Raw genomic sequence first — 144179 nt, 5'->3', positions numbered from 1 at the left:
CATTTTCCTGGCTGAATAAAATGGCTTTTTCCTGGTAACTTCCCAGACAAATAGGCATCTTTCTTGCAAACTGTCAGTCATGCTGCAAAGAGCACAGACATCATGAGTCACTCTTCTTTGAGCTCTAATCTCTGCTCATAGTGACAAATAAGCTTCAAAAATCAATCTGCTTCTTACTCCTCATATCTCTGGGGATTTTAATTTTTTTTTATTATCAAATAAATTTATTGCATGTTTAAGGTACAAAATTAGAGGATATCAAATTGTGAATGTAATTAAATGAAATATGAAACATCCTGGAGTGAACATGTAATGGTGTTACCATCTTGTAATAAAAATGCAAGCTAATTCCCAGACCTTTAGAGCCTTTTTTAGGTTACTCTTCTAGGCTTATGGCAGTGTAGTTCTTGCCTTTCATAGGCTACTACAAATTATAAAGCAACTCAGAGGATATCTCTTCTACAAGTCAGAAGAAAATACATTATAAATGTCTTGAACTATAATAAAAGGATCTACAAGTAATGACTTGATGTACAATGTCTTCTCCAAAGGGTTTCTATCCTCCCACATTCATTCTATTATTGTCCAAGATGTAATAAACAGAAATATTAGTGTACCACTTATATACCTATTGGCTAGGGATAGGTATATAGGTATTAAGGTTGATAGTTAGGGACTTCCTTTGCCCCTAGGTTTCATGGAGATGACTATTCTACTAGTTTCCTTAGTTAGAAGCCTTCCTCCAAAAGAGTAAAAGGAGGTCTCCAAAACAGAATTGTCTTCTAGAGTGTCAGATTTAAATATTTGAGAGAAATTAATATTCCACATTCTAGCCAACGTCCTTGCTTAATTCAAGAATAAATATTTTTTCTGTAACTACCTCTGTCAGGGAATCCCCCATACTCTGAAAAAATACATCCACTTTGATTTTGGTTGTTGTTTCAACAAAGCCTTACAGATTACCATCAACTGAAACACTTTCCTCCTGAAAAATTTCACTGAAAATTTTAAGTCACATTGGACAACACTGTAAGAAAACCAGTAGTCCTGATTAACCTACAGTTTTGCTACTGTTTTAACTACTTTAGTTGAGCATAGAACTTTGCTTGAGAATGGAAACAATTACATGATCGAAAGGGACACGATTTCTGCTTTGTAAACATCTATATTAGAAGAAAAGTATTCCTGTAAAAGAATTACTCCTTTTCAGAGTTCAGTGCACATTTGACTGATGACACACTTTTACCACTATGGTCACAAATGGCATATATAAAGACAACCTTAGAAATACAATGTATTGTTTCTCTGTTCTCCTCCTGGCCTTGCTTCTTAATTTGCTTATCTATCTTACATATGGTCTTTTACATAATCACTAAGAAAGATGAGCTAATTCTAAAATCAGATTTAATTGATGGAAAAGCATCAGTTTCAATCCAAAAGTACCATTTATAAGTTCAGTACCAAAAGCTGCTTTTAATTTCCCTCAGGATTTGAGTAGCCTTCAATTGCATTATCACTTCTTCAAATGAGTAAAGGAAATTAAGGAAAAGAATAGTGAAATCTAGTACTTACATTGAATGCAAGGGTGGATTTTATTTTTATGAGAGGTAATTACAATGTTCATGAAATGGGAGAGATGTGTGAGAAGAGTGCTACAGCAAAGCTCAGTACTGCAAACCCTGCCAAAAAACCCTCCACCTGTTAATCATTCAGCAAGATATTTCTAGTTTGGGCAAAAGGAAGTAAGGTGCTACACTGTGTGAGTTTGATATAACATTGTTTCAGACACCTCAAGAGGATGTGTCAGCACAAATATGAAAGCCATAAGTAATAAAAGACTCAAATAATTATATATGCACTCTCTCTGTCATCATTATGCACCATCATTTATGGATGTCACCACACATTCTTGCTGACTCCTCTGGCATGTGTCCATTAGGGCCACTTACTGTCAAGTAAGCATTCTCCTTTGTGGTACTGGTGATCCCTCCTTTGCTCATCAGAGAAACCTACAGAAAGATCCAAAAATAATGGATATCTTGGAAGCTAACTATAAAAAAAGTCCTAAAAAAAGGAAATAAAAATTATGTATTTTTGGACATTTTTCTAAATTAATTTCAGAAATTGGAATGCAAGTGTGGACTTTCACAATCCCAGAAAACAGTATTAATCAGAACAAAGCTGAAACCCATACCCACCCTACAGGCTCAGGGTGTATGAGAGGGAATGCACCTGAAAAGTGAATTTCAGGAGGGTTATCAGAACTTTTGACTTGAATTGTAGAGCATAAACTCCTAAAAAATCAATACAGAGTGACAGCAGTTAAGCTCTGCATTCAATGTTGTATCTTCTTCTCTGAATGTTCCCAGTTCTTAATGTTAGCAGATACTTTTCTCTGTTCAATGGCTTGAGAGAAAGCAAAGGTGTCAAGTGAATCTCCAGCCTTTACCTCCAATGTACAGTACAGCTGTGCAAGGTTTTAGGAGCATCCAGAGAAGTGTAATACAAAGCAAAGACGTTGTAGGACAAAACTGCTATTGTGTTCTACTGCAAAGGCTTTGTAAAGTGAATAACCCACAGAGCAGACTTGCTGCATTTTAACTGACACCGGGCTAGAATGCAAAAGCATTTATTACAGCATTAATCTCCATTGGAAGGAAACATTTCACTGCATCAGAAGAGTGGTGAAAATACATACACTCATACAAACACACAGTTATCATTGCAATTCAGACCTAAAGTGACTTTCAGTGTAATCCAGGCTGATTGACAAAGTCAGCGAGAGCTACTGACAGACAGATCACATGAAAAGATTACTTTTTTGTATAAGCAAAAGAAGTTTTCTTAAAATTGATGAAAAAGGCCATCCTGTCATACCAAGCAACATTTGGAGGTCTACATTTCAAGTGCTGTGTCAATGTGAAAATTCTTCATTATATTATACATTAACTCTCCAGAACAGTAGGAAGAATTACCTAAAGTAACAAAATCTGTATTTTATGATTCTTCCATCCAGGCTTGACACTTATGAAAAAGTTATTTCAGTTTTAAGTGGAAAGCTAAGATACGGCATTGGGTATAAAATAACAATTCTTTCCAAGCTGCACTTCTGCCTCCCTTCAATTTGAACTTTATGTTTGTACTCTGTTGTGGTTGCATCTTATACTAAAGAAGTGTGAATCACAGCTTATATTAAACAAGTCTGAATCAATGCTGTGAATAGAGATTCGATCTTTTCTTCACAAATTCTGTTAATAAGATTTCTAGATTCATTCTGGCTGACATTACCTGTCCCAGAGTTAGCAGTCTAGTCTAACCTCATTATCTGCCTTCCCTCCATGGTCAATGCAGCAGGAGAGATGCACAGATACCTTCATAGGCACCTTTATATGGCTTTCCACTGTCACTTGTGTGAGGTGGCTCATTGTCAGCAGAAGTGAAGCCCACCTGCTTAGCAGTTGTCAGAGGTGTCAGTGAAAGATGTTTGGTCTGACAGCCATGAAGCTCTGCAGAGCCCAGCTACACAGCCTTCCCCTCCAGCCTTACACCACTGAAACCAGGAACACAGGAAAAGAATTTGGAGGCAATTTTTCACTTATTTTACACCCTTGCAAGTCCATATGTCTTAACTAAAGAGCAACTTCTGATCTATTTGGAAATGTTTGGAAAATTCAGAAGATGGAAGAAAAAGAGAGTTTAAAGTGTAAGGTTAAAAATTAAGAAAATCTGAAAATATAATTAATATATCAAGCTGCTTTTCAGATTCGCAACAGAATACAATTTTACCTGCTTTAAAATGTATTTAAATAAGCCGTAGTTAGTAAAAAGTGGAAATAAATTTTTAATGTTTTTCTAAAGCTTTTCTATGCAATTTTTTTCACATTTTTTACAAATAGCAGCATCATGGTTTATTAAAAGAGCTCCATCTTCTGGCAGCTGATAAAGAACAATTCATCATAGATGAAGAAAGGCTTAAAATCATTTGCAGAATATAATGAAAAATTGATCCTGAATAACCAATGTCTGCAGCTGCATTCCACAGAGACATTGTGACATTTTGATTTTATACTAATTTGTTACTTGTTAACCTTGATTTCTAGCCTTTTGTCAGGAAACTTACTCATTATCAAATTAAAATAAAGGGGTGACATATTAGAACAATCCTGAAGTAGGGAAGTAAATGTATAAGCAAAAAAAGTACTGAAAATTTATTTCAGCTTTTCAGAAAGAGATGAATAAACATGATAAGCATATTCTTTCACTTTTTTTTTTTTTGCCTATCTTAGCAGTAGCTCAATACTTAGAAAAGTTAGTCACTGCCCAAGGAAGAAGGTGCCATCCTTCACTTCATCATTTTTAACACTCATCTCATCATTGATTTTATTACTAAGGGGCCTGGCCTTACTCGTTTTGCTTTTTTTCGAAGAGGCTGTGTTGGAGGAAATGTAAGCTGAATCCCAAGGCTCTTTTCCACATCCTACCATCAATGGCACATCTGCTTGATGTTACAGCACCAGAGATCTGAAGACCACTCAATTTAGGAGATTAATTACCCCTCTTTAAAGTGTTTATGAATAGAATAGTTGCATTAACAGGTTGTAGGTTGTAGGTTTTCTGTAGTAAAAAGTCTTTACATAAAGAATAACTTTAAGAAATGGTGACTTAAGAACTAACTTCCATATTTTTACTCATCTCTGTGTGAAAAGAAATAACATGAAAATGGAGAGAGATCTGACTGTGGAATCAGTTGTTTAGATATCTCTGCAACACTGATTCTGTGTAACAACTTCCAGAAGAAATTTTAAACATTTTAAAGTTTGCAATGGAATATCTATGATATTTCCTCTTGCAGGAAATGCAAAACCAAGCAATGAAATAAAAATACTCTTTTATTTTATAGCCATTTCATTTGTTAATTAGTTAATTAGTAATTAATGGCACAATGATTAAATAGAATAAAAAGTGTTTTTCAGTGAAGTAATTGTTGAATATTCACTCTGAAACAATATTAGAAAAACAGGGGAAAAATATGATGTATATAATTAATCAGATTTTCTTCCCTGTATTTTTCTTACCTTTCTATTAATTAATCTTGGAAGCTGCATTTATTATACATTTACTTTAGAAAATCATATCCTTCCCAGTGGCACCTCTAAAATCATACTTAGACATATTAATTTATTGCAGATGAACTGGCAATAAGGAAAAACAAATTCAGATGGAGGTTTTTAAAAATCCAAGCAGTAAAATCTTTCGTTCAGCTGTCACCCGCCAGTAAACTTAATGAAAATTAATCTGAGTAAAACTGACTTGGTTATTCCTGTGTAGACCAAGATGGAGAGAAAAAATGCACACCTTCTTTTTATGTACTTAAAATCTTTCAGTTGAAACAAGTGTGTTTAAAGAAAAGGGGTACTGTGTAAGGGCACTTCTGTCAGATACTGGTCATTTTCTCTTCCAGAAGAAATTTGTTTTAGTTTCAGGAGGCTATGAAGGTCTGAAAACTGAATATCAGTGAAGTATGTAATCATCTGGAAAATACTGGTGTAATGAAGAAAAGACATATTGTTCTAATAAAAACTAAGGCCCAGGTTTATGCACCATGTAAGAAAGATCATGGTCAGGAAAACTAGATTCCAATCTTTTCTCTGTTGGGTAATCACAGGCATGTATTTCATTTTCCCTGTTTCAGCTTCTTTCCCTTGAAAAATGTGATAACTTCATTTTCCCCTCTAAAGAGAATTCTGCTTAAAAAAACACATCAGAGAGGTCAGTCAGACATAGTAACTAGAATATCTGGCAGACCTGTGACATCTGGCCATCATTCCTCACTTGAAGCTGTCCTGCTGTAGGGCTTCTATCGGCTGCTCCCCAGCCTGTTCACACTGTCCTGGACTGAGGCATTGTCTCCTGCAATAGGGCTTGAATGGTGTCTATTGCTTGGGTCTGGGGGGATAGGCTTTGTATCAATTGTAATCCAAATGACTGACCAAAATAAATAAATCACAGTGAAATTCCAATCATTTATCGGTAAATATAGTCAGAAGAGTGGTGGAGTTTAGGTGGTCACATGGCCAAAAATCAGGAAAGAGGACATTTTATGGCATACCTAGAAAATGCCCAATTCAAGAGAAACCTAGTTTCAGGGAAAATCATGTTACTACAATATAAAAAATAATAATAATAATGATACTGATTTTTTTCATAAATCCCATTTCATTAGATGTGTCTTCAGCTATTTATAAAAATATTTTCAGAGGTAGAGAGAACAGCAAGCTTACTAAATACACCATTTTTTTCATGCCAATTATCTTCATAAAATATTGTGCTTTGTCTTAATATCTCATATCAGTTCTAAATCATTGCTTCTAAATTTGGAAATGACTGTGGTTCATTCAGAATGTCAATTCTCCTCACTTTTCCATAACACAGTTGTTTAATCCACTACTGATAGTGATTCCTCTTTATGGAGCTGTTAAGGTGGCAGGGGAGAGCCAGTGCTGGGCCTAGACAGAGGAGACCTCTTCCAAGGGTAACTTCTCAAGGAGAAGCTCTGTCTCCATGCTCTGCTCCATCTAGAACCCAGGAAACATCAGCCCATCACAGATTTATGTATCTCTAAGGTAAAATCAACAAGCCAACTATAAATTCAAACAATATACAGGGAGTGACACACAATCCCTCTTTAACTTTACAGGTACTTACACAAGCCTGCTGCAGACAATGCAGAATGAGTTCCCCTACAGAATAAACAGGCTAAATCATCAAACAGGATTGGCTTTTAAAGTTTCACACATAACAGGCTTTCCCAGCTTCTTCTGTGGCACTTAGGTGTCACTCTGGCTACTTAGAGTCTCAAAGCAGATATGTGACAGAAAAAAATATTGCATTCAAGAATAAAAAATGGAAGTTTGGTACCATTTTTATAGAACTCCCATACTAAGGCTTTCTTCAGTAATAGACAACTTCTAATTCCTACATCCTTGATTAAGTCAGCAGGAAATCCTAGAGAGAGACTGATGGGGTCATGTGTTCCATTACTGTGAAGTTTTGTATCACCATATCCCACCTTCCTTTTCAAGGTGCTGTGAAGTGGATGTTAAGAGCTCTCAACAATATAAGCAAAGGTGGAAGAGGATAAAAATATCACCCCAGCCAAAAAAAACAAGTAAACAGTTGTCCTGAATAGTCATTAAAGAGCAACACCTCTGTGCATCTCTGGACACTCCAGCAGCAAACTTCAGAAACAATATGACAGATCCACCTACTGAAATCCAGCATCTCTTTTCCATATTATTTATTTAATTTTTGTTACTGAAGCAGCATAATAAAAATGAGTTTAACATAGAAGCTTCAGGGACTTATTTCACAGTGTATCAAGCAATCATATATTGAAGAAGATGAAAAAATAGTATCCTTAATATAACTTCCCACCCAGGGCCTGCAAAAGAAACTGCTGGAAGTCAGAAAATAATAAAAATAAGAAAATTAGGAAGAAAAATCATTATAAAGAACTATCCATGACTACCTTGCTCTAATGTTCTTTTATTTGCATTTGTAAGAGATTTGAACTCTTTGAAAAATGAATAATCAAGATCAGGCAGAAAGGGGAGGACAAGAGAGAAAGGGTTGTCATTTTTATTAAATAGAAAAGACTTATGAAGGATTAACTCTACTGTTTTTTATGCATATTAAAATGTACTTGTGTAATATAATTTAGTTTATTTTTGCTTTCTATTCTCTACATGTCTCTGTAGGAGAGGGGCTGTATACCAAAGATAAACAGATTAGAAATACACAGGTACTGCAAATAAAGTCTTGCATATATGGAGAAAATACGTGTAAAGTTGACACCAAGAGAAAATATTAATTTGTCAGTAAATGTGTGATTGTAACTAGCCATAGATTTGGCAAGCAGACAAAGAAAACATCCACACAGAGGAATTTCAAGCCAGAAAATAAAGAAGCTAAACTGAAAAAGATAGATTGCACCCCATCAGCAAGCTAGCCAGGTATAGCTTTCTGGCCAGCAGGAGCTCAGGGCCAGCCCACAGACTTGTTCTACTTCTGGCAATGGCACAACCCTCAAAGAAATCAGAATGCAATAAACAAATAAAAAAACAAACAAATACAAGTTGGAGTTGCTGTCAGAAGACTAAGTCCTGGCATTTTGTTAAAAGGACATTTTAGTGCTCAGTAGAAGACAGATGTGCTGCTGTCTTACACAGCCTTGACAGATCTTTACAGTGCTTTGCACACCAATTTCAAGGAGAAAAGATATTACTTATTTATAACAGCACAGCTTCCTATTGATGTCTGTACACAGGAGGCAGAGGAAAGGGTGGTGCCTGCTGGTTTCTGCTCAGCTGGAAGGTTCCACGGCCTTTGGAATGGGAGGGGCTGCTTTCAAAACTCAGACATCACCCAGCAGGACCCTCACTGTTACCCTCATCTCAGAGCCGAGGAGTCATGGCCCAAGAAGCAAGTACACCAGCAGCTCTTGGTGTTGACACCAGAATTTTGCAGGAAAAGTAAAATATAGCTATAGGGATCCCAAGCTTCTCTTAAGTAAGGATGCCTTCAATTTACCTTCCTTCTAACTATTAGCAACAGGGTTACCTCTGAAACCACACAGGCATTTTCTCCTTTTTGGTAATCTAACCTGTTTTTACTCATACATAGCTACTCATCTCTTCCTTTAAGGAGCTAAGACCAGTTTTGGGTTGTGCATATCCCTACTTGACACTCAAAAATGAAGACGATGAAAAGATTAAAAGATAAAAAAGATCAAAAGAGGAAAATATTTACAATCACCCACAATGAACTACTGAGCCCCAGCCAAATGGGAGCATTATGTGGCTTTTCAAGGGAAATAAAATGTGATGTGGAGCCCTGTACTACTTTCTATGCTCCCATGTAGATTCAGGAACACTGTAAGATGCTGAATTTTGTTTTCTCTAACAGTTGAGGAAGTTAGGGTTGACCTTGCTGCCATGCACTGTAACCACCAAAAGGAAGCCTTCAGATACATTTTTTACAGACCATCCTACTGAAAGACCAGTAAAGAGTACTCTCTGTGGTAGTGTTCACAGGGGTTCTTGGATGAGGCAAGAGACGAGAATGTTGACTCCATGTTCAGAAGGCTTGATTTATTATTTTATTTTATATATATATATATATATATATATATATATATATATTACATTATAGCTATACTAAAAAAATAGAAGAAGAGGTTTCCAGGTTTCCCCAGAAGGCTAGCTAAGAATAGAATAGAAAAGAATGATAACAAAAGCAGCTGGCTCGGACAGAGCGCGAGAGCCAGCTATGCTGTGACTGGTCAGTAAATCCAAACATCCACAGGAGACCAATCACGGATCCACCTGTTGCATTCCACAGCAGCAGATAACCATTGTTTACATTTTGTTTCTGAGGCTTCAGCTTCTCAGAAGAGAAAAAATCTTAAGAAAAGATTTTCACAAAAAGATGTCTACGACAACTCTCCTTATTAAGTGTGATGAGAAATATACCCTACTAGAATATGAGTTAATTTAGACAAACATGCTGGGCTAAATTGCAATGTAGGGTTGACTTTTGCTACTGTTGTACTAACAAAGCCATGCAGTGTAGAGGACTGAGTTCCACCTGCTCACTCTGTCTCCATGCAGAGATCCACTTTATATTTTCATTAGTAAGGAACAACAGTGTTTGAGTCAGATAAGGAGACTAGACTGATCTCCATGGTACTATTTTATCTTATATATTACTGCTGTGTTTGCAAAACCTCTGGCAAGGATTTCATTCATAGCTTATATTTTCACCAGAAACTCCATCAAAATGCAGGTCAGAAAAGGAAAAATTACATGATGGTGTATTAGTCTATTTTTCTCTGGACATCCATTATTTCTGCTTCATGACTGTGATGTCCACAACAGAAAACAGAGAAAACCATATCAAACTGCAGGAGTCTACTGGCTGCTATCAGACTGCACATGCTTCTGTGCACTTTAATATATGCTGAACACAGCTGAGCAGGACAGCAGGCCTAGAGGAGACATCAGAAGCCCAATTATCACTACTCTCTGTCAGTGGAGAATACCCAGATGATTTCTCTGCAGGTGAAATTAAAATGAACTTATCTAAATTTCTAACACATTTTGCATCTCCCTCAGATAGAAGGAAAAGCAAATTTACAGTCAGTATAACATGCTACATGGCAAATATTTGAGCTAAGGCAGGTTAGTGACTGAATTTATTGGGAAAAGATTTCATTAAAGAAAAAAAATCTCATAACTGTTGTTGCAACTCCTGCAGTGAAAATATTGAAGCTTACATATTTCATTGTAGAATTGAGGACAAAATTCTGTTATACTTTCATGTTGCATCATCCTTAACTGTGCAAGATTTCTTTTTTTCTTCACCACCAAACTTTCAACTATAATAATCCATTAAAAGTGGTACAGTCTTCTGCAGTGTCTGTTGAGACAAAACCAACAAAAATGCATTGTGACTATTACTAATTGAAGAAAAGACCACTATTGTCTTCTCTATCTTAGCCTATTCTAACTTTATTTAAAATTCATATTAAATTTTTGAGGCTTAGATCTGCCAGCTTACTAGATTTAACCTTGGTTCACTTCTTTCTTTTATCTTCCTTAGAATATGACTGCACTTTTGAGAAGGCTATTTTACACTAACATCCCCCTAATAAATGAACCCAAACCAAGCAACTGTTTCTCAGATAAAACCCTTTCAGTACAAAGATAATAAAGCAAAAGGAGCAGAGGTAACAAAAGCAATTGCCATTTACTTAATTGAAAGTAATATCTAGTAAGTTTGATGACCTTCTCTTCCTCCAAGACCCCTTTATTATCTGGGGATTAATTTTTATATTGAGTAAAATTATGCTCTTGGAAATAATCATGCAAACTGTATTTACACTGGAGTTTTTACAAGTATTAATATCTTTATTTCAAATCTTTCTAAATGCAGAGCCTGCTCTCCGGAGTCTACAAGCATCAAGCAAGTCTTGAGGCACAAAGGGGGAGATCAAATTGTGTCTCTATAAGAACAAGATGAGGTAGTTTGCCCCATTGAAGACATTGCAAAAACCTACCCACCATTCAAACTACAAATACAGGGTCCACATTCTGGGAGAAAGAAGCTCCAGTGCCCTTTGTGCAACAATTCTGGCAACATCTAGCCCTCAGAAACAAATTCTGCTGGAGAGATAGATGTATTAAACAAGGTCATCTTGATCTTTGCCTAGGCTGGCATCCCAAGCAGTATAAGAGATCCTCACAAGCCTTAGGCCAGGTTTTTCCTGTTAGTATAGGCAGTGTTCTTCCATTCTGGGACCCACAGGCAGGCTTCTACTGTCACCAGTCTGCCCCATGTCTGAATCTTGCCATATTCTGTGATTGCAATACGTAAAAACGTAGAAGTAAATTCTGCCCCTAAAATATTTTCAATAAATACACTTCTCAGCTTCAGGTTCATTTATGGATAGCATACAGCTTTCCTTTATGAATACCTCTGGTGTTCTCTCTTCTTTCAAAGATTTATCAGTATCCCAGCCTACTCACATTTAACATTTTCATTCAGTAACAGCCAAACTTCTCTTCATAAAAGATGCTTCCAGTCATCAGTGCACCAAACCTTTCACTGATCTTCTTTCATTAATTTAAAATTCTCTTTCAGGCCACAAATTATGTTTATTGGTTTCAGGAGTAGTTTTTAAGCATCCTCTGCCCTGAACCCTTCTGCTAGTTTTATTGTTTGATATTGCAAGTCCACCAGATTATACAGTGATTCTTTAAAATGTCACAAGTTAATCAGGGTCAACACTGAATGACAGAATTCAAGAGGACTGAATATTGGAGAAATATTGCTTGTATTCAATGCAGGTTATTTATTCCCTAAATTAAAAACCAAAACCGTGAGATAAAAAAAGGGAACTGGATGAGGAAAGGACAATGTATTTCAATCAGAATAAGAAAGGTTTTGCTGGTTTGCAGGTAGTTGAAATCTGCTGGTCTGCTAGTCTGTCTACCTAAATGTTTCAAACACAGATGTCACTACTCATTTCAAAGTAGTTTGATTTCAGTTTACACAATGTCTAGTCTCTCTGGTGACTGCTACTTGATATTAATTCAGAGCAAAATTGCATGTCACTCTACTGTCTGTTCTTTGCTGTTGCATGCCAGTCTGAATTTGGTTGTATTTCTGTGGCAGGTAAGTCCTGTTCACCTATATCTCCATGGATTTGTGATACCTAATTACTGCTTTAAAAGCTTTCCTACATCACTGATTAAAAAAAAAAAAAAAACCAAAAACCAAAAAAAAACCAAAAAAAAACCACTTCAGCCCTCCTAAGAATCATAATACAGTGCTCCTAATAACATTTTCAATTTGAAAGCCCTACATTTCCTCTGAGTAGAGCTGAACAAGAAAGACATTATCATTATGCCTGCTTTTTTTGTTTGTTTGTTGGGGGCTTTTTAAGCATGTAGATCAGCCAATTTAGCCATCACTGTAAAATATATCAGACATGAACTCAGTTCCTCCTGGTACCAGTCTGATACCAAAATAGGTCTCTGACAGAAAAAATGTATTCTGTAGGAAGTCTATATATTCTCTATATGGACCTCAGAAGCACTTGAAGTCACTGTAATCTGGCTCTTAACAAACTGGAGATAGGCATTTGTATTACTTATTTTCTATATTGCATGCTGAAACATCTCTGCAGCTGGCTCCAAAAAGAAAATCCTAAAGTACTTCAAGTGGAATACAAAGAAATCTAAAACTAGATTTTGGCTCTGAAGTTTTACCAGTACTCTAATGCCAGATCTCACAGGCTGCTGGAAGTGCTAAGAATTAATTACCCAGATTTCTACTGGGCTGCTGGGGAAAGAGTGGAAGGAAAAAGAAAAAACCCCATAATTTTCTGGGCTCTACCAGAACAAGGAGCTTTATTAGCAATAGAAAATACTTGTGTGTATCCCAAGAATTCTGTTCATGAAAAGAAACTAGACACTGCCACATTGGAGGAACCTTGAGTTGCTCTGTAAGCGATATTTCCAGTCTTTCTTTTTTTTTTTTCACTAATTCATCAAGTCCTCAGCTGCTACTTCTTAGAAACATATGCAGTTTTACTTTATGTCTTTCCAAAATTCACCAACAGGAGGCTTATTTTTTTATCTCCAGAATCACGAACAGTTGCTTTTCTTTATAAAAAAAAATCTTTTTTTTCCCATAACTTGCAGTCCTGTGGTTTACTCTAGATTATTATGATCTGAATTTTAATATCTTACATCAGTAGAAACAGAAATCAGGTATTTATTAGCACATCTATAATTTGTTCCTATTTAGGAATATAGTTCATGTCTCATTAAAAAAACTGGCTCTTTGTCACCAAAAATTTAGAGCCAGAAATGATAATATAAAGATATTTTCCCCAAAAAGCATTTTGGAAAAATAAAATTAGATTTTTTTGTCTTAATTGAATGTTGATTTGAATGAACATAAAATAAAAGAAAATATTTCTTTTTCAAAATGAATTTCCATGTCTATTTCTTCTAAATATACAGTCATATCTATAAAAAATCACAACCTCATAAATTCAGTTACAAAAAAGTCAGTTCATTTTCTGGGCTGTCACTCCTCTTTCTGTTGCACTTCTTTATCAGACACATTGAAAGAAACTTTGTTTCTTGAATAAACCTCATGATGTCAGTGACTTGACTGCCATCCCTGGAGATTTCCCACGTTGGCCATTTGTTCTAGCTGTTTAAGAATTTTTCATAATTTCTAACTTAAGAGCTACCTTTCCTACCTTTAGATCATCATTCCTTGTCATGCCATCTTATCAGACAATGTAATTCCTTTAATTCACTTTTATTGTAACTTTGATGGTGTTTATTAACTAGTGATCATGTTTCTCTTAAGTCCTCCCTTTCCTAAACTATAAAATGTTGTTATTTCCCCTATATTTATCCTTGGACTGGATTATTCTTGCTGAATCTCATTGTATTTTCTGACTCCCCCTGCTCATGCCTGTAGTTTGTAAAGAAGCATGCCCAGTGATGCACCAAGTTCCTCCACACTGTCCTGGTGCATCAGAAAGGTACATGAGCTTTCCATTTTGGCAAAAAAACCAAACTTGCTGAATATTGAATTCAATAGATTCAATATTGAATCTACAGAAGTTTATAATGTTTGGCTGTATTCTCCCTTGCTGTCCCCAGGGTGGGAAGAACAGGACCTGGCAGCCAAGGTCCATTTTGCAGCAGGGCAGGCTCTGCCTGGGGTGTCCTGCCTTCTTTGCCAGCCAGGAACAGGGCACACCAGGGGTGCAGCAGCCTCTGACCCAGCCCTGAAAAACTGTGTGGTTATTACTTTATTGACCTAAAATCACCTTGTTTCTACCTTTTGCAGCTTGTTCCATAGATCTTGTTGGTTTTTTGGTATTAAGCTTATCTTCCAATTGGTTTTTGTGTCTCAGTGTTCTCCTTACCAGTTGGTGCTGGTTTTCAGATAAACCCTCTCTTTTGCTGCAAACAAGACAGGGTACTGGAGGAGACTGGAGGACACAAGAAATCAGAAATTAATTGTACTGAATTGTGCTGAGCTGGAAACTTCAATCTCTAAAATCAAAATAAGTGGTTTTTAAAATGTTAATATAAATTTTTAAAGAGGAGTGATAGATCAAAATCATACATATCATTATACAGGTATACCAAAAACATCTCTTTTTACAAAACCTCCAGCTCTATTAAATTATCTTCTACCAAGGGAAAAGAACTTCACTGAGAAATTTTTTTTTTTCTCCTGAGGAGTACCAAACTGGTAGAAAAAAAGATGCAGCAAGAGTTTGGAAAACTATAAAATAAACCCTTAACATTTATGGTTGCCTAGGTATCTCTGATGTCATCATTGTTAGGACTGCAGCATTGTATAGTGATCTAAACTAATTTGAAGAAAAAAAAATCTAAACTAATTTGAAAAAAAAAAAAAAAAAAGAAGCAAGCCAGAAATGGGAAATGAACAGTGGCAGTTAGCAAGAACTGGGCATGTTTCTGAGCATTGTGCTATCTTTGTACTACAATAGATGCTACCTGCAAACATAATTCTGATTCAAGTTACACTTTATTCTGCAACAATTCAATCCCTTTTACTTCAGTAATCCTATTTCCCTTCCTAACCCTGTTAAGTCCTTTGATTTTCTATAGACATCAAATCGATGGCCAAGCATTTTGGTCTGGCTGGTATACATCATATAATATGCTATTTTACAACTGATGGACAGAAGTCTCTTGCTGAATTAATTTTACAAGATAAGTCAGCTCATTTTGAGCGCAAGGGGATGCTATCATTTGACAAAATCACTTTAGTAAATCCATCTAGCTCATTAGACACCAAATATGGTCTCTTCCCAAAAAAAGGTTTAGATAAGTGGCCTCAATCCCATGATGAAGAGCCTAGTGCCTATATATCAGTGGCTACATCTATGTCTATGTCTGTATCTATCCATATAGTTCTAGTGGCATATTCACAGAATTTTTCCCATCTTCTCATCACCTTTCCTTATTGCTTTCTTTTTCTTTTTGTATATTCAGTTGGTAAGGAGTTAACACAGCTAACAATGAAATCATGTGGACTTGTGCAAACAGAATAAAAGATTAGGCTGATCACCTTTCCATATATTTCTCTGTGTATGCCCTATCAAAGATGGATTTTCTGGGGGAAGAAGAAATGTGGAGGTCATATAGAACAACCTCATAGTGCTATGCAGAAGAGGGTGACATTCAGCAGTGTGTGGGTATGTATATATTTGCTCACTGCTGTATTCTTTTCCTAAATTTAACTTATTGGAATTGAATTACAGTGACCTTTCTCTAAGTCCTTTCTGACTCTCCTCCCTGTGTAATATATGTGTGTGTGTATATATATATACACAGATAAATATTTCAGTTCTAGTAACTAGGAGAACAAAATCATAGCCACTTACACAATTCCATTCCATGTCTGTCATTTCAGAAATACAAACAGTATGAGTCTTTTTTTCTATTTTTTCATTTTTTTTCCTTTCTTTTTTTTTTTTTCCAGAATATGAAACAAGACAGAGGAACACAATTCCACACTGCCATCCATCCACTGATAAACTCACTAGGACTGTTATTAGCCAGATTCCATTTGCAGCCTGTGTGGCGTGCTGCTGGGAGAGCTGACAGCCAGAGGAGGAATGATGGCTTGGGGTCAAATTCTGCTCTGCTACTCAGGAGGAACCTTCCAAGTAACTCTAGTGACTTTGAAAGAACATAGTATGTGTCTTGCCACAAAATCCCAATGTGCATCAGGACACAATGTAATCACTGAGCAGAGCATCTCCCTTCAGTAGATATCAAATTAATGTTTTCTGATAATATTTTAGAAAGCACTCTCATTTTCAACCATGTTAGGCCAGCTACAGTGACTGCTAAACCCACTAGAGTCCTAAAAGAAGCCAGCCTGAACTCTCCCTGGTATCAGTTATGTCCTTATGTTGAAGGCTTTCAAATGTTTCTTTCCTTGTTTCACAGATGTCAGTCTGATTTTCCATTCCCAGTTTTACTATGAAAGCTGAAATAGGAACAAAATTATTGTATAGTTGTTGAATAAAAGAAATTGAAAGAAAAAGCAACACTGCTCTAAGGTCTGATCTGTCTTGAAGTTCTTCTGTTCACTCATTTTTGGCACCATTTCAAACATAAAGAAATAAATGTGAAAGTTCTCCCTCTAGTAAAAATCTCATTTATGGCATAACCATGTACATGTTTGTTTCTCTACATTTTCTCTTCTATAATTCTTAATTATTCAGCCTAACACTCTCTGTTTAAATACATTTGTTTCAAACAGCAGCGAAACCGGCCCACTACATTATCTTGCATTTCTAGTAGAGTTTTTTCTTTTTCATTTATGGCCTGTTTTTTTTCCATGCCAAGATTTATCTACTTGCTGTTTGCAATCATTGTTATGTGCAAACATCAACATCCCTGTGGGGCACTGTTGTAATGAGGATCAGGAAATTCCACTTAAAAAAACTGAAAGGGGAGGAAATGGGAGGTATTAGCACCACATTTTACTTTTAAAGATACTCCTCTGCCAGTCAAAGGAAATCAACCAATGTTACTTTTTGTTGCCAAAAATGCATAAAAATTAACTGTTATTAAAGCTCTCTTTTTACAAAGGAATACCCAACAGATTTAATTATGAGAGAAGGCTGTGACACTTATGAAATAAATATGTCACTATATTCAAACCTTTAATGTATCCTTCCTACACTAGAGATTGCTGAGCTGGCCCCACTGCCACAGAAGAGTCAGAAATTTTATTCTTAATGTCATAATCACAGCAATTAGCACATAGTGTCTGGATTTTGACAGTTCAAGCAGAGACAGAGGAGTCTCTTAAGTATGATCTACTGAGATGGGGGGGGAAAAAAAAGTAAAACCAAAAAATCCACGCACAAAACCTCACTCAAAACAAAAGAAAACCCAAACAGAATCAGAGCAATCCTGTAGAGCTTATTGTACATATGCAGAGGGATTGGTTCCTCTAAGGGGCTCAGCTTCATGACCTGCATTGTAATCAGTAAACCCTGGCTGCAAACCTAGGCTTAGTAAATTTTTTCAGAAAGAGTTGTTTAAATACTGAGTTAATTATCATCATCAAATCAACATACATGCTTGGATGACAAGCTGAAAATCACTTGCAGTGTTTCTTGTGGGAGAACAGAATTAGAGCCAGGGGCCGCTGAGAACTGTTCCTTTGCACTTGAGCTGGTAACAGGGAGTAAGTGTAGTTTTGCTCTCTCTTTGGTTTACTCTTCATTTCACCTGACAAGGTCAATTTTTTTAAGGGAAAAAGAAAGTGCATTACTAAATATAAAATTTGTAATAGGCTAAGAAAAATATCCCTTATTATCTGAATGAGGTAACAATTCCTAATGTTCTACGGTATATCATGAGTGTCATCAGCCATTGCTACTCTGTGTTGTTATTCTGAATAAAAGAGCCTGTATAAAAGCAAGTCTGTACTAATGCACTTTAAAGTGTTTCAGCTTAAGGGAAATTGAAAGAGATGTGAATATAAAAGACCATATTGTCTGTTCTATTCCATCCATTTTTTCAGCATCAAGCAGAAATATGGCTATACATCCATTTCTTACTTAACCTTTCTGCATGTTACCTTCTTTGTGTGGACACCTGTTGGAAGGCTACAGTGCTGATGCAAATTCCTACTAGTTGACAAAATTTTAAGCTCTATTGTCAGCTAGCCCAGACCATTTCAGGTCCAAGGTTAAAGTATGCTATGCAAAGCAGGGAGAGAACATGGGATCTTTTAGTCTTCCTTTTTTATCTCCATCTGGGTACAATGGGGAGAAAGGACCAAGAGACCTCATACAAAATAGTGTGTCATTAGCCAAGATTTCTTCTCAGTTTTCATCTGTTGCAAAGTACTGCCACTCTTCCAGCTTGTGCTGCTCACTGAGGAAGGACTGAGTATAATTTGGCTTCATTTAGGGTATATTTTAAAAGGGGTTTTTTCCTGTGGTGGCAAATCTGGATAAACAAATGGGTTTTGTGGCTAAAACATTGCCTGCTTTGAAGTTCATGGGTATGGATTTCTTCACCTGACCAGAGAAATGGGAACATGCTACTCAGCATGTAATAGTGCACAAGCTCTGCATCTCTTCATCATTCAGCAGTTTCAGTTTACAGCAGCTGCAGACCCTACGTTCTGTTTAACACAGGACAAAATTTCATTTTCAGTGGTCAATACACACATATTCATGAAATAAACTAAATTAAATTAGGGGTTGTGGTGAATAAACATCTGGTGAACAAATATCTCAGGATAATATATTTAAAGTAATTCTGGAAGCAGAGTTAATAAAATTAAAATGTCATCCTCTCCTTTATGTGTGTTTTGTTCACCTAGAAGTAGGATTTATGTCACTTAACTGTGTGCCTAGTTTGGACTTGTCATTGTGCCCTAACCTGTGGAGAGAAACGAGCACACCCAGAGGGAATTAATCCCATTCTGTATTAGAAATCTATTTCTGGCTATAATGGCCCACACCGAAAATATCTTCACTGCCTAAAGAGTTCTCTATATAATCACCTTAGGCTGAACATGTAATTTTCACACAACTAAAGTTAGGTGAGACATATCCTATTAAAGTGTCAATGAAGTTATGTTCATACCATTTTCTGGGCTAAAACAAAATGGTTATCCACAAAATTCATATGTAGATTCTTGTGTTATCAACAAATAACTTGTTTTTAATTAAAGGTTTCACTAGCTGTCAAGGAAGTATCAAGCCACCTATTTTCATGCTCTCCTCCACTTTGGATGTGTGTAGCCCTCCATCAACAATAGCCATTGTTCTGTGACTAGAATAAATTTACAAAGATTACTGCTCTGGATTCTTAAAAGGTAACCTATACACTGAGGAATCATAATAAACAAGATCTGGACTCTTGAAGGATGGCAGGTAACATAATTTTTGTTAAAGATGGACCTTAATTACCTTCCTGTACCTCCTTTTGCATAGTTGTTAGGGACAAAGTCTATAACTCTTGCTTCCAGAAATATAAGCCAGGCAAAATTAAACTCTTAATTTTCCCTTTAGTTCATTTCAGCATCTGTAGAAGTACAAAATAGAATACAAATCTATTGATTGTTTATTTTTAAAAAAAGTATTCTGCCACTAAATCCTCTAAATAACATAGAGTAATTTCTAGCTGTTAAGAAAATCCAGAGATACATTTTTCAGGTGTTATGCACTTCTGTATGCAAGCAGTGTACGATGGTAGTTCAAGGTACTTTTTTCTTATTGCCAAACACAAAACAAGCTTCTTTCATTTTCTCTAATCTAGTCTTATATAGAATATCCTCTTAAATGGGACTAACAGTATCTGAGATATATTTACATTTTTACCAGAAGATTAAAAATGTGATTTGTAAGTCAAAAAGATTTTTTTGAAATTATCTCAGACAGTGTTTTCCAAAGCCATCTCAGAGAGATCATGATTCTATTTTTATGCCAGGTCCTCTATCAAATCATTTACACAGTCACCATAAGATTTTGTGCTGAAAAGGAAGGCAGCAGTCCTTTTTTGTGTGCGACAGCCACACCAAAAACCTACTCTTTTTGCTAAAAAATGTGAAATGTTTGTCATGTTATTAGCATGAATGCACCAGTCATCACAGCTCTGCAAAAATAATAACCCAAGATATGAACAGTTCCTTTTTCTGTTATGTTTTTGTGTTACCCCCAGGTAATGTATGAGAGTCAATGCTTCCTGTGTCTGATCGAAATGGCATTTAGAGTTGTTGCAGCAGACATTTAAGATCAAATTGTAATGATTTGTGTTCACATGGCTGGAAATACCCGGTTTGATTTTTAGTGCATGAGAGAGCCATGGATATGGCAACAAAGAGAAGGAGAGGACCAATAACTGAGGCTTTGAGATTCCTGAAATTAAGTATGGCAGAGAAAGGGTGCTCTTTAATGTTTAAAACTGCAAAAAAAACCCCCAAACATGATTAGATTGTTATTGTTCCCCTCTGTGCCTACTTGCACACTATGTGCAAAAGACTTACTGCAGTGAGAGACTACACCAAGGGCTGAATATCTTCTCTTACTCTTTTAACCTGATGCATCTGCTAAAATACTTACTATGTTAATTCCAGAAGACTGAAAACTCTCAGAAGAATGCTCATGCATATTTCAAGCCTTCTTCTGTCAAGAGGTGCATCCTATCTTCTAAAATTATGTGCCCTGAGCTACAAAAGTGCAATTTCCATTTACTTTGTCTGAGGTGAGTCAAAGGGGTATAATACTCTACAGTGCAGAATGGGCATGCACTGTATTTCATATATTCTTGCCTTTTCATAGAAAAGTGGCACACAGTAAATGTTTTCTGTTGACTCAGGACAGTGAGAGCAAACTAGATGGCATAAAAAGAGAAAACAGTGTGGATGCACACTGCTGAAGCTTGAAGAAACTGATTCAATCAATTCTTTCCTTTTTTTCTTTATTTCCTGCTCATTATGTAAGAAGCAGACATACCACACAGACGAGCACATTGTGAATGCTTGTATTAATAGGTTTTCCTCAAAGTATGTTTCCAAAAATATTAATTTGCTCAAATTATATAGTGAATAGGGTAAATCACTTTAACAAAATAAAATCCTAGAGAGTTTGACTCAAAATCCTATCATAGGTCATATTCACAAGTTTTAAAAGGCATTCAACTGACATGACCAAAGCAATACCAACTTATACCTGCTGAGCAATAATATGATCTCAAGGGATGAGGCATACCTTTGTGTTATCAAATATGAACAGAAAGACACCTCAGTAGGAATCCCTCAGTGGTCAGAGGAGGCTGAGCACACTTGCAAAGTCTTTTGGCTAAAGGACCCTGCAGTTAGATTAGTTAGGACAATACCACCATTTTTAACTGCTTAAGCATCTCCAATGTAAACTATATAGTAAACTATACCAAGTTTACTGTTGTGTCACTAGTGTTTTCCACAAAGTTCATTGTTTATTTGTAGCCATGTGATGCAGGCATCACTGAGTTTAATACAGATTAGAATTTAATTACTACTTTGGTGTTTACATGCTATATGAGTTTTAGTTCATAGACACGAGAAGCATCTGAATGTGAAAGAGTTTTGTCACTATGTCAGATCAAGAACATTTATAATGTGCACTCCAGTCTTTTGCACCAAATAGAGAAACTGATCATTCTATCAGAGCCTAAGGGAAAGGTAAAACTATGATCTTTGGGAAACAGAAACATTTTCATTGAGTGTCTTAACGTAAAGCATAGAAATATATGAAAAAATAGCTTTTCTATTTGAATTTAATAAATTCCAGTAAGCTTCATCTACCTTTCAGATTTTTTTTAATTTGAAAAATATCTTATAATATTTTAAAAGATAAAAAGGCAGATGTGGATGTAAAATAGTATTAATATTTCAAATTATTTCATTATTCACATAATTGGGACATTCCTTAAAGACATTAAATCTTAAATAAAATGAATGACAGCAAGAAAAATAACCTTTGTTTCCTGGTCTTTGTTTCCTGGGGCCAAAAATAAACTCTTCTCCATTTCCAGGTGTTTTTTTGGTCACAGCTGACAGTATCAATGACTTGTTTCAGTTTTAAGATTATGGGTTGCAGGTGGAGACCATGACTTGAAAGCTGAGAACATGTAAGAAACTTCTTGCATTTCACCACAGCTGATGGTAATTTCAAAAATCCTAAATGAGAGTTATACTAATCTAGAGAAAAAAAATAAAAAGGTTTAAAAAAATCACTCAATAGGTACAAGAACTAAAAGCATTTAGTGTCTGAGAGCTGTAGATGGAAAGAAATCTGAAGAGACAGCAAGAATGCTGACACTTGGCAGAAGCATATCTATGTGAGTGAAACTTCATCCCTAGCAATATTCTTTCATTACATCATTGTAATGTTTCTAAAGTTACCTATTGCTCACCATGACTGGGAATATGCATTTTAGCTGGAAGGGTTGAAGAGAAAGGTAACTGCAAGAGGTGTCCTGACTGTCCTTTACACCACAGTGAAGGACTGCCAGCATCCCCCAGAGAGGGTGCAAGGAAGTTCACACAGACCTGCACGAGATGCTTGCAGAAGTGAAGGCCAAAGCTTTTTCTAGAGGAGTAAGGACAAGATAATGCAAATGAAAGGGTGTTTCAATCATGGGAAAAGCTGGAGACATCTTACCACTGGGAGAATTTATTTAAGGATTAATTCTCTCAACTGTCAAAATCTATGTAAGTAGCTGAGAAAATACATAGAAAAGACAAATTCAAATTTCAATTACAAATTGCTGAAGAAAATTGTAAAAAAGTCATGTGGTGTCCATGCATTATTTCATTACAAAAGGAAAAGAAAATCAGGCAATCAAAGACACAGGCAATAGATGGACTGCAAGAGGAGAAAAATTATAAGATTTATAGGCTAAAAGGTGCTAGGAATACAATCTTTGGTAGACTGAAATCTAATATACTTGAAAAATTTGGTGAGGGCAGTAAAAAGCTAAGGAAACTTGTGCACTCTTGCAAGGAATAAAACAGAAGAATCTGAATTACTGCCATAGAACATATAAAAATATTTTACAAGCAGCAGACAGATAGGAATAATAAATCATAGCTTCTGAAAGATATCTATTATTAAAGAGGTAGAAATAAAAGTGCTGAAAAAACATTAAGTAAATAATGTTCCAGAGAAAAGGGATTGAGCAGATGAAACTATGACAAGCATTGGAAAATCACATAAAAAAATTTGATCCAAGGTCTAAAATTAACTTTAAATACTGCTGCTGTCTCAATTCCTATGACAATTCATTTACATTATACAGAAGATTAAAATAGAGCTGAGAAAACAGGGTGGAACACAGATTTCCTGTACTGCACTGGAGCATTCAATACTTTCTTGTTCACTTGTTTGTGTGTTTGGTGTGCTCTGAGGATCTCTGACCATTGGTTAGTCCAGGTACTCTGGTTATGGAATAGGCACAGTTTTCTCAGACACTGAACCACTTCTGTGCATAAGAAGTCACAGAAGTCCTGAGGAACTCTGAAGTTCAAAAATTTGATGCCAAAAGTGACAAGCTTTGGGGCATAAACTTTTTTAATTGCTGTGTTGCATGGTCCAGCAACTTGTCCCCATTTTACCAAAAATTTATCCTAGGTGCGAGAGAAAACTCTCTGAATGTTATCTGGATTCAGAAAGATTTTGAAAACAGTTTGTTGAGATCTTCAGTTTCACAAACCTCTTGATCACAACAGAGACATTTCTTATGGGCTTTTAGGTTTCTTATGGGTTCAGACCATCTTCTCTTACTGGTAAGTATGAGGAAAGCCAGAATACATTACACTTCTGTGTATGACTTCTCCCCTAACTCAATTGACATGTCTTGTGGAGAGGAAGAGTTTGAGATAGAAAGGAGACAAAACAAATCAAATTATTAACAGCACATTTTATTAGACAGGTTAAGGAAATGGGTCCTGCTCCTCAAATATCCCACCTTTCTACTCCTGGCCTATTGCTAATGGAACACCTTCACGATTTATTTTTTAAAATAGAGCTAAGAATGGTATATATTCATGAATCTGGTGCTCCTTTCTAAATTCATTTGCAAGTGTGTATATACAAATTTGAAGATATGTAAACAACTGCATGTTTACCTCAGGTGAAGCTAATAAATATTTAATGTATTTTAGAGCAAAATAACTTTTTCAAGACAGTGCCACAGCTGAATCTAATCCTTGCTGACAGACTGTATTTTCACAATTATTTTTAAAGGTCTGTTTCTCTTCATTTTATTAGTGCATAATAAAGTCAAGCCCTATGGCATTCAATTTCTGAGTTAAATGATGAAATATAGTATTTTCTGAAGAGGACTAAATTAAAAAGATAGAAATTATGTTGGGAAAGGAAACCTCCATACAGTGATTTTTTTAGAGACGGGCTCTTTCAAGGAGTATATAATGACTCTAAGGTGACAGTATTTTATTGACAGTCCATATGTTTTAGTTCCATTTCTATGCCTTTCAGTTTTACTAGCTATTGCAGGATGTGGGATAGAAAATGACCCCATCTGACGTGCTGTTTACAGTCAGTTAAGAGACTTGGTAGAAAACCTGCTGAGAGAGGCAACAAGCTGGCAAACCAGCAACAGCTCTGCCAAGGGTGAGAGGATGCACCCTATCAATCAAAACCTCTTCATGTTGGAGTTGCAACAACAGGGACAGAAATCTGAACAGAAAACTCTCCGTAATTTTGAAATATATCTTTCTGTCTAATAAAAAAAAAATGAAATAAGTAATTGTCCCAGTTATAGAGGTAGGAGTTTAGCACTACTCCACATCATCTATGTCACCTTTGATGGGCTGTCTCTCCAAGCACAGGAGGAAGCAGAAGCGTGGCTGCTCTTCACTTGCCTGGAGCTTGGGGACAGGTAGCCTTCGTGCAGGACCGCCCTGTCATCACTGCAGGTTTGCTGGTCATCATTTTTCCAGCTGGGTGGAGCCCAGGCCTTGAAAAGGCAGCTGTTGTGTGGTACATTGCCATGGGGGCAGCCCCAGGAGCCAGTGCAGTCACAGTCCCAGCCCAGGAGCCACCCGGAGAGACCCTGCTCCCTGCAGACCTCACCGGGCCAGCACAACAGCAGCACAGGCTCCTGCTTCAGACCGTGCCATTTTCCCAGGTTTCTTTTTGCTTTTTTTCTGTCTCCCCATCATCTGTCTGGAAAGTGGAGTGCATTGGACCACAAAACTTCATTTACCACACTGTCTTCTTTGTTCTCTTGGCCCGTGTAGGCTAATGCAGGAGCACTCCTGCCTCCCACCATATTGTCAGTCTCCTTGGGGCTGTGTGCTATGGGAACAGCAGCCGTCTTAGCTTTGTCCCACTGGTAAATGCCTTACTGTGGGTAGGGCACGTTTTTTTGGTGTACTTTTGCTATGTGTGTTGTTGTTGTTATTTGTGACTTTAGTAAACTGTTGCTTTTAATTTATAGTCTCTCAGTATTGTCCCCTTATCAAGGGCCTGGTGGAATGAGAAGCCATGGAGGGTACACCAGTAGTGACTTTTATCTGAATGGACTTTATGCCACTGATGACAACCCTCTGGTCCTGGCTGTTCAGCAAGCTTTTAATCCTTCCTCACTCTCTGTTTATGTAAACCAGATTTTGTCATCTAATCTGTGACAATGTCATGGAAGACTCCATCAAAAACCCTCCTAAAGTCAAGGTAAACCCCCACTTTTCTCCCTCCACCTACCAACCTGGTCACCTCACTGTACAAGGCTATCAGGTTGGTTAAGCAGGATTTTCCTTTCATAAACATGCTGACTACTCCTGATCATCTTCTTTGCTTTACTGTCTTGTGCTTCTGGTGACTCAGCACTTGTAGCTGCAACCACTCGGGCTGCATGGATTTCTATATGTTAGCCTGAGTTCTCCTTAACATAGTCCTCCTCTATCAAGGGTTATTCTTCCTTGCTCCAGACTTTTCTCTGGTGTCAGGGGCTTGTGATTCCCAAAGGCTGGTCTTGCCAGTTAAGAGTGAAGAAAAGAAGGCACCAAGTACTTTGTTTTTTTCCATGCCCTTTGTCTGCAGCTCCTTTTTCCTGTGCAGCCCTGGGGCCAGGTTTTCCTTAGTGTTCCCTTTGCTATTTATGTACTCGCTTCATCCTTTCTTTGTTTCCTTCTTATCGCTTTGCCAGACTCAATTCCAGGTCAGCCTTGGCTTTCCTAACTCCATCCCTGCATGATCAGACAACCTGTGCAGAGCAGCCCCTCCATGCTACTCCCTGGCACAGTGCTGACTTCCAAGGTTGGAGCAGGCTGCTCAAGGATTTGTGGGGCTTGGATCCTGCAGCCTGTCTGTGCTACCAGCTCCTGAACTGAACTGCTCTTTGTGAAGACATTTCATCACCTCCAAAGAGAGTCTAGCTCCATTGTCTCTATCTCAGGGGGGAAAGACCTCCTTAAGCCTAAGCAAATTCAGCTTCAGAGCCCCTCTTCCCACTCTATATTCCTCAGGCCCTCAACACCTTAATGGCCCTCCTCTATCTTGTTTCCAGTTTCCTGATATTTCTCTTCTACTGAAGTACCCAAAGGGGACAATTGTAACAGGTTAATAAGAAAAGATTTGTCAAGGCCACCTTGATTGGTCACCTTCAAAATGTTCATCTCTTCTGAGTAATTCCTTTAATTAAAGAAAATAACGTCTGACATTACTAAAGGAAAAACTCTGCTGACATAAAAGAGTTAAAAAATTATTCAATCTTTCTGGCTAGCCATCTTCATCTGAGATGACATGGTTTGTGATATTTGAGTGATGGTTTGTGATACTTGAGAAACAAAATCTGGCAACTGAAGCAACAGTTTCAGGAAACTGAAACTTGTTAATTGAATTAGGGTAAAGGTGAAACCTTCTTGTTCAACACCTTTTCTGCTGCCTCAGGCTGTGAAATTCCTGTACATCTGTTTTGCTTATTCTTTCCAACAGCCAAGAAAAAAGGAATTGACTGCAGTGATTTGATCATTTTAGATACTGCCAGCCAACACTGTAGGTTTTGGAGTCAGAGTTTTCATTTCAGAAGAAAAAAAATCCAATAATTTAACAAAGCTGTCTTTTAACGTGATTCCTTGGAAAGTTTGGACTTAGAATTTCAGGCTGATTGCTAAAACTCACAGGAAAGAATCATGAACAAAATAAAGGAAAAAAAACCCAAACCTATGTGATTTGCTTCCATAAAAGGACTAATAGCTTTATTAGGAATGCTCTAAATATAGCAAAAAAATGAAATTAATTCATATAGATATATGTTTAAATATCATTTAAAGCTTTAGCTAGACCTTGTAAGCCAGATTATGCAAGCATTAACATATTTTCTTCTACATGTTACTACTGCACTTCTTAACAGGACCTGCAATATTTTACAGTATAATAGGCAGAGATTATAATAAAAAGTTTAAAGAACAGAGTTTAAAATGCTAATTTCATATTCTCATGGTTTGTGTGAAGTGGGGACCTATGTATGATATGCTTATGATGAGAGCTTCTTGACAGCAAGAAAGATTTGCCTATTTTTTTCAGAGGTAATTAAGAAACAGAGCAATAAATCGAACAACATTAGTACTATGCAACATTTCCAGGCCCTGGTCTGAGGAGAGTCACTCCTTCCAAAATATAATTATTATTTATTATTATTTATTTATAATCTTTTTCCCATAGAGCATAGCTAGGATCATTGATTCACTTTAGAACTTATCAGTTAATGTCTCAAAGAAAGACATTTAAGCCAAAAGCAAATAGGAATGATGCTGAGATGGAAATGATGCAGAAGAATTTAAACCAGAACAAAACAAAACAAAAATTTAATCATGGGAAAAGGAGAGTGTGCAAAATTTAGATATTTGTTCTCACCTTCCAACAAAAAAATGTAATATAACACCAGTCTTAAGGCTGCTTGTTCTTTCCATTAGATTTGCCTGTTTGGTTTTATCTTTTAAAAACAGGTCTATTGATCCTATGCTTAGATTTTATTTTGAGGAAATGTTTTCATTTGTCATGTTACAGAACTGATTGCACATAGTCTGGTTAAAGTATACACATTCACATTCCCCCTTGTACTCATCTCATACAAACTGAGTTCTTCAGGCAGGATAGGAAAGGGAATTGGAAAAATGAGAACTCATGGGTTGAAATAATGGCATTTTAACAGGGAACACAAATGTCACAGGCACAAGCAAAGCAAAACAAAGACTGTTCAGCCATATCCAGGAAAGCAGGGCTCCATCACACGACTAGGGAAGACAGATATCACCACTCCAAAATTTCCACCCTTCCTTCCCCTCTCTTTACATGCTGAGCACGTTGCCACATGATCTGGAATGCTGCTTGGGTTGGTTTGGGTCGGAGGTCCTGGCTGTATATCCTCCCACCATCTTGTGCACCCCCAGGCTCCTTGCTGGAGGGGTGGTACATGTAGCAGAAAGGCCCTTGACACTGTGCAAGCACTGCTCAGCAAGAACAAAAACATCTCTCTATTGTCAACACTGTTTTCAGCACAAATACAAACCACAGCCCCATACCAGCTGCTGTGAAGAAAATTAACTCTACCCCAGTCAAAACAAACACAGATAAATAACTTTTTTAATAAATCACAGGAATAATAGACCATTGAAACAGAATTCAGAAGAGTTTTCATCTTAAAATGAAATGAGAGAATTGGAATTTGGGACATGTTCTCATCCTGATCACTCAGCTGAACCGTTCTCTGGGAGTCCAGATACTCCAAGGGTGTGAGCAGATCTTCAGGGTGCTCTAGGCCACACAGCCTGTTGAATTTAGCTTAGCAAAACTGGAACAGCCACTGAACTGACAAAGGCCCCCAAAGCTAAGCCCCATCCCTTGACAAAGCTGTTGCTGAGCAGCAAGTCAGGCTGTTGCACATGGAGGGCAAAGCTCAGCTGAGGCCATGCCCAGCACAGGCATCGCTGCATCCCCACCAGCAGATCTCAGACCCACAGTATCTGAGCAGGGTGAGCACAGCAGGGATGCCCACACCAGTGGGTTCCACCCACCATCCAGAGAAAGCTGAGGTAATGACTCAGCCTAATATCAGTCCAGGAAATCTAATCAACAGCTGGGGAATGATGTGGACAGGGCTGGAGACAGGCAGATGAGATGATACTAGGGGCCCAGCTTGAGCTGGAATGGGACTTCTGGCCATGGCATGAGAGTAGAAGGGTAGGGGTCCCATGCTAGGCTTGACAGGGCACTAGAAATATTTCATAATGGGACTCAGGAGGCCCAGAGGAAGGGGGGTTTACTATTAGCAAGAGGAAAATGCTTTCAGCAGGGTCTCTAAGCTGTCCTCCAATGTCTGTAGCAAAACATCCCAGTGTCATTAGAGTTAGAATTACCTTGGGTAACTGACTGTGAAGGAAAAGTAAATGACTGTAGACAGACCCATAAAAACAAAGAAATAATTAAATAGGTCCTTGTGGATGAGGAGCTTTTCAGAAAGCAGAGCAATGGTTGAGGCTATTTATCATTTGGTAGATGGTGCTCTGACTTTACGGGAAGAATTAAAGCTGCTTATTACCTCTCCCATTTTCAGTATTGATCCTAGTGCTGTAAAAAATAGTCCTTGGATTATGATGCCAACTGGTTCCTGGGAAAGTAGACAGTACACAAACCATAAATTTCACATTTCCTTCCCAATGCAACAGCCTTGCCCATCTTGCCTATTTTACTCATTATTAGTGTTAGCTAAATTTAAAACTATTAAAACCCTGGAAACAAAGATTAAAAGAAACCATTCTGCTCTCTGATTCTAAACCCCTTGGTTTCTGTACCATAATGTAATTAATAAATTGCTTAGTTTAGTGTTTGAAGTAATTGGTGTTTTTGCCATCACTGTTTTTTCAAAGGCTATTCCAAGGTATTTTTTTGCAAAGCCTGTAGGCAGGATGTGAAACTGTCAATACTATTAACTCCTACAATCAAATGTTCCTGATATATTTTTTAAGTAAATGGCTAATTTTATGACTGGTAATATGTTATTTATTTTATAAAGAAAATGTGATCAATATCTGAATCTGTGACAAGGAAGGACCATTAAACAAGTGATAACAAGGTCCCATCCTGTCAGGAAGGGATGGATGATCAAATCATCACCATGTCCTCAGAAGCAGCACTAAGCCTCTTTCAAAAGTGTTTATTAAGCAAGGTGAAATAATTGTCTGATCAAAATTAACACCTTCCCTTGACATCCACATAGCATTGAAGTGCTGTAAGTAATTATGGTAGAGGGAATCTCCACCTGACAGAAATTCAAGAATAGTGAGAGTTTTCTGCCAATAAGTTTTGCATCATTCTCCATTCCTATGCCCAACTTTTATCCAGTCTGTGGCAGAGATATGCTAATACTTTTCCATTTAATAATGGAAAAAGATTTAAAAGAATCCTGTTTCCTCCAGCTCTGCATTTTTCAAGTATCTGGGCCATTTCCACTCTCTATTTATTTTATATTTCATTTATCTTTATATTATTGTGGCTACAACAGTACTCCCAACAGTGAAAGAAGGTCACTAGGACAGCTTAGTACTGGCACTAGGGCTCTTCTGTGACAGCTGGTTGTAAGACCCAGGAGTACTCTCAGTATGTGAATGCTCTAGTGATGGAATTGCTGTGTAAATTTGGATAACTTCAAGCTACTTTTATTCATAAGAAAGATAAAAAAATGGCTCTTGGCTTGCCAGTATTACAGAAACAGAAATCTACCTTGCACAATTGTTCACCAGAACTCAAGGGAAGCTGTTTAGTTAGTTGCTCATCAGTCTTTTATTGTCCAAGTACTAGTTAATACAACTGTACTGCATTTTTGAAAAGTAAAAATCCCACAGAGAAAGGATAGATTCCTGTACTTCAACTGACAGCTTTAACTTTGGATGTTGTGAGCTCCATATCTTTTTGAACACCTGCAATTACTTTTCTGTCAGGAAATCTCATATAGTAAAAAAACCCAAGAAGAAATCACTAGGCTACTCAGAAGAGCTTGTAATAACTTACCTCTGGTCCTCAATAAATTCCTTTTGTTTCCTCTGAGTGAAATCACAATTTTTCATCATGAGAAGCTGTAAATTACATTTTAAAAATCTGAGGTGAAATTCTGAGGAGACAGTTTTTCTTTTCTTAGATGAACTTTCACTAAAAGAGAGATGCCAAAATCAGTATCTTCTTTTAAGAGATCTGACTTGTTGGGTTTTGTTTTTATTTTGTGGTCGTGAAAATTTCTGATTTTTTACTAAGTCTGCCCCATCTGACTATAGAATTTTGAAAAAATAATCTTTCTTTCTCTATATGTGATGCTGCTGTAATTACCAATGCTTATCCTTTATATCATCCATTGTGAGATTTCCTACTGATTTCACAAGGATTAGTTATGTCAGTAATATTAAATGACTGCATCTGTGACTATAGAGAATTTGAAAGGACGTGATACATTGATTACTGTATGCTTTTAAGCACTTCTGCAGTTAACTTTATGTGCTTCTTGCATTTTATGATATTTTGTTGTATATTTCATTTACAGCAAAGTCTATTGACATATTTTTTCAAAGCATCAGTGTATGGATTTGGCTGATTCATGAGGGGCAAAACCACTAAATTACTAGACCTAGGTGGTTACAGAGAAAAGTTGGGGCCTCTGAGATATAATACTTATGGTAACTTGAAGCAATAAAAGCAACTTTAATTTATTTCCTGAATCAGCCCTTCAACCAGTTTCCTAAGTAGGAAAGACCCAACTCATTTTTCAGAATGCAGGCTCAGAAATTCTGGATTGCAAGAGAATAGACAGAATTTTATTGAGATCAAGTTAAAAGGTTGTACAGGGAATCTTCTTTCTAAACTAGTAACCACTGTTATCCTGGTAAATTAGATGGTTGCATGCAATCTATTGGCAGTCCTCATTGGAACCTTTCAATTCCAGCATCATGCCCAGGAATTCTTTGAGTGAGTTACTCATGGCACATTAACAAAATCCCGCTAAACACACTAGCTGAAAAGATAAAAGCTTACTAGCATTAGCAGTTGTGTTCCAACATTCAGAAGCATCATTACCTACTGCATAAAGAGCTAGAAATTTTTGTTAAGTATTAAGATTGTATGAAATATGCACATATAAAATTTTAGATGTACATAAAATAAACATATAAAATAAATGTTGTAACAGTCATATAATGTGGCAACAGCTCCTATGGCTTCCTATGCACATTGTGGTCTCAAACACTATGTTTATTAATCCTGATTCAATTTTACATCATCACATTATATTGATCTAATGCTGTTTACTTATTTGCTATTGATCTCACACCACTCTTCTGCTCCAAGTTACAGCTGAGGAGCCCCCTGGCAAGGGAACCTGCAGCATTTTTGCTGGAGCAAACCGACAGAGCACACACAAAACAGAGGCAAAGCACAACAATGTCCACACGTTCCTTTTGTCACATATACTCTGATGTTGTTTATGGCCATTCTTCAAGAAAATCCTCTAACTAACCATATTGGATCACAAAGTACTCTCAAGCTAGTTCATCATTCAGCAGAACAGCATCTTACCTGGACAAAACTGGAGAATGTGGAGCTGAAGACCAGTAGCTATTATCAGGTTCGAAGTTGAATCTGTGATAACACAAAACAAAGGGGAACTTCTCCTGTTTAGGTAAACTCTGTTGGTGTAATGTCAGCAAATACTTGCATGCATGCATGGAGCCCAGCTGAACTAGACAAATAAAACTGTTTCCATGCAGCTCCAGACAAATCCAAACTGTCTGGCTACTTGCAGCTCACCTGTTCTATTATGTCTACCTTTGGAAGATATTTTGAGTGCACAGATCATGACTTAAAGCAGAGGAAACTTATTGCAGGAAACTACCAAACACTTCTTGGTAATAGAAAATAGAAATAACATTATGGCTCTTGTTGGCCAAACCCACCATGATCATCTGTAGCTGCTTCCAGTTGATTAATGGACTGAACACTTTCTCAAGGAACAAGGGATTGTTGAAGACTTTGTGAACAAACTGCAGCACAAGTTATAGGCTGGGATAAATGTCATGGACCCCAAAGAGTGAAAAACCATCCTCATATTTTGAAGCATTTTTCATCTCGAGGACAGAACATCACGTCTGAGGAATTTATAAACTGCCAGCTGAAACAGACAAATTGATTTCCAGAATGTTTTGAGCAAGAGCAGTTTGATTTGTCAAATTTGGTATTTCTCTCTGCTGACAGAGAAAATGTCAGGTGTACTAGCACAAATCAAAGTTCCTCAAGTAATGTTTGCATTCATGTCTCAAGAACAAAAGAATTTTGTTGTTACCCTGGGCTCTCTGACATATAACTGCACAGCAGGGCCAAGCGTGGCCAAGCGTGCAGGTTACTGCTGAGAATGTGAGTCAGAAGCAATTGTATAAAAGATTGCAAGCAATTTCTTGTCCTGTTTGTGCCATAAATTGTCCAAAGACTTTTATGATTTTGTGAATATCAATTACACATCTCTGCCCACACATTCCAGTAATCTCAAGCTCATACTCCTGCCACTGCTTTGGCCAGCACTGAAAGATCATTTCTTGTCCTCTGAAGCATTGCCATATATATGTTGTTCTGCTAAGCAACAAATCTGCTTTGTCTTCATTCAGAGCCTGCTATCGTTTTTCAGAAAAACCTAATGCAGTTTTCAAAAAGCTGAACCGATCACTCCACTGCATGCAGAGATTCAATCAGTACAGAAAACAGTAAATTAATCCCATCCCACAATATTTCTACCAGTGTCATGACGTGCTACGGTAAACAGGCTATACCATTTCATAAAGTCTGGTGATGTGAACAAAACTTAATTCCAGTTTAGAATTCCACACAGTCCCAATTAGTTTATATATTTGTATTCTTATTCACCCTCTTTTCCCTTATGTCATGGTTTCAATCCCAGCTGGGGATGCAGCGATGCCTGTGCTGGGCATGGCCTCAGCTGAGCTTTGCCCTCCCCGTGCAACAGCCTGACTTGCTGCTCAGCAACAGCTTTGTCAAGGGATGGGGCTTAGCTTTGGGGGCCTTTGTCAGTTCAGTGGCTGTTCCAGTTTTGCTAAGGTTGTGTGGCCTAGAGCACCCTGAAGATCTGCTCATACCCTTAGAGCATCCGAGTGCACAATTCAGACACATCATGAGGACTGAAGGATCGGGATGGGAACATGTCCCAAAACCCAATTCTCTCTTTTCATTTTAGGAGTAAAATACAATAATAATGATAATGATGACAATAAAAAGGGAAAGAAAATAATAAATTATTTATGCACAATGCAATTGTTCCACCCACTGACTGATGCAAGACCCCATTCCTGAACCTAGATCAACCCCACTTCCAGGTAAGTTCCCCAGTTTATATATTGAGCATGATGTGGAATACCCCTTCAGCCAGTGTTATCCACACCATTCTCATTCCAAGTTTAAACTACAGCACTGTATCAACTACTGAGAAGAAATTAACTCTACCCTAGTTGAAACCAGGACATTTCAGTAATTTACACAGTTTTCTTCTTTGAACTTCTGTCATCTGTTAAAATATGGTAAAAATCAATTTCACTGAAATAACAAGAATCATATGTGAAAGGGAATGAGAGTCAATTGTTAATATCCATTTTTTCCTTTAACTGACATACATATTGTAACACCCCTGCTCTTCTCTGCAGTACGGAAAAAATAGCAAAATACTTAAGTGGAAAACTTCTTTACTAACACAATTTTAAAAGCATCACAATATTTCAGGAATGCAGTACTCAAGTTGTTTACCCAGACAGCAAAAGAAGTGGGGTTTTTTGCCCAACCAAGTGCCTAAAGGTTCTACTCTCATCATTTTTATAACTCACACTCTAATAGCTTATGAATTTGAACCAAATACCTTCTCAAGGGGAGCCTTGAGTTTCTCCAGACCAGTGAGAATTTCAAACATAAATCTTTGCTGCACAGGAAACTCTCAGATGTTGTTAAATAGCTTTTAATGAAGACCTCCTGCTACCTTCCAAGCCTCATTCTTTTGTTGAGATTTAAAAGTATATTGCATTATTTCTAAATTAGTCACACTTGAAGCAATCTCCAGGGGTTTCCTTGCCAGTCTCTCAGGTTGCATCACAGAAATTTTGACTTTATGAACTGTGAATGGATTGGAGAAACTGACAAATTTGTCAAGCCTGAATTGGAATGTAAAGACAGCTTGTTTGATGCAGTAAATCATGTGAAAACTATTTCCAAGGAGCATCTTGACAAGCTGTCAGGACATTGGTTGGACAAGCACCAGGTAGCGTTACTCAGGACTGGAACAGCAACTACAGTGAGGAAACATGTCATTTCAGCTCTATATTCCACTTCTTGAGAACTGGCTGTCATATGATAGAAAATATCCTTTCTGTCAGATTGATTTTATATGCTAGGGCTCTACAAACTGGCTGCTTTAAAAGGTGCACATTCCCTTAGTGTAACTTCAGGCACAAAAGCCTAAACTAGGCAGGTTCCCTTTTTCTCAGCAGTGGTGAGAGACAGACTTTTCCAGAGACTCCTTCAGAGATCACAGTCAGGTTCCTTCCAGGAGTTCCCTCTAAAATGGCTCATCTCTGGGCTTCTTCTCATCCCACTTCTCTAGCCAGTTGAGGTCTTCCTGAAGAGCAGGTAGCACAGCCATCAGCTGTTCCTCCCAGTTTTGCATCATATTCAGACTTCTGAGGGTGCAGTCTATCCGCTTGTCCAGGACATTAACAAAAATGTTTTGGGCAAAAATATATCAGCTGATGGTTTATTCCACTAACAAGTGTCCTCCTGCAGGACTTTGCCCTGATGACCACAGTTGGAGCAGCCAACAGATGAATGTGTTTTCTATTCTCTCAGACCAGTTTTTGGTTTTCGGGACTGTTTTCCTGTTCTTCTAGTTAAAAAAGACAATGGCAGTTACTTACTCTTATGTTCTGAGGATGTTTCTCTTCTCTGTGGAAAGCTGTGAACAATTTTCCATAGTATTTTTCAGAAGTGCAATTAATACTGCACTGATTTAAAGGAAAAGCATTATGTGAGACTCATGGTCCCACTTGATAAGCTCTGATGTTTCACAACACCAACTGACATCCTTTGGCTTTCATCAGAGCCTTATAAAATTTTAAAATCTACTGTAGGAATATTCCTCTTTAGTTATCAATAAACTTAAATGGCTAATTGTTAGCCTCTATTTTGTCTCAGAGCTTTTAATCATCTTAGTTTATTCCCTAGGTGACATTGTATAGCTTTACAACATGTTATAGATGTCTAGTCAGATACTAAAATGTTACTTGCATCTTTTATTGGTTTTATAGCTGTTTTTCTTGTCCTGTTTCTTTGTTACCTTGTTTTCCATTTCAGTTCGTCATAACAACTTTCTCTGATTTTTCTATGTAGAAATGCCTATGACAGTTAAATAATTCATATAAGGATTGTTCATGAGTTTCCATAAATATCCATTAATCTCTGAAATGTCACTCTATATAGAGTCCACATCAATTCTCAGATGCAACACCTGTTGATACCAGAGGGAGCTGTGCTCTGTTATACAATATCATTTGAGGTGGTACTGGTACAATTTCCATTTTATCAGTACCACCTGACAAACATTTCCAGAACAATCTGATTCCTGAAGTGAATATAAGAAAGGAATATTTTTAATATTCTGAGTAGTGTATTACTTTCTTTTGCAAGCACATCATATGGGAAATCACTCTATATTTCAGTGGTTATTAAGTTTAGAGTAAGATTATGGTAACAAATAGACTACCCATCAATCAATGTCTTGCTATTATCTTGCCTAGGAACTTCATCATTGCCATCTCTGAATCTTTTTACCTGTGAGATGTGCCAAACTGCACTGCCCTAAGAAAACTCTGTAACAAGTCCTTTTCATAGAGGCCAGAGACCCTGGTTTATCTTCTTTTCTTCTTCTGACCCCAAGAATTTAATGAAATTGCTATGAAGAATGATGGATGAGAAAAAAGGCAGAATCTGGTAGTGATGGCATTTTCAAGAATTTAAGAGATGTACAAAGTAATCAGCCTAAATCACTACTGCAATAATTTTGCCTTTTTTTATTTCTGTTTGTGATTTCTAACATCATTTAATAAAATATACTAGTTGTGAGATATTTGAATCCTCTGAAATTGCAGTTGGCTATTTTTCCAATGAAGGTAACATTGTACAGTATTATAACCCCTTTTTTACAGCTTGTTCATGACAACTCATGCCTTTGGACTTTTTCTCCCTCTTGACTTCTTCTCACAAGTGGACCCTGGCTTCTGTCAGACCATCAAGAAAATAGATTACTCACTAAGAACTGTGGCAAAGCTTAATTTGCTGCTGTCTTAAAACTACTTCTCATCAAACTGACCTCATTACATTGCTGGACTTCTCTTGTGCCAGTTGAAAGCACTTACTGTCAGTGGCTGATGTTCTCCTCAGGACAATGCAGTGTAAGTTCCTGACAAATTTCCTACTTTCTAGAGTAATAAAACTAATAAATAAGAATAAATTTTGCCCATCCTGAAAGAAATTTAGAATTGGACGTCAATACAAATGACGTTGTCATTGTCAATGCATAGCAATATCTGTTGAATACTCCAAAAGTCAGACTAATAGCTAAAAAATACACCCTTTATTTAGTATTTGTTTAAATTAAAATCTGTGAGGCAGGCTAAAAAGAAAGGAGTTATTAAAGCTGATGAGAGCAAGTAGAACTTCAGAATTCTGATGAATCTATTCAGTTCTTAAAGAGTAACAAGGTGATATGGATTTTCTATTTGAAAATGCAATGTGGATAAAACCTTTTGTGTTGGTGTAGCAAAGTTTTGGGGATGAGTAGTTGCAGGGGTGGCCTCTGTGGAAGAAGGTCAGAGGTTGTCCAGCACTGGACACAGTCACTTCCAGATAGGTCCCCACCCATCACAAGCCAAAGATGATCCCATCACTGAATTTGATATTGCCTCTGCAAAAATCTTTTTATGAAAGAATAGAAACTCTTGAAAGAGGAGGAGAGAACATGGAGACAATAAGAGAACAGAGATTGGTGGAGGGAACCTGAGGGAAACAGCAAGAGAATACTGAGGTCAGAGAGGCAGGAGCTGTTCCACGGCAGAGCACAATTCCCAAAGGCACAGAGCCTGTGGAAGGCCCATGCCAAAGCAGAGGAAAAAAGCAAAGAAGGAGCACCAAAAGGAGCCCTGACTTGCAAGCAATGCCACTCCTCCACCACTGGATCCCTTGCCTCATTGAAAGTACAACCTGGGGCATAACAAGCTGGGAGGTGAGAGGGGCCCGATGCGAAGCTTGGAAAAAGAAGTGGTGTATTTTCTTAAATGTTTTAATGGTTATTTCTTGTTTTACTTTTGTTTCTCAATACCTGAAAGAGTAATTAAGTATTTATATTAATTTGCAATAAATAATTTGCCCAGTTTGAGTCTACTCTGCCTGTCACAGCAATCGTGACCTTCTTGTCTTTATCCTGAAACACGAGCTATCTTCTGTTCTGTTTGCTCTTCAGCCATGCTGAAAATGAGAAGAGTGAGAAGGAGCTGTGTGCTTGCCTACCAGCCAGGAGCAGTCCACCACAGACCTTTTTGGTAATTATCTTTTTCATAATGTTGCTGACCTCCTCAGTAGTCCCCCTTCTTACACAGAAATGAACCTTGTTTACAGTAATCCACCTAAATCACAGAGAAGCTAAAACTGCCACCCTCACTGCTGTAGATGCTTCAGAGACAGCTTCACATTTGAGATAATATATTCAGATGTGCAGTGTTTGATCAATTGCAATGTTCTGCAAACAAAATAACACATAAGATTTGCATGAAAATAGCAAAGAAATACTCATATTCACCAAGGTTGAGACAAATGTGATCTACCTGACTCTTCCTAATTTTTTCCTGGAAGAGTGTCCTGTTTTTCTAGAAAACGCTATCTTGGACATCAGTTATAAACGATAACATTAATTAATATATGCAAATCATTTGTCCACCTGATTTAAGAAAACATTACTTCTATTAGCAGAAGCTGCAAGCTCCAAATTTGGTGTACTATTGTGTTCCTTCATGCTTGACTCTTTCTTAAAGATGCAGAAGTCAGTATCAGGAAGCTTTGTCTATATTCAATGTCATAATGCAACATCCAACTGCAATTTTTCAAAATAATTAGATGCTTGGTTGAGCACCTAGTCATAGTCAATTCAGTTAAATGCAATGACTATGACATATCAGAAAACGCTGTTTATGATGCTTATAATTTTTTGCTACTAATCAAATTATCAAAGAAATTTTAAAATCTATTTTTGAAATTTCTTACCACTTTAAAGATTTTTTTGCTATCTAAAAACAATTAAACAAACAACATTAAAACACACAAACCACAAAACTGAATGACATTGTCAATATACAAAAAAGAACAAAGAACAAATGTAGCATGAAAATGGGGCAATGAACAATCAAGCACAATTGTTTAAAATAAAACTAAATGGCAGCTCTTAAGCTCATATTAATCACATCCAACCAAATACAATGAATATATGATAAGTCACAAAAAAGGAACAAATTGTAAATATTTCACAGTCTGCATACAAACAAATTTCCATCCTTGTCTAGTGATTACTTTGAGTTCACATAAAGAGCTGAGAATAATGCTAACTGAGAATAATACAGCTTTAAGAAATGAATAAATTTAAAATAAGCAAAGGTTTCAAGCCAAATATGAAAAAATCATAGAAGAATAGAGTTAAAATGACCTTCAGAAAGTATCTTACCTGTCTATCCATCTACTCTGAGACAAATCATCTAGCTAAACTAAATATTTTATTAACCTGGCCCAAAAAAATCCATTCAGTAATGCAGATCTCAGAAAAATTATTCCACGTCTCAGCATTAATTTTTTTTGGTGAGAAAGTCTCTCCTATTGTCAAATACAAATAATTCACTACAAAATTTAAGGTTATTACTTCTTCTCCTCTGTACCATGGACACACACACACACACACAAAAATACTCTTTTTTCAAAAAAAATACATCCCTTTTTACATACATATGACTCCATGTTAGAAAAATTTTAGGCTAAATAACCCCAACTCTTTCCATCCATCTCTGGTGGTCATGTTTCCTAAGCCTTTCCTCATTCACACTGATGTCCTTCAGAATGCCTCCAATGGATTGATGGTTTTATTTTCTTCAAGCTTTATGACAGAAACATGATGCATTACTTCAGCTTATCAGAACTCCTGAACAGGAAGGTTATTTTATGCACCTTACAGGTTATTTGTGCAATTTGTTAATTTTCTCTTTTTTTTAGAACAGAATGACACATCTGACTCACATGTGATTCATTCCTTTCTTCTCTAAAGAACTGCCATCTATCGCATTGCTTATCCTTGTGTATTTACACTGTGATATTTTTGTTTTAGTATCTTTTGCTTGTCTCTTTTGACTGCATCTTATTTTCTAATCATTTTCTTCAATTCAACAAAATACTTTTGTAGGACAATGACAAGTCAACATTATCAGTATCTGCTATTATTAAGAATCTTCAATTTACCATTCTTCCTTGGTGTGATATATTTGACAGAGCATGGAAACAAGACCATTGCCAAGGTTGTAAGAACATACCAGCATATTCTCATAACTCTGCAGAGCCTGAACATCTGCCCTGAGATTTCTGTGGAAATTGAGCTCATGTAGTACCTCTCAAGAGCTCAGCAGTCTGTTACATAAGGTCTTGACATAGCTGAAAAATCCTGATTTCTACAAGAAATCATTTCTACCAGATTCCATGTGGCTCTAAGTGCCATTGAAGTCCAGAAGAATATGAAACATCAAGTACAACACAGCTGCACTTTAAAAATTGTGTTCAGTAGTGGATGAAATCACAAGCACTCTTGAGTTATGCTGTTCTGGTTCTGGCCAGGACAGGGTTAATTTTTTGCAGTAGCTGGGAGGGGGCATGGCTGGGACATATGGTGGTGTATATGCTACACCACCTCATGTCAGTGGTGGGGCAAGGGAAAGGGACACTCTTCTGGGGAGAAGAGGTTACTGCTAGTCAAAAAAACGTGGTATTGTCTGTTATTGGGGCTTTTTTCCATGTGAATAGTTTCTTTTGTTGTACTTTCTGTCATTAGTACTGTTGCTGTTATTGTTCATTTTCTTGTTCCATTGCTGTTTCCAGTAAATTGTTCTTATCACAACTTGTGACCTTTGCCTTTTGTGTCTCCAATTCTCCTCTCCATTCCCCTGCAGAGCAGGGAAAGGGGAAAATGGGGAGTGAGAGAGAGTAGAGCATGGTTTGAGAGTCTTGCTGGGGGCACTGAACTGGGGAGCACCATTCCTAAGCCATAACACAAACAAATTCTAGAAGTAAAGACAAGTGCAAACTCATCACTAAACTGTTAGGTACTAATACAGAGGTCAGTCCTTCTTGTGCTTCCCTCTTATTCAGCTGCTGAGGGAGACTTTCTGTCATTAAATGAAAACACAAATGGTATATTTTGCCTGACTTTGAACAGTTTGGCTGTTTCCAGGTGTAAAAACAGGTTTATGTTTACCATGTTTTGGAAAATGCTGTTTCTGATTTTCCCTGACAAAGAAGCTTTAAAAAGTAATCATCTAGCCCAGAAATTACACAGACAAAAATGTTTGGAAGACTGAAGACAAATATCTTCCAAGTTATAAATGTTTTTACATAAGGTGGTCTGTTATTCCTGGTAGAGCAACTTCTGTTCATAGAAGTTTAAGCTGAAAAGGTTAAGAGGATTGGACACCCAATGCTTTAGCTTCAGGTTACTGAAAAGCACTTAAGACCTTTCGAGTTAAAACCTGAATTAAGGATCTCTTAGAAAATATTCAGAATATCTCAGGATAGGAGGTGAACATGTGACTCAGTGAACTAGTGTGACTAGATAGTCATTCTGTTTAAGCCACAAACTTTTTCCACCTTTGTTTTAATTTTAATTTCAATTTCATTTTCATTTTACCTTTATTTTACTGAAAACCAAAAGAAGTGCATCATTAAAAAACTACTTTGATGCAAAAATTAATTCAGAATTAAATATGAACAGGACAAAAAACAAGGGAAAAAGTATTTGGAAAAATCCACCACAGTCAATGAAGACAGAATAATCAGAATTGAGCCCTAAATGCTAAAGGATTTTCAATAAGTGAATAAATGGGATTTGTGCTTTTGGGGTATTTTATATATCCCAAAAGGTCCATATTTTAATAAATTATAATTCATTTTATGTATAGAAGTTTTCTCCAGGCTGGAGAACTCAATGATGTCTGGAACTGGCACCATCACACACATGAAAGCTACATAACTTAATAGGAATAAGCTTCCCAGTTACATTTCTTTCTAAGTCTCTTTTAGCTTCTTGACATATTTTTTTGTTTCAAAGTAGCTCACTACATATTAAATTAACTCCAATTCTAAGTTTCAAAGTGAGTAGTTCACTACATATTAAATTAACTCCAATTCTCATTTTCTCAGTGTATTTTGACTACAAACCTGGTGAGGTGAAGACAGGCTCTTTTGTTCATCACTACATTGTTAAACACAATTATTTCAGTTCATGATGGCATCTATAGATTTTCACAGTGAAGAAAGTGATGCCTGTGATAATAACCATAGTTAGACTTTCATTCTTGAAAAGGAAGAACTTGAATTTTCCAAGTAAATTGGTTCATAAAGAATTCTATGTAAGAATATTTTCTAAAGAAAAAAACCTCAGGTTTTAGCACATGTCACAGAAAATAAATTGCTTCAGTTATTGAAAATATCAGAAGAAGAAACACTTTAATATTTTACAAATAATACATAAATAGCTTTTATAGAAATAGTTGAGTTTATCTGCCCTCGCACAATTGTACCCTTTAAAAAGCTCTTTCAATGAGTTTTTTGAAAATGTATTCCTGAATTCCTGTCCACTGTTGTCTGCAACTGATGCACATGTAACAAAAATTCATATGCAATAAATGGATATACAAACAAATGCTCCAACATTAAAAGATTAAACACTCCAGTGAGTGATGCCACTTTGTTTTTAATTACCTTGTAGTTATAAATATTTTTGTTATATAAATGTTCTGCTTTTCTCACAAAATATCTGAATACCTCCCTGGTTTTATTTCTCTGTTTCCCACAAATGAAAAGATCCAGTGCTTCTGAAGCGTAGGGGTTTCTTTTTGTTATCTTACTCCAGGGATATGCATTACACTGACACATCAACTATGTGGGCAATTATATTAATTAGATTTTTTTTTTTATAAAAGCCTTCTTAGTCAGTGCAAGCTTATAACCATTGAGGAAAGAAGCACAAACCTCTATAGCTAGTCAGACAGCTGATGCTTTATAATAAAGAATAGTATTTCATCATTCTTAGAGCTAGTGAGTATTTCAACTGAAATACAGAAAAACTTCTATGCAAAGAGATAATGAATTTCCATCGTTGATTTCTACAGAGGGCTTTTGGGGAGATGCCTTATTAGAAAATAAAATCCCGTTGCTAAGAAAATTAGCTAAGAACACAACCACCGAGCAAACATATTTAATGAGTGTGTTAGATTTAGAAAAGAAAAATATCTCATTTTAAACAAAGAAGCATACTTAATACCTGCAAACAGAAATCTAATCTGCAGTATCTGTGATGATTCAATAAATAGGAAACCTTTTGAGCCAATGAAAAGATTAACATTGAATTCAAACAACTTTGTGTCAGCTTCCAAAATTTACATTAACTGTAATAACTGAATATTAATATATAATTAATATATTAATATTCTCTTAGCATTTATCTTATAATGCTCAAAACCCTAATAAGTTTTGAAGGCTCCAGCTGGCACAAGAATCCTTTGCAAGAGACTCCATGTATCACCTTCTTTTACTAGCAAACTTGGAGATTCTCAGATACACTTTAGAGCTGCTGAACTACAGAATTGCTGCAAGCAGATATGTCTCCAGGATCACATTAGTGGAGACTTTCTTCATTTCCTTGCCTACATTTATCCTTTCCCATTTATTTTTCCTTATCGCCTAGATACAGAAGAAAATTGTCTCCTGCTCAAAATGAGTCTTCCTTCACCCAATAGTCCATTAGTGAGTTATTTAAAGCTGGCTTCTTCTGATCAGGGAGCCAGCCATGAATCTGCTCAGTGATTGAGCTACTGAAATATCACTAAAATTCTCTGAAAGTGTTCTGTGCTATCATATAACTTATACAAATCATAACCTATACAATTTGGTCTAATAAAAGATTTATCCTCCTCTGCAATTCCTGCTTCTTAAATTATCATAATTTACCCATTAAATACTTATAAACATATGCTCTACTTATTTTTACACTCACATAAGATAAACCCATGTAAGTGAGCTTCAATCACACAAAATGCTAATATAAGACAAACAGCAAAGAATTCCTTATTTTAGTATTTCATATATACTTATTTCAAACTACTCTAATTCTGGTCTCTGCGTTTCAGATTTCTCAGCAGTTACAAAAAGTCAAGAATCTGCCTGTTCTTTACAGAAGGAAAATCCTTTAAGTGCAGTACTTTGTAATGAGAAGCATGCTATAGTAATATGATTTCTTATTGAGTGACTACACATTATTTCAATACAGATGCAATTAATCAAAATGAATTCCTGGAAATCATCTAGAAATTCTTAAACATTTATACTGTAATAATAATTTCTGTGATTTTAATAAATCTGGATTTTTGACTTCTCTTAGCCTATCAGTTCCAGCAAGCAACACATAATTTCAGATGTATTGCAAATGACCTCTGGCTGAATTTGGCTGGTATCCATAAAAGTTAAAGTAAAAATCAAGTGTTATCATCAAAGCAAAGTTAAAGGACTAGAAAGGGCTGCATTTAGGCTGTGAAATGTCTCGTGATGAACTTGGAAAATATTATACCCAGGCAGCTGCTAATGAAAATAGCCTGTATTCCTATAGAACAATTCTTTTGCTACTGTTTAACAAGATGTCTGAGGAAAATAAGATTGAAGAGATAGAATTTTCAATATTGCTTAAGGACCTGATTGACACTGGAATGTGTGTTTGGAAAGACATAATTGAAAAACTTACCCATTTTGGGGGGTTTTTATTGGTTTTTAGGTGTTCTGGAGTTGCTTTTTTTTGTTGTTGTTTTTTTTTTTAAACCCATGAACTCAAGTCTAGTTTCCAAAACCCTTATCTAGCTCTTGCCTTATTAAGAGAACAGTCTTCATAAGCACCTGTGACTAGGTATTGATTTAATGTATAAGGCTCCTATTCCTGAAAGCTTTGATTCAATGTCTTATGTTACATACAATTTTGATGCACAGGGGACCTTTTGGTTTCCCTCAAATGAATGGAAACTTTTATTATTTTCAGTGAGACCAGAACTTCAGTTGCATTTGGGGATTTCCAAGGATACCTAAACTGCTTAAGAGCATGTGTAACTTCCATGAGGATCCCACTCCAAATAACTACCCTCTTATTTATTTATGGACTTTCGTTTTGTAGAGTAAGGGGTTTATTAAAAGCCACAAAGCAACCAACATTAGGATCAGAATCATGGCTTTGTTTTTTTTCCTCTGCTGAGGTACTATTTTCTATTATGATACATATAACTTGCAGCACATTTCAAGATTACTGCAAGTAGTGTGAGAATACACACACTTACTGGAACATTAAAAATCACCTTCTGATGTAATTCATCTAACTTCTCATAAAATTTCTTGAATTAAAACTACTAACTGAAGAAGAGGAAGGTAACTACCAGAAAAAGCAAGGTTAAAATTAAAGAAGAACAGACTTCTGGCTAAATTTTTGGCAGACCCAATTGTTTTGTTGTCTCATAAAACTAAGGTATTCTTTTATCAAACTAAAATTTTTGCTTATATAGAGCTTTTTCTCAGTTTTTGTCTTTTGATTGTATACAGGACATAAAATAGGTTTAAGATTACTCATAGAATGAATTCAATAGTAAATTTAGAAAAAGTAACTGGAAATAGAAGGAGCAAAAGAGGAGAGAAGCAAGACCAGAAGATCAAGTAACCATTTAAATTACTCTGGAGTGCAACATGATGTTTACAAATGATTTTAATTTAATTCACCTATAATGTATAAGCTTTCCATGATTTCACTTCACCATAATTTTAATTGCTAAAGAAATCTTTTACAGACATGAGAAAAAGAAATCTAAAAGAAAAGCAAAATGCATCAGTGTATTAGAGCTCAATTTTCTCACCATATTCTTTCAAATTATCCATTTTTTACTGAATGACACAAAGCTCTAAAAATGTTTAATTCCTGAATACATCCTTTACCACTTGATCAACTTGGTTTTGGCTGTTGAATTTTTCTTATTGTTTTCTATATTGAAAACTATTGTTTTCAAAATGTAGATTTAAAAATAGAGGTCATAAAAGAAGACAGATCATATTCCATCAGAAATGCTCACTTGACAGGACTTAATAGCCTAAAGATAAGTTTGATCTCTCAAAATCTTTTGATGGAAACAAAGGATGTGGGCAAGTCACACTAATCTTCTGAGCCTATCTGCCATAGCTGGCTCTTCAAATAGGAGATCATTAGTTCTCCATGTAGCCAGCTGGGCTTGAATTCCCATCTCTGACTTAGCTCTCACTGTGGGCTGCTTTTATCACGCCTGTATAACAAGGTCTTAATAATATTTTTGTTCATAATCAAGCATGGTACATCAATACCCAATGGAAGGTACAGGATTAAAATTTATTGAGAACTGTGATGATCAAAGAAAAGAAGCCTGTTCCAGAAAAGGTTGTCAACGGTGAAAATGAGTATAAAGCATAGAAGTCCCTCCAGAGGCTTCCTGAACATGGATTGATCCAAGTTCCATTTTTTGAATTGGATTTGAATTCTAAGTGTAACTATAAAATACTCCAGAGACACAACTAAAAGAGTTCCAAAATAGGAGGAGGGTTGTGAAGGAAATTATTTGAAGGTAGAGAAAGGAGAAAATTGTTTCCAGTGGGACTTTTTTAAAATCACCAAGTGATGAGAAACAAGAAAAAGAACGCTGTCCCAGATATTCAGGACTGCAGAGATGGGAAAGGAAAGAGCGAGAGCATAGACTGGCAGCAGAGGTGTCTCTGAGGTACTGGAGACAGAAAGCTGAAGTCTCTAAAGCAAGAGGCGTCACTGTTGCAATGCTGAGCCACAACTGCTGTAATTTTGAATTGGCAAGCACCACAAATGGGATCTTGGCATGTGTCACTGGGATCTTGGCATGTGTCAACTTGCTGCATCCAAACACCCGCAAGCCTCAGGGAACCGTGTCGCTGTCAGTGATGAATGCTGGTTTCCAAAGCCGTTTAAACAACAGATGCCAGCAAGCAGCAGGGTGTTCTTTTCCCCCGTTTTTTTTTTTCTTTTTTAACTATCTGCAAGTGGCAGCTTTAAGTTCGCCTGAGCACGGCCAAGGCATCCAGGTTTTACGGGCTAGGCCGAACCCGGGGGCTGGGAGCGGGCGCTTCCCCAAGGCAGAGAATGGGCAGCGGCCGGAGGGGCCGGCAGGAGGGGATTCCCATACCCCTGCAAGAGGGGTGTGGGAATCCTCAAAATCAGAGGGTTTTGGGAAAGCTGCAAAAGGCAGGCCTCAGAGACAGCAGAACTGTGATTAGAGCTACGCAGTACCCATGAGATAGGTCAGCCATGAGATAGGTCAGCAGAAAGATAATGTAAGAAGTAGAAAAGTGTGGACAAATAGAACAGTGGTCTGTGTATTAATGCTTGTCAAGAATAACTCCCTAAGCTACAGAAAAGTATATCTAGCGAGATATTAGGAAGTTTTAAGCTTAATAATGGAGATCTGTGATTGTGTTTTAAGGCTTACAAGCAGGTATTGTATTCGAAATAAGCAAGCATTGTTTCAACTGAAGGTATGTGTGCTTATAGTGGTCGGATAGAACTACTGCCAATATGCTTTTGCCTTGTGTGATTGGTCAAAAAACCGTATAAGTAAGTTGTAACATTAAGTTCTTGGTCTGCTGCCTGGGACATGAGCTGATGGCATCTTCCCATTGTCATAACCACGTAATGAGACTGGTGCTGAAAATAAAACAGCTCAAGGCACGTTCCACAGCAGTCCCGTCCCGTCTGTGATCCGTACATAGCCCCCGGCCGGCGGTAGAGGGGCTGCAGCGGTCCGGGGACACGGGGACACCGGGGACACGGGGACACGGGGACACTGGGGACAGCCCGGCCCCGGGCAGCCGCACTTTGCCGTCAGCGCTCTTCCCCTCACCCGTGCCATCCTCCTGCAGAGGAACAGGACTACCGCTCAAAAACAGTATTAAAACTTAAAGAAAAACATCCAGACTTCAGGCTAGATTTCTGTCAGACCCAATTGTTTTGCTGATATATAAAGCTGGGGTATTCTTTTATCAAAACTCTACTTATTTTTTTTTCTCTTTTGATTATATACCGGATAGGGTATAAGAACCTCCAATTCTTCTACGTTTAAGATTACTTATAGAAAGAATCTAGTAAATATTATAAAAAAGTAACAGGAAAAAGAAACAGCTAAAAAGGAGATGAGTCAAGAGAAAATCAAGTGACCATTTAAATTAATATGCAGTGCAAATTGATGTTCCCAAATGATTTTAAGTCACCTATAATGTATAGGCTTTCCACGATTTCACTTCACCGCAGTTTTAATTGCTCAACAGATCTTTTACGGACATGAAAAAACAGAACCAGAAGAGAAAACAAGAGCATCAGTGGGTGCAAGCCCGTCCCCGTTCCCATTCTCGGCCCTGTCCCTGTCCCTATCCCTGTCCCCTCAGGACGGGTGTGCCCGGCGCCGCCGTTGCGCGTGCGCGCGCCGCCTGGGCATGCGCGATGCGCGGCCGGAGCGCGGGGAGGGCGGAAGTGGCGCAGGAGGCGGCGAGGCGGGACTGGGAGAGGGACCGGGACAGGACCGAGGACCGGGACAGGGACTGGGATAAGGGCTGGGACAAACGGGGTTGGCGGCACACGTGGACCAGCGGGTTTGTGGGCCCGGCTTTGCTTCTCTCCGGCCCGCAGCTGCCCTGCACACCGGCTCTGCTCCGGGAACGCAGTCCCCGCACGGTGCTCCACGGCTTTGGAAGTTTCTTTCCAGGCACTGAGTAAACACTGTTGGTAATTGTGTTGATGGGCTTGGTTCTGAAGTTCTCGGCTGCTTGTAGCTGGTGGATTGACTTTCTGAAGCGATTAGTTCATAGCGTGTGAAGTGTGGGATCTGCGAGTAGCGCTCTCCTCCCGAGGCCGCTGCTTTGCGGTGGATTCAATGCTGCTTTCTAGAGCTGAAGTGCTGTTGAGATAATAATGGCTGTGTAAGAATCCCTTTTCCTCAGGTAATGTTTGATTGTAGTCTCTTTTGCACAACGTCAGACAAGTAAATTTTAATCTTCAATAAAGGAAATTTTGTTTGCGTAAGAAGTCTTGTTGTATTCTAAGGAAACTAAGTATCACCTTGTTCTTAAGAGTAAGAACAGCCAAGGACATACTTCCCATAAAGATAAATGCTCTTCAGCAAGGGCAAGCTGAAGCCTTGCAGCTGAGGGAATGTGTCATGCTACTGACTTGATTTCTCCTTCTGTTTTAGTTAATCTGACAAGATGTTTTCACCTCTTGAGAATTCTTGAGGAACTAATTTATTATAAAATCAGACTTTTGAAAAAATTCTAGACAGACTACACACTTTGTTCACTGATGGTCTTCTTGATTTCATTAAGACTGCTGTATAACAGAAGCTTTGTCTTGTGATGGCACATTGGGTTTGCAGTAGTTCTGTACTGCCTATTCTGTTCAAGCAGCAAATATTCATTTTTATGACAAAGTGTTGCATAAAATATAGTGGGAATGTGTGATGAATGGCTGGTCTACACAGGTCTGTGCTTTTATAATGAAGCATAACTTACTTCATAATCATTTTAACTTTGGACAATTACTTCTTATACCTGAATATTGCACTGACTAGTATTTGTGTTTACAGGGCCTTCAGATATCTACCACTGACTGACCACATCAGTAAGATGCTGATGCTCTTGGCTATTCCTTCATTCTTCATGAGACTTTGGTGAGGTTTCCTTCAGAAGTCCACATAGTCACGTGTTTTATTCACTTCTGTTTCCCAAAATGACATTATTCTCTTCATGTAATTTTTGTGTATGACTGAAGTGTTTCTTGCTAGTAGAGAAAGGACTAAATTTTCTACTTAGTAGGCAGAATGTCAAGGGTAGGGCAGAGCAGCACATAAGAGTTAAGACCATAGCCATGCTCAGTGTTATGTTTCAATTGAGTGGTGCATATTGCATTCTCTCTGGGGTGTTAAATTGTGGGTTGCATCCTATATACAGTATATAGTCTACTTTAAACAGTCTACATCCTTTCATATATTTCTTTGCTAAAGTTGTGAAGTTCTTTGCTCACTCTACAAATTTCTGTCACTTTAATTACTGGAAGGCAAAAGGTATTTGTAGTTCACAATCTTCTTTCTGCTCTGTGTATGTGTTATGTTTCACTCCTCTTCAAGGCATGTCCCATGCTGCTGTCTGCCTTTCTTGCAGTCTCTGTTGGTTTTGTTTGGGGATTTTTTTCAATATCCATCCTTATGTATAGCTCTCTTTACACCATTTGGGGGCTTCTTAGGCTCAACTTGGAATTATTCCTGTCAGGCTTTTGAGAGCAACAAAGGTATTTGACAGACTTACTTGCACTGAGTTGCTCTCCAGAAGAGTTGGGAACACCAAGGACAGCACTAACAATATCTTCATGTGGATTTTGAAAGCCAACACTCTATCAGTTTGTTTTGGAAAATTTACTTTCATAACTCTTAGAACTGGATACTCATATCTTTGGTTTTTAATTGCTAGGAACAAGAATCTGAAAGCTTCAGAGATTAGCAGTTAGAACACATAACCTTAGTTTTATATATGTAGGAGTTTAAGAGCTGTAAAAACATTCCACTTGTTTTCAACTGGAATGTTATTTACAATGCTGTGTGTTGTTAAGACATCTTCATGGGAAAATTAAAAAAACAAACAGAAAAATCTATTTTTAATTGCTGAAGTAGTGTAACAGATAGAAACAGGATAAAAAAATAGTTAATCTCTTATGTTGTATATCTCCCTGGCTCATTATACAGTTGCTGGGTGAAGATCAATATTGCTGATTAACTTTGAAGTTGACTCTTTGTCGGTGGAATAGATCAGCTTCTCAGTCTGCTAGAATAAAGTGGGAAGTAGATACTTTGAAATGAAAAGCTGTGTAAATCTTCCAGTTGCTCTTTTCACTAGAAACTTGAAATGCCGGTAAGCTAATGACACTGCTGTTGTGGTGTGTGTTTGAAAAAATACAGATAAAGGCATTTTTTAGCTTCATTTAGTAACATCTTACAGAAGTTCTAACTTCTAATACCTCACTAGTCAAAGCAGGAACAGCATCTGCACCTTTGTAGCAAGCTTTTATTTCTGCTTCAGCTCAAGGAGAAATTGAAACCTGTCTGGTGCTGTACCTCCCAGCTCTGTGCTGTCATAGGATGACCCTGGCTGGAAGACAGGTGCCGGCCAAAGCTGCTCTTATCATTCCCCTCAGGAGGACAGGGAAGAGAAAATACAACTAAAAACTTGCAGGTTGAGACAGGGAGGTCACTCACCATTTACATGGACAAAAGAGACTCAAAGTAATTTAACTTACTGGTCATCAAACCAAGGTAGGATAATGACAAATAAGAACAAGTCTAAAGACCTTTCCCCCACCTCTCCCATTTTCTGGGCTTAGCTCCACTCCAGTTTCTCTACCAGTTTCTCCCCCTGAGCAGTGCAGAGGACAGAATGGCGATTGTGGTCAGTTCATAATACTTCATTTCTGCCTCCTTGCTCCTCATGTGAATTGGAAACTAGGAAAAAACAAAAGCTGGTCACCCTATATGTGCCATTACAGCTGAGACACCCTCAAACCAAAGTATATTATTGACATGTCATGAGTTACTGTGACTTCTTGCTTATATCTGTTAGACAAGAATAAGAGCCGTGGGGAGTTTGCTGTAAATGGGGAAGGAGAAAGAAGGGTTGCTCACAACAAGAGAAATAGTCACGAGTTATTAGTGAAGTCTGATATCTTTGGATTCTGGAGTAACAATAAAGTGGATTTTTGATTTTTCTGAAGAATAAGGTACTTTTTAAAAGAGTGTGTATAATTTTGCTTTCTGCACCTGTGTGTGTTAACTTATGATTCACTGGTCTTTTATTTTGCAATGGTTTCCCAATTCCATTTAATTATAACTGAATATTTTGTAGGAATTCAGTCTGCATAGCACTGCAAAAGCTCTTTTGAACTGTAATTTAAATGTAGTTTAAGCTTTTATTGAGTAGATTACCAAGTTTTTGTGTCCATTCAAAACTATAGGAAATACTTTCTTTTCTGTTCTTTACTATCGCATAAAAATTGCTAAAACTGTTGGAAATTAGGGCTGTGGCTATAATACTGCCATCTGGACTTTCAGAAAACAGAAATTGTTTTTTGCTTAGTTTATTGAAACTTACTGCAAACAGAAGATTGATAATGTTGCAGCTTTTTTTGAAATAAAAATTATACTGCACTTGAAATAAAAATTATACTGCAAAGACAAAGATACCCCCAGAAGAAATGAGATGACAATGTAATGAAAAAATACAGCAATAGCTACTTACCGCTACATCACTTTTTTCTATTTCTCTTATGTGTAACTTCACTGCAATAGACTACTCTTCCTCTCCCCTATTCTCAGCATTATAGCACTGTCACTAGTAATTTATTTCATTGACTTTTGTTACAGTGAGGGCAGACCAGAGATGACACAGTCATACATTTCTTACCTTGTTCTGAGTGCCTTCCATGCTCAGCATCTGTAGATACCATTCTTATTTTCTTTGTTATTTTTTCTTTACTTGATTCATTGATGAAATTTTTTTAATCTGTGCATAAGCATCTGTTGTTCAGTTTAAGTTAAAATGAAAAATGTTTTAATTACTTGCAGTCAAATTTTCATATAGGAAAAAAAACTGAATATGGGCTGCTTGTCCATGACCTTGTGCTGGGGAAGGAGTCATTCAAAGTCTTGCGCGCTTTTTATCTGTATTTCTGTACATAAAATATTATCACTGTTTACATTGCCCTTTGCATTTATATGTATTTCTATTTATTTATATGTAAAATACTATTTTATTGCCATTTATGGTGTTTTGGAATGTTTGAAAAATTGAGTAATTTGGATGGTTGTTTTGCCAAGGAAATGTTACTTTGTTCTTGCTGTGTATGGTACTAAGAGATGAGGCTAATCTTTCTGAAAGCTTAGTTTTACATAATTAAACTCTCTCGTTATGAAATTGGTAAATATTCCCCTTCTGAGTAAGATGCAACTTCTAGTAACTCTTAATTTGAACAAAATTAGGAGCTTCAGGACTCTTTTCATTATTTTTGTTTAGATAAAGCAGCTATGCCTGTTCAATTGCTGAAGATCATTGAAGGACAATCTGAGACTCCACTACCAAGCCATTTGCAGAAGGAGGATTTAAAACATTTGCAAGAAGGGTGTGATTATACCAACAAATACATTCAGGTAAGCTGACCAGTAAAAAAATTTTGCCTTGCTTTGAAATAGCTCCTGTTACATTAGCAAGGTGCTTTCATATTCCATCTCACTTGGTGACATTCTGCAACTGTGTGTCCTTGTGTTCATCTGTTGCATATCTTTAAGCAGTGAAAAATTATGACCTTGAGCTTCACTGCATGTTGCTATTACCTTCATTGATTCACAGTCCTGTCCCTTTCTCTTACGTTATCAGACTAAAATTTTGTAGGAGTTTCTCTTTTCAGAGTTTTTAAGCAGTGGACCAATTTAAAGACACATTAATATGCAGAATGTTTTGCTGCGAATGGAGGGACTGGGGGGAGGTTAAGTGGTATTTTGTTTAAAAAAAATAGTAATAAGCACCCCAATCCTGTTAAAGATCAGATTTCAGAGTAACTAAAAAGCTTTCTAAAGTAGTTCTCCTTTTGTATGAAATTATACAATATCCAGTTTTATGAAAAGTGTTGTTTGTAGCAACTACCAGCATCAAAACACAATTAGTCTTTTTTATCATTACCAAGTGTGCACTTATATTTGACAGTGATCCCAAATGTATTTCAGATTGGAAGTACAATCCTGCTATAGTAATGAAATGTAGAAATAACCTTTTTCATGCCTAAAACAAGTGTTCTCTGTAAAATGCAGCATCAATTCTTGAGTGTGGTCTTTTTCTATCCTGTTTAACTTTTTTTTTGTCTGTGGCTCTGAGAATCATTTTAGGCATCTCTGATGCTTATGTATCAGGAAATCAGCATTAACCTGGTTTTCTTTCAATCTATTAATTAAAAAAGGGAGGGGGGGAATTAAGAAAATTTGGTTCTGTAGAAAACATAAGTTGTCTTGAATCCTTCAAAAAATGGCACAAACATTTTAAAAATATGAGCTGAACTGATCTGTTTTTCTGTATCCGAAAGAAACATTTTTGCTACCACAGCTGTATATTCTCAGTTCCAAATCTAGTGCTTATGTGACCCTGTGATTGAGTCCATTTATGAGAAGGAAACTGGCAGAAGACCATCCATATTGCTGGAGAGAGGATAATTTTCTTCTGCTGTCACTCTACACTGGATCATTGTGGTGTCAGATTGATGCTGGGAGTGGTGCACTTCGGTATAGTGAAGGAGCAGAACTGCTCTGTTTGGAAGCAGGCAGCAGTTGAGTGGTGTAGGAGGTGATTTGATTGAGAATGATTCAGCCTCCCTCAGGTCCTGTAAAGGAACAAATGGAAATGTCAATAGCCACTGCTGCTAGCAAACAGGGTTTATTCCTCAGGGGGCAGTTTCCTGGCCCTGTTCACCTGCACAATACATAGACCTTCCTGCTTTGAAGAACTGTGTCTGCAAGCAGTCCTGACATGGAAGAACAGGGATTCTTGTTCAGAAGAAAGTGGTGAAGGAAACAAAAATGCATTATAAATTAGAAAATATTTCTGCCAAAATATATGTTTCCATTTGGAAAGCAGGGTAATTACTACCAGACTATGATTTAAAGCATATATGCAGTGAAAGGCAAAGTGTGTAGAATGTCTTTCTCAGACTTCTGCTTTATGTTAAGAGAACTTCATGCTGCTGCTGACATGGATTAGTAGGTGGCTAAAACAGCTTGGCATAAACAGCACAACTGGAGAGCTGATAAAGCTGGTGCTAATGCACCATTAAATGTGAAGGAAAATCCAGTTCTGCAGGCTGAGCTTGAAGTGAACCTTAGAATGCACAGATGTTAGGTTATCTTAGTGGTGGCACACTGTCACTCTAGACCTGCCAAAATAGGGATCAGGTCCTGCTTTGACAAGGAGGGAAGGGCAGAAGAGGATTTTTATGAGCTGTGTTCTGGTAAAAGCCACAAAAAACATTTGGGATGCTTCTGTCTGACTTGTGTGCCTCAGTCCTTTCATTCTTCTGCGTTTTTATCTTCCTGATACTTCTTTGAAAACTGCAAGTTTCAAATTTGTGGAAAAATGGCACAAGCAATGTTTGTACCTCCTCAGTCTGTTAACTAAACATGATACCTTCTCCTCTTAGTTCATAATTCTCTGTTTTGCTGTAGCAAATCTGAACCAAACCTTAAAATCAGCTGCCAAATCAGCTACAGAACCAAACTGAGGGAGCGAGGCGTTATAAGGAAGGAGACACATGCAGCAGAAGAATTGTATGGGGTGGGTTTGAGAGTCTGTCTAGTGGCATATGGAATGTCAAGGGTTTTGGAAAAACCCTTTTGGAAAAAGTCTGCCTCTGAGCTCAATAAGCAGTGCAGAATTTGTGAGAGAAGAGCCAATTTGAGCAAGTTTTACTAAGGTGGGTTCTTTTGAAGTTTGGAGCTCAAGAGTTTCAGGCATGGGGAGAAGGCAGTGGGGCAGTATGAGGAAATGGGTAGTAGCTGGGGAACAGAACTGTACTAACACCTACTATAGTGTAGGTGCTTGAGATACAAAGGAAAGTGGAGGGGCCAAAACATTATAGCAAAGAATGTGGTCCCAGAATTTGAAAACTCTTTGGAAGATACTGGGATGTAAAAGGAAAAATAAAAAATAAAGATGGTTAAAAAGCAACCACTATCACATTAATAAGTTTCACTTTTAAATAGTGTGCTGGTGCAGATCGAAATTTCTTACTAAGAAAAAAATATGTATGTAAATGTTGAGTGTTCCTGAGATGACTGTTTCATTGCAAAGACTTTATTACAAGCAAAATTCTGTAGCCTTTTGTTTACCTGTGAATACAATTCAAGACAATCTCAGCAAGAACAATTATATATATATATATATATATGTGTGTGTGTGTGTATATATATAGCAACATTTTAAACAAAGCTGTAATTTTGAAAACAAGTGAGAAACCTTTCTGGTTTTAACAGGTAAGTTCCTGCTTTTCACAGAGAAGACTAATGAGTTTTGTTAAGGAGATTAAATTATCAAATTATTTTGGAAATCAGAATTGGCAAATAATGCTGAGGTTTTGTGGAGTGATATTATTTCTTTATAAAACAGATAGTAAAATCTTGCTGAATTTGATTTGGATTACTCCTCAGGTAGCATGTTGTAGGACAGATTTTACTCTGGAAGGCCTCTGGAGTAACAATTCCCTGCTGCATATTTTATCTTGATTTGGTTTAAGAAGCATTTGCTACCATTTAAGTCAAGTTTCCCACTGAATATGTGTACTGTAAAATCACTGTGATTTACCTGACTGTCCTCTTAATGGTGCATTTATAGATATATTATCATACTTTCTTTTTACAAAAACCTTTTAGTCTATTTTTGTGCTGTTTGTGTCATTTTTTAAGCATTTTGCAGAGTCTGTTTTCAAAAATTTTATTATTCTTTATAGAACTTTTTTGTTTTGGTTTTATCGTTGAGAAGGTTACAGTGCTTTATCTGCAGTTCTGTTAAAGAATACATGTGACTGACATTTTTTGTTGATGATACACTCTTTCTAACTAGATATGTAGATTCCAAAGAGATATTAATATCACTGAAGTTGCTGATTTTTGCTTCATTGTAACTCCAGCATTACAATAAAAAAGAGTATTTTGAATTAATTGTTAAATCATAGGATCTTTTAGAGCATTTGTATTATTACCAAGCAATTAGGACATGACAGTTTCAAAACGTTGTAATACTCTTCTCACAGCTGTATTTTTTTTTTCCACAGAAGGTTTTTTATCTTCATATGCATCTATTATATCTTGACTGAGATTTTGTTCTGACATTTATGTTGTAATCCTTTGCCAATGTTTTTGGAGGAATTGCTACATGTATCTCTTAAGATTTTGATCACTGTCTCTTTAGATGTCTTTCCACTTTTGTCCTAAAACTCTAGTCTTTTTGCTATTTTTGTAACTACTAAAAGTTATATGAATAGTTCCATAGCTACTGTTTTATTGTTTAAGTTTATCATCTGGTCAGTGGAATCTAAATAATATTGTCATGTAATGTCACAGACATCTTTCATGAAAAATCCTTTCTTAGGATTTTTCCTTGTGAGAAGCTGCAGTTTCAGTAACCAAAGTAAACAATGGTTATCTGCTGCTGTGGAATGCAACAGGTAGACCTGGGATTGGTCTCCTGTGGGTGTTTGGATTTACTGACCACTCATGGCAGAGCTGGCTCTTGCTCTGTCTGAGACACAGATCTTTGTTATTCATTCTTTTCTATTCTTAGCTTAGCTAGCTTCTGAAGAAACCTTTTCCTCTCTATTTCTTTTTAGTATGGCCTTAATGTAACATATATCATAAAATAATAAATCAAGCCTTCTGATCATGGAGTCAACATTCTCATCTCTTCTTCATCCTGAAAACCCTTGTGACCATGGTCACAATGTAATACTTGCTTTGTTATATCTCAGGAATGTTGCTTTTTGTTGCTATCCATAGCAGTTGTTTTTTCTTTTTTTTGTTAAGAATGTAAATGCCAATTTATGCTTGTTCCATGAATTCTGCCTTTTTTATCTTACAGATGTTTCAGCTGTTATCAGTATTGCAGTTACTTAGTGGCATAAAGTCTTAGTTCACAACATTTTATTTTATTTTTTGCTTTGTAGGGAATAGTTACTCTTTCCTACCCATTAACAAAACTCAGAGATGGAACAGACTATTTCAAGATTGTTGTTCAAGGTACTACATTTAAGTATATATTTTTAATTTATGGTACTACATCAGTAGTTCCTGCTTTTGTGTTCAGTAGAATGTTAGATTTAAAATAATCTCTAAAACAGTTCATTTTCTTAAAAAAAAAGTTTATCTTAAACTTATGCCAGGTAAGTTAATAGAACCAATGCAGTCTTCATATTTCAGTAGACTTCTTGTTGCCTAACTTTTTAAAAGACTGTCCTGGGAATGTATTAGCTATATGTATAGCTTTAATAGTGTATTTTCAAACTGCTTATCATAAGAAGGACCAAGAAAATTGCACACATAATAGTTATCACATAATATAAATAGCATATACTTTGCAAGGGCACCTTTAATATAGGTCAGTATTTTGAATAATGGCAAAATATTTGTGTTTCATTCTGTTTTAATTTAAGCATTTAAGAAAAGGAAATTTCACCTGACTACTCAAGTATTTAAATACCAGTACCTAGATTAGCACTTTGAAACACCTGAATTGTTCATCATGATATGAAATGATATGAAAAAGTAATATGTTCCTTTTAAGTCTTAGGTTTATCATCCCCTCCAGTCAGGAAGGTGGAGGAGGTCATTTGTCAGGGGTCTTTTAGATTCAAGGAACTTTCCCTTTTTCTTTCATTTCATTCTCAGCTTATTCCTTACAGTGGCTAGGGAGCACATCATCATGTGTTCCCTCTGAGCCTCCTGACTCCTGAGCAGCCAGCCTGGGGTCTGCAGCTGCTGCCTGGTGCTGCTGCCTGTGCCTGGTGTTATGGAATGGAAGGTGAATGGAATTGTTGGGGCCTCAGTCAGCCTCCCTGCTGGCTCCAGGTTTCTCAAAGGGATGCTTAACCTCCCTGAGTCTTGCTGATTTCAGTGACTGTTCAGGAGAGGAGAGTTCATGCACATTCTCCGTAGAAACATAAGTTTGCACATCTAAATCGTTGAAACAGTAAAAAGTAGAAAACTCTAAAAATAATAACATTATTTCTGCTTCAGTCCTTCTGGAAGGCTATTAATTAATATTTCTATGACCTAGAATATCTTCAGTTTATATTAGATTCTACAATAGGCTCTATCGTTAATCTAACACTACACATTGAATTATCCAAGTGGAAATCTTTTTCATTTCTGTTTAATTGTACACTGGTGTACAATACACTCATTTTAATCCTCTTATGAAGAATATACTGAGCAATATACCTGCAGTTAGCACATTTCCTGTTTGTACATTAATTGAAAAAATTTAGACTGTAGATCAACTTGTTTTGTAAACCTCTTTCTACTGCTGTTATGTTTTGGAGAAGGTATAGTGATGGGAATCACTTTTGCTTTTTTTCCTCCAGATTCGGATAACTTGTGTTCTCAGATCAACAGCATCAATGTTTTCATATATGGAAAAATGGCAGAGGATTGTGCAAAAATTATACGCCATGGGGTAAAAAACCACCAAAACATATATAGATATAAATTCTTGGATTAGGAATTGTTTTTCACAGATGTATGTCAACTTCTTGTCTTGTCTTGTCTTAGTCTACCTATCCCTAAAACTGGAAATAGTCTGTTCAGTCCCTTCAAATCTATAGTATTTGCTTATATAAATTCTTTCTCACACTAATATTGAAAAAAAGGAATTATTTTTATCAGTGCTGTTTACCTAGCAAGCAAAGGATCATGAATATGGATAATAGAGAAGTCACCCATTTATATTCACATTTTGATAAGATATATTTTATAATTAAATTCACTTAAAAGACAGTTACACTAAAAGATTTAAAAAAAAAATCAAAACTGTGCATACAGGGCTTTTTTACTGACTTGGTGCTGGTGTCTTGCTTTGTCAGAAGTAGAAATTTGTTTTGATTAGCTCCAGGAAAAGACTTAGACAAGTCAGCCTGTGAGTTTGTTTATCACTAAAGAAAGAAAACAAGATAAAAACAATTACCTCAGTCTTTTTATAAGACTGCCTATCAGTTTACTGATATTTCAATATTAGCCAAATATGAAATTAAAATTAGAATATAAAGCATTACAAGCTCATGTTAGAGCTTTTTCATTTGTGGTATGAATTCACATTAAATCATAGAATAGTTTGGGCTGGAAGGCACCTTTAAAGATCAGCCAGTTACAACCCTCCTGTCATAGGGAGGGAGATATGGGCAGGGACATATTTCACCTCATTAGATTGCTTCAAAGCCCTATCCCAGCTTACTTTGAACACCTCCAATGATGGGGCATCCATAACGTCTCTGGGCAAATCACAATCTTTATACAGATTTCTCAATTCCATGTAATTCTCAATTTTGATGGGGAAGCCAGGGTGGAAAGTTCCTGAACTAATTTGCTAAATATGTAAGGTGCAGAATCTTTTTAAATTCAGTGAACAAATCAGTTTTGTCCTGATAAAAATACAAATGTTGAACAGGGCACTGAGCAGCAATTAGAAGATAAAAAGATCATTACTAAAGAGTTGAATTAGAAGCTACAACCCACAGGCAGCAACCCTTAGACAGCCAAGGTGTGCTAGAACTTCAGTTTGTTCTTCCCCAGTGAACTGAACCATCATGGTGCTTCCCTCATGTCTCAAATGAGATTTTAATTTTGGAAGAATATGAATATAAGGAAATGGTGATTTCTGAAGCTAGCAGAGTTTGGAAAAATGCTCCATTTTTTAGCCATTAAAGAATTGCTTCAGTAAGATCCAGAAGGTAGTGTTTATTTGCTGCATACCATTTCAGATTTTAGTATTTTTTAAGATCCATACCATATCTTCCTAAAGTTCAATACTGTAAGAACTTTAGCTAAAGTAGCCAGGGGGAGGAGCTGGCAATTTCTAAAAAATGTAAGTGACCATGTTGTTTCCTGAGAGTCTTCTTGATCTGTAACAGAATAACCATCAGGAAAAATATTGTATTTCCTGTATTTCACACTTTCTGAATGAGGGAAATGGAATTTCTTTTTGCCTTTTAAAAATGTTGTTTGAATCTCATAATTTATTTTTGCAATATACTTCCGTTGACATCAAAATCCACCAATTTAAGTAAATAGCTTTGATTCCCAAGGCAATTACAAGATCTTTTTAGCTAAAGATTAGATGGAAACTAATCTACTTTGAAAACTAATATAACATTAAATTTCAAAGCAGCAAACAAATATTAGTAAAATTTTTTTGCGTGTTTAGAAACTGCAAGTCACAACCTGTCAAAGTTGACTGTGAACTTGTAAAAAATCTGAGAATATATCTGTTCTTTCTGCTTGTAGAACTAGATTTTGAGGTTAGTGCTGTCTTTTTCTCATGAAAATTGCACTTTGAGAGGAGGTTTGTTTTTGTTTTTTGTTTAATGTGGTGCTACGTATGGCATATATATTACGTGAGAGTAATCACTAATGACCTAATACTACTCCAGAAAATTTTACTTATCAGCTTGTCGCGGTGAGGGAAACTTGGCCGCTCAATATGAGTGTTTAGCAAGCTTCATTTATTGAAGAGAGCAGCAAACTTTTATGCACAACAAGTAATAAGCTCATACATATTCTGCAAACTAAGCAATCTATTGGCTATACTACAATTTCAGCTCTTCCTCATACCTTAGGGGTTACATCTTTCTTTTCTCATGTCTCTCTCACTGCTTGTTATTGTACCACAGCCATGCTCAAGGACACAGTGTTTGCAGGTGCAGGGACCCAGATTAGCTGCATCCTCCCGATTCTTGGTCCAGAACGTGGCCCTTGTCATGTGGCCATTCTTCCACATCAGCTTGTTAAAAGGCTGAGTCTCTGTAATTCTGAAGTTCATTCTGACACAGCAAGAGGAAGGAAGACAAGAGACGTTACCTGTACAGATCTCCAGTCTGTCCCAACAGCCATATCTCAGAATCTTGTTCACTCTATATTCTAATAAAATGCTGAATTGGAAATAATGTATAGCTTTTTAGATAAAGGGTGATTTTACTGTTGAAGGAACGTTCTGAGTAGCATCACCTAACAGTGAAAGGAAAGACACATAGTAACACCTGATTTTGGCAAAAGTAATGGAGTTTGCTGAAGTTTATATTTGTGTGTTTCTGTATCTGGAAAGAATGAAACAACTTTCATGTATGTTAGTAGGACAGCGTGTTAGAAGTGCAGAGAATACTGAGTGTTCTAATTGTTTTGACATGTTTTAATTTAGCTTTGAGTATGGCTTACTTCTAGGTTTATATATTACTTTTTAGTCCAAGTGTACATTGTGACACTACCTGAAAATCACCGTGTCCTAAGTAGTTTCATTGTGAATTAAGCTGTCTGATTAAATTTATGTTTTCTGCAGAAATTTTTTCCCCAATGTTTTAATAACTACATATATCACTGTCACTTAATCTAGATGCCTTTCTTTTTCTTGCACAAAACATTAAGGTTTTGGATCTTAAATCATTTAGCGTAGCATTGTCAGATTGCTGAAATAGCAAAAAAAGTGCTGTCATAGTGCAATATTTGCTAAAACTGTCAGCTTCAATCAGAATACTCTTTTATTTGTTGTAATCAAATAAATACATGAAGAAAAGTTATTCAGTAAAAGTTTATGGAAGTGCTTTTGGTAGAAGCTTGAATAGAAATAGAGTTCCAAGTCTAACATGTTTATTGGAATGGAGCACACTGGCACAGCCCTGCTAAGCAGTTCTGATAGCAAGGAAGCTGACTATAAAGGAGCTTTACATTGTATCAGATAGCTTTTTTAATCACTTCTGATTACTTAAAGATATTTAATGTATTCTCTATCTTCTCCTCCTTTTTGCTTTTTCCTTTTCGTTTTCTTTTTGATTTGGTGAGGTTGCTGCTAAAAACATGAGCTGCTGCTGGGACTTGAATCATGTACCCTTTAAATCCGCTTTTTCTTCTTCATTTTGTGGTGTCTGAGGAACTTTGTACCAAAGTGAAAATAGAGTTATAATTTCTTTCTGTGCCAGAATCTCAGGAGTGATGCCAGAGATGTTTTAAGGTCTCTTTTGCTACCAGAAGCTTACCTGTTGATTGACCTACCTATTTAACCCTTAAGGACACTGTTGGTCCAGCCAAAACAGAGTTTATAGGAGAGTTTCTTAAAAGTACATTTGTAATTCAATGGGAAGGAAGCTCTAAGAAAAAATGGTTTATCGCTGCTGGTCTGATGTGTGATTTCTGATTTCTTTTTACTTTGGTTAAACTAAACAGAAAGCAGTCAGCCTTCATTGTATTCAAAGAATAATGATTCTTTTGCTTTATTCAGTGTGAATCTTCCTCCCTAGGCTTTTTCAAAAATAGCACTCCGTTACAGTAGCATCATGAGTGTGAAAATTTCAGCAGAATTAAAAAGAAAAACTTTCTGACATTTGTTGTAAATATAAATTCCATGGGGAGAAGAACTAAATTGGGAAACTCAAAGACAGATTTTAAAATTTGTTCAGGATTTTTGTTTCTTCAGTGTCTTGAGACTTTAGGGTGAAATTTCACGATATAGTCTTAAAATAGAGCATGTGTTAGAATCTCTATAACTTTCTGTTACTGCTCTGTCCCCATAGGAAACCTTCATAGCTGCAGGATTCAAGGTGATAAAATTGCCTACAGAGAGAGAGGATGCTAGACATGATTGTCACCTGGAAGTGTCTGAAGAAGCTGGATCAACCATTTATGTATGTGGTTGCCCAACTTTTTTTTTTCTTTTTTTTTTTTTAATTTCCAAGATGCATTTATTTTGCTTTATAATAGGAAAAAACCCAATAAAATCTATGTGAAACTTAAATGGTATAGATTATTTACCATGTTCATCAGGAAATAGGACATGTTTCCTCTGTGTGTGTGCACATGTAATTTTATATTAGCCCTAACCAAATTATTTTTCAGGTAAAGTTCTACTTGTTGAGTGCAAGAATTTGACTATGGTTGACTTTATATAGATTCCCAGAGCTGTTTAAAGTACTGTTGTGATAACACATTTCAATAATTCAGACAAGGTAGAGGGTGCAAGAGTGATCTCTGGTCTAAAATGTTTAGTTGTCTCTGGTCTATGAGATTGTACTGTTTTAACTCAAATCATTAGTTGTTGCCTTTCAAATACATGGATTGCTATAATCTAAATTTTATACAGAGAATTGTACATTTTTGTCCTGAATAAAAGATTTGTTCTTTTGTACTATTCTCACATAGTTCTGTTTAGTTTTATCTGAACATGTCTAATTAAATACTAAATCTAAGAAAATAAAAACTTTTTTTTTTAATTTCAGAAAGGCACTTTTGTTCTGGTATTGACCTCTATAGGTAACTAAAACTTGCCACACAGCTCAGTGAGAAACAAGATTATTTAAAATGATAGTGCAGACTGTTTCATGGCATTCATTTTCTGTTGATGATGATGATATGTAGGTAGAAAGAATATTTTTCATTGAAGATCATGGATAGCAAAACTGCCCCGAGTCTGAATAGGTGTTTGTAGACTAAAAGTGTCTATATTTTAGAAACTACTCCAGGCCTTCAACTGAGTATTGGCAAGACCTCATGACATACAGTCTAATCCCAAAGACACTGTGCAGCTCCCTGAATGCCTGGGTTGTGCTGAAGTGTTTATCTCATCACTGACCACAGAATGGAGCTTGTGGCACTTTGTTTGGTGACACACATACTGGATGCTTAACATTAATACAAATGAGCAGACTTTGTTGTGGGCTTCACTTCCCCAGTCATAACTTTTTACTCAGCTGTTTCAAAGTGAAATCAGCTTCAGGAGTGCAGCTGAGGTGGAGAGCAAAAACAGATCCCTGCAGGAGTGGGCAGTGCTGAGGCAGGGCACAACTGTGACAGGGGGGCTCTGTGTCCAGCAGCCAGGCTGGGCTGTGGCATTGGGGTGGTGGCTGAGCCCTGTGTTCCTCACAGAGAGTGGAGAGTGTTGGCTTTACATCAAATCTCCATGATTAGTTCTTTAAAAGACTTCACATTGAAGGTAAGTCTGGCTTATAAATAAGGCTCAAAAAGCTTAGGAACTATCTTTAAATAAAGCTTATCCCATTCTGGTGAGCTTTTTCTCCCAAAGGAACATAACAAGTCACTGAGAATAGATCTGCTCTAAGCATTGACATGTATATACATCTTTATGTACAAAACCTTAAACCCATTTAAGGTCTATGTTAAGCAACTGTAGTTCTAAATTTGTGGCCTCCAGCTTTCAAATGCTACTCTGTTAATGTGACCTAACGTGTTCAAATGGGTGACTTTAGCAAATGTGTGTGTTTTTTTGAATGAATGAATACATGGTATAAATACATACCTTTTGTATGAGTGTGAGTGCACTAAACACTGCTTTCTTTTCTTCTGTAGCTAAAATTTTACTAGATTCAGATATTGTTCAGGTACAGCAAAAATGTCTGTAGGGCTGGTTTGTATTTCTATATGGTGTTGTATTTGCTTTAAAGTTATCAAATGTTGTTATATTTCCAGTACCTTCAATTTTTAATCAGAAAGTTTGTTATTTTTTCTCCACAGATTTACACTAAACCAGGAACAACTGCTGCTTCAGAAACTGCATCTGTGGTGAGTTTGTATTTGGGATATTTTTAAATCACATGAGATTAACTGCATGTTAATAAGGTGTGGAATTCATTTTTGTTCCAGTTTAATTTATTTCCATATGCTTATCCCAGCCGTCATTTAGCTTTTACTTTTGCAAATAATATACCTGGAACACAAAATAAAATATGAAAGAAGTAGTACATTTTCTAAACTTGGAGTACAGTTCCCATCTCGATCTCCAAATGGATTTCATGTTGGTTTAGGAAATTTGAATTAGAAAGGTAACTATTGGTCTAAACAAGATTGTATGCTTGTGTTGTAAAAAGAAATAATGAAATATGAAACTTCCTTTGATTTAAAATCAGACTTCCAATACTGGCTTTAACATTTGTTTTGATTTCTTTTTGGAACAAGCCCTTATGTGTCTGACTTAAAATTCTACAAGAAATAGTGGTTTAAAAGCAGAGGAACTGGTTTATGAAATTTTAGTATTCTTTATCATGATGTTAAAGATTCAGTACCAATGGTGATAGAGTTTGTTTTCAATTTTTATTTACTGTTTCATTTTTTCAGTATAGTACTTGAAAACCTAAGTTTTCAATCAGTTTGAGAGAACTCTTATTCTTTAAAAGAGTCTAATCAGCAACCTTAAGATGAGAGGAGAATAGTCCTTATACTGTAGAAATTAGCCCTTAATTTCTTTAATCCTCCAGCAGCTGTGGAATTTTAATCAGGAGATGTGTGCAGTGGCTGTGAGAGGTAACCCCCCCACCACCAGCCCAAGACAAGGATTCTGTGCAGTGACACTGCCAAGCAGAAATACAAAGCTATTTATATATGTGCTTTAAAAAGTCGTCTGGATGGACATGTATAAATGAAGCAGTAAAAAATTGTCTTTCATTGTTCTTTATTGTAATGACTTTTACTCACCTGGTTCATGTGTTGAAACTTACTTCAGTTAACTGGTTGGCTTATTGTAAGAAAGGTGCAATCACAGAAAGAAATTAAAAGTCCTTTCTTAGTCTCAAGTGAATAAGATACAAAAAAAAAATAGATAATCTTTATTTCTTCTTTTAAGATTAAATAAATATGTCTGAGGATTAATGATGTTACGAGACAAAATTCTGTGTGAATGTTTGAATAATTTTTTCTTCTGTTCCTTTATTGGATCATGCCTTTTCAGTCTGTTGCTCCAAAATATGTGTATACTCCCCTGAATCATCTTAAAGATGGAACTGTAGTGAACTTGTATGGCGTTGTGAAATTCTTCAAGCCTCCATATATTAGCAAAGGAACTGGTATGTACTATATTCAAGAGATTTGAAATGTCCTCCAGCCAGAACTGTTCTTACTATGTTTCTTCAAAATCAACCAGAACAGCAAATTCACATGATCCTTTGACCATAGCTTTGCCCAGCTAATACCAAGGAAACAAGAAAACAAATAGATAAGAGATATCAGCCAGTTTAGGCAGACTGGTGGAGATAGCAAATGAAGAAAGAGATTTATAATTTGTCCAGCTCCTTTAACAAGACTTCAGGGAATTGAGGACTTGGAACATCTTAATTAGACAAGCACTGATTGCTGAAAATCATTAGGGCAGCCATTCTTTCCAGATATGTAAAAATGTGAAGTTAAATGCCCTGACTTTCAAAGTAGCATGTCTCTGAATCTGTCTGCGAGAGATTTTTTTTTCAGCTGAGTTATTTGTCAAGTTAATCACTTCAATTTCTGTAGTTGAAATTTAATAGGGAAAATGATTATTTGTTTAGCAACTAGTCCTTTCCAAAATGTCATAAATAACTTCCTGATATGTCTTCCCTATTTTCAGTTGACATTATTAAAATAACCCAACAGTATCACTGGAGAACAGGAACACAATCTGATATTTCTTATTTATGACGATAGTTGTAAATTCGCGTGCTACTTTATAATGAAAATCTCTAATACAGTTCTAATTAGTTTGGGGTTTTGAGTAAAAATGCTCACTAATCAGTCCAATATTTTAGTGTTGGTCTTTGGTTTTTTGCACAATCCAGAGTGATGTTTGCTTGGGAGGGTACAAAATGGTCGATGATTGTTCTGCATTGTCAGGGCATGAAGTGGCTCATTTTTGTCAGAAAATTCTGCAGTTGCTTTAGATCTGAGCCAGTCCTGCACAAATACATTCTCTGTCTGACACTGTAATAATAAGAGTCATGTAGCTTCAAGCTGATGCCCCCTGGAAGCATGGCCACTGTACTTTATCCACATGTAGATTCTTTAGGATCTTTATTCACTGTATAGATATGCCCTGAGGTAAATGATGCTGCTCCTTCTTACACATATTAAGGCTTAAGTCTGAGGTTTTGTACTGTGTTCCCACTGAAGGTGGGTACCACTGGACTGGTACCTAATTTAGTCTTGTTGGTTTACATAATCTATAATTAAAAGTTCATCATTTTCATTGCCATTATTGCATTAGGTGAGTGTTAAAACACTGATGAATTAAATGAGTTTTCAGTATGTTCATAAATCATTTCTTACAGAGAAAGTTGTTTTAGCTAAGCATGCTTTTGCTTGGGGCATATATTTTGACACCTCAGTATATGAGAACTTCATGAGTTCTGAAAACTGCCCAAGAAAGTGCTTTGGGTCTTGCCTCATACAAGAGACAGATGGGATTTTGTCTGATAGAAGATCTGCTGGAAGTGTTCAGAACTATATTCTAACTTTCCTTCCCCAATAGTTTAGGATATTTTAAATTTTTAACAAAGATTATATTCTCTTCTCTCCCTCCCTTAGTCTTAAGGATATCTCAAGTACTTAACCTTGATATTTAAAAGAAAAGGTAAGTAAATAGAAGGAAAAAAGAGCCTCCGTCTTTGTAGTGCCCAATTACAGAGATTATGTGCTTGACCATGAAAGTTTTAGGACATTACAACGTGACACCTACTGCTTCCCCAGCCCTTCTTTTTTCATGTAGATACTGGTCAGTATTTTCCATAAAGCAGGGGAGAATGAAGAGTAATCCTTGCTGCTGGTTAACAATGTCATAGAATTAGTGTTCTGTTTTTCTGGGGAAACCTCCATCTAGCATTTTTTCATAGATACATGCAGTGTATTTTTATGTCACATGTTCAGTTAAAATCTCATTTTACCCTACCTAGACATTCATTTAGATTGTAACTATTTAATTTTTACAAAATATTTCTTAGAATCAAAATTAATAAAGGATAGCAACTTTGGAAAGGACACTTCTAAAAAGCTTGACCACTTCCAGGTCAACAGTTCTACATGCCTAAAATGCAGACTAAGAATCAAATCAGATTCTTAAAGAATTTTTGAAGCCCAGAGTTTTATTTTTGTTCTCAAGTTTTATTTGATCTTGAGCCAAGTTCATCAAACAGCCCAGAGTTTGTTTAAATTATGTAGCTGAAAAATGAGCTCTAATTTCAATGATACCATTTGGTCAACTTGAATTGCAATAGTCAATTTTAGCAAGTAATAGCAAACCAACTTTACAGTGCGAAGCAAGCCCATCACAGAATGTTGTGGCATCCTTTTGTGAGGCAGCAGACTCAGTGATATCTGCAGTAGTTTTTCCTTCAAAGTATTGTTCAAACCTATTCAGACCATTTTTGGATTCTTTTCTGAATCAAAACGTTAAGGATTTATATAAGTTTTGCAGAAGATAATAAAAACTGTTGCAGAGGTAAAGACAGCAATTTAATTTCTGGATCCCTAGAGATTAGAATAATGTTTTCCTTTCTGTTCACAGTGATTTATATGCATTTCTTTTTAAAATAATCACTCTTTCTTATCTTAAAATATAGAAGATAAATAAAAGATAAAAACATATCTAAAGGAATTAATAATAATAATAATAATAATAATAATAATAAATAGTTAATAGAAATCTACAGTTACTTTGATCTAGAGATTACATGATGCTGGCATTGAAACATCTGTTTAGCCAGATGCTTCTGGTAGTTGCCAAATTGTATCTCTAAAGTGTATCACTATTATTTTAGAAATAACAAGCTCTAGTAAAACAGTTTGATTCTTCAGAGATTTTGTTTTGGGCTTCTGCAGCATATGTTTTTATGTATGTATATATACACACATAGGAGTTGTGTGCACATGTATGTTCTTTTTTCCTGTCTTGTTGAAATATAGATGGTAAATTAGCTGGGTCAGCTGTTTGGTGTTAGTGCAGACACTTGTGTATTGAATGGCCTCAATAATTCTTGAAAACAGTATTAAATGTTTCATTTTGTTTTGAAGAGAGAATAATTTGCTACAATAATCTGTCTTTTTTGTGTGCATTGAAATAAAAGAAACAGAAGGCAGTCTTTAATTAGAGTCCCTGACTGCTAACAACATTGCCCAAAACCTTTTTTATCTCTTGGAAAGGAGAAGTTATTGGTTCAGGGTAGTGGGTTTTCTACTAAATGTTATTGAAGAATAAATATGTGATTGCCCAAAGGGGGATGTGTAATTAGATCGATGCTTTCCACCTTAACAATTTATACAAGCATATTTGTCAGGAACTGCTGAAGTCCTCACTAGAACTACAATAAATTTTTAATCAGTGAATACTAAACAACTTGTTGGTCCTACAATATCAATAACTACTAATCTGGAAAGCTTTTTTAGCAATTTTGATTTTCTTAGGATGACTGAAAAATGAGTTTGTACATGAAGCTGTGGAGTGTGGGGTTTTTGTGGTTTTTTTATCTATCTGAACACGCTGTGGAGAAATGCTGGCTTTCTGCTCATGCTAATAGCCAGCATAACAGAGATTTCTGTAAAAAGAGTGGAAATGCTGTGACATTATGAAGGAAAAGTTGTAACCTGAAGAAGGAACCTAGACTATCATAGTGGAGGCAATTTTAGATTTTCAGTAACTTTTACAGAGCTGCAAGGGATTCCTATTTCAAAACTATTTAAAGGACCTGTATAGCTTGACGGTCAGCATTCTCCATGCAGACAGTGCAACCTTCTACTGATTACCAAATTTTTTATGAAATAAAATAAAGAACTTGTTAACAAGTTATAGCAGTTGTATTTTTAAAGAGCAATAAGGACTTAGCTGAAAGAGTATAAAAAGTGTGTAAAATGTATGCAGACCATCACTCTGTACTTTAATTTAAATTAAACATGAGTTATGTCTCCTTGTTTTTGTAACACCAATTCTGGGGTGTTACCAGCATAGGTAGCTGTCCATTGACAGGTGGTTCCTCACATGATGTTAAGCCTAAATGAGAATACCTCTTCCTAATAATCAAATATATTAAAAAAAAAAGGTAGGTGCAGTTTGAAGTTCTGTGTAGCGCTATGAAGCACTGAAATTCGGTGCTTTTACTGAGACAATCTATTATGAAAGTAGAAGGCTTTCTTCTGTAGCATATAAATTTGCTGAACTGTGCATCCTTTGTGTCATATTTTTAAGACAGGTTATTGCAAGTAAAATCTACCAGTGGTAAAAATTCTCTTTTAAAAAAAATCAGTGGGTTTTTTAAATCGAGTTAATTTCTCTAGTAAGGGAAAATTTACTCCAATATGTAAACTTCCATTATTTATTTATTTATTTATTTATTTATTTATTTATTAGCTTGGTAATGACGGAATTATGCTTTTTTTGGGTAGTATATTGAGAAAAATCACAAGTGTGAACAATGACATTACATAATGTCCTAGAGTTAAACAAAACAATATAAATTCAGCAATTTTGTGTAGAGTTTGACTCACTGTTTTTTCAGAAAAGTGAATTCATTCAATGATCTCTAATGCTGCTGTGGAAAACAGGAAACAATTTCCACATTTCAGCTGGAAAAGACAAGTGGCTTTTTATTTTTAACCTTCAGAAAGGACTTCGCTGAATGAGGATTTCATTTAAAAAATGAGTATTTATGCTTCGTTCTAAGAGACCTCTGTTGTAATTAGGTTTGTAGAAGGGATGTTTTGAGGTGATAGTAAGGCATGGAAGACTGAAGTCACAGAAGACTTCATGGAAGACTGAACCTCTATTATGTAGAAAGTGTTCCCTGGCTATGTAAAGCAAGTGTACTATTTTATACTGCTTTGACTAGGATGATTATGTGTCTTATATGATTATGCTAATTACACAGACAATTGAGGTAGTGTGTTTAAGTTCTACCATTAAATAGGCAGCTGCACATGTATGAAGCTGACTAGTTTGCATAATCACAGCATCAAAGAGTAACCACAATTTTAATGTGGAATGTTTTTGCTATTTCCCCTTGATTGTGATGTTGGATTTTATCCGTGCACTGTAGCATGTTATTCTGCATCCCCAAAGGATTGTAAATCGATGAACCATATGGGCTTTTCTTCTTAATTGCTCATTTTGCTCATATTTGCAACAGATCTTTTAAGTTAACCTCTAGAAATCGTACCCAAAGAAATACATCAGTCTTTGGATTACAGTAGTAAATACTTGCAGTTTTGTCAGCCAGTGACTGAAGTTTATTCTTGACATTCTTATCATAAAATGTTAAAATAGACTGTATGTGGACCTTGTGCCTTTGGTGGGAGTGGAAAAGAGTCATCTCAGCAACTTCTGAATCTTGGGAAGGAAGAAGAGTACTAGTTTTATAGAAATACAGAAGGTTTTTGTATCTGTAGGAAAAATTTTATTTCTTGGTAAGCCTTCATTGGATTTCTTTCACCCTTCATTCACTCAAATCATTAAGGAATTAAAACTTTTAAGTTTAAATGATAGCAAAATTTAAGGGTATATGTGCTAGAAATGGAAGAATATTTCTTTTGAAGCATGTATTTTATTCAGTCTTACATACCTACCCTCATGTTTAGGGAATCTGTTCAGAGAGTTTACATATAACAATCATCTTTTTATGACTGCCTTCATGTAACTTTTTTATATAAGGCAAATCTGTCAATTTTACTAGACTGATAGCATTCTCTTTCAAAGCTGTCTAGCAAGAACTTCTGTGTCTGCATCTTCATAATGTGCATGATGGGGACTTCATTGACTGTTTTAGACCTACAACACATTTGTTCAGTTCCTAGCTGTATAAACTGGTATAGTGTCATTATCACCAGGTGTCTCATAGAATTACAGCTAAAGGAAGTTGGGGTTTTTGATCATTTAGATTTTTTTTCTCTTCTGTTTGGATTTCTCTTTTTAAGAGATGAGAAAGTATCTGTCAGGGCAAAATAGATTTGATTTGCGGAATTTAATTCATTGCCAGTTAACATAAACATCTAATATTGAGAAACAAATAAATACTTGAACAGTTAGGGAGAACACTGTTCCTCCACCTTTCCCAGGTGCAGCTTCACTCCAGGTACCCCTCCTTCCTCCTCTCTAGTCTCTGTTCCTCTGGCTATGGTTACAGGTGTCTCTTGGAGGGACAGGAGGAGGTACAGGAGATCAGGGCCAGGATGTAGCCTTTCTTTCTGCTGCTACTTGGTTTCTCAGGTAGGTTACCAGCTGCCATGTTGTGAAAGAGCAAATGTGTTTTTACTCTGTTTATAAGGTATCAGAGCACACATGTTCTGTGAGCTGAACTGGAAAGTACAGGTTTTGTTTATGTCATCCACAAATTCTATGTTCTCAGCTGATCTGCATTGTCATCTTTGTATCTTGTCTTGATTTTACTTTTTAGTTCATTATTAGAAGTGAAATTCTATGAAGTTTAACTTCAAAATGGCATATTTCATATTTTCACTTTCTGGCTACCACCGTGTGACTCTGTTCTTGTGGTATATATATCTATCTTGCATGTTTTGTTGAAATCAAGGATATGTAATTTATGCTTTAATTTGCTTGTAGAACTTGTAGAACATATTACCTTTTCAGAGAGCTGTGCAAAATAAATCTTAGAAAATTATTTTATTAAATTGTAGATATGTGCCTCATTTTGTAGAAGTAATTGAAACGTGAAAGAATAGCATGCCTGTTGCAGACAGAAGAAAAAGGTTTGTGTGTTCTTGCACACAGAGCTGTGCTTAATCACACATTTCATTTTCAGTTATTTGGGCTAATTATTGAAAAGATGGGCCACACTTCAGTTATTATGGTACTGTAAAAAAATTAAATTAGAAAAAGTTACACAGATCATAGCAAAAAAATAAATTTGCCATAGGGATGTTCCTCCCAAATTTAGTATCTGTGTATTAATAATTCTATAATGCCTGTTACTCATCCAGACACTTTTATATTTTACAGATTATTGCTCAATTGTAACACTTGTGGACCAATCAAATGTGAAGTTAACGTGCAGTCTTTTTAGTGGAAACCTAGATTTTCTACCAAAAATTTACAAAGTTGGAGATATTGTTCGATTTCATAGAATAAAGGTATGTACTAGGATGTGGGGGGTTTATGTGCTTGCTTTTCTGCACTGAGAGGACCATAGAAATAATTTAGTTCTGTATGTACAGAAATTAACTCTTGGAGACATTGGATAAAGCAGCTGATTGTTAAAACAGCTATGGTTATGGTATGGACCAAAACTGAAAGTAAACTATTACATTTTTCAACAACAACATTTATTAAACTACTTGACAAAAAAATCATGTGGCACTTCTAGATGGATAGAATTTAACTTACATAAATCAGCACAATTTATTCCTCTTCAAACTGATATGATTGAGGAGTTTCTCTAGGTCTTCTGTTGTGGAGCAGTTAAGGTCAGCTGGAGAATCACTCCAGTAGAGGGAATCTGTCTGGGCTTGTTAGTGTGCCGTGCACTCCTGCTGCTGCTCCAGTGTTATCCTGCATTACTCCCTATTTATCTGTATCAAAGGGCATGCAGGAAACTGTTTGTAGCTTTGATACTGCTTCTGCTGGGTGTTTGTCTTATGCCTGCTGCAACTGTATAGGGAAGGGGAGCCACCCTACAGGGAATGAATAGAAATCTTGTAATGCTGGACTGTGGTTAAAGAGGTGCATAATAGGACCAAAGATGTGATTTTCCCATTAATTTGCAACATAACCATACATATTTATTTTTTATGGAAAATAATTATAGCAGAAATTGAATGTAATGAAAGAGGCCAGTAAAAAACAAAAAAAAACCCCAAAACACCAAGAATAAAACAACAACGAAAAACCTCCCAGTTTGCATATCTGAACACTCTTGAGAGTATCCTGGGAAACTTAAGAAATGTAGGAAATTTAGGATTGTACCAAAGGATGATAAAAGGGATAAATATCTGTAGTACTAAGTATGTACATTTTGAAATGCTGTAGCAGGAGAACAAAGAAGAAAACCCCATGACAACAAATGTAAAAAGTGGTAAGATTTATCCAGTATTTGAGTGTCATACTACTGAGATTGTTAAGAAAGAACTTGTTAAGATTCAGAAACAGTCTTAAGTTACTCCTTTATATTGTAAGTATTTACAATTGAGAGAGAAATTAGCTAACCTATTCTGGGTTAGTATCAGGTTTCTCTGAGGTCATCTATATATGTAATAAGAGTGGAATTAAATTGTACTTACATTTTGAAGCTTGTGTGCTGATCAGTACTTGAGATGTGTTATCAGTCTTGGAAGTTCATTAATTTGACTTCAGATGGGAAAGTCTTACGCTAAATTTAATATTTTCTCTGAATCCATCAGGGTAAATGTTGTACAGATACATTCATTTCAGAAATTCAGTGGAGATAACTTGTTTATTGCTTCTGAAAACAGAGTACATGTTTTATAAATGTGAAGAAATAGAAAGGGACTGGTCAAAATAGTAGCATTGAAAAGTGAAAAGTTGTATGGTTGTGGTAAGTCAGTATTGGATTTCTAAGTACACATTAAGAAAATAAACAAGACCACTGTCAGGAAATTTATGTATGCACCCTCTTTTATACAAACATTGTATTGTCTAACTTCTATTTATTATTATCACAAACTTACTAAGGAAGCCTACTGATACAGCACAGGTAAGGGACCTCACTGTTCTGATTTGACATCACTTTTTTGAGGAGATCTGGAATTCTAGAATCTTTGTCAGTTGACACTTTATCATTCTCTGAGATGATGTTCCAGTATTTAAAGAGAGGATCTATCAATTTGCTTCTCACCCTTTTTTTCCATCACAGTTGGGCTGTTCTAAGTGGTTTCCAGTCCTAACAGACCTCCAGCTGCTCACAATCTATGTCTCTTCAGATGCATGAGCTGACAGCTTGTTTAATTACTTTCTAAGTGAAAATGATCTAGAGTGACTAAGATATCTTTTTCTGGATGGGAATGTTCTGATTACCCCAGACTAAGTAACAGGTACTTTGGAAGTTTTCACATCTGCTCTGAGCAGGTAGAGAAGTCTGACACAAAAGCCTGGTGCCAGCTTCTGGGAATGAACTGGGAAGGACCTCTTTCTCTTTCAGCCACAAGCAGCATAGTAGGTATGACTTCTAATTACAATTTCTGCAGTTTCTCCTTCACTCTTTCCTGCTTTGGTCTTCAGGCTTTAATCACCTTTTCTTAGCTTGCTGAATGGAAAGCAAGCCAGGGTAGCAGAGGCCACAGGAAAGCTGTGCTTACCAGTGAGGACAGATAGATATACACAGCCATTACAGTGGTGTCCTCATGTTCTGTCTGCCCCAGATATGCTTTCCAGGAAGTTGACATTAATAGCAAACACATTTTAAAAATCACTGCTTCCACTTACACTTTTGGCTTCTAATGGATAACTCCTTCTCTAGTAACAGAGATGTTGGCAAGATCTGATGGCCAGAGCTAATAAGAATTTAATGAAGAGGATTTTTTTGGAATTACTTTGGATAGAGGGTAATTTAATTTGCTTAGTATTTGTTTCAGAGAAGGATAATTTTAAGTGTCTTAGTAATAGAACTGGAAAATTATCTAGTTTTATTACATTTCTGTTAATATTTCTTGAAGTGTATCTTTATGCTTGTCATCCTATGATTATTTCTCATGAATTACAGAATTTAGTTATTTACAGTACTGTACCTGGGCTTTCAGCCATGATCAGTGCTCTGCAGAGATTGTGGAAGGTGAGCCCCCCCTCTCCCAGTATAAAAGCCAGGCCTGTGATCTATTTGTCTAGTCTTCTCCTACTATCTTCATGGCAAAGAAAGAGTTTTCTTGGGTGGATTTTTCTTGGACCTTCTTGTTTATTTTTCACTGTGAATGCTCTTAGTATCTTAGAACTAATGCCTAATGGTACACTGTTAAAGAGTGGGAAGGGGCAATCTGCTGGTACTGGCTAAGCCTGCAATATTTTATACTCCCTTGACTTAGGAGTTTTGGCTGGTATTCTGCCTTTCTTAAAATGCCTCAAACCCTGCCATGGTGATAGAATGGTTAATTTCCTTGTCAGCGTTTCTCTAGTATTCCTTATTACCTCTGAGTGATTCACAAACAAGAACTTATTTCCTCACTTCCAGTGAAGAGAATTGGTATTTGATTTCCATTTTAATGTTTGAGGATTGGAAAGAGTGAAGCACATTCTTACTTTGGTGTTCATCTTGTTCAGTGTATTCTAATTGTTTAATGCAGTCAGGATGCCCAGGATGTGTTCTGGTGGCCCTTTTTCCTGAATGCACAGCATTGGAGAGCTGTGTGATCCATGTGACCTCTGATTATAAACTTCACTTGTATGGCTTCCCTGGCATGGTGCAAACTCTGTAGCAATTGCAAAGCCTTAATTCTCTAGCTTTTTGTCATAGTAATCCTGATGCTGTTCTCTTCTCTTCCTGTCATGAACCTTATCTTCTTCTGTACATAGGGGCCAGTTGCTGTAACAGATGAAGTCGGAATTCTAAAGCTGTCACCCTCTTTCTTAGACAGTATTATTGCATCACCACTGCACTTCTCAAGTCATGCACCATGTCAGAAAATATTCTTTAGAAAAATAGGGTCTTGGGGGTTGTGGAACATGGTATCATCACATAAATGCATCATGAGCTGAACTGAGTTTGCACAGACATCAGTAACTGTCATTTACTAACCTTGGGATAACCATGGATTATAATCCTATTGTTTTAGTGTTGTGGTTAGATCACAGAATCAGAGAATCATTAAGATTAAGAATCATTAAGATTGGAAGTTACCTTCAAGGTTATCAAATATAACCCTTGACCAAATACCACCATGCCCAATGCAGCATCCTAGATCTCTAGAATAAAAAAATGGAGAAAAACACCAGGAAAATCAGATTCCTTGCAAGCTATTAATTGCATATTCATCTGATTCAAACTCTTTAGATTTACAGTGTAAACACATAGTCTCTTTGAGCAAAAGGATTTAATAGCCACAATATAGACAGTTGTTCCTTTCATAGATCAGTAGATTGACAAGTGTAAGATGTAGGTTTTGCTAGTGAATTTCTAAGGTATTTGTCCACAGAGGAGAGGGAATCTGAATGTCAAATATGTGGAGCATGGCTTCATAATAGCATAGAAGTATCACACTCCCTTTTTTGTTATCCTTACTAGTTCTGTTCTGTCTCTCTTCTTGTGCATCACTCTCCTAAATCTAGTAATATTTAACATAGCATTTGTTCCACTGTGTTGCTTACTTTGATCTTTAAACAATCTGCTGTTATTTCCAGGAGCAATCTTATTTTTGCACTTAGCTAGCAGTTTCCTTGTCACTTTATGCTCTCTCCTTTAGTTTAATCCAGTTTGTCCAATGAAAGTTGATTTCTTTTCTTCTTTCTACTTAATGCAATATGGAAGGTACTGGGAGAAAGACCCAGCAGAAATATCTGCTTACTTCTTATTCCTGGGCAGCTCTAGCCATAGCTGTCAGGTTGATAAGGATGAGGGGGAAAGTCTGGAGCTTGGATGTATAGCATGCTGCATGAACATTAAACTTCAGCAGAATAGAGCTCCCGGACTCTTAGTGTCTTCTGAGAAAATGTGGTCCAAATATATAAACTTGGCCAAAATTAGGTTTGAGACTTTCTACTAAAAAAGATGTTGAAGAGCGTGTGTCTTTTGCACTGCTACCCAGTTTTCAAATTCTTTTTCTGAAGAGTGGAAGGAATTAATTTTTTTTATGGTAAGCAGTTAGGAGAATTTTTTTAATACAGAAAAAAGAACTTTTTTTTTTTAGAAATGTCAGTATTAATATGGCTTGTGGTTCTCCTTCAAAATTTCTGTAAGGCATACAACACACTTTGAATGGAATTTAAATTAAAAACAAGTATTTTTCCTATAGTAAATAATGTCAGGAAATAATGACTGTAGGCAGTGATAGAGTGTTTCTGTAATTTCAAGTCTTAGCAATTTGCAAAAATTATTTTCCTATCAGTATTTTTGGTCAAGTTACTGGATCAGGTTTTTAATATGTAGAAAATATTCCAAAATAGTAATTTTTTACTCTATTAGAATTTCTAAAGCAGTATCACAGTGCCTGCTGGCTTTTTAAATTACTAAACCAGAAATTATTTCAACTGACTTAAGTATATAAGCTTCTTGCATACAAATTTTTCCACAAAATACTTATATCTTCAGGTGAATTGAATTGGTAAATAAAATACATTACATTGCTCATTTTCTTCTTTAATTTGTGTTTCTATTGCTACAGATGTTTCAAACTGTTGCAGTGTGGAGCAATATCCTGTTTTATTTTATTTATTTTATATTTATTTATTTTATCCCTATCCCAGTTTCCCAGGTGTGCCAACCTCTCCCTCCCCTCCCCCTTGCCCTCTTGCTAAGTGCTGTCCGTCAGTCTTAACATTGCAGCAAGGGCGTCGTCTGGTTGGTCAAGTTCCAAAGATGCTTCTCGGCCCTGGGGTCATTGGCCAGTCCAGGTGTCATTGTCCCCTGAGACTGCCCCCCTCCCACCTGGTTGGTGGCTCACCTACCCCTTCCCCTCCCCCTTTACCCGGGCTTAAAAAGACACGGGACCATGCGGTCTGGTGCTGTTGGAGCTGTTACCAAGATTCCGAGATCTGTGACCATGGAATAAAACTCTGGATTAACTCTCCAGCAGGACCTGTCTCCTCTTCCTCTTCACCTCACCTAAAGCCTTTCCACTAGAGGTAAACCTGAGTTCCTGCTTGTCTGGACTTGTTCCAAGTGCCAGCTGCAGCATACAGCCAGCCGGGGGTGTCTCTGAGGAGAAAACACCACAGCTGCTGCCTCTGGTCAAGCAGCAAGGGCCAGAAGAGCCCAGGCACATTCCACCCGGTAATATTGGGATCCTATTCCAATATCAAACAATCTTACTTTGCAGGGAGCAATTCAGGAATGCTAGAGAATAAGTTATCACTTATGGTCCTAATATCTAAATGTGTTTATCATGTCTTCAAAAAAAAATCATTTTACTTCCATGTGACTATCTTTGTTAGTTTTCTTTTAGGAGTTGCCTCCACATAGTTTGTATAGTTCAGCTTTCTTCCTGTGATATTTGAACATATTCAAAATGGTTTAATTTATACTTCAAATGACTTCTCTGTTTCATTAGTATCTCTCTGTTCATACAGCTGGCAGTACAAGTAAACCAGAATTACATTATTAAAATATAAGAAAATAAAATCAGCATCCTCTGTTATCCAAATTTCTTTAGACTATTTACTTAAGATAAGAAAACATTTACAAAATATAATGAAATATACCAGATGCATTCTGGTGGGTTTTTTTCTGACAGGATACTTTCCTTCACACAAATATCATCAGTGACAATCACAAAAATTTGAGCTCTTCCTTCTTAGTATAAAAACATACATTAGTTTGGTATATGTTGTTTCCCTAGGCATTTTTTGATGTTCTAAGATGATCTGTGCCTGCAGTGGTTTCATAATAATCCTTTGCTTCTATAATTTAACAGTCAGTTTTGATGATAAGCTACCGTGGAGATGCTATTATTCCAGCTTTATACACTACTTACTATCACACTTTTCCATTTAGTGAAACGAATAACACCATCTTCAGAAAAAAAAAAGATGTATTTTACTTTGCTGTAAATCTATTTATAAATATTTCAAGATTAGCTTCTTTTCAATAACCATATTCAGTATAGGGTTGTACCCCATAGAAATCACTAGAGTTTATTGTCCATGTAGTTTATTGAGGTGACATTTCACCTATTGTTCTTTAGTTTACAGAAACCATGCCAAAGACTCCTGCAATATGTATTGGAATTTACTTGCTTAGAACAAGCTAAATGCATTTTATCTGCTCCATTTTTTGTCCCAGAGGATATTTTTATTTAGCAACCATTATTTATTGAAATTATTTAAAATTCTCAGGGACTTTTTAAAGAGATAGCAGTCTGCCCTGTTTCGTTGTTAACCCCCTGCTTCACCCTCCCCCACCAATTTTTTTAAAAACAGGTCCACATCCTCTAGAAATGACACAAAATCTCCTGAAGGGGAAATCATTGTCATATGCAAAAGTCTTAGATTGACTCTTTTATAAATTTAATTCAATTTCAAAATAATTTGGAAAGAACAGCATTTTTACAGTATCAGTGCCCAACTTGATCTGAGATCTGCATGAGTGCCATAATGAAACAACATTTTTCCATAGATTTTGTTCATTTTACACTCCAGTGATCCTTCATGACTTTAGCAATGATTTTTTTTTTCCAAGGACAAGCCCAGAGAATTTCTGTTGGCCATCATCTGCTTTGTGGGTCCAGCACACATAATTTTCCAGCTGTGAAATACTTTGTTCTATAACCCACTCTACATTTTCTTCTGTTTCTTCTGTTGTTCACTGAATAATATTGTTGAATTCTGTTTACATTTGAGGGGACTCAGGGGCTTCTCCACCTGTCTGTGCCTGAGGACATCTGGTTTTGCTAAAGATCATTGGTAATTTTCTCTTCATGACAGTTGAGATTTACCTTCTTACATATTTTATTTCTTTTTTTTACTTATTATTTTATAATTGCCTCTTCCAACATTAAGGCTGATTTCAAATTCACTAAATGAGGGTACTGGGAGATGTCAGAAGTACAGTATGTCAGCCTCCTGAATGCTCAAAGCATGACATAAAGGATTTGGGAAAAGAAGAGAGTAACTGATGGTGGAAGCCCAGGGAGACAAAGTACTTCCTTTCTGGTTTTGTGAAAGGCTTAGAGCCTTTGCAGAGGAGTAGGATAGAATTTTTACTAAGAAAAAAATCAAGATATTTTTATGATGATTTTAAAGAACTAATGATGAAATAAATGAATAGGTAAATTAGAAATTAAAACACTTCAAGAAACATTTGACATGTCAGACAAGATATGAAAAATACTCTTGAAGTATATTTTGATAAAGGATGAATAGGTAAAAGTGATGAGAGTTTTCATCCCCTCTGCATGTTACCTGTTTAGAGAAGCTATGGAATATAATGCCAGTGATAGCAACTAAAGAACTAAAGTAAATCTTACAGGGGAACATGTTTTTCCAGATTGTAGATAATGGGGGGAAATTGGTTATGAAACCATGTATTTTCCTTATTTGTCCTTTGGCTTTTCTTGTATTTTCAATATTTAAATGTGAGGTTAAAAGATCGAAGCTTTTCAGTGTTTCACTGAAAAAAAACTTCATCCTGAATTGATGTGTTCCATTGGTCAGGTTTGAAGAATGTTTAAGTAAATCAAGGTTCATCTTAAAGATGACCCTTAATGCATTTATGCATAATGTCAGAGTAGCAGGGATTAAAGGAGTACCTGTCACCAAATTGAACTGGTTTGCATATGAATTTCCAAGGTCAATGAATGCCTGATTTGTTTGCTTTTTAAATTTCACCATGTTTATAAAATATAGGCCTAAATCATTGGCAGTGTTTTGCTGTTTAGAACTTCTGACACACATTGCATGTTCTGCACTTTCAGATCAGTGGGATTTTCAACCATTTGGAAATTGAGCACTGGGAATCCCATACTAAACTGTCTCACAAATGCCATGTTCATGCATGTTACTGCTTACTTGGTGACCCTGCATTAATTAGAAAGGGATTAATCAAAACAGACTGTTTCAGATTTCTGGATAATGAGTCATGCAGTGCTTTGATACAGATAAATCTATAATTGCAGGGAGCAGTAGGAATAGAGTAGACCCTTGAAGGAATGCTTCAGACTTGAAGTACTGTGTTTCATATGGCAGCAGATACACAGCGAAATCAGCAGGATTCAGGAGACCTGCATGAGCAGGGCAATAGACATTGAATAGTTGTGATAGCTGTATTCATAATTCAAGGAATGAAAGCTCATCACTGCTTGCTTTATGGAAAACAAGTATCTCCTTGAACTGATATATTTTTTTATATTGGGAAATGGCTATTGGGAGGTGCCAAAAACAGGAATCTATAATAACTTTGCCATTATTCTGCTGCGTAAACCCTAAAAATTAATTTCTCTTGTGCATTTAGTTCCCCATTTATTCCCATCCTGATATGTTCCCCACACAAATATTTTGATGTGTGCAAATAAAATACTCTGTAAGGATGCTGTAGGTGTAAATGTTACAGGTAAGTATTAGTCTGCCGCTTCAAAAATTTTTGTGTAAGATGATATTCCTGCTTATACATTTTGTTTTCTTATTAATATTAATTTTACCTTTTTGTTTTGTTTTTATTTTGACTCTGTTCTCCCAGTAGAAACAGGGACAGAAATGATCAATGGTCCATTTTCCATGCACATGATAAAGCAGAAATATATTTGTTTATCCATGCATACAAACTTTTTTTTTCTCATTCATATTTTATTACAGATCAGGGAATACAATGGACAGATGCAGGGAATTACCAGTGGGGGATTTGCATCCTTAACATTTGATGGAACTGTAGGAGCTCCAGTAGTTCCACGAACTTCTAGCAGAGTGTACACATTCATGGACGAAGAACAGAAAACAATAGAAGAATTACGTGTTTGGGCAGCCAGTAACATTTCCATCTCTGGACCAGCAACAAAACTGTCTGGTGTTCAGCCAATGCTGTTCTTTGATCTCACTTGCCAGCTGGTAGGAAAAGCAAAAGTGGATGGATCTTCTTTTCTTCTAAAGGTAGACTTCCTTTTTAAAAATAATTTTTTAGGTTTATTAAGACATTCTGATACATTTTTCAATAAAACAGACATATTAATTTAAATAATATTATGTAGATAAATGTTTTTAGTGTAAGCAAATCTGTGATCCTTGGCTGTTTGTTTTTATGAAAACAGAGTAGAAAGCCTGGTTGTCTTTGAAGTTGATCACCTGAATTGTTTTTTTACTGGGGTTTATTAAGATGGCATTATATAGATCATAATTTCACAAAGATTTGTAGATAAATATCACAAGATTTCTTAACCTTGAAAAATATTGTTAGTTTTAAACTGTATCCTTGTTTTCTAGTTAGCAGCATTTACTGTTTGTTTTTCTAGATTTGATGGATATGATTGGTGCAGTAAGTAGCACTGCCTAAAAGGAATGAATGGATTATGTTATCATGATGGATTTCAGGTAGCTTCTTTTAGTTACACATAGCACTCTGGGCATCAGCGCTTACTGAAAATACAAAATGCAAAGTGCCACAGAACAGGAAAGCAGATTCTAAAGGTGATCCTTAACATTACCTAAATGAAAAGGAGGTCTCCACAATATTCCCAGTTGAGATGTATTGGTCTGGTGTTATTCCAAGACTTCTATATATTTTTTTTTTGTACTTGATTCTTAAAACATACGTAGTGATCAAGCTGTTATTTTCCACTTTGTGACTTCTTAAAATTATTTATTGGTTCTACCGTGTTAAACTGTATTGTTACAATATTTTTAGAATTAGCACTTGGCATTATTCCTTCATTGAATCAGCAAAGATTTTTCTCATACAGAGAAATGCATTACTACAGAGAAACAAACCTTAAGTCCATGCTGTCACATATTCTGCAACTGCTACAAACATTTCCATTTAATTATGTCTTGTGAAATATGTGTCAAATGAGACCCAGTAAATTTTCATGACTTTGTGGACTGTAATTAAGTTGTTCATGAATAAGTGTATCTTCATTGAAAGACCTTTTGCAAGGACAGAGACAAGTGCTTTCTTAAATTATTATTTCTTTACATGCTTTTTGTGTTGTAAGACCTGAAGTTAATTTTGTCACTTTTGTATAGTAAAGGTGATTGCTTGGGGAAATTTTAGGGTAGACTTCGGAAGGTAGAAGTCTGAGGTCAAATAACAGTTGATCAGTTATTAAGTATAAAATATAAAATACCTAAATATGTTTTACAATACGTTGGACAAGCTTAAAAATGTTACATTAATATTCTGTTGCTAAATTCCTCCATTTTTCAATAATGGCAAAGTCCATTTCTGATATTAAATACTGGTTATGATAGAAAAGAAACCTCTCTAAAAACTTGTCGACAGATTTCTGATTTTTTTCATGATTTGCTGAATAAATCAAACAAAACAAGCAATTCAATACCAGCTCAAATTGAGTGATCATTAAATATTATTTTATTGTATTTTTTTGATTATACATTTTATAATAATGTTTTACATTTATTTTTTTCCAAGTATATCTGTTAAATTAATGGTTGATTATACTATGAAAAAATAATTATTATTATTATTATTATTATTATTATTATTATTATTATTATTATTATTATTATTATTATTATTATTATTATTATTATTATTAGCATTGATCTCATGTTCCTAGTGGAGACTGCTTCATAGACAATTAAAATGAATTTCAGCAATTCTGTGCATCACCTGTAGCATAGCTTTTAAATAACACTTGATAAATTAATTCCTATTTGCACAGCAGCAAAGTTGGACATGGCATAAAGATGGTATCACTCAGCTGTTAGTGTTTTCCATTTTCTGAGAATTTTGTTAGTCATATTGGAGGAGACTAAAGAATACACACTAGAAATTATTCTGTCATGTATGCCTTTCATAAGAGTTTTATTATTAATCCTTTCTTCCTTTCTGTGTGTCAGTTAAATTGTGTACATTAAGGTAAGTCCTACAATGAGCATGTTCTGCTGAAGATAAAAACAGGTGTTTTGTCTCTCCCATTTCAGTGTTTTCCAATCATGGTGATCGAGTGTTATCACTAACTTTTGTTTAGCTCCAATCTGTCCATGACTAGTAATAGAACAATTTGTTGTTTCTTACTCAGAATTAATTTAACCAGTTTTGGGTTTTATTCCAGTATTCATTTTTAAAACCAAGACAGTTTGAAACCAGGATGTTTTCATGTTTAGTGTAAAGTAGAGCTTCCCAGCTCCTGAGGTAGAGAGGTTTATCTGTTTTTGTATTTGTACAAGAAAAAACCCAATCCCAACTATTTCTGAAAGATTTTTTTTTTTAAGAAATTTTACTAGCTTATAAATTCCTTTCAAAAGGTGCCCTGGTGCCAGCCCTATTAGTTCCTCTGGCAAAGGACATTTTAGAAGTGAGTCACCATCCTTTTTATCTGAACAGGGAGCATGCAGGTTATTTTAATCCCTTTGTCAGATCATCTTTCCAGTGTAGAATTACCAAAGTGTACCAAGTAAAGCCAGTTGAAAAATAGTGAAAAAATTGACAAATGCAAGATTCTTTACTCTGTCAGTGACTAAATTTGTAGTATATAAGCACTAAATCTGTTTTCAAGCTGAGTTCTGGAAAAGATGTGATAAAGCAATAGACAACCTCTCTTTCAAAGGTGGTTTTAAGTATTTCATGGTGCAGGATCAGAAGATAACAGGCTTTTTTTTAATCTGTGGCAGAATATACCACCTCATTATCTGGGTCCTTCAGAATATACTGTTATTTGGCAACATAATTTGATGTCATGGGCCATTTTCTCTGTGAACAGTTTTCCCTTTTATCTCTTGATTCTGGATGCATATTCCATGAGTTATTCCTAGTGCATTTATACATGGCTCTGCTGATTCTTAGATCTTCTCCTGTGGGTCTGTTGATCCAAAGCAGTTAAGTATAAGAGGTAGAAATCCTTTAAAAATTAGGCTTTGGTGTCTTTTTTTCCTGCCCTCTGCAGTGCCTAACTCATGGGACAAAGCACCTTGGAATCACAAACTGTCTGAAATTGGAAAATAGGTTCTTCTGCTGAACCTGTATGTATGAAATTCTATGAAAAGCAGCATTTCAGAATTCCAAATGCTTCCAGATTTTTGTTTTACTATGCCAGTAAATCAAACCATTATTTTTGAGTCTTTGAGAAGAGTGTATCTTCAGAAACTCAGGAGACCATAGTTTACAGAATAATGTTTGGGTTAAGAAGTAAGATTTTGAGTTCAAGGTGTTAAGCCTGTCAGTAAACTTACCTTTTTTACAACACTTTGATAGCTGAAAAATAACTATTGATATTTCAGTACTTGGAGCGTATCAAGGAATTAGCTTTAGGCAAACAAGTTTTAAAATCCTTGTTAAAGAATTTAGGTTAAGTATTGATGTTTTTCTAATATGTTCTGGGTATCTAGCAGTGTATATTGCTATAGGAGATCATCAGTAATTAAGTCAATATATGCTGTATATGCATATGCAATATATGTATATGCACTCAGTGTTCACATACTGTAGCTGTAGTGGTTAAAAGACCCTTATAGCAGGATTAAAATATTAAGTACAGACAGTTCTGCATATGATGAATTCTGATAGTTGTGACAGCTGACCCTGAGATTGTCTCAGCTAGTCACCAAGGTTGAGGGTTCAATCCCCATGTGGACCATTCACTTAAGGGTTAGACTTGATGATCTTTGTGGGTCCCTTCCAGCTCAGAATATTGTGTCATTCTGTGCTGGATAAGCAGCTGAGCTTTTGCTAGAGCTGTTCTTTTTCTTTTTTATTTAAATATTAACGAATTCCAGGTCTTAGCCTTTGATTATGCTCTCTGTAGAGGTTATTTTATGCTCTGTAAGGAGTAATAAGTTACAAAATCCTGTAAGGTCTAATCCAAGTATTTTAAGGACTTTTAGATTGAGACTACAACTAATATCTCTTACTGTTAATAATTTTTAATTAAAAAAAAAAGTAAAAAGTTTTTTAAAGTCTGAATCTAAAGTATTCTGAGCACATTGAAATAGTTCATTTGCATTGCAGGTTTGGGATGGCACTGAATGTCCCTACCCCACATGGAAGGTGCCTGTGGAAGCAAAAGACCTGGAAGGAGAAAAAGTTCTTCTTCATCAGCTGGGAAATCTAGCAGTGGACATTCTGGTGTATGATAATCATGTACAACTGGCAGAATCACTTAAGGTAATGCACAGTTTGGTATTTCACTCTCTTTTTGTGGCCTGTTTTCTGATTAGAAATAACTTCAGAGAATGCATCAATTCAGTTCTGCTGTAATTAGTTTCACATGCCTTTTTATCTTTTACTGTATTTCCCATACCTTTTATTTGAATGCAAAACTTCTTCAACATGTGTTAAACAGGCTCATTACCCAAAAATTGCCATGAAAAAATTCTTCAAATTAAGCACTTTCCAGACACTGCAGTATAATAGATAATACAGTGAAAATAATACACTCAGAAAATGTATTCTGTGCTTTAGAACTATTTTTAAATGATACAATGCAGTGTTAAACCTGTAGTCCTGTTAAAGACCTTTAATTCTTAAATCAATAGAAGATTTTCTGTTCTATAAGCTGCAGTTTGCAGTGCAATCTTCATTTAGTAGGTCAGTAATGTTGATTATGCTTAGATAGAGAAAACAACAACATAATTAAACATCAGATCTTCAGCAATACTGCCATCTTGCTTCTGAATACTTGAACTTGGCAAAGAATGCATCTTTCATTTCATGCCTTGCCCTCTATACTCAAGATCATTTTTAAGAAAACATTTTACCAGAAAATAAAAAGTGATAACCCTTTTTTATGGTGGGTCTATCAGCAGACATGAAATAATTTTGATAAATTAACACCCATTCACAAGTAAATTACAGATAGCAAAATAAGTGTAAGAATTTGTGTAAGAATTCATAACAAAATTGACAGAAGTGTTTCATTACTTCAAAGTTTTCTTCCAGAATTTTTCTCTTGCTAACTGGTGTAAAAAAAGCTATGTTCTAGTGAAATGGTATGCTTTAAATCTGAAGGAAAAAAGTATTTTAATATTAATAAAACATATTTTCTTGATTAGCTGATAATACTCCCTTTATTATTTTCCCCCATTTATATTCAGGAATTTAATCACAATATATATTGAGTATGTGATAAATGGGATGTCTTCATACTTGCTCTCAGTTTTTTACTTCCTATCCACTTGCTCTTTCACGTTTCTGGAGCATTTTTATCTTTGCTGGATACTGCACTGTGTAGTAGATGGTTTAATAATTTCAAAGGAAATTGTTAAGGAACCCCCCTCGACCTCTTGTGGGTGTTTTTCTCCCTCTGGCTATATCCAAAGTTGCAGTAGTTTCAGTCACAGAAGTTGTAGAAGTTTCAAATTAGGTAATTTTTGAACACGGCTTTCTAGTTGCTTGTCTTAGTGGAGTTACCAATGAAAAAGGGCTGATATGCTGACAACTAAATTTCAGAAATATTTACTAATTTCAGATTGCAACATGTAGAATTAATTGTTGTCATGGTTTGACACTGGCACAATGCCAGTGCCCCCATGAGGATACCCTCTCCCTGGTTTCTGCTGTGAGATGTGACCAGGAATAAGCAAAGCAGGCTCCCACTTAGAAATAAAGAAAACAAAACTTTATTAACTACACTACAACTATATATAAAAAGGAACATGCACAGGAAAAAATGAAAACCTTACAAATACATTTCCTCCTCCCCCCACCAAATTTCCAATACAATACATCTATTCCTCAAATCACCAACTCTTGGTCCAGCACCACCCTTCAGACAATCAATCCTCAGTTCATCAAGAGGAGAGGAGTCCTTCTTGTACCATGGGCTTCCCCTGGAAACACAGCTGAAGCCTCGTGTGTTTCTGTGTCACTCGAGGCACCGCCCGGAGAACATCTGCCGTCGTGACCTCTTCCTTTCATGTCCAGTGCTCTCACCACTGAACACGGACCAGAGCTGCTTCTAGCGTTGTCTTTTTAAGGATGCTTTGTCCCGATCCAAAAAGGCACAGTCTCACCTTTGGGACACCTGTCCCCCCCATATTTTTTCACCCCCTGGGGCCAAGGGGTACCCACACCAAACCCTCTTGGTCCTGAGGCATTGCCTCCCCCTAGAATGCAGTCTCTGTGTCACAAGGAAACATGGCTCTGTCCATGGCTACACAAAAAGAGTCCAGCAAAAGCCACTCCATCATCTCTTCCCACCAAGATTCCTCTCTATTCTTCCAACATCTCTCACTTGCCCAGACCTCTCTCACACTTGCACATTTCCTTCTTCATCTTCCACTCTATCTCTCTTCTAGGAGCGGTCAATGATCTGTAAAGTTCTCATTCTCCAAAAAGGGGTTAAAGGCTTCTACAACTGGCCGGCTGCACCCCCCCACCTTCTTCTCCGTGCTGCCGGCACAGGCCCATGTTTATCAAGCTTCAAGGTTACAGTCCCAGGCAGTGGCTCTCTTTCTCTCTCTCTCTCTCTCTCTCTCTGTGTCTCTCAGGGGGGGCTGCCCGATGGCTCCCGGTGTCTCTCTCTCCCTCTCTCTCTCTTCCACCCTTCCACCCCCGGGCTCAGGCCTACCTCTCTCGGCCACATGGCTTTCCCCTCCCCCTGCCCAGCCAGCAGCTGGGCCGGGGCAGAGACCCGAACTCTTTCCCGCCAGAAACCCAAGAGGACCCTCCCAGGGGAGAGCCCTGCTTTAACCCCGTGTTCTCAGAGGCGGATCCAATGTCCCAGTGGCCAGATTAGATGACAATATTAAAATCTGAGCATCCATTGGCCTGACCACAGCATCCCAGAAAACACATTTCCTGTCAAACCACCACAATGGTATTTCAGAGAATAATTTTTACCTCTATAGATATACACACATATATATTATAAAACTTGGCAGGAACTTTCCTTAAAATTAGAGGGGTTTCTTTAAAAGCTTTTAAATACTAGTGGAAGTTATGTCATATCATAAAAAAGTATAATCCAAATACGTATGATATTTTATTGAGTTCAGGATCTTGTTATGCAGTTTTTTTTAAATTCATTTTTGTAGCAGTGTAGAACTTGCAGATGTCTAGTGTATCCACATGTACCTTCCCAAGTGTGATTAGATATTTTGCCAGTTTGTGGTTTCAGACACAATAAAAAGTGCACTATTTTTCAATCTTCTTTTCTATACTTAGCACTAGCTTAGAGTGGCCTTTTTTAATGTAAATTGTTACAGAATTGTTATGTTACACTCTTGCCTGTTGTTGTGTGCCATTTGCAATGACAGTCACAGCTTGCAAATAATGTTTTATGTAGGAGCAATCTGATTTATGCAACCTTGATAACAAGAAGGGCAGATTTATAAAATCTTAAAATGCATGTTCTTATTTTAAAATGTTATCTGTAGGCACAGGTTCAGACAAGTAACTGAGTAAGTACTGCACGCCAGAGAAAGTGAGTAATGTATTACAGGGAACTTTTGGCAAATCCTGGAGCACATTGTCAAGGAAATTGCTGCAAGAGATTTTTAAAAACTTTAGATCAAGTGTCCAGAGAATACTGAAGATATGAGCACTTTATCTCATTTTCTAAGATAAACAATACTTAAAATGTTCACTGGAGAGAACTTTAGTTAAAGGAATGTTGAAGGTATGTTGCAGTTGATACCTCAATAGACTTTCCCTCTAGATTTACTGGCCTCCCTTTCCTGCTGGGCAAGACTGTGGCTTTTCAGCAACACAAAAAGAATTTTCAGAAATCTTACCTCTGAAGCAGATTATTATTGCCTGGGTCATAAGGACATGGCAAGACCTACAGCTAAGCAAAGAAAATGATGTTCACTGCTTTTTCTTGAATTTTCCTCTTCCTCTGGCAATGTGTACTTGGAGTAGATGAGGCGTTCTCATAACTGTAGGAACCCCAGCCTACAACTGAGTGGAATACAGTTGCTCCACATTCTTTAGCCTTATGCCAATTTTCCTGAACTTCTCAGGGCTCACTGACTTTGCCATGCAGTGTGGGAGTAGGTCTGTGACATGAGTTTTTCCATCTGGGGCATTTTGCTTAGGTGGTAAGCATCAAGGTGAGTGAGTGGTCAGCAGAGATCCAGCTGCCCACAGCTGGTCAGAGATTTCCTTATTTCTCTCTTTCACTGTGATCCAGTGCATTCCTCTTCTGGCTTGATGCTATCAATTCTGTGTTGCCATCCATTTTATGGATAGTGCAATTGAAACAATTAACCTTGAGCATACATACGAGTCCTAGTCCATAGTTCCACAGTATTTGCTCCATGTTACATATCTTCAGATGTAGAATCTGTATATTTTCAGCTGTTTCTCCCACCATATCATGCCATGTCTTTCATTATAGTAGTTTGGACTAAGAAGTTTGCTTTCCCAGTGCCAGAGTCACATTTTCAACATACAGCTCAAATGAGTTCACTGCATGGCCGCAATATCTAGCTTCATAGATTACATTCCTAGGTAACATTCCTTTGACATGTGAGTTGTATGCTCCCCACTTCTGTCTTTTTACTCATTGAAAAGGGAAAAAACCCAAAAGAAAAAAACCCAAGACCTACTCTTGAGTCCTTCAAACCCTTAAATGTAAGTTGGTATTTCTTACTGCCCAAGATGGTGCCCAAATGCCATATATATGCTTGTCTTATTTGCAGAAAGTTGTGCATTATTTACTCAGTAAAATTGATGCAATAAAAAGGATGGCAAAGAAATACCACTGAATATAATCACCATAAGTATAGGCAGAGAAATAAGTACAGGTGAATTTGTTAGGTGATTCCTGTAGATAAAGACAGCCTCTTGTGTGCCTTTTTGTACAAACCTGAATATTTACCTGCAATGACACATGCTGTTATGAATTCAGTGAACTCCAGGGTGATTGTGAACACACTATATGTTTTGAAAGAATCATGAGAATTTCCTGTGCTAAAATGTTGTTCTAGTTAACTGGTTACAGGGAACTGCATATATGATTTCTGCATTTCAATTCTTTCTAACATTAATATGTATTCTTTAAATAGTAATATTTTAATTAGACTGAAAATAGGGTACTAATAGATTTTATATTACTACAAGAAATATTTTTATTCACTTTAATTTCACTTTCAAATTAACTTCCTCTAAACGAGGTAGGTCATAAACAGAACTGCTGCAAAGTCAAGTGAGGAGCTGGGTTTGTAGATTTTAGTGATGGCTCTGTGAATCATGGTGTTTACTTTAATGTAGATCACCATTTCTTCTGAGTCAGAATAAAGAGAGCTGTGTATGTATATAAAGAGCTCTGTCTGCAGGCATTCTGTAAACAGAAATACAGTAACATTTTTATCCATAGCATGCACATTTGCTCTGTGTTTTTAACAGTAAGCAAGGCTGCCTCCCAAAGGAATCCAGGGAAACAGCATGCTGTCCACCCAAGCATCTCTGCACTGACATTCAGAACCTTACAGACCCATTCAGTATTTGGCAATGCTGATTATTATGCATCTCTTTTTTGTAGTTCAAAGTGATATTCAAATATATAAAATATAACATGTTATATAAAATATAAAATTTTCAGAAAATGATCCAATAAATGTTTGGAAGATTATTTTTTAGTGATGATAAGTCTTGCAAAGTGAATATTGTACTAAAACTTGTAGTTCAGTTGACTTTTGTGTGAATTTCAGCACACAAGTTTAGAAAGGAGATACAGCATTTTATATTCTTGGCTTCTGAGCTCTCCTCACACACATTTAATTGTTTGTGTTTATACATAAAGAAAATACTAATTTTTTATATACTATCTTTAAAAAAAAAGAAATTTGTCAATTAAAATCAACTTTTTCCTGCTTATATGCAAATTATAAGCAAATTTCTTGGCAGTAGGGAAGTAGTTTGTCACTGTTACATAAGGTTATTCCATAAGCAGAACTTTGGTAAGAACTTTTTAAGAAACTTTCTCCAAAAGTATTTGTCATAGTCATTAGATTAGTCTTATGATGTGAGTGTCCTTTGATTTTTGGATATTCATAATTAAGTGAAATCAGCATCTGCAAAGGAAAAAAAGAATGTCTTTGGATTAGCCTCTTAACTGCCATCTAAATGCATAAACTGTTCTGGTGGTGCTTTGAATGAACAAAATGAGCAGCTTACTAACAGGGCAGATAGATTAAAAGTCTGGTAAGAGCTCCATGCCAGAAGCAAAATAGGTGCAAGCTGAAGTGCACTTTTTATGTCCCTGCTGCCTTAATTGGAAAATATGCTGCCTTTTTCATGTGTGATTATTGTTCAGAAGAGCAGTTTGATACCAGCATTATGCAGTCATAGTTTGTTCCTTGATAAAGAGGAGGATTCTAGACACAGGTTGCTGCTCCATCTGCTTTTATGCATATATACATGTGTTTAAAAGTGCTGTAGTATGACATGACCAGTCCAATCAAATAGGAATACTGTTTCAGTTTCCACTGGTTAAAGTTGGATCTCAAGCTGAAATATGACTTAATAAATTGACTTCTGTAATATTAATTTTAACTGAAGTAAATTTAAAGTAATTTGTCATTTCTGTCAGCTATTTATAAGATGTTTAGAATTAATATAAAACCAGGTTGTTGAGCGTGTGTAGCTTCCCAGCTATTATCTGGATCTCAGATTATATTAAAAAACATTTGGTAACTGTGTAATTGAGTTTCCATTTTATCTGCCTTTAGAACACTGGGCTTGGTTTTGGTTCTTTGGTTGAGTGTGTGGGTTTTCTTTGGGAGATAATGGGAGTGGTATTTTGAGATAAAACCAGATTTATAAAGATGTGTCCAGTGTTCACCACTGCATAACTTTCTTTTTAATAGGTGCTTGTATAAGTTAGCCTAAGTTCGTTTGTGTAATTTGACAAAGCTCTTTCAGCAAACACAGAATCATTCTAAGCAAAACAAGAAGCATATTCTCCATGAGCCTGAGGAGATCTAACAGAGATAGGAAAAATGCCAAGATCTTTCACTTTCTAACACATACTATCTTTTTTCCTGGTGCTATATTATCTGTAATGTAAGATATGATGGAGAAATCTGATAAGCAGATATGTTAGTATGTACATGTAAACATAGTAAGCCATGCACAATGATGAGCAGGAGGTCAACTGCTAAATGTCATCATTCCCAGGACAAATCACAGGATGTCAGTATCTGTCAAGCTGGGAATATAGAAGGCAAATTGTGCCCCTGGGAAAGGAATGTATTGACTCGTTTGGTCTGTCTTCTGAAGTGTGTTTGAGAATTAGATTTATTAGGAAGGCTTATTCTGGTTCTGAGTTACTCTTTGCTGCCAGTAATGTTTCCTGATAAAGCAAAACAAACAGATCTGATTTGGGCACAAGAGTTGAGCAAGGTAATCACCAGAGGTCGCTGCCAGCTTCAGCTGTTCTGTGGTTCAGTTAAAACAAGGAAGAAGCTTCATGAGCACAAGAATTTTCCATGTAAATAACTAACTTTGTATTATCAAAGTGGGTTTTTCTTTTCCTTTCAGATTGGAAGTTTTCTGAGAATTTACAGTATTCATGCAAAAGAAGCAAGCGCTGACAATGAAGATGTCTCACATATGGAATTTCATCTTCATGGTGGCACCTGTTATGGTCGAGGAATAGGAGTCTTGCCAGAAAGTAACCCAGATGTTAAGGAACTAAAAGAGTAAGTAGTATGTGTAGATGTTTGGTTTTCTCTAGATCACTCTTGAAAACTCTAGGCTAATGTAACAGCTGTACAGTTTAGAATTGTAAATGTTTCTAAGAATCAGAAACTCGAAAACAGAATATGTCTTTAGCACTACTATGAGAAGTATTTGGAGGGATAGAAAATAAAGGCAATTTTTTCAAATTTAAAATACAGTATGGATCAAGATGTCAGTTTTAATTAGCTTAATTCTAATTATGCACATTTCAACCTGTGCATATGTGCTACTTGAAAGGGGTGAGACGTAAAGATGTCCACAATGAAGCAGAAAATTTACATTCTTTACTAAACTGTCTTATAAGGAATCAGAATCATTTAGGCTGAAAAACACCTTTAAGATCATCATGTCCAAATGTAAGGCTTGTCCAAGTGCCCCACTAAACCATGTCTCTAAGTGCCACATCTGCATGACTTTAAAACACCTCCAGGGATGATGACTCTTGCCTGAGCTACTTTTTCCAATGTTTAACAGCACTTTCTGTGAAGAAATTTTTCTTGATATTTAATGTAAGCCTCCCCAGGCACAACTTGAAGCCATTTCCTCTCCTTCTGTCACCTGAGAGAAGAGGCTGACCCCACCTCAACACAACTTCCTGTCCCCTTGCTGTAGAGATAAGTGTTAAGGTCTCCCCTGAGCTTCCTCTCCTCCAAGCCAAACCATCCCAGCTCCCTCAGCTGCTCCTCACAGGACTTGTGCTCCAGCCCCTTCACCAGGTCCTTTTTGGCTGAGCCTCTTTGCAGCCACGCTGCCCCAGTCTGTAGCTCTGCATGGGGTTGCTGTGACCCAAGTGCATTTCACCTTGTTCAGCCTCATACACCTGGCCTTGGCCATCAGTCCAGCCTGTCCAGAGTGCTCTGCAGAGCCTACCTACAGTCCAAGAGATCTACACTCCTGCTCAACTTGGGGTCACCTGCAAACTTACTGAGGGTGCTGTGCCCTCAGTCACCTTGTCCTCATCACTATTATAGATACTAAACAGAGCTGGCACTAGTACTGAGCCCTGGGGAACACCATTTGTGAGTTGCCACCAGCTGGAGCTAACTCCATTCTCCACCACTCCCTGGGCCTAGCCATCCAGCCAGTTTTTTACCCAGCAAATGTGCACCTGTCCCAGCCATGACAGCCAGTTTCTGCAGGAGAATACTGTGGGAAACAGTGTCAAAGGCTTTACTAAGGTCCAGGTAAACTACATGCAGAGCTGTGTCCTCATCCACTAAGCAGCTCAGTTTGTCATAGAAGGAGGTGAAGTCAGTCAAGCAGGATGTGTCTCATAAACCCTTGCTGGCTGTGTCTGATCCCCTGGGTGTCCTCCATGTGCTGCATGATGGCACACAGAGTCATCATGACCTCCAGCACTGAGCTCAGGCTGACAGGCCTGTAGTTCCCTGGAGAGCCCCTCTGACCCTTCTTGAGATAACCATCTGCATTCTACTGGGACCTCCTCACTTACCCAGGAGTGCTGATAAATAATAGAAAGTGGCTTTTTGAGCACTTGTGCCAGCTCCCTCAGTATCCATGGGTGGATCCCAGCCAGCCCCCTAAACCTGTGTAAGTGGTGTAGCAGATCAGTGACCATTTCCTCTTAGATTATGGAGACTCCATTCTGCTCCCCATCCCTGTCTCCCAGCTCAGGAGTCTGGATACTTAGAGAATAATTGGTCTTATTATTAAGATGAAGGTAAGGAAGGCATGAAGTACATTGGCCTGTTCCTTTGTCGTGTTTCCCCCCACATCCAATAAAGGATAGGGATTCTCCTTAGCCCTTCTTTTGTTGATGATATATTTGGAGAAGCTATTTTTGTTGGCTCATACAGCAGTAGCTATATTAAGTTCTAGTCAGATTTTGGCACTTCTAATTTTCTGCCTGCTGAGTGATCTGCCTCTGCTTCTAAACATTATAAACTTTTTTTCTTCCTTAGGAAAGGCTAAGTAACCAAGTCCATATTCCATTATCAGGAATTCTGTTTCTAGTAGTACATATTTCTTTTGGCACTATTTTGTGTTTCAATCACTTCTGTTCCAGAAGTGATTTGGAAAGTGTCTTGTCTGCATCATTAATATCATCTTCTGAAAATTCTGGTTCAGTTGAGTTTTATGTCTCTGCTGGAACATTTATGTCTGAACATTATACCTGTGTATATAAATAGGTTTCATATAAGTGTCTCTGTAATCCCATATATATATGTGTGTGCATGATGATATAGAAAAGATTTCTCTAGATTGTAAAATATTTTGCCATTTATCATTAGATTCCTAGAATCTGTTACTCTGACAGACAGTCAGAATATGGAAAGCTGTTCAATGGACATAGACAGCACTTTTGGCAATGTTACAGGTAAGAGCAACTGAAAGCTGATTTGTTCTTTCTTCTAAATATATCTATGGTCAAGATAAAGTCACAGTTACTGCTTCTCTCTGTGTGTAATGCTACTGTCACATTCAAAGCCCTAGAGAATTCCTTCAGTTTATTAGACTGGAAATTTACATTACTCTTTCTTGTCTTCCAGCACAAGCATTTCATATTACATGGAAAGATACTTTTGTAGGAGTTAGTGAATATTCTTAAACACAGATGGTGTTCTTAATCATACTATATTAGATCACGAAGTAGAGTTATGTAAGTGCTTCCCTCCAAAGGGAAATTCTGCAGAGACAGGCACTGAAAATGCTACTAAACAGCTGCCTGTTGAGGAGCCCTTCTTAAGCTGTTGGATGGAAAGTTGTGTCAGTGGCAGAGGTGTAAGGTGCACTTCCATGGAACAGTAATATCTTATAGACAGTTCTACAGACCCCATATTATTTTCTGAATGGTATTTTTAGCCCAGGAAAAGAATAACTAGAAGGGAATTAAACTCTAAAGCTGGTTTGATATAGTCTGTATCTTTGCTTCGAGCTTTTAAAAATCTGTGTTTCTCAGCTATTATTAAAATAAAAACATAAGACGTTTCTAAAAGGATGCAAAAGTTAAGAATAAATCAATGCTTCATGTCCAGTCCATAAATGAAAATTTAGAAAAAATTGTATGCCTATTTACTGCACTCACTGTGTGTAATAGAGGTGGTTCAGAGGGGGGACCAGGCAGTCTCTATTGGTCTTAGAATAATGTATTTATGTTCTTGTCCAGAAGGATCACAGGGGATGAATACAATTTATGTCAGCAGATCATTCACAGTATACCTCTGAAAAGTGTTCACTTTGATAAGCATTGCTATTTAATGTATATGCTAACGTCCCCTCTAATATATTAACTCTTGATATGCAATGTATGTCTCCTGCTTACTTTTGCTGCTTTTTATTGTTTGTTTGTTTGTTGTTGTATTGTTTTCATACATTATAGGGATTTTCATTTGTTCAGCTTTTGGGTTTGTGTGTATCTACCTGTCTATCTGTGTACCTACCTGTTTGTATGTGTCCATATGTCCATTTTTGTATGACAAAAAAGGAAAGAAGGAAGGAAAATAATTAGACAGTTCTTCTCTATTTTAGATCTTGAATTGCACTTACAGAGATGTCAGCAGTTATCTGTTACAGGTAGGTAACATTTTGAACATAAGGTGAATTTTAATTTTGCTGAAGAACAAAAGTAGTTTTGAAACATTATCTTAAGGGTTATTATAGGAAGAGCTATTCTAAGAATATAAATTCCAAGAGCATAAATGCATGTATGTTGTACTGGGTTTTTTTGTTTTTAAAGGAATAGAGCATATTTGTATATTCTACTTAAATTTGGTTTTTGTACATGTTGTGTTTCTGTACCCTGAAGTACACCATGCTCCCACAGCCTGATTTGATTTATCTTATTGACTGTAATAATAAGTCCTATTGATAAAACTAAGCTGCAGCTGGGAAGGAAAGAAAAGTTGGAAATAAAGAGAAGTGCATATCTGCAATTGCCATTTCCAATATTACAGATATTACGGTGATTAATAGTATGTGTGGTGCTTTTTCATCTCTCTGTGTATTGTTTTGCAGTATTAACAGATCATCAGGATTTGAGTAACACAGAACTGAAAACCATAACAAACAGCTCAGCTCCTCAACAGTATCGCATTAGAGCAAAGCTGAGAACTTACAAACCCCAAAAGCTCCATCAGTCTGTTAAACTTCATTGTTCCAAATGCAACTCATTGTAAGTGTTTTGCACAGTATAAGTAACTAGGAATTGTTCTGTGTGTTTTGGGATGCCTAGATTTTCTGTGTGTTTTCAACTTTTGTGTAAGATAAGCTCAATGTAAATTTATATAATTTTGTGCAAAGATTTGAAACTCACCAATAATAAGTAGGAAATTTTTAAATCATTACATGAGTTCCATTTCCAGAATCCTTTGAGTGCTTTCAAAACAATAATTTTTCCTTATTTGCAAATGCAGCAGTACAGTTTTTTCCATACCATACTTGGATAGAAGTATCTTAAGTGTTTTGTTATTACAGTTTTAAAATAGGATACACAAAGAGGTATAATAGTTTCCAAATGAATTAATGAAATACCTTTGACTAAAGCATGTCTTCCAGATAAGGCATCTTTTCTGGATCAAAAATATCAGGAAAATCACACAACTTCAGGCCATTCCTTTGGGTCCATCACTGGTCCACACAGAGAAAGAGATCAGTGCCTGCCTCTCCTCTCCCCTTAGGAGGAGGTTGTAGACTGTGATGAGGTCTCCCCTCAGTCTCCTCCAGGCTGAACAGTCCAAGTGATCTCAGCTGTTCCTTATATGGCTTCTCCTCAAGGCATTTCACCATCTTTGTTGCCCTGCTTTGGATACTCTCAGAGACCTTTTACAACCTAATTGATTCTGTAATATTTGTGTAATTTGGATGGCCTGCATTATTGCTTCTCTGTGTATGACAAGTGGAAATGCACAAATGGTGCACTCCAGCAGGACAGGACAGAAACTGTGTGGTGCAGAGCTGCAGATTTTCCCTTGACAGTACTTAGGTGAAGCTGTCCTGGTCCTGTCCTTTTTCTCTTTTTGCTCCCTCAGTTTATGTAAAGCCAAACAGACTAAACCATAAAACTTGAAATGACATAAGTTTATATAATCTTTTCACTCTAATGATGTGCTATGCAGTTTGTGGCCCTTTTAAGGCCCAACTGAAATCACATAAAGTTGATTTGGTTTATCATGGATTTTCATTTGTGTGGGATGAAACCACTGGGCTGCCTCTGCTCCTAGGTAAGTTAGCATATTACTTAGCATATTTATTAACATGGAAAGCCATAATATACTATACAACTCTTAATGTTTAAACTGATAAAACAATGAGGATATTTTTCCTGTATGTCCTTTGATTCTCATGACTATATTCTAATATTTTTTTGGAATACTGTCATCCTTGTTAGTAGACTGCCTAAGGAGAAGCTGTTAGAACATACTTACTCAATTTGGAAATGGTTTTAGGCAAGAAGTTCCAGATAGAGATGACTTTGACTTCATTTTACATGGCTCTGCTGGTACTGCCCCAAACCCAGAATTACACAATACATCCTGGTATGAATCTGTAACATGGACTACACAAGAGCAGAAACAGAGGGAAATAGCCATCCATTTTGTGAAGCATGATGAAATGCTTCAACATCCTGAAGACACCTTGATAATGGTAGAAGGTAAGGTAAATTGCAAATACACCAATTCTTACAGTGCTGTGTCCACTCTGTATGTACAAACAAAGATGTGCTGAAGTTGTATTCAGTGTAAGTAGAGATGATCATAAAGGTATCTTCAAAGAAAAGAAAAACTGAGCTGGAACTACAAGTTACTGTTGTGCAAACGGGAGATTGTAGTTGGTAAAGGTGTTAGAAGCTGCTTCTGTCTATTTTCAAACTGTGCCAATATTGTTTATTGTTGATTATGCTAAAATTAACATCTGAATATGGGGTTTTTTTTTTGCTATCTGTGCTTACGTATTTTTCAGTTCTGATTTAAAAACTAAGTCTTCTAAACAAGCCTATTTTTAGTATTGATGGAGAAAGTTTTGAAAGGCTTCTGGTAACACAAGCCTCCAATTAAATTTGTCAGCCTCTGGATGTCAGTGTTGTTTCAGAGTAATAGAGCTTCTCTGAGTAGTTTTTTTTTTGGTTTGGTGTGGTTTTTATCAGATTTCCTCAGGAAAGAGAAATAGCCACTGACTTTTAAACAAAGCAATTTAGCAAGAATGTTATTGAGAAATTTTTATATAATAAAAATAATAAATTGCATATAGCACCATTCAGAGTTCAAAACAAAGCCTTCAATTGTGCTCAAGTAGTGGTGTGAATAAGCAAATGTAAGTCAGGTGGTCCTTTGTGTGAGGGTCAATGACAAAACCCCTTCTGTTTTCTGCTTTCTTCTATAATAAATTAGTTCTGATAGCTGCTTTATTTCTGACATGATCCCAACTAACTTCAATCTAACCTTTTCTTTCTGGGAAAAAAAAAATCTCTTTCTTCTCTATTTTCCTAGAACAGCTGAGCAATACAGTACATCTCAGTAAATCTATTTTCAGATATTAAAGTGTCACCAACTAAGTAGGTCTTTGTGTGGATATGTGCATATAAAAGGTCAGTTTTGTTGCTTTGATTTTTTTCCTAAGGAAATGGCTAGTAAAATCATAGGAGTGTTTATATATGAAATATATACATATGAAAGTGATGTTAAATAAGTCCAACTTCTTGGTTACAGTGTTAGCTATGAGGAAGATATCAAAGCATCATTGAGTCTGCTGTTGGATAAAAGTGGGAAGGTATTGGACTCTTTTTTGAGTTTTTGGTAGTGGATATCAATTCTTAATGAAGGCCCTGAAATCAGCTGAGTAAGTTGTTTGATTTATTTCTGACTACTGTTTAAGAAACCATGGTTTTTTTTGTTTTTGATAGGTGGAACACTAAAAGAAATCTGGAAGCTTACAAAAAGATTCAAGTGTGTTATTCCTGTGAGATCCACAGAAGATGATCTTGAATTACTAGATCTTTCAGCTCCTTTTCTTCTAAAAGGGAATGTAAAATATTATGGGTAGGTTAAAAGTATTTGTTGCTATTTCACTAGTTGTAGTAATAGATAGCATTTTTATCAGTAATTCATTCTGCAGTGCTTGAAGGGATAATTCACCCAAAGATTCTCTGTAGAATACATAGCATGACCCACAGTACTGACATCAGGGATGAAATGCCATATCATCTGACACCTGGTATCAAAGGACTGACTGCAGTTTGGCTCTTGGTCTATAAATCTTACACAGCACTCCAGTTCCAGTCTTGTCTGTGGTGTGTGGGCAGGGCAGTGTGCTGTAGAAATGGAAATGCACGTGCAGTGCAAAGTACCTAAATACCTAAATACCTCTTCTTGTCCAGATCTTCCATTTTCTGGTCTCATTTAGACTGAAGTCAAAATATATGTTGTTTTTAAAACTGTATGCTGAGAGGTTAAATGTACTGTTCCCCCAGTGCCCAGCAGCATGCAGCTACTGAGCTCAGAAATACCAGTCTCCTCCATGAAAGCTCCTGAGTCCTCTCTCTCAGCAGTTCAGGCAGAGCACCCTGCAGTGGGGCACTATGCTAGGTCTGCAGGTAGTAAAAACATTTCTGTGCAGAAATATTCCATGTTTCCTGTGAACCCTACAGTTTCCCATAAGGGACTATCCATAAAATAAATACAGATAATTGTTTCTCTCTGTCATATATAGTTTTGACCTTTACAGATATTGCTGTCTACAGCTTTTTTTTAATAAAGGCTTTTTTTTAATATGGGTACTCCTACTGGGACAGGATCTTCACCAATACAAAGTATTTCTGCTTGTACTTTCATAATCCATATCCATATATTTCTCCAGCTATACACAACTCACCTTCAGACCTTGTTCTCTTTGCAAATGGTTGGACTATAAAAGTAAATGGTTTATAAGATATTTAAGAAGGAACCTCACAAATATGCTGACATTTCAGAGCTATGTTTCCTGCACGTTTTTATCAGTGGCATATACTTAGCAAAGTCTACAAAAGATTCTGTATAGTGGAATGAATTATATATGTGTGCATTTGCATGTATAAATTCATTTATACATAAAAATAAACACAGACACACTGAATAAAAAAGCAAAATTCACAGTTAAGTTAGTTTATTGGAGTTTGAGTGGGTTTTTTAAAGGAAAAAGTGACTTAACTTTATATCACTTAAGCAGAAGTAGTTTTATTGATTTTTATAACATGCTTTGCATATAATTCTAAAAGATAATAAATGTTTATTTCAAGCTCTAACTGTAATATACTAATACGGAAGCTTAATTTGGGACAAATAGTTTTGTTCTGTAATTTCATTCCTTGAGGTGAATGAGAACAACTTTGAAAACAGTTCTTCAATATTTCCACCCACTTGCAGCATTAGCTTACTATGACACATGTAATTTTATAGTTATTGATGTAAATACACCAGGAATAAAATAGATTGTTTTAGCAACTCTTAGTTAATATTCTCAACATAGGCAAAGCCAAATTTCTCCTGTAACTCTGTAATGGGTTTAGAGTGTGTTACAAGTTCAGATTCATTACTACTTTTACAAAGTGAGAAGTAGTGGCATATGAACACCTGTTTAGCAGTGTAGTGATCTTAGAATCATAGAATGGTTTGGGTTGGAGGAGATCTCTCATGATCATCTAATCCAACCCCCTGCCTTGAGCACAAACACCTTGCACTGCACCAGGTTGCTCAGCTCCATCCAGTCTCGTCTTGGACACTTCCAGGTATAGGGAATTCACAGATTTTCTGCACAGTCTGCATCTACCCTCTTTCAGTTTAAAAATGTTTCTCCTTGTTCTTCACTACAGCCCAGGTTAAAAGTCTCTCTCTGTCTTTCTTATAAGCTCCTTTTATATATGGAGAAGGCACAGTAGGATCTGCCCGGAGCCCTCTGTTTTCCAGGCTGAACAACCCCAGCTCTCTCAGCCTTAATGTTCAGTTTAATTCCTGTCTAATCACTGAAGTAGTCTATCCCAGATTTATTTCTCCTCATGGATAGTTCAAAAGCAGCAGTAAGGATTTTGTTGTGCTCTAAAGCTGGTGTGTCTGGTAAAATAGTTACTTCAACCAGCAATAGAAATACTTCTGTACTTCCACAGTGTAAGAAAATCAGAGTTTTGTTTTTTTCTGTGCAGAACACTTCTACTACAAATACATCAGTGTTTGGTTAGTCTCAATATCTTGTTTTAAATGCTAGGTGCAAGCAGTGTTCAACTCCAAAGCCTGTGAAGAATCTAAGTTCCATTGCAGCAGAACAGCGGCCATCATGGGAACCAACTGAAATAGCACAAGGTTAGCTGACATGATAACTGTCCTGAAATACTTTTGTGCCTTGATTCTGCTGTATTAATGTGAAATGGTTTGATTTGCATTTCTGGGTTGCAGTTTTGTACAGAAAGTATGTAATTATGGTCATGTTGAATATGGTGCTGTAAAATTCATTTCCCTTATAGCAGTTGAAATAACATAGTTACTTTTGGAACTATTGAAGTATGAATTAAAAGATTTTATGTGTTGAATAGTTTATTCTACCACTGGTATCAGTAGTAACACTTAGGTTAGTGCAGAAGTCAGGAATTTTTGATTGTAGATGTTACCTTTAAACTGTACGTGCTTGTAGTCCTTGAAGTTAATCTTGCTTTCCTTTTGTAGATACTGTTTTTCTGACCTGAACTAAAGACAGTCTTATTTAATGACTCATACAAGTTAGACTTTTATTTTCTGTGAAATCCATATTCCAGAGAGAATGCAAGAAATAATACTCAAATGAAAGGAATTATTCCACAACAATTATGTGTGCTTCATGTGTTCCTTGTGTTACTGTATGCAGTCAGCATGTTAAAATGATGGAAATGGAGTTTAAAACTTTACAGTGCATTAAGGAAAAAGAATATTTGCATGTTTATCAATTCATGTTCTAACATATTAAGTTGGAATATCTAGCAATATGGTAAATATTTTCTAGAAGAATAAAACTACTTGAGCAATACAGTGATTTTCTTATATAAACTTTCATAATTGTATCCTGTTAAATAATTGTAAAGCAAACTGACACTGATTGAGATTTAATTCTCAAAATGAAAGCAATATTAATTAATGATTCCTGACAGTTACACTATTTTATGTATATTTTTCTTCTATCAGTTGTATTTTGAGGATAAATTATAAACCTGCAAGTCTGTCAGATCAGTTGAACATAAAATGCCAGTTTAAGTAGGTGTACCCAGAAAAAGCTGATGAAAAAGCAAGAATACTTTCAAAACTGCCAGTAAAGTTGTTTTCTGAATAAGCCTGGTAGCATTTTTTTACATCATATCAAATAAACTGGTTTCCTCAGAAGATAGTTGTCAGGTGGAATTCTTATTACCACTGAATTAAGAGCATCTCTCCTTTAATATTCCATGGATAAAAGAACACAGGAAAGGAGGACCCTACTAAGGTTGGATCTAAGATCTAAACAAATATAAGCTTTTTTGTTCACTAGCATGGGTATAAGTGCTTAAAAATCTTTGTGTTTTTATAGGCTCATCTATTAAAGTGTTTCTAGGAAAATCACAGTGTGGCCCCAAGAGATAAATGATATTTTGCTGTCAGACAGCAGAGCCTCTATGTTTTGGTCTGTTAATTTATACTTCTAATGGCAGTATTTAAAGTCAGTTACTATTAAAAAAGGGATATTGTCAGCTCAAGTTATTATAGTTTGCCTTGCATATCCTCTCAGAGAAATAATTTTTTTTTTTTTTCAGTTTTAGGTATTGAACTGCTCCAGTATGTTTTTATTATGAAGTTTACACTGGTTGATGAAACAGGATCACTAAATGCATACCTTTTTGATTATGTAAGTAAATCTAGGTAAAGGTAGACTCTACAGATTATGAGAGTTTGGATTTTATTTGTTTTTAAAATGGCAAATGTATGTGCACAAATACTCATTCTATGTTACCTGCAGTGTTTTGTGGGAATAATTACAATATTATAAGCTAATACTGTACAGAGTGTAGAATGTTAAAGCATAAAGACAAAACTGAAGCTTGAAGATAGATTACTTTGTATTTCCATAAACTTTTATATATTCCTGTTGCTGAATTTCTGTTTTACTAGCAATGTTAAGTTATGCAGCCTGAATGCTGTGTGAATGATAGGAATGTTTCAGGATTTATGTAGCTAACTTCTGCATCAGTTTAAAATCTCATTGCCTCTTTTTTAACTCTCAATAGAATCTCTCCATTAAGTAATCCTTGATTTTTTTATTTCACATGATCATGAGGTAAGGAGGCCCTCTTTCCCTAGGCAGCTATATCTGTACAGATATTTATCTTGGATTTCAGAAGTAGTTTATTCAATTACTTTACTAACCTTAGAATTAACCTATCTTCAGTTTTCTCTGAAGCAACTCACACCCATTCCTGCTACCTGAGACACTGAAGACTGGATGGTTTTCCTGTCATGACAATGTGGGTGTGACAAAATGGGACAGAAAAAGAATTAGTGAATTTAGTGGGACTTTTTTCTGCACAGTAGTGTTGTTTAATGTGTATATATCTGCACATATTCCACCATTATATTAAATTACTTAGACTGGGACTTTAAAGAGAATACTCTTCCTTGTTTAATTTTAATACTGTAAGTAAAAATAATATCAGGAAAAAATGTGTTCTTTCTTAAAATACATGGTGTTTTAATAGCAAAGGAGATCAAAAGACTACAATCCCCATTTCAGACAGTCATCTTTTCCTTCTAGTGTCCTTTTTCCTTTTTATATCAAGAAAAATAAAACTGCAAATTGAAGTTGGGGGAAAAGATTTAGACCATCTCTTGATGCAGAATTCCAAAAATTTTTACTTCAGGGTGGCTCACTTTCTTAGCAGATACTGCTCAGTACTACAGTTTAGCTGCAGGAAAATACCTACAGTTTCTTCTGAAGTGCCAGCTGCTCGCATTCCTGCTGGTGGCACTTCAAAGACAAGCCCAGAGTTTCCAGGCCTAAACTCCAGTCCTTCAGCACCACTTGAGAAGGAACTGGGCTGCTTTGAAGTGCAGTTTTACATTAGCTTCCAGTTGTGCTTCCATAAGAACACAGTGCTTTTCTTTCCTCCCCTCCTTACAGGAAAAGTCAGTGAAGGAAAAAAATGAAAAAGTTCTATAGTCAGAAGAAGACTGAAGAGAGAGAAGAGACATTTATCAGTGTCATTTTTGCTGCTAGATTATCCACTAACTTCTGATCATTGCCATTAAACATGTGCAAAAATTACACAGAGGCAGATTATTCTGTATTTAATAATGAGAAATTACTACCAAAAACCTTAGCTCACTATGAGAAGTTATAAGATTATGAGCCTTTAGAGATCCAAAATCAGGTAGCAAACTTGGAAAGAATAAACTTAGAGTTTTTTCAGTCATGCTTAATGTATGCAGTTTAAAAATACACAGAAAATGTCCATTTAACATTTTACTGTTTCATTTATTATTTTCTGTCTCCATTCAGAAGTGCACCCCACAGTATAAACCTTTTTTCCATAGTTTCTAAAACTGCCAGCAAATGAAACTCACACTAAAGAGAATTCCACAAATATAAAGCCAGGTTGCAGTGCCCCTTGTTTTCAAGTGATTTTGTTCCTCTCAAGATGTGAGGGACTGTTGAGGGGGACTGACCGTCCTCTCTGGCCCTAACATTGTCTGATATTGTCTGGTTGTGGAGGTTCATGAGGAATATTTGCCAGTTATCTATAGAGACTGACATATGTGCTTTCTGGGTGGCTGTAGTCCCTAAAACCTCAGAGGTACTGAAAAAAAGAGCATTAATGTTTTCAGACAGCTTGGGTTTTTTCTGTATCCAAACAGGTTTTTGAAATAATACTCTTCTTCTGTTACCCGATTTTAAATTTCTTTAAGAACATGGTCAAGGTTCTGGCTAATGATTTTTTACAGCTCTTTCAATACCTCATATTCTTCTGTTGTCTTTCAGGAGAAGTTTTTCCAGATTCCTGCCTCTGAAATCTTAACTAGTAATTTTCTTCAGCAAAAGATGCAGATGACCATGAATGCGCTCTGTCCTCCAGGAAGAAAATTAGGTCAGTTTGCTGTTACTTTTTAAAGGGGGGTGGGAAGGAAAGCAGTCTTTCAATCTGCTATTGCATATGAAAAGTCTTAGAATTCAACTTAGGCACAGGCAAAACTCAGTACAGAAAAATGCTGGAGCCTGAAAGCAGGGTTCATGTTAATTTGTTCTGAAGCACATCTTTCATATTAACTCTACTTTGAGAAAGAAAATAAATGGTTCATTAAATTCTCATGTAGCATGCAGTGGTGTGTGAATACAGCCATGCCTGTGCAGCCACTAACATGCCATCTGTATTCATATGGAAGTTAACCAGAACACCCTCATACTGAATGTCACAGCATGTTAGGGAAAACGAAAAGGAAATTCCGTTTTCCCAAAGCACATGCTTTGGGTGATATCCTGCTTTTGATGCTGACTTAAAGCATCCCTTGCAATGGGAAATATCCATGGAAATGGAGCAATGCTTAATCCAAATCCATTTACAGAGATTTTTGTGCAGTGCATGTGTTGTGGCAGAAAGTATCTCTGCCTAAATTAAACATGTCCAAGGTAGATGGATGTGTCATGGAGCCCCAACCTCCAGAACATGCTCCAAATACATGGCTGTCAGTGGCCACTGCAATCACCCTGGAGTCTTTGCCATACTTTAAAAAGTTGTCCTGTAAAAAAGATTGTAAAGGATTTTCTCATTGAGACACATGGAGATGAAATTTTATTATTGCCAAGTCATTACAAATATGTATTTTATACTGTGGCATGACTACTCGGTCCAAGTGTTTTGTGGAGTGCTGGTGCAGAGAGGACAAGTCTTGGAAGATTGTTACTGAAGACCATTTCAGATCTTGTGGGACACTTAAAAGATACCAATTGGAATTTCAAAGTTAACAATTTTTCTTAATATTAACTATTGTGTACATTTAGATATCCAAGTTAATATCTTGCTCTAGTTTACTTGCCTTCTATAAAAATGAGAAATGAATACTGAACAGTAATTTGGATTTTGTTGGTAGGTGACTTGCCATGGCTGGAATGCTTCATCAAATCCTATAATGTCAGAGACGCAATGAAAAATCAAGTTTGTTACCAAATTTTTGACACCACAGTTGCTGAAGATGTTGTATAGTCATGTGTTGCTAATTGCAAGTAATCCAGTAAGACTCAGTTTCTGTGGGGGGCTGGGATCAGAGACTGTATTAAAAAAATTTTTTTGTTCCGTTCTTAGGAATTCAACTTGTTTTTATGAATTTTTAGTTTATATATGAATGGGAATGGGAATTATACTTTGATATGTTTGCTATTTTCCTGGCACAGGACTTTGTGATCTAAAGGCAAGTGGAGGTGTTCAGCTTTTCACTGGAAGCTGCTTGGCTGAGGTTGATGGAAGCAATATGCTTTCCATCTATCCTTCAAAAAGGCAGTGAGGAGGTTACTCTAAATTTGTGAATTTTACTCTGAAAAACGTAGTCAAGATGATGCTGTGTGTTCATTTTTGTATTAAATCACATCACCAGAGGCAGAGATACAGAGCTCTCCAGTAAACTCAGACTACTTTGTGCAAGCCAATATTACTGTTCCCAGTTTGACAGGGAGGTTGGTTTTTAGAAACTTCTTTGATTTTGTACTGATACGTACATTTGGACAAACTCCTCCTGTTAGTAACACTCAGGTAACTGCTACATGTACCAGTTACTGTAGATTCTGATGGGGTTGTGAACATGACCATGTAGTGATTATCTCTAAAATTAAAGTCAATCGTGAAAGTGTAAAATTGCAAAATGAATATTGCTATTTGGTAGATGGTAATGATTCTGGGGTGGCCTTGTTGGGTACCAAAGTTGTTAGCGTGTTTGTTAGCTGGATCTGTATTTTCAACGGCTTGATCTGCCTTTCCATCTTGCATAATCAGAGTGGGTGCCTAAATTTGGAGATACAGAACTGATCTGGTGCTGTCACGGATTGAAAATTCTGCTGGACTAGAAAGCTATGGGGTGGTTTTACTTTGCATTCAGAAGTCTCTAGGACAAGTTCAGGACATGATTCTCTAAGGATAATTAATGTAGAAATCCCTGTCAAATCAAATGCTTTCCATCAGAGCAAAATTACTTAGTATTTACAGCAGCTGTTTTTAAAGAATTACAGAAGCAAGATGCAATATTTATAAGTAGATCATTATTTTGATAGTAGATGACATTTTATTTTTTTCATTTTTGAGGGCCGTTTAATAGATTATGCAATTTGTCTTAAAATTTCATCATATATCCTCTGGTAATTTTCTTGTACTGTAAAAATTACACTGGGTTTATATGTCATAAGCCAGGATATTGTTCTTTATTGATCTGTGTATAGGGAAAACTAATATTAAAAGTGGTGAGTATTTCCTTTAAAAATTTCTAAAAAATAAAAATATTTTGGAATTGATCCAGCAGTTTATCAGTCTACTGACTTAAGAATGTTTTCTTGAACTTTTGCATAATTGCATCAACAGAAAATAATTACAACAAATTAACATTATAAAACTTTGGACACTGGCCATACACAAATGTTTTCACAAGTTAGGAGTTAAATTGAAGGGAATCTTCTTTGCTTTTATTTATATATTGTGTGAAAACATGAATTTCTGTTTTTAGATTTTTGTTAACTGTGAAAGATATTGATACTGTACATTTTTTCTAAACATGTCTTCATAAAGGAATAAATATAAAGATGTTTTGAACTTCAGTGTAAAATAAATAATTTCACCACATGCCTTGTCTGAGATCCCTGCCTAAAAACTCTACATATGCATGACATTATTTTTTTACTATTGAATGTTTTATTAAAATGTTTAATAAAGATTTATCCAAATAATGAGGTTTTTCTTGTATTTGATTTTTATTTCAATTTCATAACTATGAAAACTTTGTCATCAGTAGCCTTCATCCAACATAATCCTCCCAATGAATGGCTTGTTGGATTAAAATGTACATGTTTCTGTTTCTAAATATAATGTGTAGAAATAAAGTAATAACTACATATTTGTTCATAGTAAGGATCATTGTATAGGAAGGAATTACTGGACAGACATTTAAAAATGGCTTTCATTGGTGGCCTTTGTATGGAGCAGTGGAAGTCACTGAAAAGATTTGGAGATTTGGACCTTAGTTACTTGTCCTGGTCAATGCTGAGAGCTGTCAGTGTGTGACTGGTGGGTGAAATGCTGAGATTGTTGTGTCCTGAACGTGCAGCACCTGCAGGCTCTGGTTTCTGGAAGATGAGCATCTCGGGCAGCAATGACTTTTAGCCATTATTTACAATTTTCTTATTTAAAAGTAAAAGTCTTCTTTCTTTTGGTGAATTTCTTGACCAGGTGTGTGATTTCAGTTTTTAAAACATTAATAAAATTTCAAATGTCTACTCTAATAGTTTTTAATTTTTTGAAATATGTTTTTAATACACTCAAAATCTGCACCAATAGGAGATTGGGTTACTACTGGTATACTAAGATCCAGTGAAAACTCCAGGCATGTCTTCCTGGTGTCACATGTTTCTTCTTCCACATACATTCCAGCATATAGAAAAACTGAATCAAAACATCACCTTCCTACTAGAAAGGGAAAATATGCATGGAATGTGAAGTTCATCACACAGAGCCAACATCAAGGGAGAAGAATATCTTAATATAAAAGGAGGAGCTGTGAGGGAAAATAATAGAACTATGAAAGACCAATAAAGGAACATGAATCTATTAATTGCTCCAACTACATGGATAAGTGCAAAAAAAGTGATAAAATTGTAATTAAAAAGAAAGGTATTTTCAGGGTAAAAAGAAAAGAAAACAAAATAGCTTTGGAATAGGGTTTTTAGGGGTGCCTGTGTAATTTGGCTCCTTGAATTCTGTGTTTTAATGGAATTTAAAAACTTAAGGACTTGGGAAGTCTTTCCAAATTGAGTTAAGCTCTTGGATGTGTCATACTCTGGAAACTCCAGCTGGAAAGACAGAATGTAAATAAATAACATATTGCAGAAACAAGGAGGCACTCCTGGTAGGTGACCTGCTGTTCAGCAGTGACTGAACTTTCTCATCAGCTTTTGCAGTTACCCAGAGATTTACAGACCAGGCTTTGAAATGCTTAGCTTAATGCTAATCCTTTGCCTACTGAGCAGCAGGAAAAGGCACTGTAAGAAGGGCAGTGCAGCCCAGAGGATACAAGCTGAGGTTTGCAACAGAAGGAAGAGAGTTTATTGTCTTAACAGGGAGGAGTGCTTAGCTTTTCAATACCAGTATTTTAGATCACAAGAGTTTATGCAGATTAGGTCACTTTTTGGCCAAGCCATTGCATTAAGATGTAAAACTGGCAGGAACTGGGATAGTACCATATAGGGCAAGGCCAAATATTTGGTATTTTTTGGAGTTGTGAAAAAAATTAAGTAAATATATGTTCAAGTTCTTCAGGTGCAATGGGACCTCTGCAAAAAATGTTACTCAGTGGGGGAGAGAAGAAAAATCCAAATAAGAATTTACTTCAAACATTATTTAAAGTATACAGTGAATGTTAAGAATTAGAAACAAAAAATCAGAGGATTCTGATTTTTTTCAGAGGAAACAGACAAAATTCCAGAGGATAGTAGTAAAACCAAGAAGTGATAGAGAATCTTTGTGAGACAGTTTGCTGCAGCTCCTGTTCACAGCATTTCCTATACATGAAATTCCCAGTTAAGAACTATGGTTTGGGAAAACACTCATTTGATGATGGAATACCAGCTCCAAAGTGCTTAAAAATGTAGAGCAGCATGGTACTGCTATTAATGAATTCATATTTGTGGTAAAGCTATGGGTGGACTTCACCCCAGAACAATGTGCTACAATGTGTTTTTCCTTGTTTTCTGCTGGAACTCTGATACATGCCTACAGAGGTATCTCCATAAAACTGCTGTTTGGGAATAAATTTACATTTACTAGATACTTGTTTTAATTTGAATTTTTTACAAGGATATATGCTGAATGGGGAAATACATACCAGCAAAGAAAAAGGGTTTGGGTTTTTATTTCACCTGTTCTGTTGCACAAAGCTTTAAGCAGAACTTTGTTCTGTACCTTCTACTCTGTGTGTGCACAGCCTGTGGACTGACACTGCTAAACTGACACTGACAAAAAATACAGTTTTGTACAAGCTCCACCTTTAGAATTGAGTCCATATTCAGGTGTAATTTCAAAGGCCAGCTATCAGATAGCTTTGAATTATGGAGGTGTTACTTCACTGAAAGTAATTCTCTGCATAATGGCAGTTTATAAATGCTGCTGGAATTTTTTGGTTAAAAGAGCAGCAAAACTGAAACCAAAATCTGCTGCTGGAAGAGATTTAATTACAGATTTTATTTCTTTCTTCTTCTGTCTACAAATGATGCCTTCAGCAACTCAAAGCCCCTCTGAGCAGTGTTTGAAGTGACAAATATGATCAGTTTCTGACACGGTGTGTATTAAACAAAGGGGCTCTTTATTGTTTTTAACAGGGGGTGGGTAGGGGGCTTTCACCACCCAGCTTTCTTAAATGCTGTCACTGACATACATTCATTTGCTACTCCATCTTGGAGGATGCACTTTTCCTAACATACTTACTATGCTAAAGGAATAAAATCCCATTAATAAGAATGGAAACATGGGAGTGATTGTGTTTGACATAAGCCAGGGATGCAGAGCTGTCACAGGCCATCCAGGCATGCTGCCCTGTGCTCTCCTGTCACACAGAGGTGCCCTGCTACCTGTAGTGTCATAGTGCCCTGGCTCTGGTCAGGACAGGGGTAATTTTTTGCTGTAGCCAGGAGTGGGCATGGCTGGGATGCAGAGTTTATTCTGTACCACTTCACATCACTGCCAGGGGTGGGAGAAAGGGACTCACTCCCTTCTGAGGAGAAGAGATTCCTTGCAGTGGAGTAAGCATGGCAGAGCAGGCCCTCTGGTCTACTATCAGGGATTTTTTTCCATGTGCATAATTTCTCTTCTTGTACCCTCTGCCATTAGTGTTGTTGCTGTTACTGTTCATTTTCTTTTTCCATTGCTGTTTCCAGTAAGTTGTTCTTATCTCAAGTTGTGACCTTTGCCTTTTGTGTCTCCAGTTCCCTTCCCCATTCTGCTACAGGGGATGGAGAGGGGAAACTGGGAGAGTGAGAGAGAGTGGAAGGTGGTTTGGAGAGTCTCAGTGGGAGCACTGAACTGGGAACTGCCATTCCTAAACCATGACATGTGTGTAAGGTCTCACTGCCCAGAAAACTGCATTTGACTTAAAGGAAAACAGCTGCTTCCATTACTTGGTGTTTTGTTGAGAGTAAACCAAAGAAGAGTAAGGAGAAAGGTGAAGAATTGCTTTTTCCCTACAGGTCAGACAGTGCATTTGTTTAGCCACGTGCTGTGGCTTGGGTCCTTCTTGCAGGAAATAAAAGCAGAAAAGAAAACTTCAAAAGCTTTGTTTGAAGGGTTGGGATAGGTCAGAAGTTACACATGAAGGAACAATGAGGAATGAGGAGTGAACCTTAAACATCTAAAGTGGCAGTTCTATAGATCAGATATTATACCTTGCAAATCCTAATGCAGATCTGTTCACTGCTGTGCTCTGTATGATTTGATAATAAATAACATTTTGAATATTATTCCAGTTTGTTGGAAGTGATTAACTCGACTTATTCACAATTATATTTCAGAATGAGTTTAATTCCTCTGGGTCCAGTTACTGGAAATTGGTTTTATCCTTTAAAAACTGAATAGAAAAATAATTGGCAGAATGACAGTATTTGTCATTCACCAAGTGCCAGACCTACTCAGATCACTCTTTCTGGCAAAGATGGTATTCCACAATGATACTTTCTAAGTGTACCTTTTCACAGCAAGCTTTTCAAGGCAGTTTAAAAATAGCAATAATTTTCAAAACTCATTTAGCTGTGCTGTAAGGTCTAGAAAGATGTGAATGTCTGGCCTACTTTTCAATCTGGGTGAAGAGGTCGCTGATGTGATGTGATGGAGCAGGGAATCCTGAACTCTTTTCTTAGGGGATATGGCAAAGGTACTCAAGCCTCATCTCAAATATCGAGGTCATTGGCTAATATGTGTCAGGAAAGCACAGAGCTGTACCAAATTCTCCTGTCAAGAGCACGTGCAACAAAGCAAATCAGAATTGGAAATCAATTATAATTGAAACTGACACATGGAAAAATGGGACAGTGATATATTCTGCTTTTGGTAATTCAGCTTTGGTAAAGAATTTTCATCTGAAACTTAAACCAAATACTAAATAAAAACTTAATTTCATGAAAAGCATAACAAATTGCTTAAATAGACCAGAGGCCCCAGAGGAGGCACTGTATTGAAAAGGGATTTTTTTTTTATAGATACCATACAGCTACTTTATACTGTAGCATAACTGATCAAGGTATACATAACAAATTCACAGGTAACCAATATTCATGTATTCAATATGTATTCAACCATAGTAATATGAATGCACCTCTTTGGGAACCATACCCTTATTGAGCTAGGAGTATTGGGGTGTGTGGGAAATGAAAGCACAGAGAGCTCCCAAGGCCTTGAATGTACAAGCTCAGCGATAGAGATGGATACAGTGTTTGACCTAAGGCCTTGGAGGAGGCTTGATGCTTTAGAACAGAAAAGTGAAACAGACACAAAGAATAAAGATTTGTAGTTTAAGCAGAAATATGTTCTAAAGCTAGTAGAAACATGCCTCATATAAGCAAACAAATATACTAAGCAAGATAGAAATAATTAAAGTGTAACAATGGAACTTGTTATAGAATTGGTAAAAAGAAGATACAGCAATAAGTTTCTGTAGAGTTACATGATTGGATAAAAAGAGACATTGCAGCAGAATCGTGTAAAATGTAGCAATTAACAATTGGTTTATGAAGATGCTAGTGAGCTTTGTGGAAGTAGCTGATTGGATAAGAAATTTATAAAATGCATTGTAAATAGAAGTAAAATGGCTTCTGATGTGATGGTTTTGGATGTAACAACCTTATGGTCTCACCCTTCCATGAGACTGATTTTGCAATAAACCATCTTTTAATCACCTCATCAGTTGACTCCATCTATTCTGTATCCCAAACAGGAGTGCACTGTCCCTGGGACTCTGCAAAGCTGAGTCCAGGTTCCAAACCTGCCAGCTGTCAGTGACAGATGAGTCTGTACCTGGGAGTGCCAGTGAACACCGAGCTGGCAAAGCCCAGTCCCAGCAAACACTGTGTGGGGGGCTGTGACCCACAAGGAGGGGCTCCTCTGGCTCTGCAACAGCTGCACTTCTCAGCTTCAAATGGGACTCAGATTGCTGTCAGCCCTCTACAATTTCCATACTTAATAAATCATCTAGTCAGCTCTGAGAGTCAGTGCCTTTCTTACTGGGATCCCAAAAGAACTGGCACCTCCTTGGTATAAAACACCATCAACTTTCAAAGAATATATCAGTACTCTCCTGCTGATCCTCAAATTAATTTTTAAAGGTTAGATATTAAAAAATGAAACAGTTGGTCTAGATCTAAAAGAGAGCACTGACAAGTTCAAAATAGAAGCAGCAGATTAAATCAAAGTTTACAGTAATTGTGTCTGAACAGTTTCAAAACACATATGGACAGCTGTGCATCTGTGCCCAGTACAGCCTCTAACTTTGCAGGCTCAGGAGCAGATGCTTGCACTAGGACACTTATGTCTGGCCATTGCTGCCTGAGATGTCCTGGCCTTAAAGACAAGAGTGTGAGAATTGAAAACATAACAAATCACTTGGAAAGTTTTTAATCTAAAAATTCTGGCATGTTCACTGATGGAGCAGAGTCAGGCCCTTGATGAGATGTGGGATTTTGATAAACACAAATAAATTTGTTATGATATTTATGATATCCATAAATGGTTTGATTTCCCAAATTAAGAGCAGGAATACCATGGGGCAGAAATGTGCAGTGTGCTAGCTACCCTTCTGTCCCCAGCTGTGTGACAAACACACTGTTTAACACTCAGGGTTAAATCCTTCCCTGTACTGGACACATACATCTTAACTGATAGTTGGTAATAGAGGTCTTGGGCATTTTAATCAAGAGGAGAACTTAACTCTTAAGGCCTAATTGTACAAACAACCCATCTTTTTTGTATAGTGCAGAACCACAGCCATATTTTTAAGGTTAAATCAACCCCTTAGAAATTAGACAATCTGTTGCAACTTCTACGCAGCTGTGCTTCAGGCAGTGGCACTATTATCTATTGATCCATCTAGTACTAAGACACATGCAAGTAGATGGAAAGGGCTTCAAAAAATGGAGCAAATGAGTATCACATCTCCTCTTCTAATTGTACTAGAAATACTGCAGCCCAAAGATGTATGTGCTCATTGAAAGAAAATGTTGGTTTGTTTATCAGTGTGTAAAAGAAGGAACTGAGATATACTCCACAGATTTCTCTTATTCTGGATATTATTATTATCTGCAGATACTGGAAAATAAGTGCTTTCCTTGTAAATAAGACCTTCATGACAGGCCCTAGCCCAAGCCTTTTACTCATCCTCTGTTTTGTAATTCTAATCTCTTTGGCATATATCTGGAGGATGTTTAAGCTTTTCATGTTTACCCTTATTGTTCTGGCAGCATCAGGATGCTTTTAAAGGGGAATCCACTTAAATATACACAAATTGAGGATGATGACCCAAAATTTGCTCTAGAGAAGAGACAAGCATAGATGCAAGCAACAGTAAGTCTTTCCTGAGTCCTGGACTGCTGTCCAAGAAAATGATGACATTTATGTTTTTGCATAAGGCTTGCCACAGGCTCATTCATTTGGCTAGCCATGTGTCCACTTAGGCAAAATCCAAAGCTCAGCCTGAGCAAACAGTTATCTTGTTAGAAGTATATCTGAAGTATTTCCTTTTTTATCTCAATGGACAGAAAATATCTGACTAATGCATAATTTTTAAGCCAGTCTAGGCAGGAACCACTGCCAGACTTGGGAATCAAATGTGCTGTGTCCCTCCCAGACAGGCACATGGAGACAGCCTCTGTTGTAAGTTGAGTGTGCTTATGATGAGATGCAGCTCATAAATGAAACAGATGAATGGAGGGCATCTGAATGGAAAAACCTGACTTTTTTTCCCCTTACCTACTCTTATTTAGGCAGGGTTGGCCTGAGAACATTCAGAGAAAGAGGTTTCATCTTTATTAAAGCTTGAATTCATTCCTCACCAAAACCTGTTGGCTTATTTCATGCTTCCAGAAGTCATTGAAGGCCTGGCAGCTTTTCCTGACTGTTCTGTTCTGGAAATCCTTTCTGAATTTTGAGAATTTCACCATCAAAAAATGCTTAAAGAGCTTAACTGAGAATTTTCAATTTTTAAATTATAGTGAGTTAGAGGGAAGCAGCTCTCTCTCCACACAAGCTGCTGTTGTACTGGCAGCAATTCCACCTCCAGATTTACATTTGTACCCAGCTGTGTTCTCCTACACCCCCTCTCCAAAAGTTTATCATCTCCTCTGGATTTGAGCATGGCAGCTCTCCAAAGGAATTTTAAATATCCTGGCCTAAAATAAATGAAATCCTTAAAAAAAATGTTAAGAAGTGATCACTCAGTCTGCATTATTCCACAAGTGCAGCCATGAAAAGAGTCACATGAAAATTTGGGTTATCAGAGCTAAGAAAGAGTGGCAATAAGTGACAGAAATTGTGGATGTAACTTTTTAAACTGGATTTGCTGATGAGCATTTAATGACATGTAGCCACAGCTAAAAAGACCAAGTGAACAGGGCAATCTTTGGGTGGTGTATCACAAAGTATTTGTACTTAATTTTTTTAAAGCTGTTGTATTGGAGGACATCTGAAGATCTGTTGAAGTTTCAGAATTGTCTCTGGTAATTCCAGACTACCTTTTTAATATAACATCCTTAGATAATATCAGCCCTTCTTTTCAGACTGAAAAAAGAGAGTATTGTTCAGAGGTGCACAGGCTCTACACCACCCTTACTCTGAGCCACAGGAATCAGACCTAGCTTAGGACTGTGCTGCTCATTCCAACATGGATTTCAGTCAGCTCTGAGCACTGGCAGGACAAGTTTACATTTTCCTATGAAATATCCCAAGTGAAAGACTCAGTTCTCTGCTGAATAATCACAGCACTGGGTGCAGAGATCATCATTTTTATGAGCTGTGGCTAGCCCTGCCTTAGCAAAAGGCCCATGTTACATTTAACTCTTAGGAGACAGAGTAAGATTTTGCCCACGAGTCCCCATAAGTGAGATTTCACCCAGAGAAGCACCTATGAGGGGAAGTTAAACCAAGGAAAGGAAGTTTCTTAAGGAAGACGTGTGTCCTAGCTTAATTCAGTGAATTTTACTGGCTAAACATCCTAGAAGTTTAAACTATGCAGAACAGAGAAAGCACAGGAGCTAGAGGAAAAGAGAATAGCACATTTTACAAGCTTGCAATTCACCTTCCAACAGAATTGTAATTGCAGTGGATGACCATAGCAACTGAAATGAGGAGAATGACACACATTTTTGAAATCACTGTTTTTGTTGTTCTTTATTTTGTTGCATTTTTTAACTATTCAGAAGACTTTCTAGCAAATCTCTGGCACTTGGTTGTCAAGTAAGTTTAGCTTGGATATGTTTTCATAGCTCCAAATTAAAATTTTCAAAATCTCTCTTCCAGAGCAACGTAAAACTTTTTCCACATCACAATTTTAGCCATGTCTGAACTATAAAGTCCTTACTTTCCAATATTGCTATTAGTACATTGATAGGTAAACAAAAACATCTACTTCCTAACACAGATCAAGGACTTCTGTATGTGGAGAAGCACAAATGGGGTGAGTTCCAGTTCAAAATGTTAACAGCTAATTAAAAACACACAAGACTTGCAGTGACCTCAAAACACACGTGGCAAAACTCTTACTTAAAGAGTACCTTTGGCTGTTTTCTGAAACACAGGGACACATTTAAGAATTAGAGGGTGGAGCAGTGCTTTGCAGGCAGCCCCATATTCCTACAAGAAGAGAGGAAATGGACATAAGTTCTACTGCAGGTTGTTGGAACAGCAAAATCTAGGCTGGGATGTGGCAAAAGCAGTTTTAAAATTGTTTTATAAAATGAAAAAAAGTCTAAATGCAAGCATTTTGCAGAAATGCATTCTGTTCAAAGCCTTCTGCTGGAACATGGCTATGTTGAGCTGGAGGCTTGCCAGCTGCCTAGCAGCAGCAGATGCTGAAGAGCCTTGTTTTTCAGGCTCTATTGCTCCAGGGCTGTGACCATGTGGATGGCTCTGGGCCTCCAGGGCTCCCAGGTCATCTGCTTCCCATCATGGAGTCTGGAAATCAGATCCTGGATCTGACATCAATGTATGAAGGACAAGCTTCTCTTCCCACTTCTTTACAGGAAGCTCCAGTCCACCCAGAGCATCTGCATTAAGATTCACTTCAGGATTTCTTCTTGGGTCTAAGTCGATGTTTCAGAATTACCAACACATCTGAAAAACTCAATTTGCTTATAATAAATAGATATTTGCACCAGATCTAGTCTAAAACCCAGATGTTTAAAAGGCCATTCTAGCCCTTCTCCCAGTCCCATGCAGCACTGAACATTTTCTGTTTGCTTTGGGCAGGTGCAGCTGACCCTGCTGCCCACGGCAAAGCCAAGCAAAGGATTTGGGCAGTGACTTCTGTGGGGAGAAGTTTTGCAGCACAGCAGCAGCTGGCATGTACACATGGCTGTGGGAAGCACCTCTAGAACTTCTTTAAGTCTGTCCCACCACTGCAGAGCCAGGATGAGCCACACCTCATCCACACAACTTCATATTTCTGATACAGCCACCTCATAAGGCCATGAAAGCTGTGTGGCAGGAAGTCTGTAACAGGGATTTAAGTTTGTAACAAAGATCATCCACACTTAATTTTTTAAGTAATAAGGGCCAAGCAATAATTAGCTGATTTAAAAAGTCACAAGGATGAGAGAAACAAGAAAGAGAGAGAAACACATTATAAAATATGAAGTGCTGAATAATATTTTAATAATCAGTGAATATAGCATGTCTGTTTCTTAATAGACCAGGATGAACTTATATATGGATTTCATTAATGTGGTGTAAATCTTGGCATATTTTAAGACATTGTTTACAGAGAAAAAGGAGCCTTAATATCTCTCCCAGTCTGTCACTAACAAAAGAGGCTACATCACAAAACTAAGATCTTGCTTGGAGAACTTTGCTGGCTATCTAACCAACAACATTCAAAACTGCCTCACATTTGGATAATTAGAGATATTTTTTGTGAGAAAAACACTACACATCTGGAAGTGAAAATAACAAAAATATGTCTGTTAAAAATTTTCATAAGCTCTTATTTCAGACCACACAATGCAAATTTATCATATATCATAAGGGAAAAAAAACCCAGACTGACATGGATATTTTGGGAAAGTAGCAAAATGCAGAAACATGACAAGATAAAGTCATACCAGCCATTTGTATTTACTTTAACTGTGTCAAACCTTCCATCAAGTTAGTAATAAGCATGCAGGTCATTAAACAGCTTAATTGAATTTGAGTGACATCTGCTTTTGAACAATTAGATGGCACAGCATATTTTCATAATGAAAGATTTTCCTTAATTTTCATCTTCTTTCACTGAAGGCTTATTAAGTAGTTCAGCCATTAAAGTGCTTATTTATTAGTGAAGCCCAGATGGGCAACCACTATAAGTGTAAATAATAGCTGAGCCATGTCAGACCTTAATTAAGAGACTGCAAATTAGAGGAACATCATTCAGATCACAGGGGTTAACATTACACTTGGCTGCTGTTAAAATACCATAATGGTTTGTGCAGAGAAAAATACCCCACACCCTAAATATGACTCATCCAGGATGCAATCTGAGGAAAGGGAAGGTAAGGAAAATGTGTGATATCCCTGGTGTGACCCCTGCACCAGAGCTGTCATTGACTCTGTTCAACTTGCAGCCCCTGAACAGCCTTTCCTTCATGTACTTGCAAGGTGCTGTTACTCCTGTATTCCACATGACCTCCATGGGAGCTGAGAAGTCTGTCATGCACATTTAGTTATAAATCTGTCTTGTTTTCTCACTCTGAAAGGAGATGAGCATGTAATAGCCACACAATTGTTTTTGTCTAAATGTAACAAGTAGCTAAGGATTGCAACACAGTGTGAGGCAGATATCTTTCCTCTCTGAGTAAATTTAACATGGCCCTGCTACTGTGGGACTATTTTCTTGGGTGAACATAAAAGTAGAGACCCAGAGCCCTCCCAGGACCCATTTTAGCAGTTGTTCTGCCCCAAAATGCCTTCTTTAGTGTACACAATATTCTTTATCACAAGCTAAAGAAACGAGTTCTGATTTAAACTGTAATGGATTTGAATTTTCTGATGATCCACAGGTACCACTCTGGACAGTTTTCTGCATGCTTTGCACAAAGCTGGTGGAAAATACCTCCAAAGTCCAAATGTATTGACAAAGGATCATGGCAAATTTAAGCTCTTTATAAATACAGATTTATGGTTCCCACGAGATGTGCTTTACAGCAGCTGGGTTTTTCTGTGGCTTGGCTTCTGTTTTCATTGTTTGTTTCTAAGCTGAGTACTCAGACAAAACTATCACAGCTTAAATAGCAAAGGCAAGTTTTATTTGATGTTTATAGTTCCCAATTAAATTCACCTCAGAACCACAAGAAGAGTTTCCTTAACAAAACATAATTCTAAACTAAGAAGAGAGCTGTTGCAACCCAGGCATTCAATTCTGCTATTTAAATAACTGTAGATACTAATTAGATCCATTGTCCAGGCCAGTGCTCAAACACTGAAAATCAATTTAAGCTTAATGTTGCACATAACTCTTCCCTGTGTAAAGACTGTGGAAAATCCATAACATACTTCATTTCTCCTTTAAATATTTAGGAATTCTCTGGATGCTGCCATCAACAAAGCAACTAGAAGACACCAACTTTTAGCTGAATGCAGTCATGGCACAAGCCCACCATTCCTTTTACCCCCCACACTGGGTCCTTAGTCTAGGCAGTGCCACAGGGAATGATTTATTTGGCGATGCACAAGGGGTGACATCATTCCAAAGTTCACCCCCTTCCTTCTGGCTTTAACTCTTTTCAGTCCCAAAGGCCACAAGCAATGAAGATTGCTTTGCTGACAAGGTTGGCATTGCCCACTGGAACGCTGCCACCTCACTGGAGAGTCACTAATCAATCCATGATTTTAGGGCATCAGTTGAGACTCTCAACATTTGCTCTTGTGGATTGAAAAAGCTGCTGGTTACACAGCCTTTCTAGCATGAAATAGGAGGTGATAGTCACACTGGGTGCATCAGGGATGAGAAAAGCAAACAGATCAAGGATAAACTGGTTGGTAAACTGGTAAGTGATGCAGTCACTACATTGCCAATGCTACTGAAATACATAGGTGCATTTTGCTTTCAATTTCAGGAGTGGGATTTCACCAAAAACTTCCCTGTCCTTAATTCCTCATGGGTTCTACACCCACAGTTAATTGCTTAGCAGTTCCTACTTCCAGGCTATTCCTGACTAATTAGAAATATGAACTCTCTGGCACAGCATACCCCTAAACCACTAACCCAGATCAAAGGACATTATTCATCAGTGCTGTTTCTTATGCTCTTCCTCAGCTTTTGTCAGATGAGAGATATTTTCCTAATGTTAAATCTGAACTTCTTCCTTTATTTCCTCACATCCTGTTGCTGGTCCCCAAAGAGAGATCTACAGCTCTGCCCCCCTGAGGGAGCTGTAGACTGTGATTAGGCACCCTCAGCCTTCTCTTCTCCAAACTGAACCAATTAAGTGACCACAGCTGCTCCTTATAAGCATCAGCATATTTCAATATATTTTAAAATTGAGTCTTATAATGAAAAAGAAGATAATAATCTTTATGAGATTTTACTCTCTTTTTTTTCAGACTATACTGTATTAATTCTATAGTTAAATGAAATGGATATCCATCTATTCAATCTGACTTTAAAAGTCTTGCTTTGTATTATAATATGGGTCTGGCTTCTTATAACAATAACTATTCTCAATATTTTGTCTTTGCTAATGGGTTATTTTTGAAAGACCAGCAAGCTATGTCTATATTTATATGTTTGCACACTGATTTCAACTGTGGGCCAGGGTGTAATTTGAAAGAATCTAGGGCATCATAATCAGTCTCAGTAAGGTTATTCCCTTTATTGTGGCTGAAAAATTAGACTCCAGAGTATGAAGTGAAACCCAACAAAAAAGTGCCAACAGTAACCAAAATGTAATAGCAAGTTTTAAAATATTTGCTGGATGAAAAAAAGGAAAAGGAAACAGGACAGTGCATCCAGAATCCCATGTTGCTAATTCTGCCAGGTTTATTTCTCATATTCCAGGAATAGTTTGGTAATGACTGTGATCTGATTCCTATTCCATCTTTACAAAGATTCATCAGGAAGCAGAGGCAAGACTGAGAATGGTAGATGTCAGCAGTGACAGGTGGAGATCTGAAGTGCTCTGTACCCTGTTCCCTGCTTGGTAGCCAGTTCTCATGGAAATGAGAATAGACATGTAAGCTGTGAATGGCTCTGGCTGGGATGGAGGGAATTTCCCTCCCAGAGCCCCCATGGTGCTGTGCTTTACACTGGGACCTAGAAAGGTGTCAATAGCACCCCAATCTCTGGCTACTGCTGAGCAGTGCTGGCACAGCATCTGTGCTCTCACCCCAACATTGCACCACTCCACTGGGAGGCTGGGGGTGGGCAAGGTCCTGAGAGGGGAAAATATCAGAGCTGCTGACCCAAACTGACTGAAAGGATATTTCATACCTAATGATAAATATAAAAGCTAAGAGGAAGGAGGAGGAAAGAAGGGCATTTGTTATTTACAATGTTTGCCTTCTGGAGTAATTACTATGGATGTTAAAAGCTTTCTTCCCAGAAAGAGGCCAATTATTGCCAGCTGATGGGAAGTAGAGAAGAAAATCTTTTGGTTTCCCTTTTGCTTACACATGTGGAATCTTCACTTTTTCTTTAGTAAATTACCTTTTCCTCAAACCACAATTTTTTTTCCATCTCATTTCTCCCTCTGTCCTGCTGAAGAGGAGATTGATAGAGCAGCTTAGTGGGCACCTGGTGTCCAGGCAGGATAAAATCCACCACAACCTGTTAGTGAAGCATCATCTTTTTATTGTTCTTACAATTGTCAGTTTCCTTCTGACAACTTTACTTACATGTATATGTTTTATGGATAGAGTGAGTATTGCTAAAGGTAAAGACATGCTTCTTAATAATCATATTTTCAGAACCAGAAGAAATATATTAGTGGAAGTAAAAATTCTGGACTCTTCAGTAGGTTCTATAGAGAAAGGTTAATAGCTTGTTCTACAACTGTGTGCCTGCAAAATACATAGAATGTGAAAATCTTATAATATATTGACTTCTAACCAAGGTCAAACATAAACTTCTTCATCTAGTTTTAAAATCCAAGTGTCTTACTCCTTCTGCTCACACTGCACCTGAAGGGGATGGTTTTGATTCTGAGATGAGCAGGCTTTCGACCCACCACAGCTGGGCCTGCCCATTGTCAAACCTGTACAGATTTACTGGAAAACAACAGAGAGTTTATGATTGCAAATATTATTTCTATTTTTTTAAAAATCTATTCTAATATTTCTTATAATTTCATGCTTCTAATCCTAGGACAAGGGAAGAAGGGGACTTTGATCTATGTTCACAATACTTTTATTATTTCTATTACTGTTGCACCCAGGGGTCTCAATTAGTATGGATATTCCTAAATACCAGTTAAGCAAATGCAAGTAGAAAACATTATCTAAATCACTTTTCATCTTTGGCAAACCCACTAATTTTCTTCTTAGGCCATAGCTCTTCTGGAGGATGCACATTCTGTTACAGTACTTCACACATTTTCGTGCAAACACCTGACATATTACAACTCATGAAAATGAACTGGAAAACTTTAACCTGCAGGAAAGTGGTGGCTTGAGGGCTTTGGGGTGGTTTTTTTTTGTAATGAAAAGATTGCTCTCTGTGTATGCTAATCTTACACTGTTCTCAAAGCCTTGGATATCAAATACTTTTTGAGGACTGACCCAGCATCTGCAGTTCTTGTAGTGTTTGCATTCTGACACTATTATGCTGTCTAAATGATGATTATGAAAGAGATGCATCTTTTATCTTCTTTTTATTGAAAGACTGTATAAGTCTCTCCAATCAGAAATAAAAGTCTTTAAGAAGTTTGTTTGTTTTTTCCTAGGGAAAAATTTCCTTAATGAGCTTTTTCTATTGTGCTTCTTAAAGACTCTTATTATATTTGTAAATTAATTTATGACCTAGAGATCTGAGTACAGTTCACAAATTACACACTATACATAGTAAATACTGTACAAATGTATCAGCAAATGCAATTTACCACTGCAATCCAACTGAATGGGCTGATTTTCCCTTTAACACTTAAGGAATCGGTACAAAATTGGTTCTCTGTGACTTGCAGCAATACCTTATCTTTTGCAGGGGAGGGAGCCATTCCCTACAAATTTTAGGATATAGACCTGTAAAATCAGTGTGCTAAGGAGAAATATGCAGCAAGTGCAACTATGCTGGGTAGGTTAGGGGTGCCTGGGAAATATTTTGTGCTGTCTCCAAGATTAAAAGAGATAAATAAGATTATAATAATGGAGGGAATTATCTTTCCTGCAGACCTTCCCCTTAACAACATGTTCCAACCATTTGCTTTGCCCTATATCCCCATCTAAAGTCTGAAGGAAGGAATATCTAGCTGAGGACTCAGATTTGTTTATAGGGAAGGATATCTGCACAAATTTGATGACATTAATACCAAACTCTTTTTCTGTCTATATAAACAAAATCTAACAATAAAACACAATATAATTCTTCTACCAAATCTTGGCTATTTGTTGGCATCTGGCAGATTTCCAACCCAGCTTTATGTCCTCTCAGCTGGTATGGCCCCAAAGGGAAACTGCACTGAGGGGCCCTTAAGCCATGAGTTGTAAGGTCACAAAGGTCTGAAGGAGAATCTGTTTGTGTATTGGTAGTGTCTCCATCTGCAGTGTCAGTAGCACACAACTATGGGCACACACCAGGTGTTTCCTGCAGGGCAGGCAGCAGTGCCTTCTGTGCAGGTGAGAATGGGGCACTCCTGGTTGTGCTCTGTGGGTACACCAGCTTATTGGTACCTGGGTGAATAATATCTGAGTAAAAATGGATTCCTGTTTTATCCATGCATAGCCCCCAAACTTGCATTTAAAATTGGAGAAGTATGTGTTAAAAAAAAATGGAATTATTAATAGTGACAGCTGGAATTATCTCTGCATCTGCTCATTTAGTTCCCAATTCAAATTTCCATGCAGGCTCTATTTATGCTGCATAACAGTTAACACTGTAAATTGATGCAATTTCAACACAGCCTAAACCACACAGATAAACATATCCACTACATATTCACTCCATTAATAAGAAACATCAGTCAATCACTTGCACTGTAAATTGCAACTCACAATAGGATAGATTGTATCAGCTAAGCTCTTTCTGAAAAGCCCTGATCGCCCTCTGGATGGGAGGCAGAGAAATGGAAAATAACTTCTTGGTGTTTATAACATCTCCCCAACCTTGCCTTGCCTTCCTAAGGTTGTGTTCATTAGTATAACATGCACACAGGGAACTGACTATTCCCTCACACCTGCTTCTTTCTACAAAAGGTCAAGAAGAAACTCAAATGTGACTCAAGCTCATAGAACCAATTTTAAAGTAGGGAAAAACTGTTGAAACTGGCAGGCCTGAAAAGTAACTTCCTCTGTTCTCATTTTTGCTTTGTAATGCTAAAGCAATTTTACATAAATTTTTGTTGGTTTGGTTTTGGTTTTTTGGTTTGTTTGTTTTGGGTTTTTTGGGGTTTTGGGTTTGGTTTTTTTTTTAGGGTTTTTTGTATGTTTTTGGTTGGTTGGTTTGCCTTGTGTTTTTTATAAATTAATCTTTTTTTATTTTCTCTTTAGGTTCCAAAGGGAAATGAGTGCCAGAAGCCCACCAGTTTATCTGAACAAGCCAACTTGGACACAAATTGGAGGAAAATGATTGTGGTAAAGAACAGATTCACTTTCACACCGACTGATGGTTGTTATGGAACACACAAAGAAAGAACAAGTTCTACAGTAATAGTCATAATTTGAATGGCATCCTCCTCCTCTCTGCTGTTTTAATCTCTTGGGCAATTGTACTTACAGATGTTAAAAGGCTGTTTAGTTCTGTGCAAATTCTCCAACTGCAAAAACAGCTACAACACCTGTATAAATTCCCTGTATAATTTGCCCACAGAATATTCTTTAAAGCTCTATTTGTATCAATATAGAACAACATTGTTGAAAAGAAACATGAAAAGTATACTTGTTATTACACAGGGTACAGAAATAGCCAGCCCTTGCTTCTGTATTGGATTCTAATATTTTTCACCACCTAATAATATTCATTACCTATATGCAATTAATTTTGTTGTAACCTTATATTTTAAGGCCATTACTGAGAAAAAAAAAGTGTTATACTATTGTAAGACAGATTAATGATCAATATTTTCATTTTACAACTTATATTTATGTAGCATTTTTGGTACAGTACTTTTTCTGCAAGTATTGTTGTAATTTGTTCTGTTTCATGATTAATATACTTCAACAAATTCTTCTGCATTTCATTTTTGTGTTGGAGTTTTTCTTGGGTCAAAAAAAGGAACTTCAGAGCTTTGAAGACATGGATCCTTTTTGCTTGATATTCATGTGAAGCTCTATTTATTCCCTTCTGTCAATTGAAGCAATAACAGCAATAGAATGAATAATCATTGTGAATGTCAGGTTCAGGGTTCCACAAGATTGATTAATAATGAACTATCGTTGCAAAAAAACCCATCCTTTTGGCTAAACTTGAACATCTTGGCTCAGATTTCACTAATGGTTATTTGCCTCAGTACAGAAACAGGAAAATAGCCTGGAGGCAGTCGAACAAAAAAGCGTCAGATCAAGTGCCTGATCAGTCAAATCCTTTTCTTTTCTGTATGGTTTTTCTGGGTCTGGGAAAAGCCTATTTATAGTGACAGGGTGAGTCCTGAGTTCAAGCTAGAAACAAATACCTGAATCTGAATTCCCTCAGGAGACCCTCAGGAGAACACCAGGAGCTCAGCAGACCTCCATCAATCCCAGGGTTTCAGGACTGCCAGGACTGCAGTTCCCCACTTCAGAGCACAGCTGAAAAGGTTTTTTATATGCTCCATCCCAAATAATTTCTCTTTCCCTTCCACGTTAGGATTTATATTGCCAGTACTGCTCAGAAAGAAATTCCTCCTCCCAGTGGATGGGGAGGCAGTGAACTGCTCAGTCACCAGCAGGTACAGCTTTTGCCCTTGGTGTTGGAGATCACTTCTCAGTGAGTAAGGAATGGAACATGCAGGAATGCCCTGGGGAGCAGAGATGTTCACTTGCTTCCCAGGAAAGTCCTAGCTCTAGGATGCCAAGTAGGCAGGAGTCAGGAGGCTGAATGACTCCAAGCAGGGAACTGAAGGTAGGTTGTTATTTCCCCACAGAAGCTACTAGTCTCTAACCTGTAATTCAAAAGATGAGTGCCTAAGCCCTCATTTATGGAGCCACTCTTTCTTCCTTTGTATTCCTGAAATTCCCACATTCCTGACTACACAAAGGAAGAAAAAAGCTTCACTGGTCTGGAAATGGTCATATTCTGGCCAAAAACCTTAACTATTAGAATATAATTGAAAAAATTGTCTGCTACTATTGCAGTATCATCAACTTCCATCAGTTTACATGAGTCATTTAATGCACTGCTACCTGTCAACTTCAGAGCTACTAAACTCTCTTGTCCCTTCAATAATTATTTCTTTTTGCTGCTTCATTTCTTCAGCCATCCATTATAGCCACCTCAGCATTCACACTGCATACTTCTCACTCATTTCTCAAATACCTGTTGTTGCCTTCTGTTAGTTACAGCTATGAATTGCTATGCTGCAGCAAATTTGAATAGTTCACTTGATATCTCATTGTTAAACACTTAAGTTGCAGCTCATCAGTTTAATTTTTATGCTGCTACAGCAGGATTGCTGAGTTTTCAATGGCAGTAACAGTAGCATCCTCAGAAGATTTTCAGAGATGGTTATTGCTAATGGTACTCAAACTTCATCAGTTCTGCAATGAAGTATATTTCTTTTGAACTGAGAAAGCACATGAAGCATTTCTCTTGTTAAAACACATGTCAGCAGTCATGGTTAAAACCTCTCACTCTAATTCTGGCTAAGATGCCATGGTATTCAAAAAGCCCTTGTGGATTAATTTGTCTGATTCCAGAAGATCACATTACTCCTCCCTTCACATTTTACTAGTATTTTTATGTCAGACTTCTTTTCCTTAGTTCTTTTTTCAACCAAAATTTTTCAGGCAAAAAATTCAACAGCAATCACTGCAACAGTAATCACTGCAAGTAGGAGCATCTTCCAGTAGCCCTGGAACATCCTTGATTGTTGAGAGAGAGGTTCTGTCTTTTCAACTTATTGTAGCCTCAGAAAATAAAAACACAGGTAGGATGAAAAGAAAGACTTTTCTGCAGGTGTATTCTGTTCTCTCACAATTGTTCTCTGTTATGATCTGAGAAGTCAATCATATGGAATTTATTTAACAATAAAATGTGATGGGGAGAGAGAAAGAAATAGGGGTGGGGGTGGAGGGATGGGGAAAGAGAGATATCAAGCAAAGGATAGTCAGGACCTGTGTCTCATTGATCCTCCTTCACCCTGGGCTTCTTGGTGATGGGGGTCCTGAGGTCATTCAACACTTTTTGCTATTTATAGATTTTAGCAAACAAGAGAATTAATGCTCATTGGTTATACAGTTCTCTTATTATATTGGCTAAATTATTCCCTCACTTCTAATGCTAAACAGTCCCATGTTCAGTGTTTCTCTTCTTTTGAGTTGGTGGGTTGTGAGTCAGTGGGTTTTTGGAGTCAGTGTGTTGTGAGTTGGTGGTCACAATATCCTCCCACCAGAATTACCTTTTACCTGGTCCAGGCAAATTTCAGCACAGTTGCTGAGCTGGGTTTCCTTGCATCCCATGAATTCTGCCATTATCAGTGATATATTCCTCTCCTCCAGCTTTGTTAACCTCCCCTTTGGTCTGAGATAACCTCTGGGCAACAGTACCACCTTTACCTTTCCTCAAGCTCCTGTCATGATGACTTAACTTACACTGCACCTTTCAGGTATGCATGGAGGCACACTCAGGGGGGCTTCAGTAGTCTTTGGTATTCACAGGTGCCATCTATCCCATAAATTGGGGTGATCTTGGTTTAACCAGTGATATGTGTACCAGCAGCTGCTTCTTTACACGGTTTGCCACAGTGGGAATTTTTATCTGGATGAGTTATCCAGGATGTGCTAGGCAGCCCCCACCAGACCAGAGTCAGCACCATCCTGCCACTGTGCTTATCCCATGGCAAAGTCCTTCTGCATCCTAAACAGTGTTTGACACAGGTAACTGTGGTCTTTAGATGCTTACACTCTCCTGTCTCCGTCATTACCTTTACGCAAACTAGAACAGGCACCCTTAACATCTCAATCTAAAGTAAAAAAACCTGTTTTCTGAGGCTGTTCCCATAGAGGCTGGGAGATCTTTGCTGGAGAATTTTATAACATGCCTCACATGTATCTGCTGGAGACAATTGTTACTTAACCCAGGAAATTGCAGGAGAATAAGGTTTGTTTGAAGATCTCCAGTCCCCAGATCTAGAGAAGAAGATACTATAGTGATTTCCCACCACGGCAGTTTAAGACAAAAGTGCTGTGTCTAGTCTTCCCTTACACTGTCTAGATATTAAGATGTCAGATATAGCAATATTCTGGTAACAGGAGACAAAAAAAGAGCTGCTCCTTCACTTGTTATGATTATATGTGGCAGGGGAAATCAGCAAGGAAAACTAGGAATTTGGGTGTCTCAGTTATACAGAACCATCCACCAGCACTCATGAGTGACATAACATCTAACAGCAGAAATACAATAGACATATTTCTGCAGAGGCAATGCAGCATTCATAATTTTATGTGTGTTTGTGAGGGGTAAGCATCTTCCTTAAAAAAAGAAAGCACTAGGGAACACGCTAATGAAATGACATTACCATTCCTAAAAGTCCTGCCTCTCTGGACTGGGTTGTCTGACTTGACAGTGACTCTCTAGGATAACAAATTACTGCAGACTCTGCACAGCTGGTACCAAGATTTTTCAACAAATATAATTTTAGAAATTTGCTGTGAAGCACAGAAGTATAAAAGCACATGTGTTCTGAAAAATATGAATTCAAATATAATTAGTAATAGCTTCTGCTGAAACTGTTACATGAAGGTACAATATATTTGCCCTCTGGCTCTTCTGTGAATGCATAATTAACATAATAGAATTCTTGTATTAAGAGGCATAGATAATTTGCTCAATTGTTGTCTAGCTGCCCTGATAATCTACCAAGCTATTAGTCCATGTCAGTCTGATATGATAGGCATTCCAGAACAAGTGGATAGAAATACATCAAAAAGTGGTAATCAGAAATAGTAACATGTTGGATTGAAAGTGTAGTCACTTATTTAACAGGCTGGTCCATAAAATATTAGCAAGGCTCCCCTTATTTTATCCAGGATGTTGTTCCAAGGATGTGCTGTAGGAGTTGTTAGCATTCAAACACCTCTCGCTGCAGCCAAGGTCCTGCTGCTTCTCCTGCCTGCCCCTCCCCTCCCCTTCACTTGGTGAATACCAATCATTCAGATCCAAGAAAAAGATCTTTAGCAGCATATAGGGCTGAGATCAAGAAGCATTTTGCTCAGAAGGGGCAAGACCTTATATCTGATGGCTCACAAGCCGTTTCAGTGTGTGTTCACTGTAGGAAGCAGGTAGAGGCTTAGAGGAATTACTGCTAATGGAGCCTCTGCAGTTCCAGCAGGGCATGTGGCACAGCCCACACACCTGTGCTGCAGTGCTCACCAGCATCACCTCCTCTGGCTTCCCCTGCATTCCTTCCTCCCCTGTCTCTGGTGACTAAGAATTGGTATGGTCACCAGCAGACACATAGAGACATTTCCTGACAGACTCCAAATTTCCAAACACAGCCCTGTCATGAGCCTACAGTGCCTCGAGGTCCTGCCCTGACACCATCAAAAGAGAAGGGCGCAGCTTGTCGCTTGCAGAGAGAAAAAACCTCTCCAGCAGAATAAGATTTCAGGGAAACAATAAAAGGGAACCTCCTCTTTATTTGCCCTGTTGCAACACCTTTCAAGCTTCTGCTTGAGAATTAAATTTGAGGAAAACATCAATTACAATTGTGATTACCTGTTCAGTCCCTCAAGAAGTTCAGTATTGTTTAGTTTTTCCCGGGATTCTTAAATAAATACTTTATCTAATCCATATCATTTCCTTTTAGCAGACAGAGGAAATGGCTGGTGTTTCTAATGTGGTTCTCCAGCAGTCTTGTTCACTGTTTGTCTGAAACAACTGCATGCAGTGTAAGAGCTGTGTGCTTGGAAGGGCATGCAGGTCCAAAAAACATTGGAACATTGTGTGTCTGATACTTTGTAGGTGTTTGGTGTCAACCCATGGGCCTAGAAATACCAAGAAAATTAGAAGACCAGGAACAGTGATCCTCTTGCAAATAAAGAGAAAATAGTAGCCAGTTGAAGAACTTACTCAAGGGCACACTGAACATGCTCTCTCAGAGCCAGCTATTGAGCTTGTATTTCCTAAGGCCTTACATGTAAGAGCATACTTCCTCTTCCAGCTGTCGGAAAAATGGGAGGTAACTGGCTCTGCTGGGTAATTATGTGTCAGAGTAAAGGAATTTGAAATGTGACACCCTTCAAGGCTCTTTGCCTTTCCCATTTCCCATGCTGTAAATACAAAATCCTGAGGTGAGATCATTACTGAACACAGCACAGAATATTACCATTATGCTGATGATGCAAGATCTTTTCCTGGCCTTGGAGCTGCAGGGCCTGGTCCATGGGAAATTTTGAAAGACAGGTAACTGAATGCATCAGAAGTCATTAGTGTCCAGACCTGAGAAGATAGAGCTGTGCTCTTGGTGGATGTCACACACCTCAAGAGGGTACTCAGAAGTCTCCAGCCTGTTGACACACTGCACACACTGACAGAGCCTTTGTTATTATTTTATTCAGTTGCATCATTCCAAGACCCCATCACAGGGCTCTCAACAGGGCAGCTGACATCATTGCAGCTGTACATTATCTCAATGTGATGGGCTATTGTGACACATTATGTCCACCAGCAATTTTTTTTTTTGCATCAGCTGCTGTTTATTATTCCTAAATCTTTCATCAGGCTGTACTTTAGCTATATTTGAAAGATATTCACTGAGCTCTAAACTGGTGTGACTCTGTGCTCATACACCACCCACTGCTGAAAGTTTCTACCACTGAAATGAAGTCAGCTGGATAGCTTAATTCTGTCATGACAGCCCTCCAGAATAAAATTCCTTCTACATCACATCTGTTCCCATTACCCATTCCTAGTGTTATGAATTTAGACTGAAAGTATGCCTCTACTTTCTTTGTTTTAACATTAACATACATGACAAAATAGAAAGTGTGACATATACTTTATTAAGTGTATGACCGAACACATGTTTCTGTGAAACAGTGCATGTGCATATGTGCACTCACAACATACAGGTTATAAAAATGTAATTAATATTAAATTTGAATGCACAATATGTAAAGAAATCTATTTCAGGATATCAGTGTTTTGCATTTTTATATTCCCAAGATAATTTTATAAGCACACTATGAAATTCTGTGTAACTTTTCTATTTGCCTCTTCTGCGTGCACAATTGCATTCCAAATGCCTCTTGCACTCTACAGATGTCACAGAACATGCAAATATTTTATTATTGATTATTTTATTGCATAATGCACGTACTGTAACTTGTGCTCTACAGGGTATTCCCTCATTTATAAGGGCTTGATGAAGATGTTTAGATTTCATTTGATTTCATTTATTTTTGATGGCATAGCAGAAAGGCTAGCGTGCAGGGGATAATCTTGATGGATTTGCTATAACAGATTTGGTGCTTATAAAATCTTCTACCCCACAGAAATCGGTTTTCCTGCAATGATGGCTCATGGGAAACTCAGATCACTTCCATTAGCAATGATGCATTGGTAACATTACTGTATTCAGACATGGAGAACTCAGCTTAAGATTTTTACAGCAAACACAGAGAAAGGAAGGTGTTTTCTTGGATGGACTCAAGGCAGCTGCTGTGCATTACTTTCCAGCACAAAGATACCTGCAATATTTATATTTTTCCTTCCACTTTGCCAGCCTTCCTTCAGAGTTGCTCAGCCAACACCCTGTATTTTTCAGGGAATAAAGCTTCTCTCATCACCAAGAACACTCCAGGGCCCTCTGACAAGAAACCCCTTCCCCCACCCACGGCCTCTGAGTCTCACATCTGTCTGAAGTCATTAATCCAAAGACTTCTATGGAGGCGGGATTCTCACGCTAACAAGCTGGCAGCTCGGGTCGTGCTCTGTTTTCTGGCTCTGGCTAAAGCCTTCCTTGCAAGAGGTTAGAAAGAGCAGCCCTTCATTTTCAGCAGTGTTCCAGCGAGTGACTGGAGCTGAACGATGGGTGCTTTTCAGACAGGCTCAGCCTGAAAAGAGAAGGATCTTCACAAACCTAACAGCCCAGCCCTTTCCTATTTAAAATATTCATTAAATACATCTTGAAAATTCTTCACATAAATCACTGCTGCTGGTCCTTACCTTTATAATGTGGGAGGGGATGTGGCAGAAGCCCTAGCTCACAGCAACATGCAATTCAACCAGGCTCATCTATGATACATGTGTTCCCTGTGAAAAGCATATGTGTTTCACTCTACAGGAAGCTAACAGTTGGCCAGCACACAAATGCAGTTTCACAGTAGATGCTAAGGAAAAAAAAAAAAAAGCATTCTCAAAAGAGATAATATTCACTTCACAATCAGACTTTAATAACCCTTAACTTTCATACTCAAAGGTAGAGAGGAAAATAATTGCCATTAGCTTTCTTTCAAACCATAGTAATTTAAAAGGGGATTCAAGATTTTATTATTTGGAAATTTGAATTACTGTTTTTAAAAACAATTGCAATAACCTCTTCCAGTCAATAAAATATTTTTCTTCCAGAAAACATATGGCTTTCTCTGCTGTTCAGGCTTCCATGGAATTCTTTGGGAGGTCAATAACATATTTCTAAAGCTCTTTACAGTGATCAGACTGGATCCTTGACCTTTCTTTTCTGGTCTCCTTGTGCTATGAATTACACATATTAAAAGGCAGCTAAAACAAGGCAAGTGAGTTTTCTCTGGTTAAAGAAAATTGCTGATTGCGAAAAATCATCTAGCATGGCTCTGTGAAACCCCTCAGGAGGAAAGTGAGCTGCAGATGACAGTCCAGAGCACTGTTTTTGTGAGCATCCCTGAATCTCAAAGCAGTTTTTAGAGTCAAAGTACCTAAAAGGAAATTTACTTTAACTCTGTATTTTTGCTGGCTTGTTTAGCAAAGAACAGCCACAGCCAAAAATGTGTCCCCACTGTACAAGTAATTTACTTACCACTCAAGTGAAGAGATTTCTGCTACGGGAAATGACCATGCTCTCAGTGTCAAGATATTTTCAGTCTTGTAAGAAGTATCCTAGAATTTATTACTGGGCACAGATAGCAAGTGCCTCCAAATAAAATGATATTTTATTTGACAGACATGTTCTGGTACCAAAGGTCATTGCTTAAATCAGGGTATTCACTGATGATTTTAAGAGAAGAATATACTAACTCATGCAGCAAACTGAGGTTTACACCTGTACAGAGATAAGTGCTGATGCTATTTATATAGAAAAAGCCCAGCCTAATTTAACATCACCACAGGCAACTTTTACCAACACCCTCAGATGCCTTCTGTGGCCCTGGACATCTGTGATTCATAAGACCAGTGACAGAAGAGCTGGCATCCCTGACTGCTTCTCCTCCTTAATGACCTGCTGACACTACCTGTGACTTTATACTATGACCTCATTAATAAATGCTGGCAAATTTGAACAATGCTCTAGAAGGCAAGGATTTCAGCCTTTGAAACAAATACAGAAATTTTTCTAATACAGATTATCTACATAACATAAAAATGCACAAAAAGTAACCCACCAGCTGCTGAGATGCAGTTAGCTGATCTCCTTATTCCCTGTGATTCTTCAGAAGCTATCAATTCATCATGTGATACCAAAGTGGGAGAGAGGAAAAACAAAAAAAATAGGAAAAAAAACCAAAAACCCCAAAGCATACCAAAACAGAAAAGAGAACCCTATGCCAAAATATGACATTTGATAAGTGAAGGTGAGATAAAAATTATTTGTCTACAACTTTTACAAACTCTGTATCTGTCCTTAACAGAGAACAAATAAGTAATGAAAGGAAGAATGTGTATGACATTTATCACGGTTTTAAATAACTCTTCTCCCTAGGGTGTTGTGTTTACTTGTGAAGACAGTACATACAGTGGGCTATTCTTCAGGGAGAAGATGAACTGTAGAAGAGAACTTGTATGAGCAACAGCAAAGCATAAAATCTTGTGCTTAACCTGAATGTATGAATATTCTCAACACTAGGGAATATCCAAATTCCTGCAGGACAACTTGAGCAATGAAAAGGAGATTTACAATTTCAATAGACTTCTGTCAAAGTGTTCAGTGGCTCTCAGGATAAAGCCAAGAACAAGTTAATGACCCCAAAGGGAATTGTTAAAATATATAAAATAAATGCAAACAGGGTACAAATGTAGCGCTACTTTGGTGGGAGAGAAGTGGGTAAAACTCACATTCCCCACATACATGTATTTATTATTTGTTCCCATTGAAAACAGGTTTGACTGAAAACAAAGTATCATAGTTTAACCACAGCTGGCAACTTAGTACCACACAGCCCCACACTCACATCCCCATCCAATGGGATGGGAAAGAGAATCAAAAAAAGGTACAGCTGGTGGGTTGAGATAAAAACATTTTATTAATTAAAGTAAAATATTATAATAGTAACAACAGTAATAATAATGATATAAAACCAAGAGAGGAATAAACCAAGAGAAACAAGTGATGCACAAGGCAACTGCTCACCATCCACTGACCAATGCCCTGCCCATCCTCAAGCAGCTCCCAGGCAACTTCTCCCAGTTTCTATACAGGGATGATGTCCTATGGTATGGAACACCCTTTTCTCCAGTTCAGGTCACCTGTCCTGGCTGTGTTCCCTCCCAGCTTCCTGTGCAGCTCCTCACCAGCAGAGCACCAGCCAGCTGAAAAGTCCTTGACTTAGGGTAAGCGGTAATATGCAACAATTAAAACATCAATGTGTTAAAACATTCATTTTGTACTGAATCCAAAACACAGGAATCCAGCAGCTGCTAGGAAGAAAATTAACTCTATCCTAGCGAAAATCAGGACAAGAAAATTAACTCTATCCTAGCCAAGATCAGGACAAGGAAGAAAAAATTGCTATGGATAGCACAAAAGAAAAACAGTTGTATCCAGTCAATTAGCCCACACTAAGACATCCCTGAGTGCACACTGAAAAGTGTAAGCTCTCAAAAACTATTTCTGAAAAGTCATATAGCATAGGAAATATAGCCTCAAACATCAATAAAGGGAAGAAGTGTGGTTTATTAAACAAGGAGTTTAATTTCAAGCATATTCTGTAATGAGAAAGAACAGAACATTTGTTGAGGGAAAAAATAAAATAAACAGAAAAAAGAAACAGAGCTTATGACTCCAAAACACTCCTCTAAACATTCAAAGGATAATGGTACAATGAGCAATAAGCAGCATGGGTTCATAAGGAACATGTCGTGCCAAGGAAACGTGATTGCTTTTTTGATAGAACTGAAAAAATCCTGGATGAGAGATACACAGCATGACTTTAATAAAGGATTTAATACAGTGTCTTACTAAATCTCCCAAAATGAATCCAAATTGCTTTGGACATAAGCACTGTCATGTAAATTGAAAACAGGTTGAAGGATCACAAACACTGGCTGATGACAAATGGCAGCAGATTGCACTAAGTTGTGGGGAAGTAGGCAGAGGGTCTACTGCAAAGTATGAAGTTGTTTCTTATTTTAATAACTTCATTAATAAGCTCAAAGAAAAGGTAAACAATATGTAAATTACCTTGGCAGATGAAACTACTGAGAATAACGTTAAAGTGGCAGAAAATAAAAACGAAGGGCTAATTATAAAGAAAAAAAAGTGAAGTACCAAGCTACTGCATTTGAGAAGGGAGACCCCACAGCAGAAAAAAACAATCAATTTCTACAGGCAAAGCAATGGCCTACACTTAGCCTAGCAATGAAAGGGTAATTAATATATGTTATTTATGATACATATGACTGTTTGGAGTTCACTCCATTGGACACAGAAGTTAATGCATGCCCAAGTCACATATTTAATAGTTTAATGTAGAATAGGAAAGGAGAAGATCGTCTGCCTGTAAAAAACATAAGATTTTGTTAACTATTAAATACATTTTAGCATACCAAAGTACAGAAAAATCTTGAAATGCACATGTAAGGGAGAGACAGGGAGCATAACACCAGGAGATAACAACAGGGGCTAGGAACAAATAATCTAAGGATGTCTGCCTGTTCAAGGGATGAGACAGTGTCTATACTACAGTCTCTCCCTTATCTATACTAGTCTTTAAGCTCTTCTTCTTTTCCTCATATTCTCTCAAGAGAATCCCTTCTTCCTCACTCATGATTTTTTTTTTTTCTGCCAGCCTTCTTGACCTCTCTCCCTCTTTGTCTTTCAGAGTCTTTCTCAGCTCCCTTCCTCTCATTTTCTTAATTTATATTTAAAGCCCCACAAGGTTGCCTAAAACAGCTACTGAGATGCCACTCAACCACCTCTACCACTCTGAGATACATGTGATCACCCGCCCTTGGCTGGACTGCAGGCTGGATGAGAGGAGGTGCTGCTGTGCTGGGGAATCTTGGCTATCCCAAGGACAGCAGTGCTGCCAAAACCTTTTGAAATTCTTTGCAATTTCTCAGTACAGTTGCAACTGGAAATGGTGGAGCTCCCATTCTTCCACCAGTTTCTCCACAACAGCTGTGAAACCTCTGCTATGACCCCAAAGAATCTTCCACAGTTCATGGAGCATAACTAAGAAGTCACCACAGTTCAGATCTTAATTTCCCTTGAACTTCAGGATTGCATGAGATAACAAACTAGGGCAAGTAGTGACTCACAGGAGCAGTATTCATGCTGAGTATCTATATCACAGTGGCAGGCTGACTTGAAACTTTGAATATCAGTCTGTGCTTTTTAGGGTTTATGGCTCCAATTGAAATGAGTTGAAATAGTCAAACTGGTAAATATAGAAAAAAATATTTTGTATAAAGCAGCTAGCAAAATCAAACAAAACCCTATACAAACAACCAAATTAACAAATATCTAAAAATTCTCTGAAATGCAATGATCAAAAGAATTTCCCCATGGTGGATGCTTAAAGAAAAATCTCTCAGGCTGAACATGACCTAACACTTTTAAAGTCTGTAAGGGTTTAAACTGTGTACATATGACTCTTACGGCCTTTTGACACTTCTTACCAATTACACTTCTTACCAATTAGTGAAAAACTCAGAAAAGATTCTAAGAAGGAAAGGTTTTATTATTTTTCTACTGATCTAAATTTCATACCCAGTCAGAGAAAAAAAAGAAGTCTTTGCATCTCACCTTTAGTATTGAGACCTTTACTGTTTGAGCACTTTCTGTACAGAAACTTGTGAAGATGATTATAAGGGTAAAAGGGATGATGCTAACAGAAGAGACTGAAATAAAATGAATTTTTGTGGATGGACATCACATATTGCCTTTACCTTCATTGTCTTAAACTATATTCTATCTAGGATACCCACTAATAATAGATAATCTTTCCCACAGCTCTACATCATATAAATAAAACTTATTCCTCACGTCATTCACCATAAAAAGAGAATTCATGACTTCTCAATCCAATGATCACTGTTCATAAATAGTCAACACATCATCATCATCAAAAGGTGGAAGCCTTTTGGATAAAAAAGGATAGAAAAGCAGCAATGCAAGTATCAACCACATCACAGTTTTTCATGTAACATATACTTGGTTTCTTTATTACTAATTGAAGAATTGATGAAACTTCTCTTTTAAAACAAGGATAACTTATCAAACAAATCTATTTGGACAGTGTGACACAAGCATTGACATTTATCCTTTAAAACAGAATTCAAACTTCAGTAAATGAGAAAGGTTAAAGGGAAACGTATTATAATTTAAAACGTGAAGAGCAATCTGTACTCAAGAGCCATCAGAAGGTTTCCTAATGGACATCAATAAATGCACACTCAAAATACTAATTGCAAGAAACAATATTATCATTAAACTTCAGATGCTTTTTGAATTTAAATTTCAAATTTTTCAGCATTTGTTTATTGTTATAGAGCCTCACCCAACCATGTAAGAAACTGAATTCAAAACCAAAATTCCTCCTGTTGATTAGAGTGTGTTTATCTGTCTGAAATAAAAAGCCCAATTATACCACATCACAGTAATTATGCTCTCCCCAAACTCAGATTTTTATGACAGAACACACAACAAAATCCAGTGAGATGTAAGAAAACAGCATAAACAAATCTACCTTTTTTATAGACAAAAAAGTTTTCTATTAAATCTGCCTAAATGAGAAAGAAGAATAAAGCATAATAAAGCATAAAAACAAGCATAAAGTACCTAAGCACACCATAATTCAAAACCAAAAAGACAGAAGATGTTTTGGGAAATTACTCTTTCTCCTTCAGTGATGAACTGTTGAACATTGCTAACAGGATTCTGGGCTGCAGCCAAAGTGTGGCCAGCAGGTTGAGGGAGGGGATTCTGCCCCTCTTCTCTGCTGTGGTGAGACCCCAGCTGGAGAGCTGTGTTCAGCTCTGGGGACACCAGCATAACAAAAACATGGGGCTGTTGGGCTAGTCCAGAAGAGGGACACAAAGATAATTAAAGGGCTAGAAGACCTCTCCTACCTAGACAGGCTGGAGAAGAAAACGCTCCGGGGAGAACTTAAAGTACCTTCCAGTACCTAAAGAGAGCTGGAGAGAGACATTTCACAGAGATAAGGGGGAATGGGTTCAAAATGAAATAAAGTAGTTTTAAATTAGATATTTGGAAGAAATTCTTTACTCTGAATGTGGTGAGGAACAAGTTCCCGAGAGAAGTTGTGGATGCCCTGTCACAGCAAGTGTTCAAGGCCAAGGTTGCATGGGGCTCTGAGCATCCTGGTCCATGGAAGGTACATGGCAGGAGGGCTGGAACCATATGATCGTTAAGGCCCCTTCCCACACAAACCATTCTGTGATTTCTGTGATTCTATGAACCCTGAGGAGAAGTAAAAAGAACAGCACCTTCTTGCTGTTTCAGCTTCTTGCTGAAACACAATAGTATGTTCAGTATTACTTATTCAGGTAATGAGTACTGGAGATGTCAAAAACCCCAGCAGTGCAAGCATTGAAAGCCTATTGATTTTTTTATCATAAATGAAATATCATAGAACACCAACAGCACAGAATGAATGTATTTGGAAACCTTTCAATTTTATGTTTTTTCATGTAGGAACATGCTTATTGGTGTTCCTTTTATAGATTTTGGCTGCAAAAACATCTATGAATTTTAGTTCTCCCATCTAACAGAGAAAAATGTTTTGGGTGTTTCTGAGTTGTTTTTTTTCTTTAAACATGTTATAAATATAAAAGTCTGCTTGTGGTTTTTGAGATTGTTTCTAGGCTGATGCATGAATTGGTAAAAGACTGTCAAAACATATACAACTTCCTTAGCAGAGTTGTGAAAGCCTGAATGAACTGTAGGCTGTATCAGAAAATAATGGAGTAGGATTTTTCTTCTACAGGAATATCTTACCATAAGAAGTAACAGAATTATTTGAAAGACATGGGACAAACGCACCATCAGCCCCAAAAAAACCCACAATGAACACATTCCCTAAAAAACCCATAAAAACAAAAACTCAGAAACTGTATGGACTGCAGCAATTTTTTTTTAAAGTGGGACCAAAGATATTTGAAAAATGCAATTTTCAGACACCAACTTTCAGTATTTAACAGCAGCAGAAGTAAACAGGAGACTACCGAAATTGCAAACCAGCTGTTTCTAAAGCCAGAAAAAGACCTTTAGCTTGGTTAAATACAATCAACAAAATCCAAATTTTCTGTACGTGCTGTTCTTTGCAACAAAGAAAATACTTAATGAAGCAAAAGAAATGTGACAAAGATAATAGTTTATAAGAATTTTCTTTGTGTTCAGAAATAATTTTTCTCAATTATAAGCAGGCAAAATGCTGACACTGGAAAACCTATGCACAACTCAGTT

General features: G+C 36.9%; 1 protein-coding gene across 3 annotated transcripts; it reads left to right on the top strand.

Moving 5' to 3' along the window:
• Positions 1 to 49174: 49174 nt before the first annotated feature.
• Positions 49175 to 111500, top strand: POT1 (protection of telomeres 1). Of its 3 annotated transcripts, XM_066550661.1 has the most exons (21): positions 49175 to 49567; positions 50209 to 50292; positions 53681 to 53814; positions 58365 to 58437; positions 59781 to 59872; positions 63972 to 64082; positions 65926 to 65973; positions 67136 to 67250; positions 74150 to 74280; positions 83597 to 83887; positions 87921 to 88076; positions 95397 to 95557; positions 97850 to 97935; positions 99087 to 99131; positions 99573 to 99729; positions 101003 to 101208; positions 102457 to 102592; positions 104790 to 104884; positions 106339 to 106430; positions 108558 to 108663; positions 109664 to 111500. In XM_066550661.1, the coding sequence occupies exons 3-21, from the start codon at positions 53692 to 53694 to the stop codon at positions 109774 to 109776; spliced, it is 2337 nt and encodes a 778-aa protein (XP_066406758.1). In that variant the 5' UTR covers positions 49175 to 49567; positions 50209 to 50292; positions 53681 to 53691; the 3' UTR covers positions 109777 to 111500. The 3 variants fall into 3 exon arrangements, with proteins under 3 accessions (XP_066406758.1, XP_066406760.1, XP_066406761.1); XM_066550663.1 differs by lacking the exons at positions 58365 to 58437; positions 59781 to 59872; XM_066550664.1 differs by lacking the exons at positions 49175 to 49567; positions 50209 to 50292; positions 59781 to 59872 and having other exon boundaries at positions 53706 to 53814.
• Positions 111501 to 144179: the final 32679 nt, after the last annotated feature.

The sequence above is a fragment of the Molothrus aeneus genome, chromosome 5, assembly GCF_037042795.1.
Source record: "Molothrus aeneus isolate 106 chromosome 5, BPBGC_Maene_1.0, whole genome shotgun sequence".
Lineage (NCBI taxonomy): Eukaryota > Metazoa > Chordata > Aves > Passeriformes > Icteridae > Molothrus > Molothrus aeneus.
Note: the sequence above shows the minus strand (reverse complement) of the source record. Positions and strands in the feature narration are given on the sequence as shown.

Coding starts and splice junctions, on each gene's coding strand:
- POT1 (XM_066550661.1), top strand. CDS start 53,692: ATGCCTGTTCAATTGCTGAAGATCATTGAAGGACAATCTGAGACTCCA. Junction 59,873..63,971: donor CAAAAATTATACGCCATGGG/GTAAAAAACCAC, acceptor CTGTCCCCATAG/GAAACCTTCATAGCTGCAGG. Junction 99,132..99,572: donor TCAGCAGTTATCTGTTACAG/GTAGGTAACATT, acceptor ATTGTTTTGCAG/TATTAACAGATCATCAGGAT.